Source organism: Dermacentor andersoni, chromosome 3, assembly GCF_023375885.2.
Source record: "Dermacentor andersoni chromosome 3, qqDerAnde1_hic_scaffold, whole genome shotgun sequence".
Taxonomy (NCBI): domain Eukaryota; kingdom Metazoa; phylum Arthropoda; class Arachnida; order Ixodida; family Ixodidae; genus Dermacentor; species Dermacentor andersoni.
In genome coordinates this window covers 165,667,473-165,811,651 of record NC_092816.1, presented here as the reverse complement: position 1 = coordinate 165,811,651, position 144,179 = coordinate 165,667,473, and the positions used below count along the sequence as shown (strand labels likewise).

General features: G+C 45.9%; 1 protein-coding gene across 1 annotated transcript; it reads right to left on the bottom strand.

Annotated features, from left to right (window-relative positions):
- Positions 1-45,791: 45,791 nt before the first annotated feature.
- LOC126524061 (neprilysin-1-like) lies at positions 45,792-86,762 on the bottom strand. The gene is made up of 17 exons (XM_055067185.1): positions 86,691-86,762; positions 84,637-84,836; positions 83,796-83,963; positions 80,757-80,840; positions 74,304-74,431; positions 73,677-73,914; positions 70,510-70,608; positions 64,672-64,749; positions 61,651-61,754; positions 61,409-61,467; positions 60,930-60,981; positions 59,303-59,370; positions 57,983-58,113; positions 57,785-57,850; positions 49,655-49,762; positions 47,434-47,510; positions 45,792-45,986 (listed from the first exon to the last, which is right to left on the bottom strand). The coding sequence occupies exons 1-17, from the start codon at positions 86,740-86,742 to the stop codon at positions 45,887-45,889; spliced, it is 1,812 nt and encodes a 603-aa protein (XP_054923160.1). The 5' UTR covers positions 86,743-86,762; the 3' UTR covers positions 45,792-45,886.
- Positions 86,763-144,179: the final 57,417 nt, after the last annotated feature.

The following is a 144,179-nucleotide window of genomic DNA, read 5'->3' as shown; positions in this document are numbered from 1 at the left end:
TTTTTGCTTCAAAGATGGGGTTACATCGGGTACATATGAACAGACGAGAGGCGTACCACAGGGATCTGTTCTTTCTCCCCTTTTACTTAATATTTTGTTATCGTCTATCCCAGTGTATAAGGATATGCTACTTTACCTCTGTGCTGATGATATTGCATTTTTCTCCTCATCACGGGATATCAATATATTACACCAAATTTTGTAATCTTATTTGTCTGCACTCGAGTCCTGGTTGAACGGACTGTGTTTTTCCCTTAACGTCAAGAAATACTCGTTACTTGTGTTTCCAATCGCACATACCATTTTTATTTCTCTTCATTATCGAAATGAGCCGATACCGCAAGGTGCAGCTTTGAAGTATTTAGGGATAACATATGACGGTACGCTAAACTGGCAACAGTAAATTGAAACAAAGGCTAGTAAAGGAGAACGTGCAATGGGATTGTTGCGCCGTCTCAGTAATAAAAAGACGGGTATGCGTAGGGCTGCGTTCTTTTTTTTTATTTATATGATATAAGGAGATGTTGGCGCACAGTTTAAGGCACCGGCTACTCCTCATCTCTTCAGTGATTCCGTCATACATCGTACAGGGTTCAAGGTAACATATCAAATAGTCTTTTCACACAAGCACCAGGACTTATCACGCAACGTTTTCACAGGAAGACTATGACGTAAGGAACACATGGTACATACAATATACAATGTAAATGTCTCCACACTTATGTATATGAAAGTCTCAAAAGTACAAAAGATATTGTCGCCTAATAACACATTGTCTAGTCAGCGGGTGGTACATACATCGTGTAAATGCGTTATCACGTATAGTCACAACAAAACATTCAACATAACATAATTCACAAATACATGCATATATACAGCGACAATGAAATGAAAGGAACAATAAAAGCGTTAATAACGTCCAACAATGCCGCTGTCTTCAAGAAAAGTCTTTAGTGCTCTTAAAGCGCTCTTCTGCAAAGACGTTGTTGGCCAAGGGCCCAAAAGCTTCCTTAAGCTGAAAGGTCTGCGGTCTAATTTAATTAGCCCTGATTTAAGTCGGCTTCTTGGTGTGTCGTGATGTGCGCAATCTAGAAGGAGGTGGTATATATCTTCGTCTACAAATCCACAATCACATTCGGGGGTTTCCGCACGGCCAATTCTGTGTAAGAAATGCTTTGTGTAGACAGTGCCTAGCCTTAATCGATGAATAAGGGTTTCCATAGTTCTATCTAATGACAATGAAAATTTGAATTCAATAAATGGATCAATATGATATAAGTCCGAGCTCTTAGAATTCTGGTCAAACCAAGTGTTTCTAGACGTTTTGAGAGACGTTGTCCTTATAGTGCAGCGTAATTCATCCTTTGATATTGGCAGCGGAGCCGTATCATCTTTGAGGTGCGCTTGTCGTGCTGCTTCATCGGCTGCTGTGTTGCCAGGAATGTCGCAATGCCCTGGTATCCACTGGAATGCTATTGAATGTTTCGCTTCGCTTGCCTTTGTGAGGTTTTTAAGTGTTTCATATATTATACTGTCACTGAATGTTTTCCCCTTTGTGTTGCAGAGTGATGTTAGAGCCGCCTGTGAATCGCTGAAAATTACCCATTTTTGCGCATCTCTTACTGACAATATAAATTTTATAGCACATAGGATTGCGAACAGTTCAGCCGTTGTGGACGAAGTCGCACGAGATAACTTAAATGATTCTTGTTTGTTGAGGTGCGTTATAATGAATGATGAAGTTGAAGAGATTGCTGTACTGGAGCCATCTGTGTAGACGTGTGTGTATCCTGAATACCGCATATATATCTGGTACATAGCTAGTTATGGAGCAGCTCGAATGAACATGTCTCTTTTGCTGAATATCCCATCTACTGACAATTCGATTTTTGGAACTGTAAGCAGCCATGGAGGATATTCGATGTCTGAGTTCCAAAATTCATTTCTTGGCAATATGTGAAGATTTTCTTGAATTTCTACATGAACATAACTTCTATCTCGTTTCATTATGTCTAGAGCCAATGGGTGGTTTTTATGCTGGGTTTGAAGACGGAAATAATGCCGGCATGTTTCTCTAGTTCGCATAACTGGAAATGGTGATTGGCGAGCCGCAGCTATTACAAGAGAACTAGAAGTCGCTCGTGGAACTCCTAGGCATAGGCGTAGTCCTCTAGCTAAAAGTCTTTGAAGTCGCTCTTCTGACGTGTGGGAAAGTCCGTGTAAGATGGGCGCGGAATACGCAACTTTTTGTCGTATTAATGCATTGTGAACAGTCAGCATGGACGATACTGATCCGCCCCATGATGTGCCTGCAAGTCTGCGAAGTACAGTCACTATGGCATTGACCTCGTTTTCGAGTTTTTTTATGTGGGGTGCGCAGGATAGCTGCCTATCAAGTATTATGCCTAGAAATCGATGCTGTGTGACAATCATTAGAGGGTGTCCTTCCAGATTAAGAGTGAAATTTTTAACTGCCTTCGAGTGAAGGGCAATACAGCTGTCTTTACGTGTGATAGTACTATTCCTCTCTCTCTCTCTCAAAAATTTGTTGATTATATTTATGCCGTCTTGCAATGCCATTTGAAGTAGTTGAGCATTAGACCCAGATGTCCAAATACACACATCATCTGCATACAGTGAAAACTTTAACTGTGATGGCAGCCTTCTTGTTAAATCAGCCATGACACAGTTAAAAAGGAAAGGGCTGAGTACGCTTCCCTGTGGTACTCCCTGTTTGACAACATGTTCAGCACTCTTTCCTTCACCCGTCTGAACAAATATTTTGCGACCTGATAGAAATTCAGACATCCATCGCAAGGACCTGCCAGACAGACCAAGTTCCAACATGCTTAGCAAAACATGAAAGTGACTAACAGTGTCAAATGCCCTCTTGATGTCTAGAAATACTGCTATAGTCATGTTCCCACGTGCACGCTCATGCTCCACACAGGTTACTATATCTAATATTGCATCCATTGTGCATCTATGTTTTCTAAGACCTACTAAGTAGTTGGACAGCACATTCGTTTCATTACACCACCGTTGAAGTCGCGCGTCAATCATTTTCTCCATTACTTTGCATAAACAACTTGTCAAACTAACAGGGCGGAAGGATTCAAGGCACAAGGGCGTCTTACCAGGTTTTAAAATTGGTATGATTCGAGCGACTTTCCAAGAGTCAGGTACAGTTTCCTCTATCCATGAGTTATTATAGATGTCTAAGAGATCATTTGTACCTGTAGGTCCGAGGTTTCTTAGCATATTGTACGTAATGCCGTCCGGCCCAGCAGCGGACGTTTGGCGACATGATGCAATTGCACATTGAAGCTCGCTTAATGTGAAAGTATGATCTAATTGAGGATGTTGGGCCCAGTAGCAAGCAGCAATTCTTCGCTTAGCCAACACTACTGAAATATCAAATTCTGCACATTGCGATGAAAAAGCAGGTCTGGAAATAAGCTCACAAAATTCATCTGCAACTATTATTTCACACGTGTCCGGAGCTACAGTGAGAGCACGAAATGGGAAGCTCTGTGTTACAGGTCCGCTTAAAGAACGAATTACTAGAAAAATTCGTGGGACAGCCGTGTGAGGAGACAACGTGCCGCAGAAATCGCGCCAGCACTTTTTCCCTAAATTTTCCATTCGTCTGCGCATTACATTGTGTATTTTCTGAGCGTTTCTGTATGCTTCTAAACTTCCGCTCAGTCGGTAAGCTCTTTCGGATCGACGTCCGATGGCTCTTAGGTGTTCATATTCTCCGTCAACTGCAGCATAATCTTTTGGAATTGGGAACTTCTTTGTGCTTATGTTCATATTGTCCTGCAAAAATTTTGTAAATTTTTTCCACTGTTGCATGTTGATTAATTTGATCCGTTAGGCGGTACCGAAAAGCTTGCCAGTTGGTTAGTCTGCTGTAACGCCTGATATCACAGTGCATGCTAGGGTGGTAAACAAGGATGGGAAAATTATCACTTCCGCGCGTTTCCATATCTGTTGTCCATCCCACACCATTCACTAGATCATGTGAACACAGGGTAACATCTATGCAGCTTGAGTAATTATATCCACGAAGCAATGTTGGCGACCCATCGTTTAAAACAGTCAAGTTGCATTTATCTATGGCGCTCTCAATAACGTTACCCCGTGCATCACAATGATCACTGCCCCAGATGGTGTTGTGTGCATTGAAGTCGCCACATATAAATACATTAGAATGAGCTATTTTGAAGATATCCACTAGCGTTTCTACTGAAATCAGGTTCGAAGGTTGTAGATATAGATTACTCACTGTTATACAGAGCTTGTCAAAGGATACTTTACATGCGATGAATTCCGGGAAGTCTGAATCACTGGACTGAATTTGATAAAATGGTAGGTCCTTTCTGACGCACAGGAGCACTCTGCTAACAGCACCTTCACGAGAAGTCTTGTATATCACATAATTTGAGAGGCGAAAGTCGTCATTGATTCCCGTCTCTTGAATGCAAAGTATTGGGAAGTTGTATTGCACAAGCAGTTTATGAAAGTCAGCACACTTCCTTCGAAGACTGTTGGCATTCCACTGAAATATGGAGACATTTTTGTAGCGGTTATTGATGCTCTGTCTGCCGCAGTTTCGGCCCGGATTGTTGACACAATAGTGCTTCTAGAGGCAACAAGGCTTTCACTTCTGGTAGGTTGTTTGCTTCCGGCAGAGCAGACAGGATTGCCTTAAGAGCTGCGAAAGCATTGGCAAAATCAGTTGTGTCACCGATGCTGTGGTATGGTCGCTATTAGCTGGTGTTACTTCTGCAGTAGATGAGTAAGGTCGCTGAGAGAAATGTGTGCGAGTACTGGAGCTTCCTTGTGTATTACTTTCTGCCTGTTGTCGTCTGGGTTTCCGTAGCACTGATGCATAAGACTGGGCACTTGACTGTGATCCTCTTGATTGGTCTCTTGATTGCACTGTTGGTTGTTCTCTAGAGGAGGAATAGCTTGTTGATGCTCTTGGCTGTGGTGGTTCCGGTGCCCGCTGAGGTGGGTGATCTGGCACTGGATGAACAATCTCAAGGTTTGGGGCGGGTTCATTGCGTCGCGGTTGTCTTCCACGGATTAGTTCATGTCGACGCATTTGTGCCGCTGCTTTTTTCTGAGGGCAGCCTGAGAAGGAGGCGGCATGGTTCCCCGCACAGTTTGCACATTTAGGTTGAAGAAGTGACTTGCACTCCTTGTGGTCATGATCTTCTGAGCAGATTTTGCATCGACGTGTGCTGCGGCAGGTTTTCGCCATGTGCCCAAGTTTCTGGCAGTTATAACAGCGAAGTGCTGATCCTAGGTATTCCTCGACAGGGTGACTGGTGAAACCCAAGTAAATTCTTCCTGGAATAGGGCGACCGTCTCTGAAAATCAGAGTTACCGTGTGAAGTGGACGTGACTTTACTGCTCCAACTTCTTGGCGGGAATATCTTATCTGTCTGCGTGCCGATATAACTCCTGCGTCTTTCAAGAAGTCTAGGAGTTGTTCGTCTGTATACTGCAGAGGCACATGTTTTACTTTCCCAACGTTTCGCGTGTATGACTCGGGGATGAGGGGCTTGACTTCCAGGCCGCCTACACTTGAGAGCATCAAAAGGCGTTTCGCCGACGCTAAGGAAGCAACGCTGACACTGAAGCTTCCATCTCTGTTCGTCCTGAAAGACTGTACTTTTTCTTTGGCAGCGGAAACTATTTCGGCAGACACTCGGTTTGGATTTACTTACCAAAAAGTAATACCTTCACTTGTTGGGCGAAAGACAACCGGAATGCCTTCGGCTCGCTTTTTCTTGTACGTGACCAAAGTAAATGGTGCATCGTCACCCATCTCTTCTTCATCACTTAGCTCATAATTCGATGTTGTGTCATCGTACTTGCTGTCTTCTAGGCGAGGCTTCTTGCTCTCGGCTTCACCGTCAGCTATTATTCCTGAATTCGCTGAAGTTGATTCCGAGTTGTGGAGAACCAAACGTGCCGGCTTTATGAAGCTTTGTGACGCTTGCAAGGCCCCAGGCTTTTCATTACGGCCCGTAGCATCATTCATATGGCTTGTTACGTTTGGACGAGCATAAGGCTCGTGACGATGTTCTCGGCTTCCAACCACCATAGCGGCAGGGTAATAGCCAGGTCCTCAAAAAAGAAATGTCGTACCTGTAAGGCGCCTGGCTCGTTGAGTCTTCGCCCGACGTCTTGTTAATCAATCGTCGTCAATGGTAACCGTAAATGTCCAAAAACCAGAAAACTCAGAGCACCGCACAAAAACAGCGACCGAACAGATACACTTCTTCCGGCTGCGTTCTTCATGATTTATGAGCTTCACGTCCTCCCCATTCTCAAATTCGGCTGTATTCTTCTTTCAGTATGTGCTGCATACAAGCTAAGGCCTTTAATACTAATAGAAAGGCAAGCGCTGCGGCTATTTCTTGGGCTGCCACGTTTTGTGGCTAACGACGTGCTTTATCTGGAGGCTGGAATCCTTCCGATTGAGTCCACATGTAAGCAAATCACTGTCCTGAATTTTCTGAAGATATGCGATGCACCCATCTGCCGTTTGCAATCCTCCTTCATCAATTATCCCCATTGATTTTTCATAACACACTGGCAGCGTTATCGACGACCAAAAGTGATTTTTGTTCAGACGCTGTTATCAAAACTTGACGTTCGACTACCGTGCCTGATTTCTCCACAAGCTAATTAGTTAAAGGTGAAACTAATTTTGAGGACATTTTCCAAAACACGAAAGATTTCTTCCAGCGCGCATACTTGAAGGTCTTCTTCAAGAACTTCTTAGTGTTTCCGTCTCAAATGGTTATTTCTACGGATGCAACACAAAATTTAGAAAAGGCTGGAGTTGGCATCTTTTCATATGAGCTTCACCCGTCTTTTGCTTTCCATCTCGCTGATTATACCTGAATATTTCTTGCAGAATTTGTGGCAATTATTCTAGCTATTAGAAAAAAGGGTCCATAGAAATGGGTCCATAGAAATCCATCGCCCAGGAAACCGAAAGCCGACTAACAATGACGCAAGAAAGCAGGCCCGTAATTCTTAAGTTATTTGATCATCGTGACAAAGTGACAATTCTAAAGCGATGTTCTAGGCTAAAAGGGTCCGGCTACTCAATCGGCGAAGATTTTTCGCGACCTATCTGGGAAGGAAGAAAGAAGTTGTGGGAAAAAACTAAAGCGAACCGTGATCGCAAGGAAAAGGTATTTCTAGTCTACGACAAAGTCCGCATTGATGGCCGCTTTTTCGCTTGGGTAAACGATTCAAACGATATCGTAGACTGTAAAAAAAAAACGAAGAATACATCAGCATGCGGACGCGCAGCGCTCAAAACCGTAATCAGCTACAATCATAAATATAAACGCGCACAGCCTGGTCAACAAATTCCACGAACTGGAAGCTGTTGTACTTGCTTACAATGCTGATATCACCGTCGTTACAGAGACATGGCTTCGCTCGAACATTCTAAACCAAGAAATCGTACCTCCGGAATACGCAATTGTACACAAAGATAGAAAGAGAAGAGGTGGGGGAGTTGCACTGCTGTTTAGGCAACAGATATCTTACAGTGTCATGCCCGAGGCTTCAGGCATCGAGGCTGTTTGGTGCACCGTCCGTCTAAAAGGTGTATTCCATATAGGCGCAGTTTATCGGCCGCCTGATGCTGAGCCACTATTATTGAAATCTCTTTCAGAATACATGCAACAACACATATCCTATGCCAGCAAAATAATAATTGCGGGTTACTTGAACTTGCCTGACATCAGGTGGAATTCATGACCCCGGGAAATGTTACGCTTGACACCATATCAAATATGCAGTTAGCATATAACCTGACACAAATGTCGATTTCCCAACCAGGGTTGTCGGTACCTCAAGTTCACTCTTAGACGTTGTGTTTATTAGCGTCCATTTCCTTGAGGATACTGTTCACGTTGAACCTCTTGAAGGATTATCTGACCATAAGAAATATGTTGCTCTTTACAATTCTCAAATCCTGTACGAACGCTCGGTCCTATAAAGTGAGTGCTCTCGTTCAAAGATGCAGACGATGCAACTATCATGGCCTACCTTGCCTACAATTATCGAGATTTTTTTTTACCTCACTTCAAACCAGCAGTCGTCTGTTGATATGGTGTGGACCAAGTTTAAAGCCATTGCGACGCACTGTATAAACACTTCTGTTCCACGAGTTCAAAGAAAAACTAGAAAACGCAGTCCTTGGATATGTCGAGATATAATCCACTTGAAGCGCAAAATAAAGAGACTTAGGAAAAGAAGAATATCGCATATGTGTAAAAAGGTTGACTCGGAAATAACACTGCTAACAACGTCATTAAAAAGTAAAATACGCTGTGCCAAAAACAGTTTCCTCAAAAATTCATTACACAGCTTTATCAGGAACTCGCCTCAAAAATTCTGGCTCTACCTAAGCGTGAAACGCTCTAACGTACCTTCTGAATGCTCAGGAAAGTAAGGAAAAAGCTAACCCATTTAACAACTACTTTCAATCCAATTTCACCGTCGATAACAGTTCCTTGAACCATTTCGTCCCTAGCCACTGCCAAGAAAGCGTTTTGGGCACCCCAAAAATATCACAAGCTGGCATATTATCTCTGCTGTTGAATTTAGATGAAAAGAAAAGCTATGGTCCAGATCAAATTCCGAACAGTTTCTTGAAAAGGTACGCAGAACGAGTAAGCAAGTTTCTTCATTTAATTTCCTTAAAGTCACTCCGTGAGAGCCGCCTTCCTGAAGAGTGGTAGGTTGCAAATAGTAATTCCCACACCAAAATCAGGTGACACATCTTGCCTGTCTAACCACCAACCAATTTCACTAACATGCACGTGCTGCAAAATACTAGAGCACATAATCTTGGAACACTTGAGAGAATTCACGGAATCAAATAATTTAATCTATTCAAACCAGCACGGTTTTTGAAACGGTTTATCAAAAGTCACCCAACTCGTAAAAACCCTTCACGACTTAACTCAGAACATTAATGAGCAACTACAGGTAGACATAATCTTTATAGACTTCTCTAAAGCGTTTGATCGTGTTTCCCATGTTAAATTGCTACACAAACTTAACCACCTGCTTGGTAACGACCCTATTGTTCGTTGGATCAATGACTTTCTGTCAAACCGCTCCCAATAAGTAGAATACCATGATCACCTTCCTGATGCTGTCCCTGTTTTGTCCTGCGTTCCCCAGGGCTCTGTTCTGGCCGCACTTTTGTTCTTATTGTATATAGATGATATAACAAACAAAGTCGACGTCACCATTTGCCTCTTTGCAGACGATTGCCTTCTTTACATACTGTGAGTAACCACGAAGATCAAGCAAAACTGAACAATTCCCTAAATAAGGTAGTGCAGTGGTGCGCAGACTGGCAAATGGTGATAAATTCCTACAAAACTGTCTGCATGTCGGTCACAAACAAAAAATCAAGTCTGCAGTTCCCGCACGGATTCAACGGCACTGTTCTCCATAGCGTCACCCAGTATAAGTACTTAGGCGTAATCATCGCATCCGACCTCAGATGGAATGCGCACTTACCGTACGTAACTAAAAAAGCCCTAAACAAACTGTTCTACCTCAAACGCACCTCATCGCATTCCACCAGTCAGACAAAGCAACTTGCTTACGTCAGCCTTATCAGACAGGCACTCGAATACGCCAACATAGTATGGTATCCACATACCAAAAACCACATTCATACAGTCGAACGTATACGAAGAACAGCTGCCCGATTTATCTATAATCGTTTTAAACGCACAGATTCACCAACCGAAATTCTTACTCGCGCAGGCCTCGCTACTTTCGAAATTCGAGCTAATTTTCAACGATTAAAGTTCCTATACTTAGTATTACAGAGTGCGCTGAAGTTGGATCCCACCGCCTTTGTAAAGTACATACACACCAGACCGACTCGGCGTAAGCACGCTTTCACGCTAGAATTTCTTTGTAATAACAATACCTTTTTCTTTTCATTCTTTCCGCGAGCTATGCGAGAGTGGAACTGCTTAAACCCTGCTATTACTGCCCAGCCAACATTAAAAACATTTACAAATCATTTAGAAGAAACAGTCGCGATCACAACTTAGTTTCTTTTTTTTTTGCATGAGCAGTTGTGTGTAGACCAATGCGTTACTCATTGAATCTAAGCGTCCATGTTTTTTCACGCTAACTTCTTGTTTGTTCCGTGTTATGTTGCTCATATTGTACTTTTATGATGACAATGAGCCCACTCCTGTAATAATCCCTATCGGGATTGACAGTATTGTGAAATAAAAATAATATAAAGAAAGTAATAGTTGTTACTCATGCGCTTTAATTTCTAATGATAGTTCGCGGCTACTGAGTATATTTTCGACGCTTGCCCCGAACAAATTGTCTGAAGTCCGCTTTGCCTGGGTCCCCGGTCATAGTGGAATCCTTTTAAATGAATCAGCTGACTCACTCGCCTCCTCATCACTAATGGCCCAGTCTTGAGTAGTCTCCCTGATTTCGCTTTTATAACAGGAGCTAGATACAAACGTCTTTTATTTTTAAATTGTAACGTTCCATCCCTACTATAAACAGATGATATCCGACACTTAAATTTCCGATGGAACATGAGCAAACGCCTTTCACGACAATGCAAGGTTACCTTAACAAGTTTCCGTTGAAGAATTCCCCACCTTAATTTTTACCTCCATAGATCTGGTTTATCTATAACTAACCTCTACTATTTTTGCAATGAACCGGAAACTATTCACCATTTCTTTATTTCTTGCCGCCGCTTCTCCTTCCTCCGCAGAATGCTCCTCTCATTTCCAACTAGTAAGCTAGGCTTAGCGTTTGCTATACCAAACATCCTGTCCTTTGGCGCCTGTCAATTAGGCACAAGCCAAGGGTCGACGATTAGAGCTTTACAGAAGTTCATTGAAGCGTCAGGAAGATTTCGCTGCTAGGGTACCGACTGTGGGACGCTATTATTTTCGACTCAATTCTATTAGCGTTTAGTTGCTTAATGCTTCGTTTTGAATGAATGCCTTCACACTCTTTTGATATTTTATTAGATGCATTTTTCAATCAACCCAGTATTGCCTATCACCCCCTTTGGGTACCCGAGCCACGTTTTGAGACAACAACAACAACAGCACGGTTTCACTCGCGTGATAACAGCAGCCAGAATGCGGGCCCAAGAAACTTCCGGTCACGAGCCTTATCAGTCTACTGCGCCGGAACACAAAGCGCGTCTTTAAGTTGTTTTAATGTGCGAAAAGCTTATTTTTAAGTTCGGAGGAAAAAAAAACCTGCGCATTATGCCTCAAGACTGATACATCAAATTTTTCGATAACCTTCAGCTACATGCACTTGTAAAATTGCCATTATGTACAGAGGGAAAGTGTTGCCAATCTGCGGGCTTAGATTTTAACGCACTCTTGCTACACATTATCGCAGTGAATGTCTTTCTTATTCGCTAAATTTAGCGGGATACGTCAATAAACAAGACCGGAAGGCGTCCAGGGCCCATGTTTTTAAGCAGTGAAAGGGTTTACAGAAGGACGATACGGTGCACTAAAAGAGAAAGAGGAAGATGAAGAGTAAAGGCAGTGTTCGGGCGAATCCCCCATCGTGGGTAGGAGCCACACGCGTCATAGGCAGCAGCAACAACGACAGCAACAACGACGACGACGACGACGACCATGTTGTCTTCGCCCGCAACCTTTACCTTCATTTTCTGAACACATAAGCAAAGTCTGCCCAACTCTTGGCCAATCCCCGTGAGGGGGTAAGTGCCAAACTCAACAAGAACATCATCATCATCATCATCATCATCATAATCAACCTCCTGCTAACGTCACACAAGCCGACAGGATTACGACCTGGCAGCCACCTCATCAGCCGCACATCAACATATAAGTACTCAACACGACGCCGTGGACCTAGAGCACACAGCTCCACCACCGATACCGACAATCATAATGACCGCATCACCGCAAACCTTGGGCATACCCAAGTACACCGCATCAGCGGATGATGGACCGTTGGAACACTGGTTTCGCCTCTTCGAGCTCCACCCATCCACTGCATCATAGTCGAAGCGGAATATGGTCGCCTACTTCAATGATTACGTCACCGATGAGGCATATTGCTTCTACCTAACGCACATATTTGATAACGAAGACTCGCGGGAGCAAATGAAGGAATAGATGATCAGTCAATTTAAGGTATACGCTTCAGACTCCCTCATTCACCCACAGCTGGAAACCTTATAACTGGGTCGCCGCAGTCCCCCACCGTCTCCCCGTAGCGATCATCATCAGTTTCAACCAAAGCCACGTATGAACAGATCGTCGACAACTTTATCCTATAGTCATCCACCCGAGAAAAGGATGCACAAACGCATGCCTTGCATAATGATAACGGCTGCGGAACCATTTCTACGTGCTCACACCGTTGTCTTGTACACGCGGCCCGCCACCGGGTGTCTCGATACGTGACACATCAGTGGCTGTGAAACAATGCCCCATCTCAAACGCACGTATTGCTTATTCTGATGAAATGAAGCCAGCTTGCTTACTGCCAGGACAAAATCAGAATACAAGTACGTGCACCAGCGCACATACCTTTCAAGGCAAACACAATTTGGAGCCATATACATCTAGAGATCTAGCTGCTTCGCGAGTTCTCAAGCTTCTTCCTGTGTACTAAACCTCAACAAGACGCTGCCAGTGCAGAAGCGTCGCAGATGCAAAGCAGCATCACGCACTATGTAATTAGCGAAGCGCCCCTTCGTCATGTCGTTGTCGTAGCCTCGGAAGAGCCTTGTGAGAAGTCTGCCCCGCTGCACTACTCACCAGAAAAAGCTCACAAAAAGAAGCTCTGTAAATGTTACTCATTCATCTCCACGTCAACGAGCGCCAGCAGTCAAAGGCATGTTCAGACAGATACGCTACCCAACATCTGTTGCAACAACATCACAAAGATCAACATCCGCAACTTCAAGAACAACTTCAGCGACCGTGAAGGCAACTTCGAAACAGGCGACGACAAAGAGCAGCGCCGAAAGCACAGATACGACGACAAGAAAGAAGTCGACGCGCAAGCCAACACAACCGAAGCAGAACTGAACGAATACGACATTTTCGCAGCAATAAACGTCGCCGAGGACGGCTTTGGCAACGATCAAGACTGTGCCTAGGCCGAGAAATTCAGCGGCTAAGCCACACAATACGATACGAAGTATGCGGACTGTTTTCTAGTAAGATAGTCCAACAACCATTGAAGCGAGCACACGTCTACCAGCTGCGACAAGTGGATTAAGGGCAAAAGGACATGACCAATAACAGACATGAAACATGTATAGGTCACACTATGCATCATTGAGTCCCTAAAGACGTCACTCATAAGCTGAAATACCCATCTACGTGGCGCCCCTGCCTCATTCATTTGCGATCAGAGTGCGCACTGTGACACCCGCTGTATTCATGTACGGGGCACTCATATGTCGCCCGGGATGCTACAGCCAGCGTTCTGGTTGTACATTACAGAAGGAAAGTTTCTTGGAAAGATTGTAACAAAAAATCTGGGCAGTTTGAAGTGTATAAACCACTTATCATTGAGTGTACAAGTCAATTATTATGTTGAATCATACCAGCCCCTCCAGTGAGATAACATCGAGAGTAACCCTCTTAACGTTCCAATCACGTGCAGGCGCGTAGATACGCACATTGGATACAAATTACCCGCGTATACGGCTATCTACAACTGGAAGTATATTGCTTGAGGTCTTTGACATATATTTTTTTCAGGTAATGTTTCGAAATTTTCTGGTCAGCCCTGATTGTGATCTATTCGCTTGCTCTGTCACAATGGTGAAAGAAACTAACCATGGTGACGGTGAGAGTGACACACTGCCGCACTTGCCCAGTGGCTATAACGTTCTCCTGTTCAGCACGCGGTCGTGTGTTCAATCTGCGGCTGCGGCAACTGTGAATAAATACTGACGCATTGAAATTCCGGAGCATGTCAAAGAAACAGGTAGTCGAAAATGACAGCTAATCCGTCTATGTGTCACGCAAAGCCAGGTGAATGAGTTCCATAACTGCGTGTCGTGTCTTGCATTTCATTAAAGCACATGACATTTTTTTTTGCTAGCTCACCACGCACCTGCAGCGTTGTCTTCTTTAATGGTTCGTTGTAAACGAGCGCATACCTTCTACAGTAGGCCTTCAAGTGTCTGGTGATGATGAAAAACTTTATTTATCCCTCTTTAAAGGGAAGGGGGCAATGGAATAGAGGGTGGGGGGAGGAACTACTTGAAGTAGGCCTCCTTTATCGTCTCAGCTCACTCCAGGATGGCCTCCTGAAGATCGGGCCTGGAGCTGCGCAAGGCAGCCTCCCACTGCTCCTCACTAGATATTAATTGCTTGAGGAAAGGGGGACGGGGGTGCTTAGGGCACCCCCACATGATGCGGTTTAAGTCTGCTTTGGGAGAGACACAGAATTTACAAGAGGGAGAAATGTAAATGGCGGGATGAATGCGGTGGAGGAGGTAAGGGGACGGAAAGGTGCGAGTCTGCAGCTGTCACCACACAACTTCACACCTACACGGGGATTTGCCCATGAGTGGCGGAAAGGTTAAGCGGTCTGTACATTCTGCGCAAAGTGCTGACTTAAGGTATTATAATCATCTCGGTTTTCGCGCGTGCAACACTGTGATGGCCATGGGGACAATAGGTCTGCTGCGCTAACCAAAGCAGCGCTATTATTGATTTGTTTATTTATTTATTTATTTATTTATTTATCTTTCACGCGCTTAAATTCTAAGTACAGCTCGTCAATCTACCCTTCATCTAACATTTAGACTTTCGTGCCGCCTTCTACGTTCGTCCACCGGCTTCCCGGCTGATATACCGCAGTGGGCAATCGCCACGGTTCGAGGGGCAAGCAAGCCAGCCATCGGCGAATGCGTGCGGTGGCCGGAGCGCGCGCGGACCTCGGCAGCTCCCTGTTCCTGTCGAAGCCTGGGCCGCCGGACTTCGGTTGCGCCCGCTGCACCGATCGGGTCCGACGGCCGCCTCCGGCACCGCTTTCTGCTCCCAGGTGAGCCAGGCTTTCCCATTTTCGTCCCACAACCGGGCCCCGAAGCTCGCAGACACAGCAGCCACAACGTCGTTGCGGCACTGCTGAGCCTACGTATACGATCGGCGTTGTAGATGTCGCCCTTCGGGCAAACGCGACTTCACAAAGCGCGCCGCTGCTCTTCACCGCTGTCAATCGACTGCAGTGGTACGAGTGACGCACCGCGAGTTTGGTGGCCAATGCATAGTACAGTATCCAGCAAGGTATGCTCGTGCTAGAAGCGCAGTAGGGGCTATTTCTTACTCCAGGCGTTTGATGTTTCCTAGCCTGAAGTATCGTGAATTTACGGGGTGGAATGTGTTGCTTATCATGTAAGGTTCGCTTATCGTCCATCTTCCCGGAGTGGTAGGGCCGACTATATTCAGGTTCAAATAACACGCTTCAGGGGCAACCCTAAATGACAGTAGATTTCGATCTACTATTTCTTTTTATAAATCTCGAATGCACAATCGCACAGTGCCTGCTCGGTTGTATGAGACAAGCCTGGAACAAAAATTGCAAGTCAGTCTAAAGCCGAGTGGAGTGCACTTCCTACGAAGCTTCGAAATTAAAGCGTCTCTGGGCCGTGGTTCTGATAGAGCCGTGCTTCCAACGTGCAAGGCTTGCTTGCCTGCGGCGCAAAATGTGCAAGGCTTGCTCACCTACTGGGCAAAATGTCTGATTGCTTCGGATAACGCACCCTTTTCCATAGCTGTGTTACTGAGCAAAGCTAAAATACATCTCCTGCTATTAACGAATGTTAAACACTGTGTAAAGCCTACAACTTTTGTACCGGCATATCGCGTCACGCAACTTTATTTCACGCCTTTCATGTTGGCTGCCTCTGCATATGGAAGACAGCATTTCTCCTTAGACCACGTTTGTGTGTCCACTACTGTCACTTCGTTGTGTTGGAGCTTCTTTGTGTTGCGTGCGTAATCAGCATGGCTCGTTATGAAAGCAACGAACTAGCAAAACATCATGTAGTAAAGTGTCATTGTATCCATTGGTGTAGCCATGTACATACATATATGTGTATATATTGCGTCTATAGTAGATGCGACAGAACTTATCCTGTAATAGCTTGTGCTTTAAAGTGACTAACTTAGTTGTAAAAATATAACTAAATGTGCCCGCCGCTCACTTACCATTAAAATTTGCTCCTATCACTACTAGGTCAATCAATTTAGTGTCACACCAGCCATCACTATAATATACACTTAAAATTCAAATCAATTGCATGTTGATGTTATCGTTTATTCGCGCATACCACTTGTGTTCATGTTTTACTTTTTCTGCTTTGCAGGGGTAGACCACCCAAAAGGCAGCCATGACGGAAGAGTAAGGAAACGAAATCTTCTCTCTTGAATTCGTTCGAGCTTACACGATGAAAGAATGTTAATATTAACAGCCTTTTGAACGGTGCTCAAATATTGCCAATGTAAAGAAGGAGTGAGGAGCAGTGCTGAAGAGCACGAAGCAATAATTTTCACATAAAAATCTTTCTTATTTGACAAAAGAAATTGTTGATCAATCGCAAGAAAACGTTTCGTTCCCAAAGCCGAAGCTCCTACTAAAAAGAAAAAAAAAAAAAACGTGTATCCGAGAAAGGCGCTTCCGCACAATGATAAAGGAAACCTAGAAACAACTGAAAGGTATTTCTTCTCACACACAAGGAATAAGTGGTACTCTACTATGCGTATAGTTTCTACGCCCGTTATTTGTATCGTACCAGGGATACTTGCCGAGCCTTTAAAAGCCCTTCTATTTATGCATCGAGCTTGCTTATAGTAGCTTCGTTATGACGCTCTTGTGTCTGTATGTATTTCCTTTCTACTCGTGCGATGCTACTTGTGAAGGAACGGCCGGCCGTGAAAGCAGCGTGGGTTTCCAGGTGCGAGAGATGAAAATAAGGTTGCCAGGAAATGCCAGCAGAGACAAAATGGAAGTCCGCACCAGTCGTAGGAGCCTGGGCAGGCGCGCGGTAATTGAAGATCCCTGACAAGCGCATAGCTGTTGCCTGCGGGGAAGAGTAAATAAGTTTATTTGATAATTATTTCACAATCGCAATACATCAGAATAGCTCAACGTGCGCCAGAACACACTCTGACATTATCACGAACGCGCAAATGATTGCAAGCTGGCGATCCCATTGTTTTTTTCTCATGAAATTACGTCGTTCTCGTCTGTTGACGCACACACCACTTCCTACCGAAGGCTTTTGGTTAAAATTACTCAGTTTGCGCGTTCTATAATTGCACTCTACGTGCGTATTTCTGTGCATTACCAATTTAGATTGCATCTGAAATTGCCATATTTTTCTTGGCACCTTTTACTCAAATGTATTATCTATTACATGAAATTTTTACTACTGATTTTTATATTACATATGATAGGTTCGTGTACAGTACTCCAATTTAGGGCGTACGTCTTTCGATAATAACTACCAGCGTTTGTCGATGGCTGGCGAGCTAGGGCGCTCTGATGCTGATGACGAGGTCCTGGAGTTCGGGAGACGACGTAACCATCTCACCCTTGGTGGGAGGTCGGCGCTGCGCGTCAGTGCAGATCATAGTATCATAATATCCAATCGTGCATACGCATAATATGCAAGAGGTATTCAGGCTATTAGGCTGGGTATACTTAGGAGTAAGGATCAACGGCAAGTATCTCGGCAACGTTTGGTTCGCAGATGACATTGTCCTGTTCAGCAACACTGGGGAAGAATTACAACAAATAATTTTGGGCCTCGACTGAGAAATTGTAACAGTGGGCTAGAAGGTTAATATGCCGAAGGCGAAGATAATGTTTAATAGCCTGGCAAGGAATCAAGAATTGAAAATCGCCAGTCAGCCTGTACAGTCTGTGCAGGAGCACGTTCATTTAGGAAAATTACAAGAAACCGTGATCACGTGAACAAAACTTACAGAAGAATAAAACCGCTGGGGTCCATACGGCAGGTATTACCAAATCCTGAGTGGAAGCCTACCACTGTTGAAAATAAAAGTGTACAATCATCGCATTCTACCGGCGCTGACGTAGTTGGCCGAAATTTGGAGGCTAACAAGAGAAGGACCGCACAAAGTGCGGGACAATGTTATACGTAACGTTAATAGACAGGAAGAGAGCGGTGTGGGTAAGAGAGCAAACGGGGGTATCCGATACTCTAGTTTATGCAAGAGAGGGAAATGGATCTGCACAGGCCATGTAATGCGTAGTGTAGATAACGGGTGGACCAATAGAGTTACAGATTGGGTGCCAAGGGAATGTAATTGTAGTCGAGGTCTGCAAAAAACCACGTGGGGTGATGAAATTAGGAAATGTACAGGCACAAGTTGGAATCAGCTAGCTGAAGACAGGGGTAATTTGATATTGCATGGAGAGGCCTTCGTCCTGCAGTGGACGTAAAAATAAGCTGATGATGATGACGATGATGATTATAAAGAATATGCGTGTCACAAAAATTCGCATGACAACTTCTTCCGTATAACATAGCGGAGATAACGGATAGTCTTATTCGCTAGTTTGGATGGCGCATAGTGGCCTTTGTTCTTCAAGATCAGACCCGTGTCTGACCACAATTCCCTTGGGCTCATTCTCGCTCGATTCACGAAACAACTCAAAGGAACACGCTATTTGAAGGAAGTGGTGTAGGATTCGGTGCGGGATAGCCAAAGATGTAAAATGGGCCGATGATGCTATCGACGTAAGCTCTAATAAGGCGTGTAAAGTGGCTAGCTTGGTATTCCATGTCAGTGTGAAGGCAAGTTAAAATGACGCAAAAAAATATGAAACACGGAAAAACGATGAAATGAACACGTGGTGCACAATCTAATAAACGTACAACAGGGTCATACAGCGGAAAAAACATGGACGAGAAAAATGACAACGACTTCAAGAATTTACACCGAACTACAGGTGGCACCAAAAAGCTCAGAAATTATAGAAGCGTTTTTGATTAAAAAGATGGGAGATGCCTGCTCATAAGTGAGCCGCCCATTTTGTTTACGGAAAAAGAATAAGTGTGTGTATGGCACTGCATGTTCGAGTTATTCGAGCTAGTGTTACTGTGCATAGTTCTCTTTGCGGATCCACGGAGATTATGCAGTAACTCTAGGCATGGTGCCGCCGCGTCTCGCTTTGTGCGCAACGGTCAGAAGCGCGTTCGACATGGAAGTGTAGCGACGAAAGAGAGCGGGCCGTTGGCTGGCGACCGAAGGGCACAGCGGCTCAATGCTACAATCGCTGGGCCGTCTGCGCAGGAGCATGATGAGCGGCGTGGAGTCGAGCGCAGCAGCGCCGGGAGGGGCGCCAGCGGGTCCCTCGCGTCCGTGGCTCTCCTCCAAAGGTATCCTGCTCCTCCTCTGCGTCTTCCTCATCTGCATGTGCGCCATCATTGGCCTGGTGGTCTACCTCGTCATCCTCAAAGGTGAGCCGCATCGTTAACACTTGTCGGAAGCAGCGCAATGGCCAAACTACAGGTACGCGTGCCGGCGCGCGAAAGCTCGCGCCCACGCGCCTCGCGCATGCGCAGATGGACCAGGACAGATCACACGCGTCGAAGCGTGGGGCGGGCACAGATATCTCCGCCAGGCAAATATATCGGTGCTCTGGCTCCATCGCGAAAACACGAAACGATGTCGAACAAGGCGAATATAGTGAGGCAAATGGGCGCGCGCTGGCGCGCGTCTTGTACGTTCGAACGGCCATTTCTCGCGAGGTGAGGCAAACGCTATAGTCGCGCGCGGGCGCGGCCTATCGCGCACCTGTAAGCGTACGTAGACAAGAAGCTGCGTGGGTGACACGAGAGTGTCGGCGACACTAACAATGAGACGACGGGGTGACGATAGCGTGACAGCGACGGTGGTGTCATGACCACCCATATCTTGCACTCCGGCGAAGAAAGGTTGCGAACTGTTCCGCTACCAGCTGCAGCGAGCTCGTTGTTACTGATTGGATTCTGGCCACGGCGGCCGTATTTCGATTGAGGCTAAATGTAAAAACGCTCGTTTATTTCCATTTAAGTGGAAAAAACCTCAGGTGGCCAAAAATTTTTCGGAGTCCCCCATACACCACCGGATTGCTTATAACGAGTTCGTGGTTTTGGCACGTGTCAACCAAGAATTTATTACTTCATTTTACTATTATGCCCGGTTTAGAATGCGGTACCACAGGAAGCATTAACTTGCGTGATACGCGATACAGTACCGTTATACGTTATGCGCGCTAGCCTCACTGCGAATGCGCCCTTTCTCTGCCATTAGACGTTAGAGATGCTGAGGGATAATTTTAGCATTTCGACATTGCATACCATGCAAGAACGCGGTGTTAAATTGGTAATTCAGTTTAGAATTTAGTTTTAACCAGTTTGCATTGAACAACGCATCAACAGCGATAAAGCTTTGTCAATATAGGCTATGTGTACATAAAACCGCCTTCTCAAGTCGGCACCGTGTCTCGACGTCTAGCAACGCGAAAAAATGACAACCATTCCACTCTGTGAAGACGGAATGCAAGCGAAAGCTGACGACAGTCAAAGCTCTCAAACGAAAAGCAAATTGCTTTCGCTGCCCTTCCATCTTCACAGAGCGGAGTGGTGATCATTTTTTGCGTTGCGAGTCTGACATCGTTGCTCGTTCGGAGGTGCCCGGGATCGCTATTGTCGTTTTCATTCAGCATCAAGGGAACGCTCTTCGTCGGTGGTCGTTTTCGCGCCGGCACCGCTGCTGTTCCCTCCAGCGCTCCTCGTCCGCATGTTGTTATTCGGTTGTATGAACTATACGTGTTCACTCCAGCGATAACGCAGCTGTTTTTAGCGCTGAGAGCTCTCCTGCTTATATGCTGCGATAACGTTGACGTCACGCTATTGTTCACGGCGAGCGTTCTAATCTGATCCGCATTTGGATATCTGCGCCACCGCACTGCAACCGTATGGGTTTGCTAGAAATCGCTCAGTCTGTTTATGTTGCCAGACGCCGAAAAAACTACAGGAGGTTAGTAATATACAGTTTCCGCTGTAAAAAAAGCAAGCAAGTCAACAACTCACTAAATAAATAAATAAATAAGTACTGCTGGCTATCCCGTAACCGCGAGTAGACGTAAGCATGAAATGGCAACCGACAAAGCAGATTGGCTGCAGATCATACTAGCCACAATCTTAAACTCGGTGCTGTGCGTGTTCGCCATGGCACACCCCACCACACCACACCTCACAACGTCATACTGTGCACTGGTCCATACAGACGCTGCAAAGCTAGAAGAAAAAAACCGGCTGAAGGCGGCACTACAGGCAGAGAAAGACGGCAGGGAGACCAAACGCACTGCCCAGCTAGAATAAAAGCGCTGAAGGGACTCGACCAAACGTCTCAGCAAATCTCGATTCTTACTCAGTGATCACGACGCAAGAGGTCACGTGTCAAGATCACGCAGGTTATATACATGGAGATAGCAGTCGTACTGCACTCGCTAAGTTGCTCATTTACAACATGAAGGCTTGCAAATCCCTGGACGGCTGAAATACATCACGCTTTCTAACCATCTACACAATTGGCGCTGGTGCTAAAGCTTAAAACTAAATGGTTGCCTACCATTTGGCTAGTTATCAGTAGTTCCTGACATAGTAAAACACTTTGGATTAGCTAACTTTGCCAAATGTCAACATTCGGAGCCACAATCAGACTGGTGGTTACGCCATTCCCCTGCCCTCCACTTTCCAATGTGCATTTTTGTGGCTATGGCCGGGATTCGCACTCTCAATTCTGGAGCCAGCAACAAAACTTCTTGGACACGCAACGCTGCCATGGCCAGTTGCAGGCAGTTTGACACCTGGACATGGCGAGCATTCGTAAGCAGGAATAATTTGTGCTAGGCGAAAAATCGAAGCAGATGAATCAAGGTTTTCTTGTTTTATATTTCCTGCATAATCAGATGACTAAAATGTGGAAGTCACTCCTCAATTAGTAATGGACGCACGCACGCACGCGCACACGCGCACCAGTCACAGGAGTAAACCTTTAAAACTGCGGCCCCTTCTTTCAAGCCAACTTTAGCAGTCAAAGCCAGACAGCCACGTATTTCCTGAACAAACATCTATAACTCCATTAGCAGTTTCTTGCAGTCACTTAGTATAGTGTACAGTAAAATCTTGATAAGTATTAAACAACATATACGCACCAGACATTGCACAAGAAACATGACAAAATGATGCTGTCCATCCCTACACACTGAAATGTCCGTGAAAGTTTCTGTAAATCCTGTTGCATGAGCATGTGCCTTTGCCTTTCGAGTGTTCGACTTTACATCCCAGGGCCTCAGGCAGCGATCGAATGGCTTTTTTTTACAAAACATAAGGCTGGCATCTGGGAAAAATACAGCGTTTCGACATTCAAAAGTGAGAAATTGACGATTCGAATCACTACTCGCCATTTACCCCTGTAAAAACGCATTTGTGAGAATTATTTGAATTCGACATGACCGTTTACTTTAGCAGTCTACCCTGTGTACTCGAAAAGAGAAACAAAACATAGCAAGTGGGTACAAATGATCATGTATGTGCAATGCGCAACAGATAATTATTGATTCTTTTGTTTTGCCAGATGAGTGAAACAGTTACAAATAATGATACCGCAATGCATTTCTGAGCCACTACCATCTCGCAGTTCTTGGCATATAATTCTTCCACTCTTGTCATTTCGTCCACCGGTAACAGCTATTTACAAAGGCTGTTTACAGTCTCTTGGGTTATAACCAAATTTTCCTATCGCATTTCTTCTGGGTGAAACAAGATGCGTGATATACAACTCAACACTGCTCTCTCTGAGCTTTTGTCCTCAGCTTCCGTTTTCTGTACGACAAAGGCACAACAAGTGCCTCTTAAGCTGCCACCAACAATCGACAATCAAGACTAATTCGCATGCTGACCAGAAACACACCTAATGATTGCCTGGTGCTGCACGCATCCAGAACCAAATCAGCTGACACAGCTAACTCCCAAGCTTCATGGCACCAGAAAGGTAAAGTGTCCCGTCAGTTGCAGCCCACAACGAGCACCACATCAGCTGACAGAGCATACTTCCAAGCTGCTGGGCATCAGAAATTTAAACAAGGCATCTCGTCACTCGCCGCACACAATCACCATTACATGAGCCAGCGCACACCGTGTTATTCAGAGTTCCTCTAAACCACTCATTTCGCTGACACTACTGTCACTGCAGCTGCTGGAGTCGGTACCTAGAGGAATTATGATGTTGTCGAGTCTGGTGTCGACTGCACCATCCCGCTCCCAGGCCCCTTTCTCAAGACGCTCCACATGAGCGCAGTCCTGCACCTAGTTTTCTGGAGTCGTGAGGGCGAAGGCTTGGTTCAGCAGTTCTCGGGCACCAGCGACAGTGAATGAAGTGTTCTTGGAAGCAATATACCCCTTGATCAGGCTCCATATCATTTCGATAGGGTTGAACTCACAGTGGTGAGGAGGTAGTCGAACATTGTCATGACCAGCAACCTTGGTCAGGGCTTCAATACGGTATGCAAAAAACTTGAGTTAACCAGCTGAAGGATCTCGGGCTTCAACTGGTCATTAGACCACGGGATGTTTTCTTCAGTCAACCAAGACTCAATTTCGGCCTCGCGTGACTACGTTGAGGGCAACTTTTCGAGTTGCACGCTATGATACGGAGCGTTGCCCATGGCATTAAAGCTCTGTGGTTCAGTGTTTGGTAGAAGTTGTTCTGTGAACCACCTCTCAAAACGTGGGCCACCCATTTTACTGTAGTAGTCAGTCGTAGCACTCTTTTCACCCGGAAAACGAGACATGCCCCGTCCACTTCTCTTTTCCCTTCCAACATGAAGGACGATGAGCAGACCACCTCTGCCGCTTGGTGCGCGAAGCCCAGTTGTGAGACCCTTGCGAAAGGCGTCCTCACGTGATGACACAGTGGTGTCTTGCCACACCTTCTTCTTGGTGTGCCCAGCATTCACCCACGTATCGTGGTGGTAATCTATAGTCTTGCGTAAGCAAGAGAAATGTGTTTTTTTTTTTGCTAGAGAGGTAAGTTAAGACAGAGAAGGTGTTTATGACGTGCATGTAGCGTCATTCTACCATGCAGGCAGGTATTTGTAGTTTTTGGTGGCACCTCGAAATACCAAAATATACGTATGTTCGCAGAACTTACACCACTCACATGACTAACGAAATATTTTCATTGAGAGCTATTCATAATTCATTAGAACACGTACACTCGTACTTGTCTCTCTACTTGCTCAACCAGAACACCAGGCAAAATATAAATAAGTGACTGAGTACGTGCTGGTGGGCGAGTTGGTCATGCATGGCTACAACGAAGGCGCCGAATAAAACAACGGACGAAGGAAGGAGACACGAGACAACGACGTTGCACCGCAGCACCCTACCGCTGCACTCTACACGTGGTTGTCTCGTGTCTCCTTCCTTCGTTCGTAGTTTTATTTGGCGCCTTCGTTGTAATCATAAGTGGCACGGATGCAGAACCAGGCCACAAAAAAATACAAATCAAAATGAATGCCAGTATGTATGAGAAAGGGTGTTACTCTCAAAAATTAAATATTTACCAGTACGAGAACTTCCGTCGTTATTTCCTCTTCCTACATTTTCAAGCCCGAATTTTTACATACGGCATTTGTGTTTTAATTGTCCGCATTGCTATTTATCTCTGTGCAACAAACCGAAGCAGCAACTGTACGTACCGTTCCTGCTTTGACATTTCTCGAATGGTCCGCAGATATTTCCGCTGCCACACGATGATGTCCTCCCTTTCCAGAAGCGCACAGTTACGTTTTCGCTTCCGAAAAGCATATCCAGTGTCATTGAGAAGCCTACGCATCGTTCCGACACTCAGCTTCCGCAGCCCTATGTCTGGGTCACTGGTTACATCGCTGAGGATCTTTCCTGCAGTTGGCGCCTCGTTGCGATTGAAGTACTGATGTACTTGCCGTCGAAGAGCAGAAACGGTAAAACTATCGTACCGCTGCACTCTCGTTTTTCCGGTAACTTTAGGTGGTCTTCCAGTCGCGAAACGAAGCCTTTTACGCTTTGGGGTATTCGGGGTACCACTCAGAACCTCCGCCTCGAGCCGTGCAACAGTACACTCGCTTACGCCGGTAAGCTCGCTAACCGAACGACACGCGGAAACGACGGAGAGTCCCGGTAGCGTCAGTCTCACTTGGGCGTACGCGTTACAGACCACTTCCTTCATTTGTTTTGACAGCTGTTGGTTCTCAAGCGTCATGAATATCATATGCTGCGAATGAAGCGGCTAGCTACTGGAGGAAAAGACAAGTGCCGTCGACGAAGAGGTCATGTTCTTTTTCTCAAGGGAACCTATGTGACGCCACTCGAGAACGCCGAATCAAAACAGCCCGAAAATCTTAAAAAAATGCGGGTTCACATATTCTAGCTAACAATCTAGTGGCGTTATCAATTCGAGGCCAAAAAATAAGAAATATACATTTTAGAATTGCTTAGGTTACACCCAGCGAATTATATTTTGTTGAAGTACTTCTAGCTGCGCAACGAAACTATCCAAACGGCGTGCTTCGGCTCTGTAGCCTTGACTGCGTTGCCACAGGAGGTTGTCCTCGAGTATAAACACGTCCCGCGCCACGCCACACAGCAGCTTGAGGAGCTTAGTAGTAGATCCGCAGCAAATTCAAGTTCCCAGAATTGAAGTGTATGGTCTCCTCCGGTATCTGCCCTTTGAACGACGCTATTGGAAATGACAAAAAAAACTTTAGCGTTCTAGAAGTTACGGCTTGAGTAATATTTGGCATGGATATTATGAAAACGGCGGAAGCAATATTTTTTGTAACTTGTTTAGGAGTAACTAGGGTATGTAATGCGGTCCTGTACAAAGGGTGGGGGGATCTCATTTAGTTCTCGCAACTTACCCGGATGTTCTCGTTTGCATGCCGGGATAACGAGTCTGATTTTTGCCTCAAGGTCACTTGAAGGTTGCCGACAACGGGAGCTGAAGGAGTAATAAATAAAAATGGTGGATATCAATACTAACCAAGAAACATCATTAATAATTTGTCCTCGCAATGAGATGAGACTGAGTTACTTATGATTTTATTTTTGATTTCTTGGCGCCGGCATGAAGAGCAACTCACAAACACCAATTCAGGACCAAGTGGGCGGTCTGGGCTGTTTGAGTGCGGTAATATCTTTACGGAATCATGCTAAGCAGTCTTGGCAGCAACGTAGTCGGGGTATAAGACTCGCAGCAGCAGTAAGTGTAGTGTACCCCGTCTTCCAATCGTGCGTCACGTACCACGCATAGCTGAAACTCTCTTGTCACATAGAATCCTAATAAAGTGCTAGCTACCACAATAAAGAAACTGTGGAACACCAGTCAATACCGAAGGTGCTGCGGTGTAGCATAGCGTCTCTAAGCACCACCTGTCAAAGGAGAAGGATAAGTAAAACTGGCGCAATATGACTTTTATGAGCAGCTTGTTCCTATAGAAAGTGGTAAGCGGGTATACCTCCTCGCCAGGCGGGTAAAAGCGCGCGGAAAACGAGGCGGCGAGCCCGATCACTCGCGGACCAATTTTTTTTCTGCCCGCTGGAGCTATCCGCTTTCCTGCAGCCAATCAAAACGCCAGACGACGGTGACGCGTCGCGCGCGCGCGATGAAGACGGACGACTGGTGCCACGAGATGGCAACACGTGCGCCAGGAAACCGCTAGATGCTCCGCCTCCTTGGCGGCGCGGGTAGCCAGGCAAGCCGTCCGGTCTGAACAGGCCCACGCGCTCACGGCCTCGCCGCGTTGAAAATCCGCTTGGCCGCTTAGACGCTCCGCTTTCGGTGTGAACGTGCCTTAACTCTTTTGACCCCTGCGTCACTGGGGTAATGCAAAGTAAAGACCCCGCAGGGGTTGTCGCTTCTTTACTGCAATAACAATTATACGGACACCGGAGGCACTTTTGCCCAGTCAGCGGCGCCGCCTTCGCGCTGTCACAGTACCGAAGCGATTTCTCAGCCCGCGCGTTAAGCGATACAGAGTCTTCGGAGACGCGCAGTGCGTTTGGTTGGAAAAGCGCCAGAGCCAAGGTGACACCATCGCACTACGCACAAGCGACTCTGTCCTTTGTCGGAGCCCGGATAGCGTTCTGTCTTCCGTTTTCCAACTGTGGGCATCGGCGTCGCGCACAAATAATCGCGTACAAGCTTTGCTGCTACGTGTGTGCCATACAGGATGCGTATGCCTGTCTGAGCGGTCCACACACCAAACTTCCAAATACATCTATCTAATCCTTGCATGGGGTGCCGACAAACGCCGGCGGGTTTCTGTCGGTCTCAGCTCGGGCACCAGCGAGATGCGACGCCAGTGAAGCCGCTGCCGGCGGTCTTTCTCGCGCCAGCATTGTGACACGCTAGAGCGCTGTTCCTTCTGCGCAGCTGCAGTTCTCTCACATTTTGCGTCGCCCGCTATATCGCCTGCGCGTATTGTTAGAAGTGGTTAGAAACGCTCTAGACGGAGGAGCTCGAGCACAGCGCCAAGTTTTGCTATTGCTTTCAACACTTGGCCTTCGAGCGAAGCTGCCATTTTCTCTGCGAGTTGTTGTCATGCGATGTGAAGCAGGCGTCGATCGTCTCAAAATAAGAACGTCAGTTCGCATTGTCACGACAGAAGTGTGCATATGCCGTGGGCGTAATGGGCAGGAAATCGGGATGTTGTGCTGAGGGACCGTGGCTCACTTCCGCCATAGGACACGTAGCGGAGAAAATGTGGAGTCCTGAAATGAGGCGAACGAGGACGCCTACTAGCCTTAGCAATGTGTCTGGCGTGAGACGAAAATTGCTTCGCCTTTATATTTTCCCACGTAACTGTATTAAAGCACATAACTAAGCGAAACATAGAAATTACGGCAATAATAATAATAATATTTGGGGTTTTACGTGCCAAAACCACTTTCTGATTATGAGGCACGCCGTAGTGGAGGACTCCGGAAATTTTGACCACCTGGGGTTCTTTAACGTGCACCTAAATCTAAGCACACGGGTGTTTTCGCATTTCGCCCCCATCGAAATGCGGCCGCCGTGGCCGGGATTCGATCCCGCGACCTCGTGCTCAGCAGCCCAACACCATAGCCACTGAGCAACCACGGCGGGTGAAAAATTACGGCAAGTCTGATATATATATATATATATATATATATATACGAGGAGAAGGGAAGCAGAGGGGATTTAGTTCTGTTATACGAGAACGTAAAAGCTAACAGGCAAAGAAACCATGAGGTAATGAAATGTGGTCGACATTGATAATGTAGAAAATAATGAGCAGAAAGAAAAATTTAAGTTGACGAAAAGATAACTTGCTGCCGCTGGAAGACGAACCATTAAATTTCTCAGTGCGCGTGTGTTCAAGTACCAATTTTGCAACGGCGACTGCCATCTATCCGTCCACTATCTTGGGTATTTATATGTAATGGAAGAATGGATGGATGGATGGAAAAACTTCATTTTCGTCAGAACGCATGTGCGGACGATTCCGTGCTAGATCGCCATCAGCTCGTGGCTGACGGCGACCTGGGTGGCCCATTCCACGGCCCTGGTCTGGACGACCGGGTCTGAGCTGGCCAACACGGCCTCCCACTGCTCGAGAGAAGGATCACGCATAATATCCGCCGGCGGCGGCGCTATGCTACAGCCCCATAATATGTGGTCATAGGTGGCCAGTTCCTGGCACCATTTGCATTCTGGCTGAACGTCCGGGTAGATTTTATTTAGCATGTATGGGTTATAGAACGATCTAGTCTGCAATCTTCGCCAGACACTTTCCTGCGCCTTCACCAATTACTTGTCCGGAAGTAATTAATTCTCCGCTGAAGTTTGTAACGGTTAGTAATGTCGTGAAAAGACACCAGCCTATCTCTCGTGGACATCCCCGGAACGTCCGGCTCACCTGCTCGGCTGACGAAACCTCGAGCATTCATGTGAGCCGCCTCGTTCCCAGGGTTCTCAGAGTGTGCCGGTACCCAGACAATTTTCACCTCCGTAGGCCCTCGCCCCGTGGCCCGATTTAGTAATCCTGTCGCTGTGACAGAGATTCTGCCGCTCGCCAAATTTGGGATGGCTGTTTTAGAGTCGCTGAAAATCAGGTCAGCTTTAGTATTACCTATAGCTGGCGCTATCGCCGCCTCCTCTGCTGTTTCTGAGGAGCGGGTTTTGACTGATCCAGAGGTGACTAAGCGTCCCCGCCCGACCACCACCGCAACTGCAAATGCCTCTTTGTTCTTATACTCGGCGACGTCTACGCAGACTGCCCCGTTGTACTTCCCGTACTTAGAATGTAAAGCTTTGGCTCTTGCCTTCCTGCGGTTCTCGGGATGTATCGGATGCATATTTTTGGGCAAAGTCTTTATGTACAGGCCCTTGTGTATTTCTCGCTTCACCTGAATTTTCATGTCCCCGGCTGGAGGATCTACTCCAATGCTGATCCTCTCCGATATATCCCTCCCTACTCTTGTTTTGGAAAGCCTAGTGAGTTGCATCCCCAAGTGTGCTTCCCGCATTTCTTCCAGGGTGTTCTGCACCCCTAATCCCAGCAGCCTTTCGGTTGACGTATTGTACGGCAACACAAGGGCCGCCTTATACGCCTGCCTAATTATAGCCTCCACCTTGCCTTTCTGCGTCGCGTCCATCTTCATATAAGGCGTCGCATACACTATTCTACTGAGCACAGACGCCTACACCAGCTTACACAAGTCCTTTTCCTTGAGCCCTCACTTACGATTGGCGATTCTCCTGATTAGTCTAACGGTAGCATTGACCGTATCTTTAAGCTTTTCCAAGGCCTCCCTATCCTTCCTGTTAGTCTGCAGATACAGTCCCAGGATCCTGATCGTTTGGACCTCAGCTACCGGTGCAACCCTCACTTTCACCTTCAGCGGTGGTGGCGGCACATAGTGCCTCGCATGTATCCCTCTTGGTTTATCCCTAAGCACAAAAAGCTCGGACTTGGACTGAGAGCACGAAAGTCCTGCCTCCCCCGCTAGCTCCTCCACAGTATCCACTGCCTGTTGTAGAGTTTCCTCCAATTGTGCGTCCCTTCCCCTTGTTACCCATAGAGTAATGTCATCCGCATAAAGTGTATGTTTAAGTCCCGATATCCTTGCCAGCCTCGGCGGCACTTGATCAAGGCGAGATTAAACAAGAATGGCGATAAAACCGAGCCTTGTGGTGTCCCCCTGCGCCCCAACGGGAAGGGATCCGATTTAAATTCTCCGACTACAATCTCCGCAGTCCTACCCTCCAGAAATGATCTGATGTATCGGAAGGTTCTACCCCCCGGTCCTCTGTCCGATAGGTTCCTTAATATTGCCTCATGGGTGACATTTTCAAAGGCCTTTGTGAGGTCGAGCCCCAAGATAGCCTTGGTGCCCGTGCCGTACCCAGGATCAACCACGTTCTTTTTGAGCTGTATCATGACGTCCTGCATTGATAAATTAGCCCTGAAGCCAATAGCCGTTTTAGGTATCAACTCCTTCTCCTCCACATAACCCCGGAGCCTGTTGAGGACCACATGCTGCATCAATTTGGCCAAGCAGGACGTCAGCGAGATGGGACGGAGATTCTCAATACAGATCTTCTTCCCTGGTTTAGGAATAAATGAAATCCTAGCATGCTTCCACTCTGCCAGGATCTCCCCGGCCGCCCAATATTTGTTCATCAAGTCCGTGAGCGCCCCCACTGACTTGAAATCCAGGTTCCTCAGCATCTTATTAGTAACCCCGTCCGGACCCGCTGCAGACGTAGTACGAAGCTGCCCCATTGCAAACTCCACCTCTGCCACCGTAAAGTCCGCATCTAATTCGAGGTTTTCCTCTCCCGAGTAATCCGGCAAGCAACAGCCCGCCTCGCCGTTTATGTAACGACTTCGGAGTTCTTGAATGATCTCACCAATCGTTCCCTGATACTTATGGACTAACCTAGCTATTTGACCCTTCTGCGCCGATTTGGTTGCCGCTGGATCTGAAAGGTGCCTCAACAACTGCCATGTTTTTTTGCATCCGAATTGCCCATTCATCCTGTCAAAAATCTGCCCCCATTGTTTGCACTGCAAGTCCAACGTGTAGGTTTCGATTTCTCGTTCTATCTTGGCCACCTTGCTACGGAGGATCCCATTATGCTTTTGTTCCTTCCACCTTCGAAGGAGACTCGCATGCGCTTCTCACATGTGTAGCAGTCTAGAGTCCGCCGTAAAACCCTTCTTCGCCGTCGGAACCTCTTCTGTAGTACCCTTCACGTCCTGCTTGAGCGCCTCAATCCAGGCTCCCAAGTCCTCGATTTCCCCGCTCACTGTGTCTTTCCTGACTTTCCGAAATCTGTCCCAATCCGTCACTCTAGTTCCTTTCACCCTGTCTTTGTGCTCAGCAGCATTAAATACCGTGGAAAGGATATAGTGATCACTGCCCAGTGGCTGTCCCGTGTTTACCCACTTTGCATCCCTAATACCTTTCACAAATGTTAGGTCCGGAGAGGTGTCTATGCTCACGCTGTTGCCTATCCTCGTATGATCTAGCGGGTTGTTCAAGATTGTCCATCGCAGCTCCTGAGCTACCAGCCAAAGCCTTTGGAGTGGCTCGGATGTAGCCCCACTCCGGATGAGGCGCGTTGAAATCTCCAACCACGATGAGTTGAGCCCTAGCCGCTAGCCGTTGCGTCTTTATCAAGAGGTCTGGCAAGCCCACCCCATTATCTTTCGGAGAACAATATACATTAAGAACAAAGAGACTCTTATCGTCCTTTCTTTTGGGCAGAACCTCTAGCAGGACGTAGTCCTCTCTGCTGCTATCTATGGTATGCTGAATCGTTGTGGTGTTGCGGTGGACTAGCACGGCCGCGAAGACGCTCGATACGCCCCCCCAATCAATCTCTGGCGGTGTAAATGCCTTAAATCCCGGTAATTTCACCCAGCCACTAGCCTCTTGCACAGGTATAATGTCAGGCTTACTGTCCAGATTTCGTATGTGCAACTGCAGGTTCCCCCGCTTGCGACGGAAGCCCCTGCAGTTCCACTGCAGTTCCACTGCCAAACCTCAATTTACTGGCGAGGGGCCATAATTAGGCACTAGGTTCACTAACATCGGCGCTTGGCGGACTACGCGAAGCAATCTAGCCTGCAGCGTAGCATTGAGTTGTTTAAACACGCCCATAACCTGTGTTTGGAAAGCCCGCATGTCATTGGTGAAGGCGTCAAGACGCCCCTCAATCTTGTCTAGTCTAGCTTCGATCCTATCGACCCGAGCTTCCAGCCTATCCTGAGACCTCCAGTTTTCCTATTCTGCCCGCAAGGGCAGACATTTCCCCTTTAAGACTAGTGACTTTAACGACTGGCTGCGGCGTGTCCGCCGTCGAAGTTTCTGCCACTCTTTTTGCATTAGCTCCCTCATCCGCCGACGGCGGTCTCTTAACCGTCCCGCGATTCTCCACCTCCATAGCTGTGCTCTCGCTTTCGCGAGAAGCAGTGGCCTGCGCCGCTTTCAGTGGGGCCTGGACCACTGGCGTCTGTACCCTTCGTCCTTTGTCGCTAATATTTTGTCGCTTGTCCTTTGTCGTGTAATGGATCAAGCCCTGGGACATTTAGCGATCGCCACTCAGCGCCATGGCAGGCACTTTTAGAACATCCTTTTCTGCCCGATGGCACCACTTAACGCGCCAACTTAGCAAAGCGCGCAATTGGCTAACGGACCCTCGTATGCTAGCTATAATGGCATCAATGCTTCCACATTCCAGATCTTCATTATGTCTGTCTGAACAAGGAGAAGGGAAACAGAGCAGCATGATTTTGGTTAATCAAGACGACCCGCCATTGTGGGCCACGCCATTGTGCTTGTGATCTTGTTGCCAAACCGCTGCGCACGAACAGTTGTGGTGATGTGTCGATAGACACACAGTCATCGTGAATTTGTAATGAATTACAGAGGGAATATTGGACAAGTCAGGAGATCACCTCAATGCTTTACAGCTTTGAACAGTCGCTGCTTGAATATCTTTTTAAATACGAAGCATTTGTAGCCGAACACTTGCCAACTTGACAGTACCTATATATCTATTTACCCGCCTACGCCTTGGTGTCCTCATGGTCGTTTTGTTAACTTGGTAGGCTCCCCGCATACTGCTTCGCATAACATCGATTCCCACTGAGTGTGCGCTCTGGCGGCTTCTTTTTATTTCTCGCGTGGGCACAATTTAGTGTCGCCTAAATAGTGGGCCGTCCAAGTTATGGTGCATCCATGCTTGTAGGTATTAGGTGTGCTTCAAGAAAATATCAGCAAGCTTTTCTAAAATATCGAATGCGGTTGTGAACTCCATGGGCAGCCACTCTGCCCTGCACGCAGTGTCGACGCCACGTTGCCAATCATCACACTACAACATTAGTTTTTGAACAAACCAGATTTTGTCATCGCGATATAAGCTCATGAGAAAACTCGGCGGTGGAACCAAAAAAAGAAAAGAAGGACCGAAATCAAGAATACGAAGTGCTATGTGATGTTCCCTTATTTATTTTGTCCGTTCGTTTGTTTGTTTGGTTATTGGTCGTACATCTGCCGCTGTGTTCAAGCTCCGCAACCATTACGGGTACGCATTATGGCACTTAGGCTTAAAACAGCGACTCTGAACCGTGTTTATAGCGACTCGTTTCAGCAGATAGAGATTGAAATGGCATGCAGTGGATATTTCTAAACAGCTCGTGCGAGCAAGAAGATCGGCTCTTGGTCGGTGGGTGCATATCGCCGATAGTAGACTAGACAGCTTTTACATGCTCTGCTGTAGTAGGCCGGGATGAATCAACCTAAAAAAAATTGGCTCTTACTATCGCCTGAGCCTCGTGCATGAGAAGTCTGGCCGAGTGGCTTGAGCCCCAAAACATTTCGCAAGCCGCTAGTTTTGGATTTGTCTCACGAAGTGGTGGGTAGGCACTCCATCGATGCGCTATCATCCTGGACGAAGTGGATGCGAAATGGTTCCGAACGCACCGTCGCCAGTCTTCGCATTTGGTGCTCAATTTATCTGCTATTTTCACATAACGGAGCATCAGCCATCCTAAATCACGACGCAGCTAAGGTATACACTAAACGAGCAATAGAAGTAGCAACTATGCTTGTCAAACGACACTTCTGTATGCGCTGGTGCCAAAGGCAGCTTATCCGAGATCCGATCAACAGCGGCGGACAAAGGATGAGAAACGCTGTCGAAGACTAGCGAATGAATGTCTTAAGGTACCTAGAATGACAGAAAGCTGAGCTAGTTGGTAAGGATTCATAATGCAAAAAAGAGGTGAGGCCTGCAGTCAGGACACAAGAGTAGAGAAGTGGACAACACTTACGCCGGCTATCAACTGAAGTGAGCGCTTAGGCGAAAAAAGAAAGAAGACACAAAACTCATCTGCGCAAGCTCAGGAATGGTATCACCACGTGTCAGTTGGTTGCATGTGCCGGTCTACCTGAGAGATAACTGTTAAGGCACTTAATCTCTTCCTTATGTAAAGTAATCGAAGGCTGACTCACGCACGCACTTTCACTATTACAGATATGCTATGCCTCTACCATAAGACGCGTATCTTCATTCTTGTGCCTTGTAAGCTAGGTAAGGTATGCGCTGTCGTACAGAAGAAAAAGGAGCAGGTAAAAGGCAAAAAAAGACCAGATATTTGTCCAGTGAAGCACAATAAGAACAACAGTTTTACTTACTGTCGTATGGGTGTGGTTTATAAAATTCCCCTTAGCTGTGGCCAGTTCTACGTAGGGCAAACGGGACGGTGTATCAATCAGAGGCTAATGGAACATAAAAGGTCGTTAACCGGTGCATCACCGTCTAATATTTCCCTACATTGCCAAGATTGTAACTGCACGCCAGAGTTAGATGAATGAGCGATATTGTACAGGTATAAGAATGAATATACGCGTCTTATGGTAGAGGCATGGCATATCTATAATGGTGGAAGTAAGTGCGTGAGTCAGCCTTCGATTACTTTACATAAGGAAGAGATTAAGTGCCTTAACAGTTATCTCTCACGTAGACCGGCACATGTACCCGACTGACACGTGGTGATACCATTCCTGAGCTTGCGCAGGTGCGTTTTGTGTCTTCTTTCTTTTTTCGCCTCAGTGCTCCCTTCAGTTGATAGCCGGCGTTCGTGTTGCCTACTTCTCTACTCTTATGTCCTGTCTTTACGCTTCACCTCTTTATTGCATAATGAAACCACGGTAGAATTGATTTAAACGGCCTTAAAGCCACGGATATTATATCGTTGCCAACTACCGTGGGATTGCAGTCGTCAAAATTGGGTACAAGTGACAGGAAAATCAGGAGCTTGATGAACGACAACAAGGTAGAAGCTTGCATAAGACCTGAGGGAAATAAAATGACTTTTTGAGCAGCGGGGTCAGGGGCCCATGCAATTGTTTGAACGTGTCTGCACGCCTCACCTCTTTTTCGCATGATGAATCGGAAGGTACGTCCTCACTCGCGGAAATAAACGCGCGCTAGGTGGCGCGCTAACAAACACGAAAGCGCCGCCAAAGGCGTTTTCGCGGCAAGAATTCTCTGCCGCGCGAGGACAGATCCCTAACCCATTTTTTCGCGGCGCCGCGTTTTCCGAAACCCGAGCAAGCCAATCACAGGCACCGAAATCATCCCGTGGGCGGTGAGGACAGGAGCGCGCGCCGTGTCCCAGAAGCCGGGGAGAAACGACGACTGAAACGCGCGGGGATTCTCACGGGCTCCTGAGACATTTCGAGAGAGGGCGAGAACTCTCGCCTAAAACTCCTTCAACTTCGTAAAGTGGCGACACTTCCCTCCCTCGCCTTCACTCCTCCTCGTTTCTTCTCTCTTTCGCACTCCCTCCTCGACCGTGGCGCCCCCTACACTGCTCGAGCGTAGCAACGGCGCCACTCCGTGAACGGCGCCAACATGAGCTCCTCGCCACTCCGTGAACGCTTCTCGACCAAAAATGGCGCTGATTGCGGCGCGGGGCTCCACGTGATGCTATTAGGCCAACGGCGACGCGGCCTCGGCCAGAGCGCGCGACGAGGACGCGGCATTCTTGAAAGCGTGGCACTACTTTACGAAGTTTAAGGGGTTTTACTATCGCCTGCCCGCCGCGACGGCGAACGCGCAGTGGTGTGGCCTTCGGAACGCGGTGCGCGTTTTGAAGCGCGCCGCCTCGTGCGCCCTTATTTCCGCAAGTGAGGACGTACCTTTACACGACGACAAGCGATTCTTTCGACCTTCACTATACGACTTAGGAAAACTTTATTATGCACTTCTCTTTTATGCACGCACGTCCGGTGTTACTAATTTGATACATTGTGCTACTCTATATGTAAGAACTCTGTGCTTACAAATGTGTATTTTCTTCGTTCATTTTTCCTACAGGCAAATCGCTGCCGGGAGGAGCACCAGCGGAGCCAGAAGGTCCTGACCGATAAGGTGGGAACGAAGCATTAAATGCAGCACGTTAACCGAGCAGCGGAAGCGGACCAGGGCCACATAGATTTGCAGCAGGTTTAGGGCCGACTTACGCTCGATCCGCACTAATTCTACACGCGTCCGGACATGAGGAAGGCAGCACATGTCACACACAGGCGCACAAATTTCAATATACAGTAATTGTATGGACCTAGTGTTAGCCGAAGTTTGTGCGTCTGTCTTCGAAATGTGCAGTTTTTCAAACGTTCGCACATGTACTGTCGGCCAAAAAAGTAAACGGACCACGGCTTAGGTGGCCGGAGCGGCTGCGGGGCCACAGCGAGACGCTGCTATCTCGCTCGGCGCGCTGACGGCGAGAGTGCCCCGAGTGACGCCAGACTTCGGCCTCACACTCACGCGGTACATCATCACGCTTGATAAATTTCTAGTGCGCCGTTCGGTTGCTCTACTGCTGATGGTCGCGGCGAAGGGGACCGTGCATCGCCGGTTGCGTCGGACATGGCGCTTTCGCACAGTAGCGGACTGCCGCGCGGCTTCAAACCGCGGCACTGAGAAGGAACGACGACCAGTTCTGATTGTTGTTTTGCTTACATTCACCTTATCGTTCATATTAGTGCATGTCGCCGGCGCAAGTGAGAGGGCTCCTGCAGGAACACAGCCTTGGCTGGCGCAATGACGTCCTTGAAGTACTTCCTTAATTCAGAAACGCGGTGTAGTACATGTTCTAGGCGTGTGACATGCATCATCCGGGGGTAGAATGTCTTCAGCCGGTGACCAGCATTGTGCGTGTAGGCTGTGGCGTTCGTGTAGAGTAGCAGAACCTTCGCGTCTTTGATTTCTGTAAGGTACAGGACTTTGAGGAACTGACACGCTATAGACTCCCCCTTCGTTCTCTCCAGAGGATTCGAGCGCACTAGGAAAATACTTGTCCTCTCGTCTGCCGCATGCATCCCAGCTACAAGGTGGGCGACAATGCGTCCCCTCACGTTTGTCGTCTCGTTACTGGAAAAACAAATCCAGGAGTCGCCAGGCTCTTCTCTGATTTTTCCTAATCTTTCTGCATACACAAGCCCGAGGTGGTGCTTCCGCAATGTTGGCTTAGGTGGCACCCTGGGATTGCAGTCTGCCGTACGAATTGTTTCAGCTCGTGAATTTGAGTACAACCTCACGGTTGGAAGAACACGGTATCTCAATCAGACGTGTAGCACGCGGAGTTAAGTGTCTCCTGCCGAATCAACACACTCCTGGATGTCTTTCATTTGGGAATGGCTGAGCAGCAGAGAGGAGATTGCCTGACCACTATACGACCACAAGAAAAGTAATGTGGACTGGGCCGGCGATTTGTTATTGAACCCGGTAGAGTTGGAGAACTATTGATGGTGCTAGGCAACAACAAGAGAATCTGAAACTGCACTTGAAAGCGAAAAAATAAGGCTAAATATAGCCGATGTTCACAACAAGCATGCATAAGCCCTAATGCCATAAGCAGGCGCAAAGAGCGTTAATATGTCAATGGATTTTTTTAATCGACTCTGGCATAATTGTTTCCCTTGAGTTGGATTATTCGAAGTCGTGGACATTATCAGCACGAGAAATCGAAACACATATTCAACTAATTAACAACAATTCATTAATTAACTTCTTAATTGCTTTACGGCACATGTTCCGATTTAGCCGGTGAGCTTGCAATACATATCCACTCGAAATCAATTTGAAGGTTGACACCAATTCGACGTGTTTCCTAAATTGTGGGACGAAAGACATGGGCGTTCCAGTTACTTTCTTGTTCAATTCAAACTCCTAACTGCAATGTAATCTCTAAACTAGTGTCATTCTGGGAACTGAAAAATAATATTCATTGGATGCCCCTTGCAAGCGCGCCTGCTATATTTCGTAAAATGCAGTATGTGCAGGAGATGAATGAATGCATAGTTATTTAGTTAATTTTTGTTCATTAGTGGAATGTGTTTCGATTTCTCGTGCAAGTAATGTCCGCCTCTCTGAATAATCTAGCTCAAGGACTAGAATTATGTGGTCTGGCACAGGCTATCCATAAAAAATTCTTACAACTTAAAGATGATCTCCCTGTATAGGCATTATAAAGACAATACTGAATGTTTTCCCAACGCTCAGTATACGTTCATATAACGAAAAGTTTCATTATGTAACGAGAAACAAAATAGGGATTTGCCTAGAATCCGGTCTCTACTTATTGACTTTTCTCTCTTTGTTCGTTGTCTTTTTACCCGTGACATTGTGCACTGCAGGTCAGAGCCGTAGAAGTGACGCAGTTCGTCAACAGACCTGCGCTCTCTTGGGAGGGTGGCTGGAGGACCAGTGGCACCATCGAAACAGCGACATTCGAAAGTGGCCCGACACTTGGGGAAATGGATTCCCGGGTCAATCGCAACGCTCCCCAGTTGTACCCTGGCCTCACAGCTAGATGAATAAAACGCTCTAAGAAGCAGCATACTGAAAGTGCCCTTTTATACATCTATTGATGAAGTAAATGAATGCACACTACCTTACGTTAAAAAAAAAAATCCTCGTTAAACCACTCTTCGGCTTGACATCTTTGTAAACGACAGCTTTGTATTCACCCCTCAGCATATCAGGTTCTGTAGTAACGTACACACGCGCACAGATGCACATATATAACATGTTTACATATCTACGTGTTTGTTTTTTTTTACTAGTGTTTTCAATAAATGTCTGCACATTCTTGTCTGCTCCCATCTTCCATATAATTTTCTTCGAATACCTCTTCTGTCCGGCGCTTTAGATATTGTCATTCTTTTTCTTCAACAATGCCACTGTCTTCGGAGATGGCATAGAGCAGAGGCCTATGTTGGGAGGATAAGCTGATGCACTATAAAAAGTTTGAAGTTGCACAGCCCTGTCACAAACATGTGATATAATATTACTTGGCTTTCGCATGTAGCTACAAGGTCTTTTGATGGCCCTTCCACGCAGAACCTTATGAAATTGGTGAACCGCACGTTTCCGAGCTTTCCCGTAATAATCATGAGAATTTCTCCTCCTCTACCTTGGCGGCACATCAAGGAGGGCCCTCCATTGGACGAACCGTAGCCAAATAATGGGAGAAAATTACCACAGAGCAAACCGGTTATAACGCGCAAAACGTTTACATGTCTCATTGGTACACTATACCGTGACGCTCACCGCTATTATTGTTCCTCTGCACAAGCAGCACGTACCCACTATGGGACATCGGCCAAAAATTGGGCGACTAGCACAAAGTGGGTCAAAGAAGCTTAGGAAAAAATGTACTGGGAAAAGACGTCTTTTGCTCGATGCTCAAGATTGGAACAGTCATCATTAATAAAAAAACGTAATGCGAAAAGCCGTATTTTGCTCGGTATTCGAAATTGAAACAGTCATCACGCTAGACTGAGTAAAAATAGATAAATAATTATCAGAAATTTACTGTTTTAGGAAGACAGCCGATTGGTATGAAGAATAGTCTTTCACTGCTGCGCAAACATTCTTGTGGCTGTAGCACCACACGGGAGTGAGTGAGTGAAAACTATATTAAATATAAATAAAATAAGGCACGATGGTTGGAGTCCCTATTCCAGGGTCCCCTGGCACGAGCGGTTCGCTGGTCTTGGTCCAGAAGAGCCAACTGGCTCTCCCGACCCTCGTCCGCAAGCCATGTCTCCCATTGCCTATTTCTCATTAGTAGATGTTGGTGTAATATGGGGCTGTCTATGTGCGGAGGCCTCCTGGGGCACTACCATGTGATGTGTTTTAGTGTGGGTGTGTCTGTGCACCACGGGCACTCGTCAGTGAACCTCTTGGGGTGTATTCTGTGTAGAAGGTGCAGGTTGGGTTTTGTATTCGTCTGAATATGACGCCAGTCCCTCTCCTGTTGGCCGTTTAAATCGGAGTTTGGATGTCCAAAACGTCTCCGCTCCTGCCTTTGCTGTAGGAGCATGTCACGAGAATTCGGTGGAACTTCGTCGCTAGGCCATGCCATTGCTCGGACGTTTAATCCTCGAGCAATACTGTCTGCCCTCGCGTTTCCTTCCAGTCGCTCGTGTGCTGGACACCATATAGCGTGGTGCCCCTCTAGTTGGTTGCCTAAAACTTTGATTATTGATTTGGTTGCCGTTCCATGTAGAAAAAGGCGGCAAGCCGCTTGTGAGTCGGATAATATGACAGCCGAATTGGTTTGGTGCTTGACGTCCTGAATAACCAAGGCGATGGCTGCAGCCTCTGCCACGCATGCCGAGGCGGTTTTGAAGGATGCCGTTGTTGTTATTCTTGCATGTAGATACTATTGTGAAAGTGTCTGAGCTGGCTCTACTGGCATCCGTATATTACACCCCAGGTCTCATGCCAAAACGTTTGTGAAGAGTTTTTGCCCTTGCTCTGCGTCGTCCGGGATGGTACTTGGGGTGCATGTTTTTGGGAATTCGGGCAACCGCGATGTGCGATCGAACGTTGCGGTCTATCTGTGCCATTTCCTCTCTGCTATACTGTGCCACTTCCTCTCCGCATCAGGGGAAAGCCTAACCTGGCCAACACTTTCCTGCCCTGAGTTGAAGTACAAAGCCGTTCTTTCTGAGCATATAACGTCGCGACTGCGTACTCGTCAAAAGTATTGTGCAGACCCAGTCCCTCGAATCTCTCAGTGCTAGCGCATTCGGGAAGACCAAGGGCGGCTTTGAAGGCTTTTCTTATTATTGTGTTTGTCTGTATAACTTCTTGGTTTGTCAAGGCCTGATACGGAAGGGCGTATGTGATTCGGCTAATTACGAATGCGTGAACCAGGCTGACGGTCTCTCGCTCCGTTAGGCCGTCTCTGCTTCTTGCCACTCTCCGTATCATTCTGGCCACGTTTCCTGTGACCGCCTTTAGTCTTTGAAGGGTGCAGGATGTTCCAGCGTTCTGCTGTATCCACATCCCCAATATTCTGAGTGCCTCCACTTCACGAATTCGCGCCCCGTCGGGAGTCAGAGTGAGTGGCACCCAGTCCTTCTTTCTTGCGTATTTCGCACGCACCCGAATGAATTCCAATTTTACGGGTGCGCATGCCATGTCCGTCACCCTCGCGTATTCCACGACTGCGTCTATGGCCTTTTGAAGAGTTTCTTGCTTGTCCCCATAGGACTCCTGGTGAGCCCAGAACGTGATGTCATCGGCATATATTGCACAGCCGAGATTCGGGTGTTTATCTAGCTCCAGGGCTAGCTTTCTCATCCCCACATTAAATAGCAGTGGAGAGAGTATAGCTACCTGAGGGGTGCCTCTGTCGGGACAGTTGAAGGTGTCGGACCTTGTGGAACCTGATCAGATTGTGGCCGTGCGGCCGCTGAGGAGCGAGCGCTGTAGTTATAGAAGCGTGTTCCGCAGTTCACCAATTCACCGCAGTTCACCACCGCAGTCCCAATTATGATGCACGAAGATTTAAAAATGCGCAAATGCCACGTAGCTGGACGCAACCAAGGTAATGTTAGTTGCCGTCGCTTGGAGATACCCTGATTATTTTTTGCATTCCACCTAATTAAGTATTTACTCTCAATACATAATCAACTTCTCAAATATTACATTACTATTACATTACTATATTACTACGGAACAGTATTTGTGATCACGAAGAGGCGAGCAGTGTGAAGACGACGACGACGACGATTAGAAGCTAGCGCGGAGAGTGGCCTCTTGGCCAAGTGCGGCGTATTTCCCTGTACATATACTTGTACATAGCTTTTCGTCTGCGTCTTCCTACGTAACAATATGAAGATTGTCAATGCAGAAATTGTAGAACAACGTGAAAAACTCCCGATATGGCTTTCTATCACTCAATACATGCTAGATAAAAGTGTTTCTCGTGCGTGAAAGAAGCTCGCAAATACAGGCCAAGGGACTCCAGCGGCCTTTGCGCGGTAATTTTGCGTCTATTGGCGGGGGACATTGGCCCGCTCCCTTTTTCAATGGCGCGCAGCAAGTAATGCGACACACCCCTCCTCTAGAAGTATGTCACGCGCTGCATGACGTGACCCTACAGTCTTCGAGTAACGCGAAACTTGCGCGTTGGGTCCCTACCGGTGACAAGTTACCTTTTCGTCCACTTTCATTTCCCCTTCATTATTTTCTACATTTCATTTTCAACTATAAGTAATTAGCTCGATGTCTTTCTTGGCTTCATTGTCTGCTGCCTTTATATGGTCGTGATTAACAAAAATCATCATCATCACCATCATCATCAGCCTGGTTACGCCCACTGCAGGGCAAAGGCCTCTCCCATACTTCTCCAACTACCCCGGTCATTTAATAATTGTGGCGATGTTGTCCCTGCAAACTTCTCAATCTCATCCGTCCACCTGCCGCCCCCTGCTACGCTCCCCTTCTTTGGAATTCAGTCCGTAACCCTTAATGACCACCAGTTATCTTCCCTCCTCATTACATGCCCTGCCCATGCCAATTTATTTTTCTTGATTTCAACTAAGGTGTCAATAACTCACGTTTGTTCCCTCACCCAATCTGCTCTTTTCTTATCCCTTAAAGTTACACCCATCATTCTTATTTCCATAGCTCGTTGCGTCGTCCTCAATTTCAGCAGAACCCTTTTCGTAAGCCTCCAGGTTTCTGCCCCGTACGTGAGTACTGGTAAGACACAGCTGTTATACACTTTTCTCTTGAGGGATAGTGGCAACCTGCTGTACATGATTTGAGAATGCCTGCCAAACGTCCCCCAGCCCATTCTTATTCTTCTGGTTATTTCAGTCTCATGATCCGGATCCGTGGTCACTACCTGCCCTAAGTAGTTGTATTCCCTTACCACGTCCAGTGCCTCGCTACCTATCGTAAACTGCTGTTCTCTTCCGAGACTGTTAAACATCATTTTAGTTTTCTGCAGATTAATTTTCAGACCCACCGTTCTGCTTTGCCTCTCCAGGTCAGTGAGCATGCATTGCAATTGGTCTCCTGAGTTACTAAGCAAGGCAATATCATCAGCGAATCTCAAGTTGCTAAGGTACTCTCCATCAACTTTTATCCCCAATTCTTCCCACTCCAGGTCTCTGAATACCTCCTGTAAACATGCTGTGGATAGCATTGGAGAGATCGTATCTCCCTGTCTGACGCCTTTCTTTATTGGGATTTTGTTGCTTTCTTTATGGAGGACTACGGTGGCTGTGGAGCTGCTATACATATCTTCCAGTATTTTTACATATGGCTCATCTACACCCCGATTTCGTAATGCCTCCATGACTGCCGAGGTTTCGACTGAATCAAACGCTTTTTCGTAATCAATGAAGGCTATATATAAGGGTTGATTATATTCTGCACATTTCTCTATCACCCGATTGATAGTGTGAGTATGGTCTATTGTTGAGTAGCCTTTACGGAATCCTGCCTGGTCCTTTGGTTGACAGAAGCCTAAGGTGTTCCTGATTCCATTTGCGATTACCTTAGTAAATACTTTGTTGGCAACGAACTGTAAGCTCATCGGTCTATAATTTTTCAAGTCTTTTGCTTCCCCTTTCTGATGGATTAGGATTATGTTAGCGTTCTTCCAAGATTCCGGTACGTTCGAGGTCATAAGGCATTGTGTATATAGGGTGGCCAGTCTTTCTAGGACAATGTTCCCACCATCCTTCAACAAATCTGCTCTTACCTGATCCTCCCCAGCTGCCTTCCCCCTTTGCATAGCTCTCAAGGCGTTCTTTACTTCTTCCGGCGTTACTTGTGGGATTTCAAGTTCCTCTAGACTATTCTGTCTCACATTCTCGACGTGGGTGTTACTGGTACTGTATAAATCCCTATAGAACTCCTCAGCCACTTGAACTATCTCATCCATATTAGTAATGATATTGCTGGCTTTGTCTCTTAACGCATACATCTGATTCTTGCCTATTCCTAGTTTGTTCTTCACTGCTTTTAGGCTTCCTCGGTTCCTGAAAGCATGTTCAATTCTATCCGAAAATAGTGACAAAAATAGTGCCCTCTAATTGCCATCTTCTCGTTCAGACGCAGCATCTTGCGTTTCATACCACTGCTTCGCTGTGAAGCTGTAGACACTACGTGTGGGCCTCCGTCACACGATTACCTCACGCGTGAGGTAATCAAGTGAGGACACGAAGTTTTGCAGCAGTACATGGATCTATAGCAAATAACTAAGTAAAGTCTCGGCCGTTGAGGCAGTGGGGCGCAGTTACCTCGATGTACTAGAGTCACTTTGCGATGGTACCGGACACATCTCTATCGCACTGGATGTGGCAGCGCTACGCAATCGAATAAAGTGGCTATTTTCTTTCGGCGGGGAGCTTCCAGAGGCGATAGCCAATATCCCGTAGTGGTTAAGTGTCATTATTTGAGGAACAAGCACCACCACAAACGTCCGCACAGTAACCATGCCTGTGTTCAAAATGAGAGTGAAGCTCATTCTGCCTGCACCAAACTACTGTATCACGGGTCATGCAGGTGGACAGAAGAAAAACATGTGATGGTGCACCAACGGGCAACTCTAAGGTAATGAAAACCAAAATCAATTCAGGAAAACAGATGGTATTCGTCAGCTTTGTAAGTAATGTTACCTTACTATAGTGAAGCAGCAATGCTCACGGGGTTAATATTTCTATCTTACCAACTTGCCAAAACAAAAATCCTAATGAAGGCTATATCACGCAGCTGCATTATGCCCAAATCAGTTCGGGGAAGAAAAAAAATCACGACTTCCGAAATCTGGTTGGCTCCACTAAAGCAGAAAAAAAGGAGGCTCAACTTGATTGTCACTTTTAACAGCGGAAGCTGCATTTCTTGCTGGCTTCGCGCGACACGTTGGTTACCACTGCTACAAAATCATCATCGATGACCCAAAGCAACCAGTCTTAAACGCTAGTCGTTGCAACGGCTAGGTGCGGTAACATCTGCACCTGCGTATGAGAGCCGAATTCTCGCCACTTTTATTGCGAATTAGCAGTTTTAAAGTGGAAAAATGTATGTGTGCATAGTGCGGGAACCTGGGCAGGTGGTACAGATATCAGGTTGTGGTGTGCTCCGTACTTCCGTCAAATGCCCTTCGCTCCTCGAACAGGCAGTACGGGTGCTGAGTGAGCTCATGATTACATTAAAATACTGCGAACGTGGTTTAAACCATGGATATGGTGTCTCTACGTGAACCGCAATTTCTTTTACGAAATGTTTATTTGTATCATCTGTCCGAAAAGCCCGGTCCAACAAACACAGCCGGCGCAGCAACTCGAGTAAACGAAGCAGACAACCGGAAGGGATTGATGAGTTGGAAGGTGGCGTCACCAGAAGGTGCACCGCAGGGTCCTGTTCATGGGGCTGTCCTCGGAGCAGCCGAATGCTTTGGCGAACGACGGCATGTTGCTGAACGGGAGGTTCACCCTGCGACACAATGTCGACGAACGTATACATTTGAATGTGCTAAGGATTTGCGCGGTCGGGTGCTTTCAACAGGCCTATTACCACAATTCGTCTTTTTTTTTACCCACAGTGGGACTACCACGCCTACGACCCCCTGTACGCTTTTGAACTGCTCAATTGACTCGTCTGTTCAAGATAAAGCTAAAGAAATCTCGCCAACCTGACTAACAACCAAAGTCTTCTGTTTCCTCCTTGTTCCAATGTATCGTGCCGGAGCACGTTGACATGAACCGCCGAGCCATATTTTGAGCTGCGCTTCTGACAATTCAAAAGCTCCTGTTGCGTAACAAATAGAGACTGAAAAAATAATCAATTCAATTCAGAATTTTGACGTACCAAATCCAAGACATCATTATGAGGTACACCGTAATGGGAGACTCCAGATTATTTTGATCACTTGAGGTTCTTTTACGTACACATATAAACCTAAGTACACGGATAATTTTCAATTTCACCCCATGGAAATGCAGCCTCAGGAGCCGGGAGTAGAACCCACGAGCTCGTGCTCGCGCAAAGCCATAGCGGCTAAGCCAACTTGGAGATTACCCAGAAGGAAAGTGCGAAGGGAGAACAGATGGAATGTCCAGAAGCCAGCAGAATGTTATGCACGTGAAACTCAAGCACTAGTTTACGCTGCTGTAAGCCTTTACATATAAAGGATGTAGAACTTATATATGCTGCCGCCCAGCCTGCCCGTTTACAAATTTTTGCATTACCTGTTAATCATTTTATCGACTAGTTCGCTTCAACGAGCTTTCTAGTAAAGATACGAAAGATCCAGGTTCTTGCTTTCTGTAGTAAGAACAAGATCTACTTATGTTTATTAGTGACGCATCACGGCGGTCCCATATTTTAATTTCTCCGAATAATTATAAGCGTTCTTCAAGAGGAAGGCTTGTGCTTGCTTTGCGAGTAATTTCTCAAGAATTTGTTCATCAACGATAACATTTATGTGGTGCTCACGTATGCATTCTACTTACCAACTAGGCTGTTTAAAAAAATTAAATTATGGGGTTTTACGTGCCAGAACTACTTTCTGATTATGAGGCACGCCGTAGTGGACTCCTGAAATTTTGACCACCTGGGGTTCTTTAACGTGCACCTAAGTACACGGGTGTTTTCGCATTTCGCCTCCATCGAAATACGGCCGTAGTGGCCGGGATTCGATCCCGCGACCTCGTGCTCAGCAGCCCAACACCATAGCCACTGAGCAACCATGGCGGGTAACTGGACTCTTCGTGCAGCAAATCTCTTAGTTCTGGAGAGTTACATTAGGCACCAGAGGTACTCAAAGATAACTGAAGCGCATATTACGGAACAAAGAATTGAATAGACAAATTATTTTGCGCAAAGTGACATTACAATCAGGCCTCTCTAACCCTAAATCAACAAAGACAAGTGATCTCACCTGTACTTTGCCGGACTTGTTGTACCATGGAGTATTTGCTTCCTGAGAAAGTCCTCCTTCTGCTCTTCACAGAATCCCTGCGTCCAAGCGGTCAATGTACAAAAAATAAGAGCATCGCAGCTTGCAGTGCTTGCTATAATACATTTCATGATAACCTGCGCTGTTTGCAGCACTTTATTCTAGAGTCACCGTCTAAAACAGGTCAGCGTGAAGGACTACTCAAGTGAATGCAACCAGAAAGATGATTATGCATTTCGTACCATAAATTCAGGATGAAGAGGACCACAATTGCTATTTTATTCCTGCACCTTATATATCTACAGCTTTATATGTTAATCTTGGTTGCACTGAAAGCGAGTCCATATTTGCACATAGATATGTGCGTATGTGCAATTCTGCCTTTTTAACGTCGCAGAGCGAGAAAATAGCTGTTCAGCAAAGTGCATGTGCGATTGTGCAATATGTGATTTGCGTCGTTCCGCACGCCGATGAAACTTCTGTCAGTTATCAGTGGCGTTCAGTGTCCTCGCGCCAATGTTTATATAGGTAGTTTTTGCATGTTTCAGGTTCGTAACACATTGAATAAGGCGCAAAATTTTGATATTGCATAAACCAACGACAAGCGAATGTGTCTAATCACATCTACAGAGACAGTCTGACAGTAGGTTAGATATATATCCGGGGTGATTCAGCGAACACTTCCAAACAATTTTAAAGGTTGCCTTTTGCAGATAGTAAAATTCTAGTTCATGAGCCGGCTTACTCGAAGAGACGGAGAGTACTTGCACAAAAATTTAAATGCACAATCAAATAATTAAATCAATTGACTAATTAACTTCTTAAATAATTACCCTATGGCCCATGTTGAAATTTACAAATTCTTGCCGTGGAGTTCGCAAGGCAAATCCACTTGGAACGAATTCTCAGGGTGACACCACTTTCGAGATATTAATTCCCGAACGTTGTGGAGAACTGCATTGGCGTTCCAGTTACTTTCTTAACAAAACGTCGTTTTATGCATTGAAGCACAAAAGCAACTGGAACGCCAGTGCACTTATCCGCAAAGTTCCCCTCATGTAACGTCCCGTTTTGGGACCTTTGAGGTATAATAAATAAATGAATCAAAGAACGCTGCTTGTTACCGCCCGATCCTTGCGCAGTAGGTTACGTGAATTTCACGTCAAGAGATTGGAATAAAAACTGATCGAGTTAGTTTTACCTTACCGGGCCCCTAACTTAAAAAATAGTTCTAAGAGAATGTTCCTTGTGAGATTACTGGCTTCGATTCCTGTATTGCATAATGTCCGTCTAAAAAGTGAAGAATAATTAGTGAATTTTGTTAATTAGTTAATTTTGCGTACGTATATGCAGTGTGTGCAACATCTATCTCTTCTAGTATTCCAGCTCAATAAGTGTATTTGTGCTAAATGGCACTGTCTATACTACAGAAATCGGTTAACGTTAAAGTAAAATAACCGTTATGATGTATGTAGATTGTTTGGTCTACAGGGACCATATTGACGGCAGTCGGTTCGCAGCCCTTATAGGAGAAATTAAGCGAAGCATTTGCATTAAGCGAATTTGCGATTCCGAAATATTTTCAAGGTTCCTTAAGTAGCCGCAATATCGTTACGAGGGGGAAGTTTACGCACATTTCAGTTCTCCCTTTGAATACCGCGCACTTAAGCCATCATGCTGACGGCTCACGAGGACACTATATACCGATTTGTGCCTAGTATGTTACTACAAAACGGCGCTAACTCTGATGTGGTTCTCACGGCAAAATAAAGTGGAGTTGACAGAAGGTGCTTATTTTACGCGCGAGCATCGAGGCACTTTCGCAGCAAGAAACACCGACCACCTGACTTGAATTTTGGGCGAGCTGCCGTTTTTCTTTACAGCAGCTTTTATTTTTGCCGATGATACAATTTTCACGAAGCCGAAACTTCAACCGAAGTTTTCTCTGCATTGGATGTTCAAAGCTCAGCACCGATGTGCGGCAGCCGTTATTTTTGTTTGTGACGATTTGTTTGTGTGGTTGACAAATTTCAAACACTGCGGCTTGTTGGCGGAAACATGTTTTATGCACGAGTTCCGTTTCTGTCAAAAGTATTGTAGACGGTACCAACCGTTTTACAGTGACAGAAATTCTTAATTTGTCCTTCAAATGTTTCGGAATGGTTAAAATAAATATATTGTCAAGGAATGTCAATGGAAGTACCATGGCATAGGAAATAAAGAAGAGCTGATCGAGGGTGAATTTGCTGAGTCCAGACATGGAGAAGCGCCGGTTGTCTATGTCCATGTCGTCGACTGTCTGTCGGAAAGCCTGTGACGACGAAAAAAAAAGAAAACGAAAATGGCATAGAGTAACAAAATGATGAATAAAGCCTGATCCATTAACATATGCTGTTTACATTTTAGGTGAATAACGCAAATTTTTCGTAAAAAAGAAAAAGAAGGCCCAACTTCCGAAACCTTCCATACTTCAGTAAGGGAGCATGAATGGCGATTGGGCTGCCTTATCTGAATTCTGATAGCTCCCTTAATAAGCCGCCCTCAGTGAAAGCTTCCTTAGCGCTCCCTCACCATAAGGCGGGCACAAAATTACCTTTGTGCTGCTTTTTCTCGATTTTTTTCAGTGAACGAGGATTTCAACGCTATGTCTTTCTCCACTCCTTTCACTGTACGATGGCTTCTCGGCAATGGTTGCCCACGTGATGCTCGTCTGCGCACGCGCTATCATTTTACACTGGCCGGCATAAAGTTACAATATCGGGGCCGGCTGACAGGCGAGAAGGAAATGGCGCTTGAGAGTTTTGATAAAACCCATCAATGCTTAAGTGTAGCGCCACGTCCACCGTTCTCCCCATCTACACGCTCGTTCTTGACTCTCAAGCACCTACTCTTCGACGGTGGCGGCGCCTTCACTGCTGCCACGTAGCAGACGACCTCCGGTATTGTTGAGCCTGTGTGGTAGTGGCTCGAGTCGGGTGCTTTCAATCTCACCGCAATATGTTTCATTTTTTCTTAGAAATTACACTTTTGATGTTTACCTCTGAATTAAATCGAAAAATAGGTATTCCACTGCTTGCGCGATTACGCGTTTAAATGAGCCACGACAACCCGGACACCGTGCGCGCATGTACCCGGTTTCTCTCATTCGGTCGCGCTAGAGCACAGTGTGAAATGCTTGGTGCTAATAGGAGAGCTCTCCGCAAGCTCAGTTGTCGTGGTAAAGCCCCTAATTCGGTGCGCGCCTTCTCAGGTGTGGTGTGCATTTTCGCATATTGCGCTTGGTTTTGGTACAACTGTGTGTAATAATTTACTTTTCAGCGTCCCAGCGCACTCGGCGTCGTTCACAGAACTCGGCTAACGTGCAACAACTTCGGTGTAAACGTCAAGGTAAAACACAATGGAACAAGTGAGGTGTTCCAAAGTTTAGCTGACAATCTCAGGAAGTCTCCTGCACGGTGCCGCAGTGCCACTCTACTTGTTACTTCAGGTAGTAAGGCCGTGAACAAAGTTGTTATGCGAGAGCAAGAGCGCGGTTAGTTTGTTATTACTCGCTTTTAATAATAGTCGCCTCATTTGGCTGAGTGCACCTCATGTGGTCATTTGCGACCACATGGCGTATACTTGTACACGGCGTACATTTATCTTATCCCCACAGTTTTGCGGCCACGATGCTTCTGCGGTGGGTTCCCTTAAGCATCATTGCTCGTTATACTCATGGTGCTATTTTGCTGTGTGTTCGCTTTTGGTTGCGCTGTGTGTTCGCTTTTGGTATGCGCCCACAGTGCTGTGTTGCGTTACTCCTATGCCTATGCCTGAAAGTACGAGATTCATTATTTACTCTGAGACTTTACGTAAAAGTCTGAACCCCGTCTGGAACTAGAAGCTATAAAATAGCACTTCATTCTTATTTGTTTGTTTAGTTGATTGTCTGGTGCTGGTCATTCCTTGACAATAAACGAGCCTTTATGGACAGGACTGGACAAACCTTTATGGAGAACATGCCGATTGGCGGCCTGGCCTAGGCCACCCAGGTGCTCGAGGTGAGGCTTAGCCTTTCCACCATTTCCCGCGCCTGCTGAATGGTGCAAACTTGGTCTGAGCTAATTCTGAGCTAGTCAGCGCGTCGCACCAGCGCTCCTAAAGGACGTCCGTGGATTTATGATCAAAAAGCATTGTAGCTTATTTTCACTTTCAGAAGTTGTGTTCTAAGTCTGCGTATTCGTGTTTACATAGGCTGCAGCCAGCGTCGGGGAATTGCCTGGGGTATAGATGCAGCTGAGCTGCACTGCGTTTTGAAACGCTCTTCTTTGTAGACGTATCCAGCCTACCTCTTGCGATCTATCTGGCTATTTAAGGGGTCGTGGCTTAATTTCTCTTTGTTTCTTGTACTGTGCTAATATGTCGTGGGAGGTGAGGGGCCTATCCTTATTGTCTTGAGTTATGTCTGCCCCCGCAGTCGTGAGATGGGAGTTTCCAGCCGCAAATGGTGAGGTGGCGTGCGACAAGGTGGGCCTTCTCATTCAGGTCGGGAGGGGGACGGGGGGTGTCTGGGTCCTCTTCATCTTCTCCTATGTGCATCGGCATCCAATTCAATCATTCAGTTGTAATGACTCCGTTCTTGAAGTCCTCTGCCGTGCTATTTAGGATCTTGGCCGCTTCACTGGAGCACCACGCTCCTGTGTAGTTTCTAATTGCTGGTTTAGATCAGAGTCGCTGATAATTCTGTTGTGGCCCCTGCTGCTGAGTACGGATAGTGCAATATATACTTTCTTCGCGGCTTCTGAGTGCCTGGCTTTGACTGAGCAGGCCGATGTTGTTTCCCCTTTCGTGTCGATGGCCACGGTCGTGAAAGCTTCTTTATCCGGGTACCTGACCGCATCTAGGAATAGGGAGTTTTCGTCCGTGCCGTGGTTTTTCGGAATTCCTTTCGCGTGGCATTTCCTCCGTTCCACATAGTAGATCTGGTGCATATTTTTTGGCAGCGCTACGGTGACAATTTTGGCTCTAACGTCAGGGTGGAGCATTTCTTTGGCACCCCTCATTCCATGGCAATTTATCTTCAATTTCTCCATGATTTCTCTGGTTGCCCATGTGCTAGAGAGCCTTTCGAGCTTTAATGGTCGCCTGTATATTTAGAATATCCAATTTGTTATACCTGGTTCCTTTTTTGTGTGTGCTTGTGTTTGCCATGTTTATATTGCTATTATTTCCACTCCTGCATAGTCCTATAAAGAAGCTGCAGTATAAATAAATAAATAAATAAATAAATAAATAAATAAATAAATAAATAAATAAATAAGCAATCATGTAATGTAATATCACATCTGAAAACGCTTCGTTACAACTGATAGCATTGCCACAACTTTCCAGAAATAAATTTCGAAATTATTGACAAATTGCAATGGTCCTCTTCCGAACTTCAGCGCATTTGCATGCTCAAAGACCAACAAAATGCGACAGCACACAGTACAAACGAACGCACAAGTGACGTGGCATCGGCGAGACGAGTATGCGGTGGAAAATCTCGTAGTATCCACTGCGATCTTGCAGCATCCCATTTACCTCACAATACGGAAGTATGGACGTTCGTTAATGCTTATGCTGACACTGCGACGCACACGGATTATTTCCACTACATGCCTCCTCGTCCGGAGTGCCGAAGCAATTGCTACTTTCACTATATCACTCCCTGCAAGCATATGCACGGCAGCTCATCACAGACAACAGGAGGCGTGAGGTTTCAAGCGGCCCCTTCACGACAGAGACACCGGACACGGCACGCGCCGAGGCGCAACCATGCAGCTTCTACGAAATCACACCAGCGAGCCTTTTTCATAAAGCGCGCGCTTTTATTCCGCGCGAAAAACAAGGAAATCAAAAAGCACGTGGTGTCACGTGACTGCGCTAGTCCAACAGGAAGGACAAAGCAACGCAGCTGGCGGAGCGTGGAAGGAAGAACCGTACAGTTCGCATATAGCTCCAGAGGAAAAGCTGACCGAAAAATGTGGCAACCGCGAAACGGCTTCATGTTGTTACGGCTCATTGTTGTAACCCCAAACATATAAAATATTATTGAAATATGTATGAACAATGCGCAGAGGTCTTTCGCCATATTGTTTAGAGAGATCGAATGGTTATTTATAAAATGTTTTGAAATTTATTGTGCGTGAGAGGATGTGTTTGCGTAAGCATGCGCTAGATGGCGCCAGTTTACTCCGGGAGGCTCGGGATCGCGTTGACTGCACATCTCGTCGGAATCGCATCTCGCCGTCTGCGTCTGCGCGTTTGCACCGAGTAGCTAGTGTCCGTGTATGCGCTCGCGCAGGCAACGGGAGTATATACAGGGACATTAAGAGTAGCAAGATGGCAGCGCCGTTGTGGTTGTCGATTTCAATGCTTGGGGGCTATGGGCGAGCGTCTCTTCTTGTTATTTTATGTATTGTACGGGGAGACTGGCGCGGAGCCGGCGTGCGAACGGCAATGTTCAAAGGACAGCTCAACTTTTGTTCATTGAGGAACTTTACGTTATGACAGACGATAGAGCCCTCTATACAAACTTCAATGCACAAGCATATTTCAAGCCGGTCCCGAACACTACAGCTCGATCCGTGCCCCTGCGAGTGACGGTGCCGCAGTTGTAAATTGCATTTCACGCCTGCCACATGGAAGGCTCTTTTCCTAAAGGGCCCCTGAAACAGTTGGGACAAATTTTGTAGACGCGTAGGGTACAGCTAAAGTTGAACATTTGCACCACAATTTGTGTGAAGCGTCTCATATTAAGAGAGCTACGGACTATTACAGGTTACCCTCCTCTATAGCCTTGAATTTTCTCCTCGACTCGTTCGCCGAGTAATCGGGGCTAAGCTCCGCCTTCACTGGCTCTGGGTTATGATGGCACGTCGTGTCATCTACTTCCGGTTCTGTAGGAGCGCGCGTGCGAAGCCTCTCCAACCTCTGCGCCAGCTGCTTGGCAGTCGATCCCAAGCGAGAACTATCGAAGCAGCGTGCGTTGCGAGCATTCTGTCGCAGCGCCGAACGTGTCTGATATTCCAGTCACCACAGGCGAGTTGGACGTTTCGACGGATGGATGGAGGCATCAACTCAAGCTGATGAAGGAACTTTAGCGTAGACATACGTGAGCAGCCAGGTTGGTCTGCACGGTCAAGCCACCCATTGGCGCAGAGCTTAACCAGCCAAACAAAGAGCTAATATTGCTCTAATTGAGTGTAAAACATTTCAAACATTTACAAAAACAACGTGTTAACGATTACGCTCCTGCGAAAAATTCACACCGGCAGCAAAAAAGAATACACTTCGTTACTGCTACTGTGTTTGCTTGAGCTCTATGCCACCACGTGGCTGCACCGTGCGGACTATTCACATTTGCGCTCTGCTCATCCCGTGAAACGGCACGGTCAAACGACCAGGCCCTGTCCCCTTGCGCTTGCGTTCACCCGAATACCGGAGTGGCGAAACGCTGCTGCTGTTGTGATCCTCCGGTGTAAAGTGACGGCCGCAAACACGCAAATCCTGGCACCGATCGCATAGCGGTAGTCCTATGTACTGCAGCCAATCCGCTCATCTGCTGCCTTGCAGAGGGACACGATGTCGTAGCTTGACATATTACCAGTCGCTACTGACCGTGGAGCTATCGTCGAAAGGGAGCGCGTTGAAACACAAGCAGACGACACTTGCTGTGTGCCGGAAGTGATTAAATGTAGTAAGAAATTGTAATTGTGCGTTCTCTTTCTGTTACTTTCTTTTTATAGAAACAAATTCACTAACATTCCAGCTTTTACGAACAGCATTTGTTCACCATAAAGTTGAAAAAAAATTGTTGATGGCGCCCCCCGGGTCGCCAATCGGATAGCTCGCCCTACTAGCGTCATTAGGGCGATTTGCTTCAAATGGTTAGAAGATGCTAAAAATTTAGCAGAGCGGTGTGCTGCGATCGGCAGCGATGTACATATCTAAAACCTAATAATAATTTACACACTTTACGCGGAACACTTAGATGCGTCAATGAATGATCAGAAGGACCTACTCTAACGACTCTTTACGTTTGTACAAAATCGTCAAAATCGTTTCAGGGTCCTTTTAAGAAGTAATGCTCTATCGGGCCTCATGAATTTTTGTTGCAGAAATGTTACTCTTATGGAACGAAAATTACCCAAAATTAAGCGTTTGATAGCTTTGCGAATATGAGGCCACACAAAGCGGCGATTGAGTCCATAGGCCGTGTCCATAGGCGAGCCTGTTTTGGCTGTGCTTTTGCCGTGTATAGCTTCAAGCCCGCCTTTCTCATCGTCATTTGAATCAGAAACGGGGAAGGCGTCATTTACTCCTGCTTTCAGTGCGTTGTAATAACTCATGCAACACTAAAGTTGCGGCCGTTGTGCACGTGATTGAATACCGAGAACATTTCGAGGTAAGACGCTGGTTGTTCGAGGCGTGAGTTTAAACTGGTGCAGGCTGTAGGGTACTACTTCTATTCCTTGATTATCTGCGCCACAGATGCATTTTGCGCGAATTGTTCTGAGCAACCAAAAGAATTTTCGCATAATAACGGGAACGGTCTCTATTTTATTGGTGTACAGAAAGCCAAAACCTCTCCCCAATCACACGCAATCACACAAAGACAGCGATCTACGTGCAAAAAGCACTGATGTCAGATAGGACCTGCGCAGATGTTCGCTCAGTTGTGCATAGCTTTAACGTGCGTCACTTCCGGCCCACTACGCGAGTGTGTCAGCATTTTCTGGGGCCCTGCTGCGTAGCCAGTTGCTCGCGCTGCTGTATTGCTGATCGCGATCGCTGTATTGCTCGCACTGCGATCATGCCGATGCCCACAATTGTCGGTTGCCGTGCCAACATAACACCGCCAAGGAAGCAAACTATGCAGAGCGAATTATGTATAGTCCTGCATTGTTTACCAACAGCGATAACGGGGCAGCGCAAACGCGCAGTGCCGTCAGAATAATGTAAATGCATGTGGCTAGCCCGGTGAAACGGATAAAACCGGTTAATTATAGCGCACGAATGACTCCCTTCTAAATTTAAGAACGGATCCATGGTTGAGAGGAGCACAGAAAAAAAAAGAAAGCAAGCGAGGCGACAAACATGGCCTGAGCGCTGTGCTAGCGCCTTGGCTCGTTTTCTTCGTACCTTGCGCTGCCCCATATGCAGTCCAGTCATTTATTTATTGCTACTTCCAGATGCTCATTAAATTGCTGGCGCTTGTTGTCCATCATTGATGATATACGGGAGTGAGTGCGTCTTTCGTAACAGATTACTATTCCACTATTCGATTTTGCTGCTACCTGCTTGCCTCACAAGTGATATTTGTTAAGCTCGTTGAGCATAGTTATGGTTGTGCAAGTGGAATCACAAATGCTTATCAAAGAAAAGTTGAGCATGCTTAATCGTGTTTAGTTTGGGTGTACAGTGAAAAAAAGGGATGTGAAACCGGAAGGAGGCTACACGTGAATGCCTTATCGCTACTGCTGCGCATCGAACCTGCGCATGAGCCCACCGTTCACGCCGAACAGCAGTGGTCACAAGAACGTTAGCAGAAGCGTTTCTCATTCCTTTTAGCTCTATTGCAGCGTCCATTCTTCAGCTAACTGTTCTGTGCCTCTAGCACTATCGTTGTGCGATAGTGGCGATGTGGATCCGAATTTTAAATGCGACTTTTTCCCTGCCTCAAATGTTTCATTTCACGCTCCAGGCTACGTTATCACGGCATGCTAAAGCATTGTTGTCTATACCGGTTCCGCGAAGATGTGGCACAAGCGCATTACGATAACGTATTACACATGAAGCAAAGTCTAAGTGGAATGCGTGGTCCACGCGCAACGTGATTACATAGACTTTCGCTGTAGAATCATCAACAGCTACAGCATTAAAGAAATTCCGAATATAGAGGCACATCTTGCAGTAAGCCATAACTGAGTAACAGAGACAACGGTCACCGGCGAATAGCAAAACAACGATACTTGCGATAATAAATGTTATCGACGTCTCACATTGGTACCGGCGGCGCAGAAGAAAGTAACATCGCTCGTCACGGCACCTTGTGAGTAAATCTTGGACTATAGAGCTGTTCCTCGCACGAAAATTTCTCGCAGAAACGAAAGGCCGAAAACGTTTTCATGAAGAATATGTTCCTGTGCACGTCTCTGCGCGCCGACGCATCAACGTAGCCGTACATAGCTTCTGCGCCTTTCTTGCGAAAACTGCGCCGGAAGTTGTTTGCTGCCAGCGCCGACGTTCCTGTCTACATTTGTGGCATCGCGAATCGCTGCCGCTCTCACGTTGACTGCTATGCTCTCACCTCGAAAAGTACTTCCGGTGCTGCATTGTCAGCGACGTTCATTTCGGAGGTTCCGGAAGAAGTAAGCTGAAAAAAGAAAAAGAAAGAGTTTAGACAGAGAGACAGACAGACCATCGTTTTTCTATCACCGAAACATGCGGAAACTATTCCACGAGCCCCTGCATGCCTCGACCCCTCCTTGGGTACTAGCGATCTCACCCGGAGATGGAGCTTGCGGTCGACGATGCCCTTGTACTGTTCCATGAAACAGGATAGTACCTGGGCGTACCGGTAGTGCGTCTCCTCTGTCCACCACTTTCTGTACGTGCTCGACACGGTGTACAGGAAGCCTGCGTGGATCTTCTTATTTAGAGTTGTGGCGTAGCGCTTGGCACCGTGAGCAAAGTGACAGCACGTCCCAATTTCTGCGGGACGAACCCCACATACGTATGCATACTTATATAATGTTGTCCTTCTCTTTTGCTCGTGGTATTAAAATTTGTGCCCATCACTTAGGAACTTGCCTAAAGTCACACTTTACCTAACGATACGAGTCAAAGGCAGCTGCATTGATGCCCACTCGACTCTGTCACGCCTTCAATCCTCCGGCTCGCTCATCCTAATATGAAACGCAGCTTGCAGTGACGAAGAGTAATACCCAATGTGAGGTTACCCGTGAAGTAGTGAAAAGAATACGACAATATACGTAGACGTCCCTCACTGGAGATCTACGGAGAAAGCAAACAAGTAACACAAATTCTCTCTACGTCGCAATGGTCTTCTTAAATCTTTTCGGGTGAGCACGAGCATATGTAACTCCGAATATTAATACTTGAAAACCAAAAAAGGGAACCAGAACCCCGATGAGAAATTCCAAATGAAGGAATCCATACGTTTTTGCGCTTTAAAATTTATTTGAAATTTATTTTTGTGGCCCCAGAGAAAAACAAGCATACATTTAAAGCAGTACATTAAGAGGTTTCCAAGTAGAACTGTATGGGGCAGCTGCTCTTACACATTGCAAACAAGATGATGATATAAGCAGATTTTGCCTTTAATCCCTATTGCTCGAACGCACTGGTTAAATATTGTTACGGCGCAACCAAGAGAGGCGCCAGTCAGAAGAAGACGATGTGACGTGTAGAGGTGGAATGGCTCTCGACAGCCATCTTGTATATGCATCGTTATCTCTCGTGTAAATACTGTAAATACATCTTTATATGTGACTTATGCGATGTAACAACATACTTTTCTGCGCTTGTGTTATCACTCTGCGCCTGGATTCCATGTCAGCGAAAACGTGTGCTGTCTGCCAAACCAGGGTGACAGTTATCTTGTTCATGCTCTTATGGTCGCCTTGTATGGGGTTTTCAGCGTTTCAGTTCGACGAGTAGTTTTGGCGACCCACGTAGATCGGTACGAAGATATGCATCTCTATTCACCCTAAAAGGTAATCTCGTCAGGAAAGCGAATGCGATAAGCCACACGAATAAATAATAGTAGGATTGTATTAAAGAGTTTCGTATCATGGCTCCTTACCTCGTTTGTCGATAGCGCCGAGCATAGCATGGGCAATCCTTGCGCCTGGCCGAGAGATGCTGAATATACTGGAGAAATGTAGACGGAAAATTCACATTTAAATGTACGTGCCAAGTGTTTGTGTTTTTCATATACATTGCTGACTACGGCAGCCGCGCATGTCACTGGTTCATCCGTGCAATGACCTATTTTTCGAAAGCTCTTTTATCCAAGATGACACCAATACCAACTTTTCGAAGCTGTATAAGCCGCGCAAGCCACTCACACTGCGCCGATGAAGCACAAACAGCGCTGCGGTCGTATCTCTGTGTCCGAGATAGCTTCAGCGACGAAAACCAACTTGACTCCTGACAAAAGTTGTTTTTACTGCGTATACGAAGCGCCGCACATTCGTAAGTGAATAGGCACAGTGCCCACACGAAGCGAAGACGACTGTGTTAACACTTGTTTTCTTCGCAGGGCCAATTTGGAGAAATGTGTTTCCTGAGTAACTTCATATGCAAAAGGAAGGAAAGTTGGGCGAGTTGGTACGGTAAAATATCCTTATCTTATAGCGTGAAGGGACTTAAATAAAGATTTGAAGCAGACAGGACGAGCGCTTAATCTCAACTGAATTATTATTGAAAAGATCAACACATATAAGTGATTGCAAACACCTAAGCAAAGAAACATCACGTGGTCTAAAGAATATCGGTAAACATATAAACATATCAGCAAGTAAAAAAGCCATAGAAACTAAACAAGAAAAGGCACTACCTGGGATAGACACACGTGCTGAGAAGATAATCAAATTGGCTGTCTAACGATGACATTGATGCCTAGCTCACGCAAGTCTCTCGTAATCTTTAATGTCAAAGGACTCAATTCATTTGATGCTGATCCTGTATTTGTAAAAAGTTCAGAGACTTAGAAATTGACAAAGTGCATTCTTTCTTCTTTTGTGAGCAATGAACGTGATGGCCGAACGCAGCAGCTTTTGATCTAACGCTCTGCCAAAATGAATATCGGAAAACGAATGCAATATCTCGTTGTCTCTTCGGCCTTTTGGCTGAAATAAATCGTTATGCCCAGTGACATACAATTTACGACGCCTAGGAAACTAGAAAAATTACTGTTGGTAATTTTGTAGCAACATTCGCAGGGATAAAAGTAACTTATTTCACATATTCTCACGCAGAGTCAGCGCTTAATCTGTCCTATATAATGCGATTGGATGCAGACTGCAGCAGTTTGACAATACGCACACATCCCCTTTCGAAACTCGCACTTTCTCGCCACTGGCGCTGTCGACTAAGAAACGACTGCACTTCAGGTTTTGTGACGCGCCGGCGTCCGACGGGCCTTACCACGATCCGAGGCGTGGTTTGCAGCGCTCGCTTGGCTCCTTACGTCCTCACACTCTCAAGATTTATTACCCTAACAGACTTTCGTCTCACCAGGCTGATGATGAGACTGTCGTCAGTCACCAGCCAATTATATATGAACACTGCACGAACGAACCACGAAACAACATAGCTAAGAGTAAGCACTTCCTCTTCCGCTAACGAACTTCTTGAAGTCGGGGCTGGTAAAGCGTACATTGGTATACTAAGATGAGTGAAAAAAGATCTGGCAACGGGTAACTTACGCAGACACGTCCGAATGCAGAATAGGCTCACTGAATAATCCCATTGGTATATCTGAAAGCATTATACTTGTTTTCAACGTCAACATCACGTAGAATGAAAGAATATTTACTTTAATGCCAAGACTTGCCGTTAATATATGCGTCACATGTCTTAAGCACGTTTCCTGACGTTTGTGAGTAGGAAGTAAAACTTAAAACACATATTTTTGCTGTGTTTCTGTAAATGGGCCCCAATAAAAGGAGAACGCTTAACACCTATGCTAATCTGCTCGTTGTAGGATTCTTGTACCTTGAAGCGCAGAAGTAAAAAAAGAAAGAGATTAGACTATGTCTTCCGTTCCCAAGGCACGAAAAAAGTGCTATTAGAACGAGCGGACCATGACAAAGGCACCTATAGTAATACACAACGCCGATGAGATTCGCGGAAGCGACACAGAATAAAACAGAGAATTCACGCGTGTATGTATCTTGTCACGTACACAAGGCGTTGGCTTCGCAGTCGTATCTGCACTCCAAGTCGAAGGCGGAGCCCTGCCACCTATTACGTAAGGAGAAAAATGTATTTAAACATAAATACGTTACAGCGATTTCCTGACAACACAGTGAAAGCAAGCAACGTAATTGCTCGCAGTTTGTTTGACCTTGTGTTGAGTTCTGGCCATTCGTTGAGAATAACTTTAAGAAAGAAATCCTCATCATGTGAAGCGAGTTAATCACTTACTCTGGTTCGGCTTGATCCTTGGAGAACTTGGACCAGTACCGGTGCATGGTTGCCCGGCGGAGGAGGTAGTAGCTCTCGGCTATTTCCTTGCGGTTCACCATGGTCTGCAATGTAGCAGGGAGATATAAGGGCGACATGCTTTTTTTTTTGTTATCACCGATCTACCCTGTTGTGTACCTTAGCTAAGGCATCACGTGTTGTTTTAGCAAGCTTGACTTAATGAATAAATGTTTATTCAGCCTGGTAGTCTAAGGCGTATTGGGGGAAGAAGAAAGATTAAGGTGACAGGTACGTGCCCAACAAAGCCGATTCTTGAGCACGAGCTGCAGTATCGAAGCAGTAATATCTCATATGTGGTAGCGGAAATCATTTTGTCTTATCGAGGACAGTAGCTTGGACGTGTTCTTTATAGTCAGCGAAGACGATCCATGCAAGCGTCGTCGAACAGGCGATTGTTGTTGCACTATGCCCTCGTAAGAACGCCGTCACCAAGGCAGCGAAAGCAATCCCTGACTTCATGCTCGCAGCAAAGTACCGTCGACTTTGATGTGTCCAATACTGAATATGAATAAAACCACGGGACTCGCCAAAACCTCGCGTTTTTCTAAACGCAAATTATACTGGAACTATATAGTCTTGAGGTACAAGGTGCTCAAAATTAACCTTTATGGTGTTCTTAAAGTTAGGCACTGGGAGGCACGCGAAGACCGCCTCTGAAATAAGTTAAGTGCCCAGGGGGACACAACGTGAGATCATAATTATCGATGTCAGCAACCCAATGAACTAACATTTTTTTTATTTAAACTTAGAGACAGTCGTCTTTCTACACAGTGTAAGTTGGAGGAATTCTTATGGAGTATATGTGCTCCGAGATGTCCGACTCCAAATTTTAACTGTCGTTCGCATGATTACGCATGCAAGAGAGCGGGTATCGACGCAGAGCTTCTCCCTGATGTGACGCGGCTGTTGCATGCGGCGTTTAGCCTGACAACGGGGCGGAGGCATTGGCAAGGACGATAACTGTCCCCCTTCCCCACTCGGCTGGCGAAGTAAAATATCGAAAACCCGGAACCACTTTCATAACACGCGACCGCATCGTTAGTCTGTAGCGGTGACGGCAGCTGCCGTGCCGAGATAATGGCGCGAGCGGAGAAGCCGGAGGGCAGTGCGCGTGCGTAATGGTGACTAGACGAGCGGGCATGGTCCTTGCCTGGGCTACGCAAATAATGTGACTGCTGATTTCCAAGCATTGTAAGTTTTATTTAAATCAAAAGCAACAACTGCACGGCACACCGCGTTGTCATTTCTTGAGTTCGCCAGCCGAGAGGGGGAGGGGAACAGTTATAATCTTTGCCAATGCCTCCGCCCCGTTGTCAGACTAAATGCCGCACGCAACAGCCTCGTCACATCAGGGAGAAGCTCCGCGCCGATCCCAACACTCTTAAATTAAATTATGGGGTTTTACGTGCCAAAACCACTTTCTGATTATGAGGCACGCCGTAGTGGGGGACTCCGGAAATTTCGACCACCTGGGGTTCTTTAACGTGCCCCTAAATCTAAGTACACGGGTGTTTTCGCATTTCGCCCCCATCGAAATGCGGCCGCCGTGGCCGGGGATCCCAACACTCTTGCATGCGTAATCATGCGAACGAGAATTAAAATTTCAAGTCGGGTATCTCAGAGCAGACACGCTAGAACTCTTCCAAGTGAAACTGTGTAGCAACACGACTGCCTCTAACTTTTCAATACAAACATACCCCCGGCGCAGTCAACAAAAACTTAATTAATCAATTTTAGTTCATTGGGCTGCAGACAGCGATGATTAGTATTTCACTTTGTGTCCCTCTGGCCACACAACTTATTTTGCACAGGTGGCCGTCGTGTGCCTCTCCCTGCCTAACTTTGAGAAAACCATAAAGCTTAATTTGGAACACCTGGTATAAAGGAAATGCAGCGTAGACTCGAGAATGGCCCTCCAGTCATAATTTTCTCTTTGATTAGTGCTTGGGTGCAATACTATATGCCTGTCACTGTGCCTAGAGCGACACTTGAAACCGGCTTGATGCCTTGCCGTTAGCCCACAATCTTCATAATATTCCTCCGATCATATAATCTTCAAAATTTCCGCGAACATTTTCTCAGCTTCTTTTGCTTACCCATTTTATGGAAAACTCCTAGCGCCGTAAGAGTCAATTCAATAGTAAAAAAATGTCACAGTTTCACCCGACAGGCGAAGCATTGATCGCGATAGCAAATTTATTAGACAGCTTTACGAAGTAAGGTTAGTCGCTTTATCAATTGCATAAACTGCTGTGAAGATATGCTTGCGAGCTAAATTAACAAGCACGTTCTCATGCGAGAACAGGCAAAAATGAACCCATCTTCCCCGTGACCGCGGACACTCGCTGTAAGTAAGCTGACGTGATGAACAGCGGCAGCAGCGGCGAGCGAATTCGCCTTCGTGCTCCCTCTCGCTTCAGTGCGTACTAAGCGCGCGAGAACATAGCGTTTCGGGTCAGGTAGCCTGCGAACAGAGCGCAGATTGCCTGGGGCGCACGCTTCGGCGCTCTGCCGCCGCAGCTGGAGTAGAAGAGGAGATGCGCACTAACCTGCTCCCTGCACTGCCCCTCCTAGTGCGCGCACATCTCTACGCTCCCCTCCTCCCCCCCCCCCCCCCCGCCGCTGTTGTGCACGAGAGAGTACAGCGCGCACCTTTCTCGCCTTCCTCGTTTGCGAGTGCGAGAAGACACTGCCGCATCAAGCCATCATTATTCCTGGCTCACCCTTGGACGCTTTCATTCGCAGCTACAGCATAGGGCGCAGGGCCTTGACGATATCGCACATCAAAATTATAGGGTACATCAAGTAGACGCTGATGACGTCGAATTAAATTAGACTGGAGTGTCCATATAATGGCTATCGCAATAAAACATGCGGCAGAAGCATATCAACTGAATAATTAAAGTACGTTGCTTATACTGGAGTCGACAGAGTAAAAATAATCTCTGTGGGCCACCGTACCGAAGCATAGATTCGTGCCAGCTTGTCCGTGTCCATAATCCAAAGAGGGTAAAAGATGTTCAGGCTCATAGTCTTCAGCTGCGAAGAAGTTAAAGAGAGGGGAAGTGGGAGTAAGTCTCGATGAGTCACAATGCAATAGCTGCATTTGATTCTACTGGGTTTTCTCAATCATGCTGCAGGTAGCCTACGCAGGAAATAAATGCCTCGCGAAAGGCGCCAGGCAGTGACAAAGAACGTAAGCAAGGGAACTATATATATACTGACAGTGACAATAATAAAGAAAGGATCCAGGGAGTCCAGTGAAACGACGCTATAGAGAGAATTTTTGTCAACACTGTTACTTCTGTTTCACAATGCAATATATTGTGGTACAAGTTATCAACTCTGCCTTCTTGGGTTGCTTTCAGTCGATTAGTATGTTCAGGTAATATATCCAGTTAACATGAAGGAGCGAAATCACACAACAGAGCTGCATACGCAATTGAACATAAAGAAATAGTACACTGCGCAACAGGCCACAGAACAACACTATTCCCATTCAGGGTATGGCAAAAGAATGTTGAAACTGTCTTTCAGCCGCTGCCTACATAGGGGGCGAGGATTACATTATTCACATTCAGGGTATGGCAAAAGAATATTGAAACTGTTGTTCAACAGCTGCCTACATTGGGGGCGAGGACTTACGGAGTCGCCCCCATAACACATGGCGCTCCTCATAGGTTTGGCTGTCGGCGCTCAATAAAAACACCACGTGGGAGCCCTCCTGGATATTTCACTAAGTACTCTCTCTCGAAACGAAGGAAGGTTTTTGCTGTCAATATAATGATTTTGGACAAACAGAAAGCACAGATTGGTTTACGGACATATATCTTTACCAAATACGTGCACCGAACGCCCACTGCAAGCGGTCGCCGCGATGGAGTCACCCGAACCGGCTTCTTGGGCAAAAAGTTGGCAATCGCAGAGAGCGAACTACGTGAAATATTTTCGTATAGTAGGCTGTCTGTATAGCCAAATGGAGCATAACAATGAAGCCTCAACGCGCGCTGCTATTCCCTGCAGCCCACTCGTCCATCGTGAAGCACGCTCTTTCGGCAATGCTAGACTACTGTAATGCGACGCACTTGAGAGCGCGGCTCGGAGCACCGCACTCACATTTTTTTTCCCCTTGCCACGTTCGCCCTGTCTTTCTCTCCTTTATGTTTTTCTTCCCATCTCCCCCTTTCCCGTGCAGTGCTGTTGAGGTGTCCTCCTGTGAGAGACAGTTACGGCGCTGCACTCATCTCTTCCGTCTCCTTTTCTAAAATCACTTCACACACAGCGACCGCACGGCTTCGCAGTTTCAAAACTGCGCGTCTGCATGCACGTCCGCGCACAATGTTTCACTTTCGCGTCGTGCCGCGAGCTTTAACAGCAGCATGAGTACTCGAGGGTATACACAAGCAACCATTCTTGCGTGGACACTCTCAGAGCTGTTCAAAAATAATTTCGCTATAACTAGGGGCTTCGACGCCTATACGACGGCGACTTGTGACGTCCTGTCGCAACGATTCAATGTTCTTTCTTCTTCTAAATTCTTGGACGTTTCAATATAATTATTTTCTCAAGTTGCGTCGCACTGTATGCTTATCGGTCTTCTCAGTGAGCAATTACCCGCTTGTTCTTTTTCTTGATTCAGTACATTCATTGTTTGGTGCTAACACAAACATGAGCATATGCCATGACATTTTTAATGTGCTTTTTACCGTTCTCTTTCCATCCCACTAAACTTGCCACTGTCTAGCATCGTCAAGTTCACAGATCAAAGCTTCGTTATATTAGTCGGGCAACGCGCACGGGCGAGCGTCTCAGTGCGCGCTTTCGGCTGCTCACCCAACATCGCCACCCCGACGCTGTATCGAAAATATTCCCCTTCACCCTTTCCTCAAACAAATAATATCTAGTGAGGAGCAGTAGGAGGCTGCCTTGCGCAGCTCGAGGGCCGACCTTCAGGAGGTCATCCTGGAGTGGGCTGAGAGGGTAGAGGAGGCCTACTTCAAGTAGTTCCTCCCCCTACCCTCTATTCCGTTGCCCCCTTCCCTTTAAAGAGGGATAAATAAAGTTTTTCGTCATCATCATCATCATCCTCACGGAAGTGCTTGCTGCACACACGAGTTTTAGCCGATGGCTGTTTGTCGGTTCTAAGTATCGCGATCCAAGCTTCACGCAGCTTCTTGTCCTGCGGGTATGGGTGATGGTTGACCCCTGGGTATGTTGTGTACATCCGGCACTGCGGCACCGAACAGTAGCCTACCATGTTACCCGCCTTCGAAGGCAGCCGCTACGTATTATAGGGCTTTGAAGTGTTGTCAGGCACACAGCCGAAGCGGGAAAACCTCCACACTTAATCACAACAGCAGCGCAGGTGGGACTTTGAAACTTTCGTTTTTAGCTCGCTTCGGCGCTTCCGAAGCAGCCGACGCGGCCGCTCAGTCCACGGGGTCCCTCGTACCACGTCACGCCGACGGAGGCGCCAGCTTGTCAGTTGGGGAGCTCACCCCCAATAGTTTGGCGGCTGCTAGTCAGAACAGGTAGAATGGTAAATTAAAGTGCTTGTATTTGGTAATTCGTACGTAAACGTAGCACAAACCGCGCAGTGGTCTTTCGTGTACGTGTATTATTGTTGTTTTGAGCAAATAACGACGGGGAGGCTTACAACTGCATATAAGTAGTTGGAAATTAAAAAGTACACAAGACTCGAAAGTTGTATAACTATGCTACTTTGATTATCCTATATCCTTGTAATGCAGTTTTAATAGAAGCTAATTAGGTAGGGCACTTCTGTGGTATGATGCGTAATTTCTGTTGCTAGAGTAAAATTACGGTTAAATTTCGTTTGGTGGTAGCCAACCAAACTAAGCTGCAATATATATTGCAGGATCCGAATAACGCATAGTAAACTGAACTATTACTTTGTAGAAGAAAGCAGCTACCCCTCGAAAGTTCATAGGTTATAGAAGTAATCTTCTGACACAGTTGCCTAATCGGCGGGTCTGAATTCTGGTGAGCAATGAAAAATAACGCTGAGTATCTTATGTTCACGAAGAACACCAATGAGGTACCCATCATAAGTATTAGAGCTTGTTATGCGCAATGGCTAATTCTTGGAGCAGAGCATGATTATTTTTGTCTTTGTCGAGTATATATTTACTGGTTTATACGGGGACAAAGTGGACTGCGTTGACAGCACGTTACACACTGCACTACTAATGCGCTTACTGCAGGACCTGACAGCAATAAAGTATCGTCGTCAGCACACAAATGAAATCTAACTTCTTTGTCAACGGCAGCACTCGGCAGCACTCGGCCAGCAGCATGCATTTTCGCTGTCATCCGACGGGAGTCGACCTTGTTCACCGACCGCACGCTTGAGAGCAGCACGATACGACTGCGCAAGCGCTCGGCCACGTGGTTTTTTTTTTTTTTTTTTTCATATGTCGCGGGCTTTCTTTGCAAACCAGGAAAAAAGGACTACGTGAGACGGTGTCCTAAACGAAACAACTCGATCGGTGGTTTCTGAAGGTGCTCTACAAATCTGCGTATCATAATTGGGGCCCTCAGCCAATAATAAAAAAGTTGGGTAATGAAATTTAATTATTTAGTGAGTTATTGGGAGAACAAAATATCGTCTGAGTTACTATAGGTTATCGCGAATAGTATGCGTTCGGTTCAATTCGCTTCCGACGCGCCTTTCATTTTTGAATTCTTTGCTCAAGTTATGCGGGACAACCTGTATATATGTAAACAACAATGTACTTTCTGCAGGCTGTGTAAACATGCTAAAAATGTACACGCTCTGTTGGAAGGAAGGAAGGAAGGAAAAAGCGGAGAAGGAAAGCAGGGAGGTTAACCAGTTTAGCCTAACCGGTTTGCTACCCTACACATGGGAGCGGGATGGGGGGATGAAAGATGGGGAGAAGAGATAGAGGGCACATAACACGGCACACACATCGTTGGTTACAGTCTGTCACTCTTGTGCGGTACGTGACATCACTGTCACAGCCGCTTGTCCAAGCCCGTATCCTTCATAAACCGAAGTAGTCCCTTCGTCGCCTTCAGCTGCGATGTCTTCAGTCGGCGATATGTGAAAATGGTTGCAACTGACAATGGTCTATTGTCAAGGTGCGCTAGAACGGACGCCATGGACTGTCTGAACATTATATTCCACGCTCTGTTGGAATTTGTACAGGAATATAAGCCATACAGACTCGTGTAACTGCTGCGCCAATAACTTTCTGTTCTAAAAAAAAAAAAGATGCAGTGGGAGATTTTTGGACCCATTTTAGTACGCTGACTACATATATAATAACTAGTACACAAATGGTTTGTTTTAAAAAAATACTTTCAGACGTCGGTGGGCGTCTATTACACAGTATATAGGGTTTAGCAATACGCTTAAAATGATCTTAATTCTGTTTCGGTTGCAACTTGAAGAATAAGTAGGCGTGCGTACAAACTCTGTATTTTGCAATAGGGATATTAGGTATATAATTTTCAACTTCTTCACTTGTGTCTGGAATGTGAACTCATTTATTACGCTAAGGCAAAGGTTGGCGTCAATTATATTTACTTGCGCCTCATTGTTACAGTCGTTGCAATGCAACAGATCCGCCGGGGTGGCTTAGTGGCTTTCCCCTTGCGCTGCTAAGCGCGAGGGCGCGGCATCAAATCCTGGCCGCGGCGGCCCCATTTCAGCAGGGGCAGAATGCAAGAACGCCCGTGTCCCGGGTCGTTGGGTGAACGCTACATAACCCCAGCTAGTGAAGGTCAACACGGAGCTCCCGCGTTACGGTGTGCCTGACATCGTGGTTTCGGCAGATAAAACCTAAGTATTTGATGAAAGAGAATGTGCACTGCTGTAGCCGGCGAGGCTTAAAGCAGGCTGGTTTCACGTGGGTGTATGCCACGCCCTGAGCGAACGTTTCAAACGCCGGTAAGCATTAAATGCAGCACTGAGGACGACACTGCAGTGTCTCGTACCATGCCCGAGACACGCGTACACCCGCGAAACATTAAATCAGACGTAAAGAAGGGCACAGACACAGGTGGGGCAGCCATGAAGTGATCCGTAAGCTCTTTCTTGACAGAAAATTTTTGTTGGAGCATCGATAAATCTTATGACCACGCATACATTTTTCTACTGAGTGCCGTGTTTGCCCGGCAAGCATAGCGCCAGCCTCGACGCCTGAATGAGAAGCCCGCTTTGCAAAAGAACTGCTTTCACTATGCACGTATCAAGGAATTGATGAGATGCAAACGAGAGGTCAGGGCACAGCGAAACCGACGTGGCCACCGCAGCATTTGCACGTCGCCAGATTGAATTTGAAAGTCTGTCAGTACGCCTCTCGGAAGCCTGTCTGAGCAAGGTGTTAGCTATTAGGCTTAGTTGCAGTAGATACAGGTTTGGTAATTTTATTTCAAATTGGTACTCAAGTGGATTATTATGCGTTATGCACTGACCCGTATGCTTCGTTTCTCGAATAGATTACGTGAGCAATATTTAAGACTTGGCACACGTCGAGAAATACGTATAAGGCCTGAAAGCAGGGGCACTCTGGTGATTCACACACTGGTCATCGTTGGCTATATTCGCATGTCCAGGGCCTTGTGTTTTCTAAGACGGGCGGCCACAGATGATGCGTAGGCGCAGACTAATTAGATTTTGAATTATCAACGACTAGCCAACCCATCGTTCAGCATGCTCCATTCCTTCCACGTTTAAACACTATCTCTCCAAAATCGAGCACAATAAAGAATGAAATTATTTTTTATTAAAGTCGAACAGAACCCGTACTATACCTTGTACCTAGCTGCCATCTTCGATGAATGCTCCATCCAGTGAGCTTGCTCGACGAATGCCTTCATAAAGTAGCGGATACTTTCCACGCTGTAGATTACCTACAAAAAAATATAGAATAGGTCTTGCAGAACGGATAACTGGATCGATTATTATAGACGGTACAAATTCATCTATTTTCTTTTCTTGTTAGATCTGGGTAATTTGAAAGTTATTGAACGGCCATAAATGTGGCATGGGGTAATTATATTTGTCATTCGGGCCAAAATTCTTTGCACTTAAAGTTTAGGCAAGCTGGGAACCTTAGCTATAAGGCAGCGCTGCAGGCATCACTACCAAAGTGAGTTTGGTATTCTTCGTAACGTACACTTTGCTTGCTACCTAAAAAGAAAGGAAAGGTTGTTGGAGTGCTAACATACTTCTATGGACAACAGGATAACCTGGCTTGCGAGACAGAAAGATTAACGCAGAAGCAATCCAGGCATATTGGCTTTTCAGCTGTGCTATTATAGTTTCTAATAGCCAAGCTGCCTATGGCTAAGATCCCGGGATTTCTTCATGGCGTAGCGTCGACGAAAACCAATCATCTTCTACGGCTCATACCCCCAGATTCAATGGTTCATACCACCGTAAGGCAGAGGCTACAAGCACTCAGCAAAGTGAAGCGAACAGTGCATGCATTCTTTGGAGTCATGCATGCAACATACACAACAGCATAAGTTTCGATAAGTAACAAAATCAAAACAGGAATCCGAACCGCATAATTGATGCCAAGGCGCACCTGAGCCTACATGCAATGTGAAGCACGTAGCACTCCCCGCGTACCCTTCCCGGTAAAGATTACTGTTGCGTAAGCTGCCGCGGCGACGGCAGCTTGACTGTAGCATAAGAAGCAGGGGGTGACGCAACTACACTTCCTTGCGTAAAAGAAGAGCCAGCCTAGCAACTGATTTGTGTTGGGACAGTGCTATGCGAAGGTCGCGTATAGTGAGGGCTCCAGAAGAGCAGTGTGCATACGAGGCGCGGTGAATTTCTCTTCTCTCTGGTCCCCTTTCGGTAGGTGCACGACGTAGCGGCGCGAGCCAAATCGCGGCCCGTCGAAACGGCTTAGGCTAGCAATTAGGTAAAGTGCACGTGAATGTCGCCACGTGAATAAATTCAAACTACGTCGCAATGGGTACTCGTTTGCATTGTCGTTGACAGCTTCGCTCTGCAACCAACTTCACAGCGTGTATTGGATCCCTTGTTTTTTTTTCTACTGAACACCCTAACACAACAACAGCTAGCTAAGATAAGGTGTTGGATTCCTTGACCTTTCTGTGCAGCAAACGCAGATGCATTTAGAAAACGCTGTTGTGTATACAAACCAGCTGTATTGGGATGAAAATTTATCGACCTCAGTCTTCTCCTCCTTAAAGCACAAGACGCAGTTGACTTTTATTTCACTCCGTAAAGCTCGCATTTGCCTTGTCAAGTTTGCAGACTAAGCTTGTCTTCTAAACTTATTTGGCGTCTGCGCTGATTTCTTAAGTTGTTAAAATTTACCTTAGCATGAAACCGTATCGAAATACAGCGCTAGGAGTTGAAATATTGATTGAAGTACCGAGATGATAATAAAATTATACAGGTAAATGCTCTACTTCGACTGAAAAAGTTTCAAGACGATTCCTATAAGTGTGCTAGGAAGATCATAACAGTGAAAATAGGACGCGGAAGCATGATAATTATTAACGAAATGTTCCTTGCGAGTAGGGCAAGATAAAACATTCTACTGAACATGAGCGTGCTTTTCATTACGATTATATTACGCAAAAATAATGGCTTCCATGTCAGCTGTTCTAATTTTTTTTTTTACCAAAATGAGGCCCCCTAATTGTCACTTCTTGTCGCTCATGTGTAGGATGCATTAGTCGCCTCGTGAAAATGACTGCTCATGTTCACGTGTGCTTCAAGTTTCGGATATGATGCCGAAAAGACTCACATTATTATAAAATTACTGAAGAATATTGTGAATATTTTTGGAACTACTCTTTGTTGTATCTCCGTGGCATCAGTGGAAAATGTTAATGAGAAACAAAATTAAATTTAGCCAACTTTAGACCTAGTTTGTCTTCAAGACGTATTTTCGTTACTGAGAGAATGTTGGAAAGGGTTTTCGTATTTGGAGTAAACAGTCCTGTCCAGGAGAGTACTAGCGATAGGATTTCCTTTGAGGTTTATCTTAGGCTTGTAATCGGTTTAAAAAAAATGATATATTATCTCTTATTAAAACACTCTTATTAAAGAGAAATCGCAATGAGAAGTTAATGACAGGAAAACTGCCCTAATTACGCTCATAAATCAGTTTTCGAGAGCTCGTTGTAGTAATGGTATTAGAGCGGCAATATCCGGCTGCTACAAAATGCTGTGAGAAGGTTAGAGAATACGCGCCATGAGATTGAGCGTCAAGTATGTGGTTCCCGCGTGTAACTTGGAAAAAAAAGGTATTCTTGAAACACTGGGCGACAGAATACTTACAAAAACCAAAGTGTCGTTTGACACATTTTTGTTACCAAGAAATATTGTCATCGGCAAATATCTTGGGGATTGCTTTTTGTTAATGGAAACATTCTTGAGCGGCACAACCTTACGTGCGAGCTCCAGTGCGCTATGGACTTTCTCATATCGGAAGCTTAGCTTACAAATCCCCGTGTAGAATTTAGGCAGTGCAGTAACTACCTATGTACAGTGACAGAGCTTTCCATATACCCGATCGAGCTTGGAATAAATGAGCAAGCAAGTCATTGGCACAATAGCTGGGAACGTTGTCGGGGAAAAGTGTCCACTGAATGCGTGCCTGGATGCACAGCCCTGGATGCTGCATTAGAGGCGAGGTATACTTTATTTTCTCAAGACCAAATTCAAGGTGTTGGCCAACAGGTGGAAGCACATTGCGGGACAGAAGTTGTATGTACAGGGATCAAGTGCTTTAGACAGGTCAGCCGACGTTTCGATAGGAGGACCTATCTTTGTCAAAGGCGAATAAAATTACAGAACATGCACACACACACACACACACACACGGTACGTGCGTGTTCTGTGTCAATTTTTTTTTGTCCTGTCTCAAGCGCGCGAACCTAAGGCCTTAATTATGATGTACGAAGGAGGCCAGCGTGCGACTTCGCCGTACCTTCTCGATGCTCGGCACGTACACCTTGTTGAAGACCACCGCGTACACGTGCAGCACGACCAGCGGCATGGCTTCTTCGGCCAGGTGCAGGCACACGCGTTGGCGGCTCGCGGCCTCGCCGTGGGACTCGAAGCGTCGCCGCAGACGAAGACGGGCCACTTCCTTGGCCGACTCCTCCGACAGCAGCGGAGACAGCGCGAGCACCACGCGGAAGCCCACGTAGTTGAACACCGTGGCACTGGTAATGCGACATTTGTTGACAGTGAAGCCTTCGCAGAAACGATTGGCGATTTGGGCGAGTTGGAACAGTTCAGTCATAACGGCGCCCAGCGTACTACGCATAACGTGTGACAAAAAAAAAGGAACTCAGAGGGTGTCTTTGCTACATTCTTTTTTTTTTTTGTCCCTCGTTTTGACGTAGTGCACTGACCACCATTTTGGCAGAAACCAAGCTGAGATTAAGGCGTCTTGCGGTTAAATATGACAGTGAATGTACGGACCAATGTACGGGTCGTGAAGTCGCCAAAAATTATACTATACCCGGGTCGCAGAAATGTGTGCCTTAAAGTGCAGAGCACGGTGTTAGAATTCTAGCACTGTGGTGCAGAGTGTGGAAAAATTGTTTACCTCGAGACAGTGTTGAGAATGCGTGACATGTGACCCACGTAGAAAGGGGTCTTGACTCGAATGTAATGCATGTCGTTAACGTTGGTCACTCCATCGAAGACGGTGTTGAGAAACTTTGCCCAGTGCCACTGCGAGAAACAGATTGCAGCTGAGAACAAAGCTAGTATAAAAAACAATAGCTTTCGGCTATTTAAAAATCAACAGAACCGAAAAATAATTAAGATTGAAAATAAATTCAAGAGTTTTATATGTCTGTTGTACTTTTCGACCGATTTCCGTCTATGGGCTGTGTCTTAGAAAGACTTTTGGAGCCGCCTTTGATATAAAGTCAAAGAAACAATCCAATCTGAAGGCCGTATACTTCAATAATTGGCATCAGCCCACCATAACCAACTAGATATCGGGGTACTTGGAGAAAAAGAGGCTCTGCCAATTTTACTTAGTCAACGCTTAACAATTCGCACAACGAGCGCCACACTACAAATAAATCTTCTCGAATTTGCTGTTTGGCACAATCGAAGGACATTAGGTGAATATTTCAAGAGTAATACACGCACACACACACACACACACACACACACACACACACACACACACACACACACACACACACACACACACACACACGTGTGTGTGTGTAAAGGAGGAAAAAAGAAACCGAGGGTGCCGATTTTTATTAGCCTTACAGTGGGAAGCCAACAAACAATAACAAGGACAGCATAGGGAAACTACTTGCAGTTCTTAATTGGATTAAGCAAATGATAAATAAATGGAATTGAAAATAGATCAAGAAAGTCCCAGTTTCCCGCAAAAGGCTCAGCATCGATTGTTATAGAAAATTAGTAAACAGCTATACAAAATAAGGATACTAATTTTATCGGCCGTATAAACATGTAAACATTCGCTTACCAATTAAAGTAACAAGCATGGTGACAGGAGCGCCCAAGCAAACGTGAACACATCGCTCGCTGTGAGAAACACTAGAGGCAGGAAGTACGGTAGCGGCAGTGAAAATTTTACATTCGTGCTGCCTCTCGCTTCAACGCGAACTAAGCGGTGAAAACACAACGCACGCTAAGCTATCAGCACTCCGCGCACTCTGTCGCCATCGCAGATCGCTTTCAAGATAGCGCTCTCGCGATCGCGCCATACGAAGGAGCCGCCAGAGTAGAACACACCCCTTCTCTCTTTCCTCCCCGGTGGCCGCGCGCGAAACTGCACAGCCATCATCGGCTCACCCTTGCACGCTTTCACTCGCACATACAGTATGCGATGCTCGGCGACGATGTTATCGCCCTCAGACTTTATACGAAACATCACGGCAACGCCGACAAGAGAAATGGCAATAAAAAGAACTTGCCGCAGATGTGTCAGAAACCAGCGTATTCGCATCCCACGACCACCTGCAGTCAGATGTTCTTTTCATCCACTTTCGTTTCCATTTATTTATCATTTCTATAATTAAATAAAATAGTAGAAGTAATTTCCTCCACGTTGTCCTTGGTGTCATTGTTTAGTGGCTTCTGATAATATGGCACCATATATATATATATATATATATATATATATATAATGGCCACTAAACCAAAACTCAAGGGCTTTTTGTACCCCTACGTGGACCAATGCGAGAGCACTGCGACGTCTTCCCGTTAACGGGCCGTTTTACGAAACGCAATGGTGTTGTTATAATGTTGCCTAGTGCAATTTCTAGCATCATGTGCCTCAGCCTCGTTCGCGTACTTAGTGGGACGTCCAAAGGAGCCAGCTACTGACTGAGAAATAGAAGTCGAATGCTCGTCCACCAGAATGAACCGATTGGGAGCACCGCGGCGCGCTGCGCGATATATAGGCAGGCCACAGGCGCGGTGTATCTCTGTGACCACGTGACTGTTTGCACCAACCCCGTGGAAGGTTATTCCATCGGAGCGCACGACAGAACTCACGGAGTTCACCGCACCGAGTGGCGCGGGCCAGTGTCGTGAACGCCTGCGCAGAGTTAGTGGCAGTATGGGATCATTCACAACGATGAGTGGCTTTGGAGCCAGCTGTGGAAGACGACGACAACGAACGCGCGAGCAGTGTCACGAGCACGTGTCTGTGACCACGTGACTTTTTGTACCTTTTCAGGCCACGCCGAATTTTCCGCTTCATATGAACCATATATTGCCTTCGCATTAACAATAAAGTCAGATTAATTCAACGAACCCTAATCTGCCAAAGCAGCAGATTAGAGTCGAAATTAAGTAACAAAATTTTATACATTGCTACTTTCCAATTTACTTCGTATAATGCCTGAGACAAATTGAGAAAATATCCTGTGAATGCGAGAACTTCGGTCTATAGTGTATATACCCTGGAGTGAACACGTGAGAAGCAGCAGCTTTATTTCCCAGGAAAACGAGCGTCGGATGTAATGTTGCGCTAATTTGCTGAAAGCACTCAATCTCAGAATATACCCAAGAATGTTGTTTGCAGGGTATGCTAGGTAAAAGTAATGGGTCTGCGGTTTAGAGAGGAAAGCGTTACCCGATTTAATCCATAGAACGGAAACATTTCACTCGTTTTCGATGGATGGGGCAACGTATAATTGTCTAAGGATTGCTTAAAAGCTTTTGCCAAAAATTGTAGAAACCTATCTGTATTTGTTTCAAGAATTTTGCGTTGACGTTGTCTGGTACTCATGAAGAAAGCAATTTTAGCAAAACAATTATGTTCGAAATGCAATACCAGGATCAAGGGGAACGGGAAAAATTGGATAGAAATCGATGCTTGAAGCCTGAGCAGTGAGAACTTCGATGATTGACGAACACATAATAGCATAAAAAACCAAGGTTAAAAACTAGTCGGCCAATCAGTAAGTTGTCACAAATGGCTCTCCAAATTCATTATATCGCGGGTAAGGTTGATGTTTACGGTGAGCCAGAATATCTTTAAGTTATTTGGCAGCTTATTAGGTAATGGTTTGTTCAATAAGTCTTCTTTATCAGAGCAAGGAGCACTAATATATTCTGTTGTTACCCCAAATTACGCATCCCCGCGAGCATCTGCTTTTTGCGGTTTATCCAGACAAACTAGGGCGTTTTTTTTTTTATTTGAAGGGCGAGTGAACGTACGGTTGTGCCATCATGTTCCAGCGTTACTTCCCATATTCCTCGCAGGTGCACATGTGATAATAACGTTGTAATTGTTTCAGCAAAACAAATTGTATAGAGTGGTGATCAAAGTCAAATAAATATTTTTAAAATATACGAAGAATACAGCTGTTCATTAACAAATTCACGTATGCTTCAATTTAAACGCCCTATTGTGAACGCGAAACACTTTACATTTTGTTGGATCACGCGGGCACGTGGAAACATTTACATCAAATTAGAGACACGGCAGTAAAGGGATTCTACAGACAGAATTTCAGGGTGAGCCGTTGGTAACAAATCGAAAGTTTTAGGAGAGTGTGCAGCGCAATTAGTCTAGTTGGCCTTGTTAAGAGCTGAGTGAAATGAAATCGCGAGTGACGTTAAAACAATTTAGAAATTTCATGAGGACGGCGATATGACATAATAAGTGGTGTGGAAAATGGTGTTCGGAAAATCAAAATTGCCCAACAATACAAAGCTGCTGATGACGTCATGAAGCTCATCGACAAATATTATAGGAGCGTTTGGAGGATGGTTGGAGGACCTAAAATTAACTGCGTTTCTCGAAGTGACCCAAGTCCATACGATTTTCTGATTAGAAGCTACGCCTGTGAAGAAAGATGCAATATCCCCATCGAAAGCGCAAGCAAAGGATTGAGCCCTGTTTGTTTTCTCTGTCGCAGAGATACACGCGGGAAAATATTTTGACCATACAGTATTTCACTACACCATATATTTTTGTGCTCACCCATATTTCAATCAAGAAGATTAGGTCTACGCTGTTTGACGAGATTCGTCAATGAGGACGATTGCGCTAGTACACGATGCCCCCTGCACTAACAAGAACGGGTGACACTAAAGCACCGTAACATCTCGCAAATTAGCATGAATGGTGCCGCTTTAAAGTGGCAATGCTATGACTGCGTATTTCTGTTATTGCATTGCAGTGCTACAATGCTATATCTGCATTGCTGGAAGCATGAGTTGAATATTTTGCAACTTATGTCCTGGATGTTGTCAGATGGACTGTAATAGATTCAAGTGATGTTCTTCAAGAATAGTTTATCATGTCGTAAGTGTAATACTGGGAAGTGGGAAGACCCTCGGCAAAATCGGCGAGCTGTTGACAGGCTTGACATGTAGCTGACGAAATATTTTTTCTAAAGGAAACTTTCTGTAACAGCAGAATGGCCCCAGCATGAAAACCAGTTCTTTTTACTTAAATGTGCTAAATTTCACAATAAGGGGTGTATACCGATCATACTGTTATTAACCACCCAAGTGGTCAGCCAGTTGTATCGCAGCAGGTGATATAATGGAATCTATATGTTGCATAGGATTTAGCAATTGCCATTTTTGTGCTTCAAAAACGGAAGTTCTGGCTCATGGCCTCCGATATATATACACGAGAAAGGATGAATGGTTTTTCTCGGCAACCACGTCACCAAATTTGATGAGGCTTGCTACATTTAAACGAAAAAAATAAAAAATAAAACCTAGTAACTGATTGCCGTCAATATTTTCATTATAAAATGTTCAAACTCGCAAATTATCAGAAAACAAAACTATAAAGTTTTCAACTCTAACGCAGCACTGAAAAAACGATGTCACCATTCTGAAACCCGATCTAACCATACGTATTAAGCGGGCAAAATTGATGTATAATACATGGCTCTCGATTGCATTAATAAGATGTAAGATTTTTTGCAAACTTCTTTTTTGCTAACTTCTTCTAAACAACGTAACACATTCACGCAAGACATAGGTTATCAATAGCATTTATGCGCTTTAGATGTCATAACAGATGCAGTTTACAAAACGAGGGCATCTGCTTTTGGTGCGGAGCTACGAATTTGTAATCTTCAGGCTTCTATATAATTCCAAATTAAAATTTAAAGGAAGGCTCCTTTTAAAGAATGCAGGCCCTTAACACAAATTTTACTAACACCCGTCACTGGAATGTAAATTTTTCTCTTAAATGCAACAATTTTTCTATAAAACCAGCCAAGAGATAACTCAGAAAAGTGTCTCTTCGGTTTTCGTGTATTTGAATAAGCGGAATCGGAGTTCAGCTTGAGCTAAAGCTTCCACTTAAAAGGCACCTCACTAGGCCACATAGCAAATTTTCGCTTATACGTTGAAAAACCACAACGCGCCATCTATAGGAGCATTCTACCGGGATAATATTTCAGATTGGTTCATTTTCAACAGAGATAGAAATTTTCGAAGTGTCGGGAAGGCACGTTTTCAAAAGGGAAGATTCACGGCCAATATTTGCACGCCCGACATATGCGCCGTCTAGCCTCCGGAAGCGAAGTTCCTTCCCTGCGTTCTCCCATATTGCAGCCGGAGGACTGTGTCACGTACACGTCACGGTCCCCGACTTCTATTTTTACATTTCTTTCTCGTGTTTTTACTGCGGGTCGTGCACTCGCGGTGACGGTCGCGCTGCATGCCCGTGAGCTATTGCGTTTGCTTCGTTTCGCTCTTTGCACGATCTTGCGAGCGGAGCACGAGAACAGCTGCGTTGTCGTCTGGCTGCTTCTGCGAAATGGATCCCTGTGTGCGCACGTCTGGAGAGGCTGGCCAGGTTCATGGATCCTTCACGCGATGAACCGCGCCGTTGTAATGTTAGTAAAACACCAGCAATATGATTAGTAAGTGCCTCATGAAAGCTAATGTAGACGCGAGCGGATGAAAAACCATGATCGCGCACTGGAACAGGGTAGAAAAGGTCATAGTTTCCTTCTTTGCACGCGCATATGCACGACGTGGGAACAAGCAGAGCAAACGGAAGTGCTCCCTTTTTGCTAAAGTACAAAGTAAAACAAGCACACGCACATATTCGGTTTGTATGCTTTTTATTTATCTAAACATTAATTCGTCCTCTGAAACAACAGATGAAAGAAATAACTGCAATTGCCTCGAATAATTCTCAATGCCATGTGCTACTGTGGCTGACGGTACGGCACTGCGAATTACGTAGGTGCACCTGGAAGCGCGGCGCCCCCGAGAAGGACGCATGGCGTTTGGGTTCAAATTTCAGCTGTTTCCGTGGTGCGTAGCGGTGTAACACTTTGCAGATAAGGTCGTTAGCGTGCATTGTATGCACTGAGATTGTCAGCTCAAAATGACCTGGTGAGGGTCGGGTCTTAAGATGTGAATTTCACTGATTGGGCACATGCAAAGGCCATTACGTGCGTGCAATATGGGAGCGCATGGCCGTACAAACAAAGGGATTGTCGCCTCTAAGATTCAAGTGTGTGTGAAAGAGTGCCAATCAAATCGTATAACGGACCACAATGCGTTCGTTACATACCCTCGTTTTCGCTTGAAGGCTGTCCAGTCGTTCACGGAGAAAGTGAGAGCCGATTTTCATGCGTTCTTTCGTAGTCTTTGTTGACTGCACAAATAAAAAGTAACGACAGTCAATAAAGGGAAAAACAACGAAACGGAAATTCAAATTGTGATCTGGAAGTCTCTGTGCCTCACTCTGCTCAGCAAAGGCAGAATCCGCCGTAGGGGCAATTTGACGCTACCATTTTCGGTGTTAACAGATCAGCTCTTTCTGAATGCGGAATGTTCAAGACCGGTCATGAGAAAAGGCTTTCTCGACAAAAAACACCGCGCCAATATTTTCAGAGCGCAAATGTCGTAGGCTCAAAAACGATGCGCTAGGAAATGCAAAGCACCTGCGTTTATTATTGCGCTGTCGGGTTGATTAAAGTAACATCAAAATGACTCTTCTACCTAAGCCCACATACCACCCTTCCAAGTCGTATGAATGGTGGCGCAAGTACAACTGTAGCTCGAAAGATGCTTGGTGCTCAAAAGGAAGCTGTAGTTGTAGGCTAGTTACCAGACTGTACCGTTAAAACACATGGGAAACGCGTGAATTGTCTCGTTAGGGAGCGACACAGGTGACTGAGGTGTATTCTCTGTACTTAATATATATCGAATTCTACAGCTACCCCCTTTTTGTTTCTTTCTTTATTCAACATGCTCAGGTGTTAAATAAGTAAACAAACGAACAAACAACGAACAAATAAACGAAACAATAAAAGCAGGCTCCTTAGACCGTGATTTTGATATAATAATTTCCGAATACGTCCTAAGGAAAGAATGGCGGACAAAGTTCTCCACTCATTATTTAGGCTCCGAAAACTTACCTTACTGGCCTGGTAAATCAATCGATTAAATCGCCTGCAAAAGATATGTGACCGCTCATATATCATATTCAATTCTCCTTGCTTTTCGTATTTTACGAATTTTTATATACCATGCAGGAAAATTTGCCTCATTTGCGCTTGTGATGCACTTTTCATCCTTCAGATTTCCTGGCCTTCCCGACGACGATACTTTGCCGTTTTGGCTGTCTAATAATTACGTAAGCGGGCATAGAAACGCTACAAAGGTTTGCTTTGTGAAAGCAGTTGTGCTTTAGATGAAGTTGCGATGAGGATATTTTGGCATCGTTTCACCCCTGAATGATTCCGTAGAAAACAAGGCCGGCAACCTGATCACCTATAAGGGTAGTAAATGTCGTAGTGTTTGCAAGTGTCTGTTACGGCCCAACTCAGTCGACGCCTACCGGAGACGGCGTTACTGGTTCTTTTTCGAAGCCAATCCACGACAACCGTCACCGCAAGGTGACGTCACGGCAGCTCGCACCACCTGGCCGCGTCTGCTCACCTTTGGACATGCGTATGAGCGCCAGATTTGCATGTAACGAACTACACGTTATCAACTGCTTGTAATCAATTAGGCTTTTTGGTAATTATCTAACTTAACAATTACTTTGTTTACTAGGTAATGCGCTCGCTGCAATTCAATTGCTTTTTTCAGTAAGTTAATTACATGTGGCCTGTCAATTTATTGACCACACAAGCTGTATCAAACGATGGAGCTTCGACAACCTGAATTTAGAAAGAAACTACAGCTGAACTCTCGATATCGAGCCAAGCAGAAGCCTCGCGAATGCACATGTTCAGACAGCCAAACCCGGGGGCTCAGTATTGGCTTCCTCATCCAAATGCTCCATCAGATGTTCGCTCATGAATTGAACAGGTGATGTTATGTCCCTATAGCAAAAGCCAGAGAGGACGCTACAGCCAGGAAACCACAAACGGACGATTTTTTTAGCTTTTCATGGGCCCAACCGGAAGCGTCTTCTCTCAAGTGCTAGCAATAAGGAAGCGCTGCGCGTCGTAGAAGAAACCGATTCTGGACGAACACAATCCTGTGCGCTAGATCCGTGTATACGCGTTAAAACACCGTCCCCCTTCCCCCAGGACGCACATCGAGCGAACGAATTCGTTTACCTTCCTTAATTTCTATCTTTTCTTCCTTAAGCAAGCTTTCAGTGTCCTTGCTGGTATATTTTCAAGAAAAAAGTCCATGATGATGTAAAAAAATCTAAGGCAAAGGATAATGCCGATCCGCAATTTATGAAAGGCGGCAGAGGACGCACTGAAAGTGCCACGCCGGTTGGTTCTGTTTACTGAATCTGCATACTGTTATCAAACGTGCGGAGGAAAGTAACGTAGAAGTAATCAATTACTGTAGTGTAATTCCTCGATCACTTTCTTGGGACAGCAAGTGGTAGCGCTAAAAAGTTATATTTTTGAATGAAGTAATTGTAATTCTATACGCTTACTTTCTTTCTGTAACATGAACAAGTCTAATGAGCGCCCGCCCGCTTTCTGCCCGAGCTCAAACGACATACTTCCGCCGCATACCTTCCTAACCGTTGCCTCCATATACCTTTGACGCTTGGTAGCCTATGGGTTGGTATTTACACTACGCAGCAGCCTACGCCTTGGGAGATTGCTATCGCTGTGAGTACCCTGATTATTTATGTGAAACTAATTAATAAGTGAGTTTGCACTGCTGGACTAGTATTTGTGTACGTGCAACAAAGCTGCCACTGCTTCCTAGAACACACGTTTCACTTTCGCGTTATGACCAATTCCTCCGAAAAAGAGACCAACTAATATTTTCTTTAGCACTTGTGCAATTTTCCATCAACATCCAACCCAATCATGACAGAACGCAATGGATCGCTCATGGATCGCAATAGATCGCAATCGCAATGGATCGCTAATTACGGTCATTGCCTGAACGAGCTCCTTCCCCAGGGATATATCGCGTTCCTGCACAACCCCATACGGGTGAGCCAGACGGTTCATATTATTTGATTGGGGAACCGTGCGCACATTACACATTTAAAACGAGGTCACACCTCGGAGTAGGGTAGCTGCAGTGGTACAAACTGAGTGTCCACATTTCATTCCACCTCACTGGCGTTTCTAGCCGGTAGGCTTCTATAGGTAGAACGAAACATGTTATCCACGCCTACCCTGGCGATGCGGTGCACCAGGTTCATGACGTCACCAGCGAGTCCGTCGAGCTGCTCTTGCGGCTTGGTGAGCGCCATGGCTTGCTTGACGATAATGCGATACGACTCCAGGTTGCGCGGGTTGCCCAGCAGGTGGCCTCGGCGGATAGACAGCGTGGGTTGGTCCACCTGCGTCACGCAAAGGCAGTGAGACATAAATAAACAGCGGCTACTTAATTACCCCTGGGAAGCTACGGCAGTAGTGTAACTTGTTCAGTGAGATTATGGAATACGATTTAACTTTCACAACACTAACCGATCTAGATCTTCATATATTAAATAAGAATTGGTAAATGTAATGTTTCCCTTTCGCGATGTGTTCAATATCGCCATTGCGGATTTCGTCGTGCCTTCACCAGTTACTGGCTGCTGTGCTGATGAGCAAAATAAAGCCCCAAGACAATATAGGCGCTCATTATTGCACATCAAAACGGCAGGAACCTGTCAGGCACGCTGAGAGAAAAATGATTCCGCAAGTCATAACTACTCCCTTGGGATTTCTTTCCCTCTTCTCGGTGATCGTCATACGTATGATTTCACAGCTTTTTAAAAGTGGTGTAATGCGTAAGGTGTTCGAATAATTGCTTTGGTAGAATGTAACTCAGCACAAGCTGAATAAATATTTCTCAGGCATGCTAGGAGAAGTGCTGTTGCTTGTCGTACAACCTCCGGCGTTTTTTAACAATACCGCTCATAATATAGGAACAAATAATACAGGAACACCACTTGCAACTCTGAACACGCCGTAGTCTTAGGGAACCGTAATGAGCGTGACAATAGAAGCCGCGTCATCCCCCCTCACCGTGATGATGTTGCGGGAACGGTTTGCCAGGTCGGGTCCGTACGAGACCGAGAAGACGGTGGACTCGCCCAGCGCCCTTGCGACGAGTCCTGCCACCAACTCGACAGCGGGTTCGGTGGCCCGCACGCTGGGCCACGTCCGAAGGCTCAGGTCGGCGAGCACACGTTTAAGGGGCCGCACGCCGACGTCCACCATACTCTCTGGAGACATTCCGTTAGCATGCGCTCTGGGTGACGGCTTTGTTGCGTTAGGATTCTTAAGGTACTTCGCGCACTTTCAGGCAGTGGAATTGATGTTGCGCTGGTAAACCAGTGGGGTCGGATGAAACCCCGACCGCGGCAGCCCCATTTCAATGAGGGCGAATTGCAAAAACACTCTTGTGCTGTGCATTGGGCGTTAAAGAAGCCCTGGTGGTCAAAATTATTCCGGAGTCCCCCACTACGGCGTGCCTCAAAATCATATCGTGTTTCTGGCACATAAAACCCCAGATTTTTTTTTTTGCATGAAAAAATACAGCGGCACAACGTAATGCCACTGTCGAAGCGCGTTAGGTAGGATGCACGTAACACAGTGGGACTCATGTCTCGCGCTTCCCTAAGAAGGTTCAGCGCCATAAAGTGGCACTGCCACGAAGTCTGCGGGTGGACTCCGAAATACATGGCGCTCCGGTGAGTGAAAACGCTGAGAAACACGTCGTGAAGCAGGCAGCCTTCCCGCTTCCTTCTGAACAGGCTGCGCCGTTTAGTGACGCTGTCGAGAACAGTGCGCGTGGCCTCCTAAACGTGATGCGCGGCGCGCCAGCGCGTGCGAACGCTGGTCCTGCAACCAGTGGCACATGCTCAGTGACCCCAAGCTGGCGAGAGGTTCATTGAAGAGTGGCACATACCTCTGGAGCATTCGTGGCGCAGCTCGCTAAAGCGTTGGAGTGAAAGTCGTCCTATTGAAAAGGGCTACATACACATTGCCTTTCCGGCGGAGCTTGCTAAAGCGTCGAGCTGCTCTGATGTGTGCTTGATATCACCGACCACGGTAAAAATTTGAATGGCTTACTAATGGTACATTTCGCCGGTCGAAATGCGGCTGGGCTCCTCTTCCGCTCTTCTCACTGCTAATGTCGCGCCATCTAGAGGCGCCGCCGTGAATTCTGCGCTCGGCGCGGGTTCCATTCAGCCGGACATTGGGGAAACTTATATGCCGCTTTTTGTCATCCAAGAACAGAAATTTCCCAATGGCGCATACCTAGTTACAATGTTGCCGCAAAAGACCTTCATTAAACGTCTTTGACGCACACACCTAACCTCTATTAACTGGAAGTAGAATAAATGTACCTGCAGACTGGCACATGCCCCAAGTTCGTATCGAAGAGGTTCATTGAAGTGCCACATACCACATGGTGGCGTATACCCTGTATGAGCTTTATGTCTGCATTAAAGAAATTATTTGAAGAGTGGCAAATACCCAGTGCCGCATACAGAGCTCCGCCCCTCCCCCCCCTCAAGTGACCCATGTCGGCGTGAAAGTTGTTCGTTGGAAAGAGGTGCACAACTACATGGTGTCACATACCTACCCACCTAAGTTGCCCCGGCGGTTGGTTTAGCACCTTGCTCAGCACAACAGCCCGATCCCCATTAGACCACGGACTGCCAAGTGATCGAGGTTGGCGGAAAAACGGTTAGAGCCACAATAGACAGACAGACACTCACGAAAGTGCGTGAGGTCGCCTAAGAATGCTAATCCGATAAAACCAAAGAATCGATTCGAGTGAAAAGAAATTTTTGTTTACACTAGCCCTGTTCAGAGGATGTTACAGGGCTGAACTGCTTTTCTCTACTTGTCCTAATAATTGGGGCAAAAACTAGGTTAGGAGGTCAATCGACAACCTGAAGCGAGGGAACACTCAATGCCTAACTGAGAATGGTAGATATCAGCTAAGGAGAGGTTGTTTCTTAAAGATGGGTAAAGATTATTAGTATTGTTACTAGTATCACTATAAGTGATCCATGCCGAGATAAGCAGGCCTATACGGTGACATTTATGCGACAACTGGTAGTCACCTTTCTGTTCGCAGCCTCGTATGAAGTTGACCAGCTTCTTGATGATGGACATGTTGTGCGGTGTCTCCGCACTCACCGGCCCTGTAGTTTCGGCTGGAAAAAAATATTGCATAGGAGTAGGCTAAATCTTATGCAAGATAGTTTATCAAGGAGGCAAACATTCGACTTCGATGTACGGCCACTGGGCGAGTTGGTGCATACTTGACATAAAAATTGTAACAGCGCAAACACATGCAACCACGAAGTACCAAGGACGAGACACAAGCGCTGTGTCTCGTCCTTGGTACTTTGTGGTTGCATGTGTTTGCGCTGTTACAATCTTTATGTCGAGAAACAGGCCGCACGGATCACTCTTTAACACAGTGAGCACATTATTCAAGAACGCTTCACTAGTGAAGTTCTTACGCAATTCAATTGCGCGAGTTGCCATTGCTTGTTTACGTCCAAGTAACTTTCTTCAATCCTTAATTGAAACACTGTTACCGTGAGCGCTGATGTAAAGACATGTAAGCCTTTGTTCTAACGTAACAGTCAGCTTTACAGATAACATTTGAACTACCATGAGCCAGCTTTATTTATTTATTTATTTATTTATTTATTCGTCGATTCTTTTTCAGCCCTGAGATGTGAATCCCCGCACAGTGATGCTATTGATCTTTAACAATCGCTGTCTTTATCAGAGGTAAATAAGTTAGACGAAATTACTGCTCAAGTCCCAAGTGTAATATTATCAGTATGTGTTGCGCTGTAAATTGTTTCCGATGTAAAGGACCAGAAAAACAAGCAAAAGTTATCCGTTCCTTTGGGTTCAACTAATGCGGATATGATGGACAAAGAAGGCAAGCCGGAGATAGCAACTGGGAACACAATATTTTGAGTTGGCAATATATATATATATATATATATATATATATATATATATATATATATATATATATATATATATACTGTTGCGTGTGGAAAGACACAGACAGAAGAGGCTATTTACAGGCTATTTCCACTGGAGCCAGGCAGCCAGGCCGACACTCCCTCGCGCCAAGCGCACCCACCAACTTCATCGTCGTTCTCGCGGCGGCTCGTTCCTAGAGCAACGCTCGATGATATCGTAATACTACACCCCCCCCCCCCCCCCCCCGGCGGCAAAAGCACTGTCACGGTGCTGTTAAATATCCAAGGCGCGTGGAGAGGTGTAGGGCTTGAGTCGAGCGACGAGGATAATGCCACTGGTTGTCACAGCGGAGGACGTAGTGGGCGTGGCTAGAACGATTTCATAGGTAACATCGGTCACTTTGCGGAGCACGCGATATGAACCTGTGTAACAAGAAAGGAGTTTTTCACATAGGCCAACTGTACGCGAAGGCGACCAAAGCAAAACGAGGCTGCCGGGCAGAATATGGACATCACGGTGACGGAGGTCGTAGCATTGCTTCTGCTTGTCTTGAGACACTTGTAGACGAGCGCGCGCAAGTTGGCGAGCGTGGTCAGCATGGGCAATTGCATCACGGGCATAATCGCTAGTTGAAGCTGTGGGGGACGAAAGCACAGTGTCCAGTGGTAGCGTTGGTTCGCGGCCATACAAGAGGTGAAACGGGGAAAAGCCGGCAGTTTCGAGACGGGAAGAGTTGTATGCAAAGGTAATGTAAAGTAGAGCCAGGTCCCAGTCACGGTGGTCGTCGGAAACGTATTTGGATAGCATGTCTGTAAGGGTGCGGTTCAAGCGCTTAGTGAGGCCGTTCGTTTGGGGATGGTAGGAGGTGGTAAATTTATGCCGTATTGAGCAGGCACGCATGATGTCGTCGATGAGTTTGGCCAAAAACGTACGGCCACGGTCTGTTAGCAATTGACGCGGAGCACCATGCATCAAAATAATATCATGTAGGAGGAAGTCCGCAACATCAGTTGCGCAACTGGTTGGAAGAGCACGGGTTACGGCGTAGCGGGTCGCGTAGTGCACCGCGACTGCAACCCACTTGTTCCCTGACGTAGATTCGGGAAATGGGCCGAGAAGGTCTAAGCCTACACGATGAAAGGGCTCGGCAGGAATGTCGAGCGGCTGCAGGTAACCAGCGGGGAGCTGGGAAGGTTTCTTGCGTCGTTGGCAAACTTCACAAGCGGCGACGTAACGTCGTACGGAACGGGCAAGACCCGGCCAGAAAAAACGGCGACGTACACGGTCATAGGTTCGAGATACGCCGCGATGTCCTGCCGTTGGTGCGTCGTGGAGCTCTTCTATAACGGTGGAGCGGAGGTGTTTAGGTTTTACAAGTAGGAAATCAGAGCCGTCCGGATGAAGGTTACGACGGTACAGAGTACCGTCGCGGAGGACGAAGAGGCGTAGAGTAGCATCGGCCGGAGAGGCTCAAAACGGTCGATCAGCGCTCTGATGTAGGCGTCACAGCGTTGCTAGTCGGCGAAATGAAGCAGCTGTGATACAGAGAATACGCAAGAAGCACTGGCAATATTAGAGGAGTCAGAGTCGTCATCAGGGTCACGCGACAAGCTGTCAGCGTCATTGTGCAGGCGGCCAGACTTGTACACCACGGAATATGAAAATTCTTGTAGCCTCAAAGCCCATCGACCAAGCCGGCCTGTAGGATCCTTTAGCGAAGAGAGCCAGCAGAGAGCATGATGGTCAGTGACTACGGAAAAAGGGCGACCGTAAAGGTAAGGACGGAACTTCGCAACCGCCCAGAATACAGCAAGGCATTCTCGTTCCGTAATGGAATAGTTGCGCTCCGATGGTGTGAGGAGGCGGCTCGCATAAGCAATAACGCGATCCTGGCCACGCTGACGCTGGGCTAAGACGGCACCTACGCCATGACCGCTGGCATCTGTGTGCAATTCTGTAGGGGCATCAGGGTCGAAGTGGGCGAGAATGGGTGGTAAAGAGAGAAGACTAACGAGACGAGAGAAGGCGGCGGCTTCTGCAGTACCCCACGAGAATCGTACGCCTTTCTTCAACAGATTAGTGAGGGGTCTAGCAATTGCCGCAAAATCTTGAATAAAACGACGAAAGTACGAGCATAGCCCTACAAAACTTCAAACGTCTGCGGCTGTCTTCGGAACCGGAAACTCTCTGACAGCGCGAGTTTTGTCGGGATCAGGTTATGCTCCGGAAGCGTCAACGAGATGGCCCAGAAGAGTAATGTGCCGGTGGCCAAAACGACATTTGGACGAGTTAAGTTGCAGCTTCGCCTTTCGAAATACATCAAGTATAGCTCTTAGACGTTCAAGGTGAGTGTCGAACGTTGGCGAGAAGACGATGACGTCGTCGAGGTAGCAGAGGCATGTGGACCATTTGAAACCCTGGAGCAAGGAGTCCATCATACGCTAGAAGGTGGCAGGGGCGTTGCATAATCCAAACGGCATTACTTTAACTTGGTATAGGCCATCAGGCGTGATGAACGCGGTTTTTCCTCTGCCCATATCGTCAACAACAATCTGCCAGTATCCCGAACGAAGATCACTATACGAGAAATAGCTGGAACCATGCAGGCAGTCAAGGGCGTCGTCTATACGCCGGAGCGTGTAGACGTCCTTCTTTGTAATGCGGTTCAGATGACGGTAGTCTACACAGAAGCGCCACGTGCCGTCCTTCTTCTTAACCAACACCACAGGTGACGCCCAGGGACTCGATGAAGGCTCAATGATGTTTTTATCGAGCATTTTGTTGACTTCGTATTGAATTACTTGGCGTTCCGACGCAGAAGCTCGATACGGTCGTCGGTGAATAGGCGTAGCATCGCCAGTAAGAATCCGATGCTTGACCGCGAGCGTCTGGCCTAAAGGGCGATCGTCGGTGTCGAAAATATCTCGGTAGGACGATAATACTTGGCAAAGCTCTTCAGCCTGCGCCGAGGACAGGTCCGTCGCAACCATTTTCTTTATATTGGGATCGGCACCCGAGGCTGGCGCGAGGGGCCTGCTAAGCTCGCGAGAACCATCGGTCGATAACGCTGCCACGTATTGGTAGCCGAGACAATCAACGGTGGCAAGGCAAATACCTTGCGGTAGAATTTGGTTTGCCAATCCAAAGTTACAGACAGGCATGCGAGTGCGGTTCCCAGTAATATTAAGTATACTGTGAGGCACTGTAACGTCATACCTTATTGGAATGTCCGGCAGAGGAGTGACGAGGTACTCGCCATCAGGAACTGGTGGGAAAGACAACAGTTCAATGTAAGCTATTGACTTTGGCTGCAGGCGAAGAAAGCGGCAGTGCGGTGCGTCAGAAGGTTCTGCGAGCATCGGCAACTCAAGGCGAAGGGTACTGGAAGAGCAGTCAATAAGAGCAGAACGTGCGGAAAGAAATTCGAGGCCGACAATGAGGTCGTGGGGGCAATGAGCAATTACGGTGAAGAGGACAGGGTTGCGGCGGCCGGCGATGCTGACGCGTGCCGTACACATGCCGATGATAGGCACAGTACCGCCATCCGCAACGCGGACGACGCGTGCCGACGCTGGGGTGAGGAGCTTGTTCAGTCGTCGTCGGAAGGCCGCACTCATAATTGAAAGATGTGCTCCTGTATCGATGACAGGATAGCCGTCAACCTCAACGTCAAGAAGGTTTCGGTTCGTGGGTAACATGAGCAGATGATTTGAGGGCAGGGTCAACAACGCAGCTTCACCTCCGGAAGCTGCATTGCCTAGTTTTCCGGCTGGATCCGGGAGGCGATAGGCGACGGAGAGAAGCGACGGAGTTGGGGCGAACGAGACTGATGGCGTCGAGGTGAGGGCGAGCGGCTGTACCGAAGGTTCGGAGCAGGAGGATCAGCGGCAGTGGATTCATGGCGGGTGGTATACGGAACGGAAGGTCCAAAGGTGCGGGAATAAGCGGCGGTGTATGTCCGAGGAGGTGGTGGCCATCGGTTGCGGCAGTGACGTGCGACGTGGCCGATGCGACAGCAGTGGAAGCAGATCGGCCGGTCATCAGGGGCACGCCAATCGAACGGGTTGCGTCGAGATGTGGCGGAAAAGGAGTGCCGAGGACGAGGAGGGCCGCTGGAGAACTGGGGAACGCTGGGTTGAGACGTGGAACACACGGAGTTCAGACCCATGTTCTCAAATTCCTGTCGGACGACGGCCTGGATCATCGCAATGGTGGTTGCTGGCGGTTCGAGAGGCGTCGTGGAGAAAGCTGGCGAACAGGTGGCCTCGAGTTCGCGGCGAACAATACGGGTCACGTCGTCACAGGTGGTGGTCTGACGTGGTCGACCCTCACATGTCGACGTAGCAGCGTTGGGTAGCCGCGTGATGTGGTGTGTGATACGGCGGCTCTTAGCTTGTTCAAGGCGACGACATTCTTTGATGATGGCGTCGATAGTCGTGACGTTGCCGAAAACAAGCGAATTGAAAGCGTCGTCGGCGATGCCTTTTAGAATATGTGACACTTTATCTACTTCAGACATAGCATCGTCAGCTTTGCGGCATAGAGATAAGACGTCGAGGATGTAGGAAACGTACGGCTCCGTAGATGACTGAAGACAATACGCAAGAGCCTTTCTCGCGGCAGCCTTGCGCCCAATAGGGTCGCCGAACAGTTCCTGTAGCTTCTCTTTGAAATTGTCCCAACTGGTTATCTCGTCGTCATGCGTTTGGTGCCACACTCGTGGGGTGCCACCGAGATAAAAGATGACATTGGCGAGCATAATCATTGGGCCCCACCTGTTATTAGTACTGGCCTGTTCATAGAGTTTGATCCAGTCGTCAACATTCTGGCCCTCCAGGCTAGAGAACACACCTGGGTCGCGATGTGGGGCGACCGTGACGATTGGAGCAGTGGGACAAACCGAAGCCGTTGCAGAGGTGGGCGCGTCACCGGGAGGCATGGTGACAAGCTCGGTGTGCCGTCCACTTCTGAGTTCCGTGGTGAGGACGGGGATCGCTGACCTCCACCAGAATGTTGCGTGTGGAAAGAGACAGACAGAAGAGGCTATTTACACTGAAGCCAGGCAGCCAGGCCGACACTCGCTCGCGCCAAGCGCAACCACCACCTTCACGTCGTTCTCGCGGCGGCCCGTTTCTTGAGCATCGCTCGATGATATCGTAAAATATATATATATATATATATATATATATATATATATATATATATATATATATATATATATATATATATATATATATATATGATCAGGACCCGTATTTGAAGAACAATTGGTACACTTGGGCGGTTCATACTAATATGCACCGAACGAGTATCACAGTGAGCCCCTTATTTGCAAAGGAGGCCTTCCAGAGACACAAACTCACGCAGAATGGATACAACTATAAACACAGCCGGCGAATTCCCTGAGTAGCCCTGCTTCTCACTTGATCAAATTTCGCTCTCAGGCGCCTTGGTGACCTAGTGGCTTTGGCATTTAACTGATACGCCCGAGCACGCGGAAGCGAATGCCGGCCGCGGCGGCCGCATTTTGATCGGGGCGAAATTCAAGAACGCCCGTATAACGTGCATTGGGTTATCCTCAAAGAACGCAGGATGGTAAACATTTTTTTCCATAGTCCCCCATAGTGTGAGACAGTATGGCGTGTCGCACAATATCATGGTTGTGGTACATAAATCCCGAACATTTATTTTGTACTTTCCCTCGCCTGTAACATGAAACAACCTACGCGCCTGTCGCATGTGTCATTAAACATCATCGCATACGCTCAGAATATGGGTAAAAAGCCAAGCGAAAGCCAAATCCGTTAAACATTCCTCTTTATATTGCGCTTGCAGGAATGCTCGTGTGTCTATAGGGGGCAGCATTCGCTATTATTGGCGCATGGAGTCGCCGAAATCCGAGTAGCACGCACGTGTAAGTAATTAATTTATCCTTAGTGTCTAATAATGTTACTATTTTTCATGAAACCACCATGTATGCCTTGTGACGGAGAATCGGCCCAATCAAGCTGTCTTTCCAACATATCTTTTAGCCTAAGGTATCCATCAGAACTCTTGTGTTTCTGGAACCAAATTTCTAATGTATTTTGTTGTATTGCACTGTAGTGCATTGCGTCACATTGTATTGCATCTTTTGGCAACGCAAGTGCCCGCCGTGAGGCAGCTGAAGTAAAACTGCGGGAGCGCCACCCGTTACATGCGGCACCTTCACTACATCTACCAGCGGCGCAAGCGCAGGAACTATCGTCGAAGACCTCACCTAGTAAGGTCTCATCACGTGTGCTCTGATCAAAACAGGCAGCGAGAAGTGGAACTGCAAGGTAGTTGCAGGCTACGGGGTCATTTGGTTGATTTTGGCGGCGCAATGAGGGACAACAGTGGCATGCATTAGGTAGTGGGCACATGATAGCCCGTTAATAAATGGCTTAGTTAATAAACAGGCATCGCGCAACAACGATGAAATATTACGTTGGAGTCCCGGTGGACGCACAATTTTAAAACGACGACCGCGCAATATGAAAAAACGCGTGGCACTATAGGCTAAGCCACTAAGCGAGGTCACGAGACTATGTAGCATCCTCCTCAGCAGGATTTGCACTTGTGTAACTGTCACTCACGAATTTCTCACTGAAAATAAAAAAAAAGGCTGCCAGATGTGACAATGGTCAATGATTACGCAACCTTGTACTGCTGCATTGCGGAGTGCTTTGTATGAGTTTTACTCACATATGCTTTCTTTTTAATATTCGCGAAATAAATATTCACCCATATAATTCCCAATAGAATCAAGGCAACACGACTCCAATCTACTAAGAGAACAGGCTTGCTCCAGGAAGGGATATTCCACAATGGATCGCATCCATGTCATCAATCAAGTAATTAAGATCTGCACAGCACAATCAACCTCTTTATATGGCTTCCATGAATTATGAAAGGCATTTGATTCAGTAGAGATACCAGCAGACATGGAGGCATTGCGCAATCAAGGAGTACAGGAGACATGCATGAATATCTTTGGAAAAATCTACAAAGGTTCCACACCTACCTTGGTGCTGCACAAGAAAAGGACAAAAGCGTCTATCAAGAAAGTGGTCAGGCAAGCAGATGCAATCTCTCCTATTATATTGACTACATGCTAAGAGGAAGTTTTCAAGCAATTAGGCTGGGATAGCTTAGGAACGAGGATAAACGGCGAATATCTCAGCAGCTTTTGGTTTGCAGATGATATTGTCCTGTTCAGCAATACTGGGGACGAATTACAACAAATAATAGAGAACTTACACAAGAAAGCGTAAGAGTGGCGTTGAATATTAATATGCAGAAGACAAAGGTAATGTTTAATAGCCTGGCCAGGAAACAAGAATTGATGATCGCTAGTCAGCCTCTGCAGTCTGTACAGGAGTGCATTTATCTAGGTCAATTACTCCCAGGCGATCCTGACCATGAAAATGAAATTTACAGAAGCATAAAAATGGGTTGGAGTGCATACGGCATGCAATACCAAATACTGGACTGGCAGCTTACCACTGTAAATTAAAAAAAAAGCGTAGAATCATTGCCTTGTAGCGGTGCCAGCATATGGGGCAGAATCTTGGAGGTTAACAAAAAGGTTGAGAACATGTTAAAGACCACGCAAAGAGCGATGAAATAAAAAATGTTACGCCTAACGTTAAGACACAGGAAGAGAGTGGTGTGAATTAGACAACAAGGGGGGATAGCCAATATTTTAATTGAAATTAGGAGAAAGAAATGGATCTGGGCAGGTCATATAATGCATACGGTAATCACCTGTGGACCATTAGAGTTACAGAGAGGGTTACAAGGAAAGGAAGCGCAGTCAACGAAGGGCGAAAATTAGGTGGGTTGAAGAAATTAGGAAATTTGCAGGCGTAAGTTGGAATCAGCTAGCGCCAGACAGGGGTAATTAGAGATCGTTGGGGGAGGCCTTTGTCCTGCAGCGCACATACAAATAGGCTGATCATGATGACTTCCTTTTAAAATAGTGTAAACCTATATAAGACTGCCAATAGCTTAGTACAAATGTTAGCCCTGTCTGGCAGCCTTCTTATACCCTCCCGAGACCCGGGATGCATTTGGGCGCACAGATTTTCCCCAAACTTTCAGAATAAATTAGTAGGGTTATGAAGGTGAAAAGTGTTAAATATTCTTTCAATAGCCCTGATAGTTGCAGCGCAGTGTGATGTCCAATATATTGGACACTGGGATGCTACCCGGTCTTTTTTCACCCAGCACGCCCGTAATGACGTAACGCAGACATTGCGCTCAAACTCGTGTGCAAAAATATTTTAATAATTCGAAAGGCAAAGTAGTGAATAAAATACATAAAAAGAGCATTCCTCTGCTCAACGAGAATTTTGCTGTCGTGTTCACTTCCTGTGGGCAATTTCAAAAGACCTTTTTCTCATTGGTGATGCAGCAGAAGAGCCGACATTTGGTGCAAAAGGACTTTGTTTTCATGTCGCAGCCCTGTAGTCTGCAACTGGCAGTGTTTGCAGTGTCTGCCAGCATTGAACAGTGGGTAGTGCTCTTTTCTTGGGGTTCTCGAGGAGACAGTCAAGCCTGCGTTGATGGGGGATGCCACTCGGCTTCGTTCTCACCCTCCGTTTCATCCTGCTTCTTCCCTTGAGCCACGAGTCTCAGCAAGAGTTTGGCGGAACTGCATATATTTGAGTATTTCTTTCTGCTGTTTCTTTAGGGAGCGTATGTCCCGCGTCTACTGCACCCAGGAGTTTTTGAGGGCAATGTCGAAGAGGTGAAAAATGGCTCTGATTGTCCACTCGTTGACGCGTGCTTTTATCTTGTAGTAACTAATCATTCGGTCTGCCTTGGCAACACCGCCCATGTTGACGTTGTACATGCGAACAATATCTGGTAGAGGGATACCGATTTTTTTTTTCCCTTGCACGAGACCACCTGCGACAGCTGGTGTCTTGCGGGTCCAAGCCATGAATTGAAAAAAGAAAAGTTATCGGCTTAGTTCATCGGACACGCGAGGCCGCGGTCCCCTAAATAAAAAAAGAGACGCGATTTCTTCCACAAGCCGCTATATGCCAACAGTACTCGCCTGCTGTTCATAACAAGGCCATCGCAAAAGTGCGGTCAAAATAACCGGGTTGAGCCCTAGCGTCCAACGTAATCGACACGCGAAATCAAAGGAAGCGTAAAAAAAGTAAAAGCGCAAACAGAATAAATTTCGTATTCTGTGCGTACGCTGTTGCATTAACTTTAATGTAAAATCAAAGGTATGCCCTACAAGCAGGTAGAAATACGAGAAACAGTGCTTACTTCTCCGGCAGCTGCCGTAAAACGCCGCGCCGCTCAATGCCGTCATTGTGGAACTGTTTCGGCGGGAATTGGAACGATGTATTTTCATCAATGCTGCACAGATGGCGCAAGCAGGTGTCCAATAAGTTGGACAGCGCGGTTTTATGAGGATGAAAGCCTTGTCATAGGAGTAATGCCTCATATCTGAATGTCCAATATATTGGACAAATCCCCATAGCGGGGTCTCAGGAGGATACGTGAGCTGCCTGTGCCGTCTCTTGATCAAACCGATTGACCAAAGCGCAAAACGGGAAACAAAGGACCTCATCATTTTGAATTGGCAACCACAGTCGTCCCATCGATGTAGGTAGGGTGCATCAGTACCAAACATAATCAGGTCGTGGTTTTGGCACGTAAAACCCATAATTTTAAACGCTCGCACATGTACACGCATCAACTCGTGGGCGCACGCACGTGCGCACTATATATATGCATGCATACACAAACACGCACGTACCCAAACAGACACACACACACGCAGATACGGAAGAACATGTACACACACATGCGTACACACAGACAAGCACACACACACACAAACAAGCAGGCACGGCGACAGATACACGCACACGCGGACACATATGCATGAAGACACAAGCACGCAGGCGAACGCGCACGCACGCCCACACAAACACGCAAGCGCTGACATACACACATCACACAAACATGCACACACGCACAAAAACGAATAGCATTGGTACGCACCTACACCAACAAGCATACAAAAACGCCCAAATACGTGGGTACACGCACGCGCGCACAAATACAATCACGAAAGGGCCAACACAAACAGGCATACACACACAAAACACCCGCGCACACACACAGGCAGATTCACACACATGTGCACACGCGTGCACGCACACCCGCAACAGCCTACAAGACGCACGCGCGTTGGGACATATGCATGCGGACACATAAATCAGCGCGCACATACGACCGCGTATAATTACCCACGCACATATAAAAGGTTCACGCAAGCGCGCACACAAACCAGCACCCACAAACACGTACAGGCACACAGACGTTGGCACACATACGCACGTATGCACATCATGCATGCGGACACACAGACGCACGCAAACGTAAACACGCTGACATACATGCACGCACACAACACACATTATCACACGCACGCCTGCACATACAAACATGCATGCAATCACGCTGCAAAAACACACATGATCTTTTGCACGAGTCGAATCTGTTCGTGTAATTTTAACATACTTTGTATTATGCCTAAGGGCAAGCTTTCGACTAAAAGAAAACGCACATGAAATCAGCTGGCCGAAAAGACGCCGAACAAAGGTGTCCGGCAATTAGCAAATCACTAGACGACGGTGCCAGGGAAAACCAACCAAGCGCTGGCGCTTTCGAAAAACGGCGAGGACCAGGTCGAAGGTCGCCTCCACCCTGAACTGTGATGCTTTTGTTGACGCAATAGCAGGTAGCTATTGCCATCTCTCCATGAAAAGCCGAACGTAGAAGACGTCAATAACGGCCTTCAAGCTTGCCAGCGCACTGGACGCTCCTGTGTTTCTTGTAGTCTCGGAGCCTATGCATCACTGCTACACACGCAGTTTCCGTCGTATAGGTGGCAATAACAGCCGCTATTCTTACTATTCTCGAGAACCGCCCTAATGAAGTGGGAAAAGGCATAACGGCTTGAAAAACTGCCTAGTAGTTTTCAGAAAACAAGCGTATCACTCATACTGGAAATGTATATACAGTCTCATTGCACCAGATAACAGTTGTAGAAAGGGCTTGTTTCTCGGAATAAACTGTTGCCTTTGTTGACTGCCGTTTCCAACACTACGTTAACTATAAAAAAAAGCATCGCACATCCGAAAAAGCCGCAATATACGTGTGGAATGAATACTCATCAAAATGAAGGAAGCTAGCCAACTGTAGAGTCATCTGCAAACAAATTAGGCCACGTTTAGTAAGTTAGCTTGCGCTGGAAGCTGATGGTAGGCACTCAAAGCTTTATTTTATCCTTCGTGAGGTTTCTCAAGAATGCGACGGCAACAATTTTATTACATTAGTTACAAGGATCTGTCTATTTCCGTTTTGAGTGCTCGCCATTATGAGGAACATTTAAGAGAATTAACTTTGTCAGAATAGTTTCAGTACATTTCAAAGCCTTCCAGCGCTTGTGTGAGCAAAATTGTTTCCGCAATATAATGCGTAGATTGCTCATAATCTCCTGGGCACTTTGTTGTACCCATATATCTGAAAGCCAGCCATTAGTGGGCATAGAGAGATGCTGAGACAGCCTAAGGTAAGGACTCAGATATGCATCGACAAATCCTCGTTTCATTGCAGCGTCTTGCGCACAAGACAGCGTATGTTTAAAACAAACTCGTCCTTCTTCAGAACAGGGCACATGTTTGTTTTGCTACCGCACCCATACAAATGCTCCATTCGTGTATCTACAGTCATGACACTTTTGACAACAAAACTAAAAGGAAAATGTGGGCTGTTTTGACCTGACCCTTTAGAAGCTGCCGACTATTACCCCTTTCAATTTGAATTCTATGCTGAGGCAAAGGACCGGTGCATTCGAGAGACTGAGTGCGCCAGTCTGCCTCCTACAAATCCAGAGTTGTTATTGTTTACAAAATCTAATCAAAATTACGGACATCACGCGGTTGTATGATCTTGAATTTCTACTTTGTGTTGTAGCAGCTCTTCTTTTATTGGGAGCATGAGCACTTCAGAGCGCTCCAACATCCCTCTGAAAACAGTGTAGGGACCTTACAAGACCTTTACCATTCCGTGGATAGGTGCCATTTCTTACATAACAAGTAACGCTCCGTAGATCTTGGCGCTTGAGCTACGGAAAGAAGTCAGTAAATAAAACGCTCACTAGAGCGTAAAATGTAATGCATATTCCACATCCGCATGCATGTCGAGAGCCCCGTATTTACAAAAAAGCCCTTGAGCTAGAGGTGCAAGGCCACATTCAAGCCGATCTTGTCTCTGGACAAATCATGAACGAAAGCGACCGACGAACGGGGATGACAGCAGAACAAACACTTTTTGTCGATTGGACCGCATACACCGTCGAACGTACGGGCAAAGTAGTGTTCAAATGGTCAAGCTGCAAGTTCGCGTGGGCGCACGAGCCTTCCGCGTACGCATTGTCAGCACCGACTGCTGAATTGTACCGCTGCCTTTTGCGATCGTGCTTAGCGTGCATACCTTCGATGAAGGACATCATGCCGGCTTCCACCCGCTCCCTGATCTCGAGGCTGTACGAGGTGCGGGCGGCTCCTGCCGCGACGGGGTTGTCGCTCAGCCAGCCCTGGCAGGTGTACGTGTAGAAGTCTTCGCAGGGGCCCACTTCGGAGCTCTTGTTCACCGACTGGGCGATGCGTTGCGCTGCGCAGCGAAAGCGGAAAACGGGAGGCACACTTCGATTTTATTTTCACTGCCGGAGCTTGGTGAGGCACTATACCAGAGGCGACGTCTTGGATGGTTAAGAATGAGTTTGGCCCCCACGGTTTCCGGGACGCGTAGGTAACGATCACCTTTCACACCCCGCTCCGATATGAATGCGCCATGCGCTGTTGTGAATTAAAGCCGGGACCTTGTATGCAGTGGCAGGACACCGTAGCCCGTCCGACATCGCGGCAGGAAAAAAAAAAAAAGGAAATTGAGGAAAGCTTCACCACCACGCAGCAAATTAGTAAACCCTAGCCTGCCCCAAAAGACAAGCTCTCGCTTTTTGGACAATCTAGCAATGTAACCCAAGTTGCTTAGAAGTTTCCAGGTAATTTATATGACCATATGTAAAGATGGCGTCTGTCAGAAGAAAGACGCGTTAAATCACCTTGGCCATTTAAGACGTCTTGATACAGCGGCCACGGCCCACCATCCCTCGGTTTGGTTGAATACAAGTGTTTTCTGCTCCTTATTTTACATAACTGTGGCATGCGGGTGGAAAGGGCTGGTAATGGCAGCCCGGGGCCCTGAAATACTTTTCTAAATAATCGTAGAATTGCCTCAATAATAGAGGGCGCCGTCTCACAAAATTTATTTACGGAAAGGCAGAGAGGTTGGCCTGAGCTATAACTTTCTCTGGCCTGCTACTCTACACTGGGGAAGAGGGACGGGGAGGGAAAGGGCCGATGAATGATGATGGTATAAGGAAGAGATGCGTGTATACAAATTCACAGAGTTGTGGCCTCTCTAAAGCCGTGCGTCCAGCTCAATGGCTTGGAGAAAAGCTATAGCGGCTCTTGTTACCAGGGCTGCGCTCATAATTGCGTTCATGCCGCAAGTGCTTCAAGTATAACTGGCTTTATCGCACCGAAAGGGGGCCTTTTCTCTCGTTTTCGTACCTGCGAGCGCACTGGACGCTAGCAAGGAAGAAGCCAAAAGGCCAACGAACCGCCTCCAAGAGTTGCCGGAGCTCATCGCACGAACCCGTGGCGACTACGGTAGACTACAGAACGTTGAGCGCCGCTGCTGCCTATAGGAGCCCACACGCAACAGACGCAGCAACGCGCAACTGTGGCGCGTTAGAGAGGGAGTGCAAAAATTAAATAATTTTTCCGTCCTTTTGAGGTCACGCACATATAAGTATTTCATTTATTTAACTGTTAACACTAGCAATTATGTATCACTGAGAATGTTTTCGCGAACACGAGATCAGCCAATAGCTGTTGGTGGGTCCAGCTGCATGCGATGACGCCGCATGACCACATTTAAGACGCGACCGCAAGCGATTTTTCGTTATTTTCGATACGGGATCACAAATTCCCTGCCGCGTGCAGTGCAATAATATTCGGCTCACATGTTCACAGGAGCATTTGCGGTTCGAAAAGTGTTCTTTTTTAAGTTATTTTACGAATACTGCCGACCCTAATCGGGCCCAACCAGGAGTGCTTACATCAATGCTAATAATGCCAATGAATGATAATCAATACAGAAGAAATAGGGACATCAGCATTTGCAATGGAGAATTATCAGTAATAAATATGAAGTACTAACAACAGTTGTAGTTCGCAACTCAAAAAACAAAGTATTGATATATCATTGACACACAACAGTTCACTGGATTCAGCATTCAAGCTAATGTCAATACAAAGCACAAACGAGAATTTATTAATTTCCTTCATTGAGCGTGGTACAACATGAATCAAAAGAAAAAAAAAATTCACAAGATGAACGAATGACTGTGTCGCATTAGCGTTAACTACTTCTTGTGGTACCTTATTCAATATTGAAAAAGGATGAGGAAACATTGAATATTGATGTATGTGAAGGTAACTAAAGGGTTGCCTAAATGTTTTATTTTGTGTTGTCTACGGTCAAAGCGCCTGGACGGCTCGGTTAGGTAAAGTTCACGCGGTATCTTAAAGTGACCATGGTAAAGCTCGGGGAAGGCGGCAGATGGAAATTTAAGGCGATGAGCAAAACAAGAACACGGTGAAAGCAGGAACTCACGTTTCGACAAGTCCACTTGTCGAAACGTTGGCTCCTGCTTTCACCTTCTTCTCGTCTTGCTCATGGTAACGCTGATAGACAAAATTTTAATCTGGGCACCATTCTACGATGATCAAGTTTTTTTATCTTTGCCCGATCGCGAAGATTTAGTACGCTCGATAAACACGACTAGGTAGAATAAGTAAACCTCAAGGCTATGTTCTGCACTCTTGCTATATCTTTTAAATAAACATTGCTGATACGGGCTCCACATTTGGGGCTGCATATTCTACGTAATTTTGGCCTGATGATAGCTTTGTATGCTGTTGACTTTTCAGCGGGTGACGCATGACGTAGTTTTCGTTTTAAAAGTACCAGCTTGTTCAGTGCCTTACTACAAAGGTTATCTATGTGGGGTTACGAACCTATGTTACTCGTGAGTGAAACACCCAAATACTTCACCTGCAAGTTTTTTTGACATAAGAATTTTTAATGGTGTAAGAAAATTCTAAAGGCGCTTTTGTGTGACTAAATGTTATGCTCGCCGTTTTCGAAGAATATTTACTTGTGCGCATATAAAAGAAAAGCATCAGGGTCCCTTTAAGATGACAGAGCCGTAAACTAATAGCGACAATAACTCGCATATTCTTCACTTGCTTACGATCCTCCTCAGATACTCATTCCTGTGACAAATTTTAGGTGCTGTAGATAAGCTACGACGTGGCTCTTAGCGAATTTAAGATATACTGATAGCGAAAATTAGTTAATTAGTTAATTAATCTCCAGCACAACAAATTTCATATGAGTGACACGTTAGCCTGGAAATTAGTTTATTTAGGACGTGCTGCGCTTCTATGCCGTGAGAGAGACCATACATTAGCATGTATAAGTACAGTAATAAAATTCCACAACTAAAGGGGAATACTCGTGCTTGCTAAAGAGTATAAAAATTAAGGCTGTGGTGCCTGAGTCACTGCCACAGTATTTAGAGTTATCCTACCATAATCTGCACTTTCTTGTGACTTCAGTGTTTAACGTGTTTTGGTTCAATAGGTTTTGTTGGTATCATGTCACCTTGCATGGTATCATCATCATCATTATCATCATCATCATCATCATCATCATCATCATTCTATTTTGTGTTCACTGCAGGACGGAGGCCTCTCCCTGCCATCTCCCATTACCCCTGTCCTGCGCCAAGCAATTCCAACTCGCGCACGCGAATTTCCTAATTTTATCGCACCGCCTCGTCTTCTACAGTCCTCGTCTGCCCTTCCCTTCTCTTGACACCCATTCTGTTACCATAATAGTCCACCAGTTATCTAACCCACGCACTACATTGCCTGCCCAGCTCCATTTTTTTCTCTTAATGACAATTAGAATATCGGCTATATCCGTTTGCTCTCTGATCCAAACCGCCCTCTTTTTGTCCCTTAACGTTATGCCTAGCATTCTTCGTTCCATCGCTCTTTTCGCTGTCCTTAAATTGTTCTCAAGCTTCTTTGTCAGCCTTCAAGTTTCTGCCCCATATGTTAGTACCGGTAAAATACACTGATTGTACACCTTTCTTTTCAATGATAATGGAAAGCTTCCAGTCCGGAGCTGACGATGTCTGCCGTATGCGCTCCAATCCATGCTTATACTTCTGTAAATTTTCTTTTCATGATAAGGGTTCCCTGTGTGTAATTAACCTAGGTAAACATACTCCTTCACAGAATCTGGAATCTGACTGGCGATCCTGAACTCTTGTTCCGTTGCCCGGCTATTCATCATTATCTTCTTTGTCTTCTGCATATTCATCTTCAACCACACTCTTACACTTTCTCTGTTAAGGTCCTCAATCATTTGTTTTAACTCGTCTCCAGAGTTGCTGAACAGGACAATGCTATCTGCAAACTGAAGGTTGCTGAGATATTCGCCGTTGAGCCTTACTCCTAAGCCTTCCCAGTTTAATAGGTTGAATTCTTCTTCCAAGCACACAGTGATTGTGTCTCCTTGCCTGATCCTTTTCTTTACAGGTATCTTCCTACTTTTGTTGTAGAGAATGAAGATAGCTGTGGAGTCTCTGTAGATATTTTCCAAGAGATTTACGTAAGCGGCCTGTACTCTGATTATATAATGCCTCTATGACTACCGGTATCTCTACTGAATCAAATGCCTTTTTACAATCTATGAAAGACATATAGAGAGGCTGATTGTACTCTGCGGATTTATGGATTACATGATAAATGACATGAATGTGATCCATTGTAGGGTATCCCTTTCTGAAGCCAGCCTGTTGACTTAAAAATGGTTGATTTAAGTCCAGTGTTGCCGTTATTCTATTGGAAGTTATCTTGGTGCATATTTTATACAATACTGGGAGTAAGCTAATGGGCCTATAGACTTTTCAATTTTGTAACGTCTAACTTTTTGTGGATTAGTATAACGTTTGCATCTTTACAGTTCTCTGGGAACTGGAACTGGGAGCCTTGAAGTCGGCAGACAGTTCGTATAATAATGATGCTATACATCATAAATACAGCTACACTGCTCACACAAGCAATAACTGAATGCTGAGGTAAGAGGCAAGGATTTTTCTTACTGAAAGTCAGGCGTGCAAACACGGCATCCAAAAGAAACAAGCATGAAGGTAATTACACAATTTTGCTAAAGTTGTCGCCACAGATCATTTCTTTTTTTAGAAGTATACAAATGGCCAGGCATTCAGGTACACTGTGATTAAGTTTCTCTACCATTTCTCCGGAGGCAACCACCGAAGACAGAATATATGTCTTTCTGGACAGGCAAGTAACCTAAGCATAAATTATCACCCTTACTGACAATCAGGACAACAACTTTAGAAACGACACACGCTCACCACAATATAGAGTTCACTTAACATCACTTTACTTTCGAAACAGTTAATCAGAATATTTCAATTTTTTTTCTCGTTCTTATGCCCAATATTATTTATGACGCAAGAAACAAGACCCGAGCAAGAAAAGAATACACGTGGCTATGCTTCAGATAGGAATATTAGCATTTACCACTACTACCGGCTGTCTGACCATTTAGCAAGCTGCTGTTGCAAATACTGCATGAGAATGGACTTCTCCACAATTTAGTTCAAATAAGGATCTATGTCGCAGGTCAAGATTCACAGGTGAAAAAAATGTCTAGCACCACTGTCTATCAAGTACGCCAGAAGCTTTTGTTTTATTTTTGTTGTAGTTATACCTTTATTTTTTGTTTATTTTATATTTTATTTTATTACACGAATGTTTATTTACTCACTCAGACTTTACGCTTGGGGTTAAGTGTACAGAACATAAAATAACTTGCAATCCATCTAAGTTTCACTTCTCGGCATAAATCGTGTGGAAAGTGTTTATTTCGCTAAATTAACTGTTCACGCCACTTCATCGTCGCCCATATCATGCAAGCCACCCCAAAGCTTTTAATCCCCTAGCAAACGTGCATTTCGGTCATCCTTCGTCGTTCAAATATGCTATTGGGCGGACGTTCCACTCGACGTCGAGCTGGATTACAATGCGGCCACCTCCAGGAACTCATTGAAAATATTCGATTTGCCAGTTTTGTCCAAACCTTATGTAATACCCCCTTTGAGGTACTAAAACTTAATGAAGCGAAGAAATCACAGTAATTAATTAAATTCTGAGGTTCTACGTGCCGAACCCACTATATAATTATCAGGCATGTCTTAGTGGAGGACTTCTGGTTATTATTGATGGGTTGAGCTTTCCACCGTGCAAGCTGATACGGTTACTGCAAAATATATTAAACATTCGAGAAAACGGTCTACGCCTACAACCTACGTCACAATGGATATACCCTATAACCCTATAGGAACGTTTTAGCGTTATCAGTTAATAATTCCCCCAAATTCCGCTTACCTTTTCTTGGTTTTCATAAAAAGCCGAAAATTAGTTTCTTTTTGTTTTCCTGAATATATTTTTGTATGAGCTTTCACCGGGCTTTTAGTGGTGGATAATGCTTGGCGGCGAGCCGACCACCCCTTCTTTTCTCAGTATATCTCATTCACAAAATTTTTTATATTACTGCCTACTTGATGACGGCAAATTCTAGTCATCGACGCTGTAGTTGCATCCACTGCCCAGAATAAAAATTAATTTTTTTTTTCTAGAAGTAGCGTATATCATGGGCAGGGCGGAGTACGGCGCGATGTGACTGTGCGGGAAATAAAACTACCTGCGGAGCAACATAACTAAAGAAGAGAATCATCCCACCCGCGCCAACGCAGCGGAGCGACTAATTCCACGTCACGCATATGGCAAGGAGGAAACCTGTTTCGACTATCGTGCGGTAATGGCACGAAGGTAACGTCGGTCCTAAATCCCTCGATAAGTCGGTCCTCGCCCGCGGTGCAGCTCAACCTGTGGAATGCATCCACGAAACAAGATGAGCGCGCCGCCGCACTTCCTCAGCTCACCTAGTCAATTGCTCACGCACAGTTGTGCATCGAAGTAACGCAGCTAGTTAGTTTGGGCCATGCTCGCGACTGCAGTGCTTTCGACGTGCTCAGGCCCCGCACACTCTCAAGTTCAACAAATGGCCACAGAGGGCGAAAAAATCGACCGCGCGCTGCTGCTAACAAAACCAGCATAGTAGAATCACTTCGGGATGCTTACGTTCATTTGAACATTTTCCGCTAGAGGCGCCGTAATAAGCGCAATTTTATGTTACAAACTTTCTCTTACAATTACCGAAGCATTTTTATTACATAAGAAAGAGGGAGAAATTATCATTGCTAATTAGATATTGTACTCATTGTAAGTAAGTTTATTGTTTCTTTGTCACTATAAACGCAAATAGCGTTCAGCATCATCGATCTTTCACGTGACCTCTGGCCTGGATTTAAAATTTTACCGATATTTTCGAAGACATGGCGGCACGGATTCATTCGTTCGTGCACTCAGACTGGTTGCTTCTTTTTTGCTAAAACTAGTTTATTGCGCTTCGATGTCTCGCGTTATTTAACCTGGGGTGAAGTGACGCGTTTGCAAGCGGACATGTAAGCCCGAAAGTTGGGTATCGGTCGTGAGCCATTCGGAACACGTCTGCATCGAAAGGGGAACTTTCTGGTGCGGCTGACAGCGGCAATAACGGTGAGTCGTTTAACACTGCTGCTTAAATCGTTATGTAATATTCGTCTCATTAACTTACAGGCGGAGACAAGTTAACGAACTAGATCCTGCACAACATATGGCAGTCGGGATCCTCCGTTGCTGTTTCCTAAATAAACCGTTACTTGCGAGGCTGTCGTTATACACACATCATGGGGAAAGAAAGAGCGATATCGGAACGCGCGTCTCATTTTTCATCTCATTGTAGCCGTGGCCATAGCTGACTGGGTAGCCTTAACAATATACATGTAAAACTTTTTTTTCGAGCCCGCCGGCAACTTCTTTCGTCCACAAAACCGAATAATCCTTTGGAAAATGATGTGAAAGTACAGAATTTAATGTATTAAACAATTGCAAGCGTGGTAATTCAGTCATATTTCGTATTTGTTGGTTCCAAATGTTCTTGCTGTTCAGTTTGGTTTACCGTAGGACAATTATTTTTGCAGTAGTGAAGCAGTGCATCACGTTCGTGCAGAAAAATAATGCATCAGTTCTAATAGCTTCATGACTTTCATGCATTTGCTTGTGGAACCAGCAGTGTGATCTCCTCCAGTGTATAAATGAACGCACAAATGTTCTCATTTGTGATCTTAATAATACTTAAGCTTTTACATGCATTGTATGGTTAGGCAGACATAAATTTATGGACAATAGCAATATTTATTTAACGTGCTGCTTAAGCACCCTAAAACAGACAGGGTACATTTGCATGTGTTCTGTAGTCGCAAACCATTACAATATATATGTCACACCTTTTTGCATTTCATACTGCAAAATTGTGCTTTTTCAATTTCTGATTCAGTCAGAATTTCTGTTCCAGATATGCAGTAATGAGGATGGCACCAGTATAAAGCAACACACTCCACACACTAAACAGAAGCTGCTGCCTGCTACAACAAGGCCAACAGGCAACAAGGCTGCTACTACAAGGTAAACAACATGTGGTTCAGAAATAAATATGCCTGACATATGCTGTATTGGCTTGCTAGTCTTGAGATACATGTCATTTGTTTGCAGCAGATATGAATGCCAGGTAACTCAAAAAGGACTTCCTAGAAATTCTTCGTATTCAGATACATCTGCAACTTCTGGTCAAGCACGGACGTCGCTGGCCAAAAGAGTTCCGTCAGGTTGCCCTTAATCAGCTTCCTGGCCATGTCAATTCCATTTGTGCCATGTGTAATTTTTCTTCTGTAAATGCAAGCTTTTTCATTGCCCATTCTCGTTAGAGATCATTCATCCTCATCCAGACATAAAGGTCAACCGATTCTTCACTAATACTTAATACCAGTCATTGTCTAGTAGCCTCACATATCTGTAGCAGTATCTTCTAGTGTATGTTGTCATGCACAATTCCTCTCCTGAAATAGCTGATGCAGCATCGGCATGGGTCTTGCATTAACCTACACACCGTGTGCTATGTACCATTTTACTTTTCTTGATGTTTAAAGCCTTCAATGCTTGCAGAGCAGAGTGGCTTCTCTCTTGAAAGCAAGCTTTCTCATTTTCCATATTCCTAGTCTCAATGATTACTCTTCTTCCTCGATAGCCTGGGTCCTTGCACAAGCTACATTGAAGTGAATGATTGCAGAATCTGGTTTTGCTGCCCCACTTGCTTGTGGTAGCCGTGTTACATTTCTCGGATGTGGGGGCCTGGTCAATTGCATTGGTAAGCATTTGCTCCTGCAGTCCGCACAGCGACATAGACTCCCAGTATACACACACCGCGACTGGTGCTCCCCGTTCGTTCTTTCTTGCTGCAACAATGGACAAATTGTGCTTGTGGCCTACGTCGGCCATGATTTGCTCAAAACTGAGACCAGCATATGTGCTTACATGGTTCGAAGTGTATGAAGTTGATAGCCGTATGGGTGGAAAGGCCAGCAAGAATGGCTGCCGAAGGTGATGCCCATGAAAGCAACTTGTCCATATTGAGACAAAGTGGGACAAGTGTGGGCCACACATTAGCGGCTTTAGAAATAAAATAAACGTGCAGATTGGAAAGGAGTTAATGCTAAAATACCGGGTAGTCCATGTCACTGTGTCGGTTGCGGCAGCAGATGTCTGCGTCACCCGATTGCTTCGCAATGGAAGTTGCTCATCTTCAACGGTAACTGTCGGTTCCAACAGGTGCGACGCTCTATCCAATCTGTTTCTACTGCTGGTTGTCGCTCGTTACCAGACCACCACATGCGACGAAGGCAAGCACTATGCCTGTAGGTAGGTGGCTGAATGTACCGTAAGAGACCCATATGTATGTGAATGCTCACTGTTGCCTTGTGGTTCGTAGTCAATGTATAATGTATTGTCTGAACCCTATGCGGTGATTGATTGCTGTTCAATTTTGCTGTTATCTCACTTGGTTACGGTTTGCCGTGTTATGCTTCTTGGATGTGGCAGCCTGGTCAGTTGCATTGGAAATCAGTCTCTCGAAGCAAGCATTTGCTCCTGCAATCTGCACAGCGACACAGACTCCCAATTTGCACACACCGTGATTCGTGCTCCCTGTTCACCCTCTCCTGCTGCAGCCATGAGAAAATTGCACCTGTGGCCTTTCTCGGCTGCGATTAAGCACGAACGGAGACCAGCATACGTGCTTACATGGTCTGACGTGAATGAAGTTGGGTGGAAAGGCCCGCAAAAATGGCTGCCAAAGGTGATGTCCACGAAAGCGACTTGTCTATATTGAGACAAAGTGGAATACCAAGTGTGAGCCACACGTTAGGGGCCCTCGAAAGAAAATAAACGTGCAGGTTGGAAAGGAGTTAATGATAAAAAGCCGGGTAGCCCATGTCGCTGTGTAGGCTGCGGCAGGAGATGCCTGCATCACCCGATTGCTTCGCACTGCAAGTTGCTCATATTTAACGGCGACTATCGCTGCAAGCAGGTAGGACACTCTGTCCAATCTGTTTCTGCTGCTCGTTGTCGCTCGTTACCAGACCACCGCATGCAGTGGCGTAGCCAGAAATTTTGTTCGGGGGGGGGCTCAAGTTGCAGCTCGGCCTCCTCCGTATGAGGAAGCATTAGCTCGAGTGCTCCTATCTAAATACATGTAAAAGGAAAATTCGTTTTTCTCGGCAACCACTGCACCAAATTTGACGAGGTTTGTTACATTTAAAAGAAAAACTCAACATCTAGTGATTGTTGGTTTGTAATTTTTGAATTAGGTTGTTAATCTTTTATTAAAAATTGGCAAATTCGAAAATTTTCAAAAAACGAAACTATCAAGTTTACAACTCTCTAACTCAACAAGGAAACGGGGTAATACAATTCTGTAAATTTCATCTAATAGTACATCTAAAGCGGGCAAAATTGATATGTTACACATGAATATAAAAAAACAATAATAAGGCAATGCAGCTTTTGCAGAACCCTTGTACCCAACGTAACAAATTTACGTAAGATGCAGAAAGACAAAGCGAATTTGTCCGTATGAATGATCTCATGGATGCCGTTTACAGAACCGCGATATCGGTTCTTGATGCAGAGCTATGAATTTGTAAACTTATTGCTTCTATTTTTTTCAAACGGTCGTATGTGTGAAAATCTTTTCACAATATTCATGCCTTAACTTGAAATTCTGCATCCAACAGTCGCTAGAAATTAACTTTCTCTCTCAAATGCAACAAATTTGATTAAAATCTGTCCAGGGGCTATCTCAGAAAAATGTTTTTGCGTTTTTCATGTATTTGAATAGGCCGCGTCGGAGTTGGGTTCGAGCTAAAGCTTCCTCTTAAGAGGAACAGCTCGGGTGCTCATATCTAAATACATATAAAAGGGGAATTCCTTTTTCTAGGCAACCACTGCACCAAATTGGACGAGGTTTGTTACATTTAAAAGAAAAACTTAAATTCTAGTGACGGCTGGTTTCGAGTCTTTCATTTAGGTTGTCAATTTTTTATTGAAAATTGGCCAAAATCGCACATTTTTCGCAAACGAAACTATCAAGTTTAAAACTCTAACTCAACAATGAAAAGTGATATCACAATTCTGTGAATAGCACCTAATAGTACATCTATAGCGGACAAAATTGATTTGTTACACTTGAATGTCAAAAAAGATAAGTAATATGGAAATGCGGCTTTTGCAGAACACTTGTACACCACGTAACCAATTCATCTAACATACAAATTGACATACCAAATTTGTCCGCTTTGACTGTTATAATATATGCCGTTTACAGAGCCGCGATATCTGTTCTTGATGCAGAGCTATTAGTTTGTAAACGTCGTGCTGCTATTTTTTTTTCGAACTTTCGATTTTTTCAACCTATTTTAAACAAGATTCAGGCCCTAAATCGAAATTCCGCTTCCAAGAGACACTAGTGTTTAACTTTCTCAAATGCAACAAATTTAATTAAAAGGGATCCAGGTCTCAGAAAAGTGTTTCTGCGTTTTTCGTTTATTTGAATAGGCCGCGTCGGAGTTGGGCCCGAGCTAAAGCTTCCTCTTAAACAATTTGTCAAGGGATCAAATACCTGAATAACTGCACTGCCACTGCAAAGATGCTGCAAACGAATTCTTAAACGCTACGCAATGTAAAAAAAAAAGTAAAATATGTATTTTTTCATAAAAGAATATACTCGTATGTGCCATGTGCCAAAAATTAAGCCCGAAATAACTGATATCAATGCTTCCATGTTTTTTGTCTGTTTAATAAGTAAAGGAAATATCACACGAACTTTAGAACTAGATCAGTTCGAAACCAGCAAGGCAGTGCATGTAGCTGATATGAAAAAAGTAAAGGCCATGAAATGAACAAGTTGAGGACAAATATGTTAATGAAACTGTCGTTCTAGAACCACGTGTTTACATTCTTGTACATATGCAACGACCAGTGAAAAATCTCAATGACGTTGTCATTTTTCCAATGTATTACGTAGAAGAAGCTGTCACCGGTCGAGTATCGTGAGTAATTGCACCGAAATTATAGTCGCAACAGAGAGCATGTATAAAAAGCAGGACTTCTGCAAAATATACGATGGCGAGCCAAATGAAAGTGAGCGAATGCGAATATACGACAAGCGTGGTACTTCATTTAAAAGTAGTCTCCATGAGCATTAGGCAATTGTCCCATTGACTAACGAGTCTCGTGATTCCCGTCTCACAAAACGTCTTGGGTTGCTGCTTCAAAAAGTCTGCAACCGACTCTTTCACGTCATCGTCCGACACGAATCTGGTTCCCTTTAGCTGTTTTTTCGGTTGGGCCATAATGTGGAAGTCGCAAGGCGACAGGTCTGAGCTGTATGGCGGATGCTGCAGCGTTTCCCACTTGAACTTTGTCAGTTTTGTATTAACCATATCAGCGACGTGGGGACGGCCATTGTCGAGGAGCAAGATGACCCCCTTCGTCAATTTTCCACGTTGTTTGTTCTTGATTGCGACACGCAGCCGTCCCGGCGTTTCACAATGTCGGAAACAATTGACAGCCTCTCAAGATTTAGCAAATTCTATCAGTAATGGTCCCTGACGATCGAAAAAAAAAGTCAACAACACCTTCCCGGCGGAAATGACGGCCTTTGCTCTCTTTGGGCGTGGTGAATTCGAATGTTTCCACTGTAAGTTTTGCCGTCGTGTTTCAGGCTCGTAGTAGTGGCACCGTGATTCGTCCCCAATCACAATTTCAGACAAGAAGTCGTCACCGCCATTGTGTTGCGGGATCAGATGAGTCAAGGCAGCGCCGAACTGCTCCACCTTCTAGTGGTGATTCAAAATTTTGGGCATCCATTGCGCACACAAGAGCCGATAATCGCGACGCTCATTAATCGCGTGACTCCCGGTACATGGGCCTTGGCGCGAAATCCAGCCTGAGTTCGCAATCTTCGCTGTGAAATGTCTTTTAGAGCGTGAAAAAGACATCCTAGACAAAATCCAGAATGGTTTTCGGCGCCGGGGGTTGCTTTGGTTGGCGGTGCATAGACAGCACGAAAAAATTTCGGGGGGAGGCTGAAGCCCCATAAGCCCCCCCCCCTCCCCCCTGGCTACGCCCCTGACCGCATGCGACCAAAGCAAGCACTACGCCTGTAGGTAGGCGTCTGAATGTACCGTAAGAGACCCATGTATGTGAATGCTCACTGTTGCCATGTGGTTCGTAGCCAATGTATAATGTAATGTCTGAATCCTATGCAGTGATTGATTGCTGTTTAATTTTGCTGTTATCTCACTTGGTTATGGTCGCCGTGTTATGCTTTTTTGATGTGGCAGCCTGGTCAGTTGCACTGGAAAACAATCTCTGGTAGTAAGCATTTGTTCCTGCAGTCTGCACAGCGACACAGACACCCAATTTACATACACCGTGATCCGTGCCCCCTGTTCACCCTGTAGGAGTTGAGGACGGGACTTCGTGATGAAACACTTGGGAGGTTTATTTTACATTATTTACAGTGAGACGTCAATGAAAAGTCGTACAGTCATTACGGGCCGGCAGCAACTCGGACGCTGCGGCCCGCGGCAAGAAGTTCGAGAGAGGTGAATCAGGGAATGCTCCGGAATCCCTGGGATGCGTCTTTTAAGCCCTTCGATCTCTGGAAGGCGCGTCATGTTCGGCCAATGGGAGAGCCCGCTCAGATGACGCCACCTTCGGCCAATGGTAGGCACCCGTGCGGTGGTGTCACACCCGGCGGCTCCCCGCGGTCTTACCTTGCTGTGGTGCAATGCTCTCTTCAAAGGCGGCCGGTGAGACGCTGCCAGGCCTTCCCGGTACATCACAGCCGTCCGGTTGTCACGGCGCATTACAGCCGTCTTGGTTCGGGACCCACTTTACTTCCAGCAGTGCCGGGCTATCCCCTCGCTTTCTGGAAGAGTCAAGCATTGAATAGCCCAACCGGCGGCGTACGAAGGGGGGGCCCTGAACTTGTTTGCCCGTGCGCGCCTCTGCGCTTCTCAATTAGCTGTGGTGCGATTCGATGTGGTCTGGGGAACTCGAAGGGGGCTCAGGAAACAGCCCCATATCTAACAACCCTCTCCTGCTGCAGCCATAAGAAAATTGCGCCTGTGGCCTTTCTCGGCTGCGATTAAGCACGAACGGAGACCAGCATACGTGCTTACATGGTCCGACGTGTATGAAGTTGATAGCCACATGGGTGGAAACGCCCGCAAAAGTGGCTGATAAAGGTGATGCCCACGAAAGCGACTTGTCCATATTGAGACAATGTGGGACACCAAGTGTGAGCCACACATTAGCGGCCCTCGAAAGAAAAGAAACGTGCAGGTTGTAAAGGTGACAACGCTAAAATGCCGGGTAGACCATGTCGCTGTGTTGGTTGCGGCAGCAGATGCCTGCGTCACCCGATAGCATCGCAATGCAAGTTGCTCATCTGTAACGGCGACTGCCACTGCAAACAGATGGGTCACTCGGCCCAATCTGCCTGCGCCGCTGGTTGTCACTCGTTACCATACCGCCATGTGGGACGACGACGGTGAGCCGTTTACGAGCTCGCGTCAATGATTCCAGCGAATCTCGACATGCAAATTTTATTTCTGCTATTGCACGAGAATGTACACTGCTTGTCTTCTGCCAATAAAGTCGCACGTTCTTTTCACTCACTTGTGGCTTGTTTATATGGGCGTCAGTAGAGGCTCTTTGGTCTCCTGGCAATTAGAACGCACCGGCTACGCGGCAGCCGAGGCATGCGACATAGCCGGCGAGGCGCGTACGAGCGGATGCAAGCGTACAAGACCGGCGAAAAGCGGCAATATTGGATAACGCTTTAAAAAAAAAAGAGCATTTCCTCTTCCTGTCAGTGTTGCCAGGTCGGACAACGTGGCGTAGCCCAAAACTAGAGAAACTGTAGCCCAAATGTAGCCAAACACAAAAAAGAGCAAAACAAATTTGTAGCCAAATATAGCCATTGTTATTTTCAGTTTTATATGTATATACATTTTCACATTCGACTACGGTAATCGCTTTTTGTACAACCGGTCGTAAAAAAAATGTCCGTGATGCCGTTACGGTCGAGCCTTGACATCTACAACAGCTAAACATCTTGAAGGGGCAGCGCAATATGACGAAGACAGAAGGCGGGAACACACCGGACAGCGCTGATCTCAGAACTAACTTCATTCGAAGGCATGCACAAACTTATGTACACAACCCATAGCCACGTGCTCTCTCATCGAAGGCGTCATTAACAGTGCGCAGGCAAAAACGCAAAACCCTGTAATCTAATGCTACACTATGAGGCGGCTTAAAAATTCAAATTCACTGTCATGCAAATTTAACGATGGCATGCTTACACAACGCGACCCTTTTTTCCTGCTATAGTAGGCCTCCATAATCTTCCTCGTGGTTTGATTTCTATGCGCGGAAAGTAGTGTGGTGTTTGCTCAGAGCAATGCCGCACGACATGTGAGTAGGCATTACCCGTTAGCGAGCGCCTATGCTCAGACACTATAACGTTCAGGCAACAACCTGTTTGGCCGATATAGATGAGATCGCAGGAAAATGGAAGCTCGGAAACAACTCCCATTCTACAGTGGACAAACAGGGAAGTATGCTTAACACTACAGCCTTTCCCAAAATGAGTGAAGGCAGCCGGGGCCTAGAAATCCGCGCATAGAAATCAGACCACGAGGGAGATTATTGAGGCCTACTATATCAGGAAAAAGGGGTCGCGTTGTGTAAGCATGCCATCGTTAAATTTGCATGGCAGTGAATTTGAATTTTTAAGCCCTCTCATAGCGTAGCATTAGATTAGAGGTTTTTGCGTTTTTTTGCCTGCGCACTGATAATGACACCATCGATGGGAGAGCACGTGGCCATAGGTTGTGTACATAAGTTTGTGAATGCCTTCGAATGACGTTAGTTGTGAGATCAGCGCTGTCTTGTGTGTTTCTGCCTTCTGTCTTCGTCATATTGCGCTGCCCCTTCAATATGTTCAGCCAGTACCAACTCGCCCAAATGTCGATCCTTCCACAACAGCTACATGATGCTTGCACACAGAACATTTTTTTGTTGGCCCCGGAAACTCAAGTTCCAGCGAATCACTGCTGAGGGAGAACCTACCGAAATGAATGTCGAATGGAAGCACGCACAAAAAACTTGGAGGACGCTTGGAGGACAACTGGTCAAAAAGTGTTGTGGGACGTTGATGGAAATGAACTGATTATGATTTATGCCGATAGAAACAGGCACGCTGTTCGGGATTGAAGTAGGGATTATAGTTTTAAATTGGCAAAGAATATCTAAAAGGCCAGTAAGTGGCGAGGCCTGGCAATGAAATCTTGGTACTTCGAATGTAGTCTATGCGATTACTGTAAGTAAGTCGGCTGTTATTTAGTACAACATAATTATTGCTTAAAATTGCAGTTGCTATAGTATTAGACACTTGCGCTTTATTCTATGCTTCGGAAATCAAAAGCGCACGCATGGCTACGGCAACACGCTGAACTGCGTATCACACGTAAAATCGTCGTTTCGTTTTCAATCCGATTGGTTTCGCTTTGACTGTTTAAACACCAAAGAAGTTGGGCAGGAAACAATGGAAACACGTAGCTATTACCGCAAAAGTACTTAACACTTCGGAAAACATGAATCGCAGGAACGTCGAATTGTGAGACGAACTACTTTGTCACACTTACGGCCGCACTTGTCGTCTGCCTCCCACTAATGCCGGCGTATAATCACTATCGCGCTGACCTACCACCGCTGCCAACAACCTGCCAGTGAAGCACTACATCCTAACTGCAGATAAAAAAAAATTCTGATAAAAAAATGTTCCACGGCGTTTTCCGCGTTACCACTTCATGATTACACACTTTCCATTGCATTAAAAATAGGTACCATGAAAATTGCCTCTCAGCTCTTTAATATTCACAATTAAGAGTGGAATGTGATAGCATTCAAAGATCCCTGACTGCGTCTCACGGTTCCCGGCGACTGCAGCGTATGCAACCATGTTTACCTGCAAACGCTGGAGGCGAACAATATACATGAAGGCAAGCTTTCTGGTTCTTTTTTTTTTCATTCCAGTCGCATGGCAGGCGCCGCCGCTGCTGCGGAGGCGAGTGCCATCTGGATGGTGTTGCATGGAACCGAGCGCGGCGCGCCGCTCCTACTTGACAGCAACCGCTTGTCCTTTTTTTTTTTCCTGTGTCCCCTGTCCTGCTTCCCGCTGCACCACTCAGCCTCAGGGAAAACCAACTAGCCCAAACCATTGCCCCCCCTACTAAGATGTCGAGCAGCAGCTGGAAAAGGGGTTGGTGTTCGAGGTTCCGCGTAACAAACGTATGTTTTCTCGTATAATCAAATTACAATTCGACGCTACCATGTCTATAGAGTGAGTGTAAGTCGTATTTTAGGAATTTTCTGAGGCATTTTACTTTGAGAAAATCAATTACTTCGGTAATGCATATGCGCCATCCGAAGGGCCTACGTGGTTCGGGATAATTTTTTCACACGGCAACGGCGTTGACGCCGGATTTTCTGCGACACGGGGCCCTGTTGTGCCATTACCACAAGCCCGGATTCCGAATCTACAAGATGCAGAATTTATCGAGCGAACGCCCTTTGGACAAAGCCGGGGCTGCGCCGAAAGGCACAGCGCCCTAATTCTCCCTTGCCAAGTCAAGATGCTGAGCCGTCAGGCAGCGGAGTCCTGCGGAGAAGCATCGGTGAGCGACATGTCCAAACGTGCAACCAAGTGCCAGACAGCCCGGCGCCGTACCTCCCTTTGCCTGGAGGTCACCGCGCCCGCCAACTTTGAGCCGGGGGGCCAGCGCGGTCGCTGGTTGGACCTCTCGGACGACTGTCGAGTGCTGGCATTGTATTGGGCCGTTTGAGTGACAATGGTTTCTCGGGGCATTATAAGCTGCGACGCGGCCGCCTGGAAAACCGGATCCGCCGACCCACCGGGAGTGAGTGCCGCTCTCGACTGGAGTGAGATGTGTCACGCGTTGGAGTCTCAACGGACGTCGCCGAGCGGGAACAGTCGCGTTTGCTGTTAGCTCTCGGCCCCCGTGCCGATCCGAACTTGTCCTGTATAATGACTTGTATATAGTGTATAAAATCCCTTTCGTTATTCTCACCGACGCCTGACTCGGAGTCTTCGCTACCAACGCTCTGTCACGAAATGGGTGACCAGCGCTACGGGACCACCTCAAAGTCGTAATAGGGGTGGCAGCGGTGCAAAGTCGTAACAGCCCTTAATGCCTGTCGCATTAAAGTTCATTTCACACGCAAAGGAAAATGGCACTAAAGAGCTTACCGTGGGAAACGCGGATTATGTCGAAAACTGCGCCCAGCGCGATACTTCAACCAGACACCTTCGCCTTGGACACACTGGAGCGTGTCATTTAGCCAGCCTTCCCTTGTTTCATGTCGGCGCCACGATGGCACAACCATATTTCTGTCTGTTTCTCAGCATAGCCATGTTAGTACAGTGCACTGTGAAACACCCTCCACTCCCAGGCTCATCCCGATGCCCGGTGATTGGGTGTGGGGATAAGACGAAGATGAGACAACATTGCTGGAGCAAATGTTAGCATGGTGAAGCGCGGTGTAAATTTAAGTTCGTCAAGGATAAAATCATCGGCTCAAAGAATGATGCACTGAGGGGGAGTGGGAGGGGGGGGGGGGGCATTTCGCGCACACACGCACAGCCGCGCTGCTGGCTCCGCCAGCTAAAACATAGCCTTCAAGTTTTGTTTCTAGTCTATGAGAGTCACCTCTGGAGCATGGATTAAAGTGCTACTCATAGCCCAAACAAAGCCAAGTCTCAGATTTTCAGTAGCCCAAATATAGCCACGTAGCCAACTCACCCAAGTCGACGCCAAACATTTTTTATGCAGCCCAATTTGGCTATATATAGCCAAACCTGGCAACACTGCTTCCTGTTTTAGCATTGCCATCTGGCGTCCACCTAGGTAAGTTCCATGCGCTGCCGCTGCTTATTTTCTAACCACTACGAAAGGTACAGTTTCCCTTCTCTAAAGTTGTTCTTTATTCTATGACGTGCTTCGGCACGCAGCTGAGGCGACTGGAGCGCGAGCGCGAAGTCTGGGCATCCTAGAATGTGCTGCCCACCGTGTAATCTCGAAGGCGTGACTGAAGTTGACAACGTTTTTAGCTACCTGCGAAAGATGGCGCGTCGGGTACGTCAGTTCGCAGATTGCGCAGCGGGGCCTAATCGTGACAGTAGACAGTTTTAGTTTACCGTGGGCGTAATAGCGGGGTTAAGGGAAATAGCGCTGCCGTTCCACAAGCGAACTTTGCAGAATGCTAGTTTTAGTATGGCGTGATAGCGGAGTTTACGTGCGGGACGCAATCCTATTGCGCTTTGTATTTCGCATGCACAGTGCGTCTAAGTGATTCTATCGTGTTGTGCGTCCGGAAATTGCGAAAGGCAGTGCAATGGAAGCCAGGCGCGCGTTGTGTTTGTACTTTCCACGTCCGCCGACCTGCAGCGAAAGGATGGTACAAACTGTCTACCATATCTTCCGAAATATTCGTATCTCAGAGGCCATATTACGTTATGGCACCTATCTCTCACTTTCACTGATAGGTAGCGATGGCATCTCGGCGATTTCTCTTGTTAGACGCGTTTGAAACGAGAAGTGATATCGAAAACTACGCAAAGTTAGCTATAATACTCTGTCGTCGAAGCAGCCTGAGACTAAGCGAAAGCTGTTTACACAGTCATTTCCTACGAACGCAGTGAATTCTACACAAACAACGCCAAATTCTGTTCGAAGTAGGCGGCCGGGAGCACTGCCATATTTTACGTAAAGTACGTAAACCACGCAAAAGTAACGTTAAATATGAGAAATAGGGTGCGTACGCTAAACAGTATGGGTCGTTTGGCGTTCCTCACATGCGCATGCTCCGCAATTCCAGCATGCGTGGAATGCGGCCTTATTCCTTATTCTTTATTATATTACGTAGAAACCCCGAGATCAATACATAGCAAAAAGAAAAGCCGATGGATACGTCCCAACATCACCACCTTGCCCACTTGCGCAGTTCATCTATCGCATTGACCGAAGCGCAAACACTGCAAGGGAACGGGCCAAGGCTTCCCCAACACCTCTGTGTGCCCGCGTTTACTTTTCGTCGCAGCGAAAAAAAACTCACCCGAGCACGAAAAAAAAAAAAAGAAAAAAGCCTAAATATTTTTTGAGCAGAAAATGGGCCAGGGAGCTGGACATCACCAGGATCCTTGCATCACAATATATGTACTACACTGACAGCTGTGCGCTTCAGACTGCCCTTCTAAGTCTATGGTAAATTTCGTTGGATTTAACCCATCACAATTATTACCCACTTCTCGGGAAATGAAGTGGCATTTGCGCCATTTATTTCTAATTTATTATCATTTATTTGTATTATAGGCCTTATAGGTATAAGATACCACCGATATACTATTCATCGGTACCCGCGACCAAGCGTGCCAACGCCGATCAGCCAAGAAACGCTGTTACGTAACAAAGGGCCTGCGAACACTAACCTTGTTTTTCCTGCAATTTCGAAGCGTACATTTATGGACAGCATAGTATTTTTAAAAGAAAAAAGCTTTCCGTGCCTCTGCACGTCTCAGTCATTGTACGCATGGTAGACATTGCAAACAATCTCCTTGAGCAGTGTAAAGCAATCTCTGGTAAGCTCGGCAAGGACCTCCTAGCTTTGGGCTTTACATAGCTTCATATTGCGAAAGAAAAGCAAATTGATGTCACGCCATCTGACGTCGGCGGAACATTTCATGTAACTACACTATACGCCGAAGGTTTGAATTTTCCTTTCAGTTTTATTTTTTATCCTTACCTTCTCGGACGCAAGCATTAGACGAGCAGGAAAATGCACTCCTCTGTCGTTGAATGTGTTCTGCAAGGAAATCATTGTATTAACGTTACTTTATGACCTAAGTTAAGAGCTCGCGTACCGCGTCTTTAAGAATACAACTGTTAATTTTAAGGTACTGCGTGAATTCAAAACAGCATCACATTGGTTCCTAAAGCAAAGCAGATACAGGCGTTTTAGAGCTGATTTATGAATGATAGGGAGCATCGGAGGGATTTATTCTGAGCGTAAGCACGCACCGGCGCGGCACCAGTCCCATCTTGGAGGCTATGTAAAAGAAGCGGGACTTCATGGGCGCGCCGCTAGGTCGCTCAGCTTGCCCAGAGGCGGGCGCCAGAGAGGAGCCCAGGTGCAGTACGCGCCTCATACATGACGCATTTCGGCAATGGAAATACGGTGTGTCACTACATTGCGTGTATGCTGATCGAACTAACGTTGACAGCCATCGTGGAATGGGCAGTGCCTCACTTCCTTTTTTAGCACAGGTGCATTTTGGTACGTGCTCTGTCACTGTGCTGGAGGACATGGGACAATTGTAGTTTAAGTTATCCAGGAAAATACAAGCGTATCTTGGAAAAAGGGGTGTGCCGAGTGCGCAATCTTTTGCGCGTAAAAAATGTCTTTCGCTGGCTCCTGGCCGATATTTACGCTTAGGCGAGTTTCTAGTTCATAGATGTGAGTACTACAATTCCGTCATTATATTATGTATTTAGCTCACTCGCCGATCACACTATATGGTTTGTTCACCACTCGTTCCTCGGAACGAAATGCCATTTTCAGTCTTTTCCTCGTATTCTTTCGTATTCTTCGTAATAAAATGATAGTTGAGTGGAATGAGAGACGAAACAGAAGACAGAGAAGTTTCAAACATTGATTGCTGGCTGAATCGTTGATGTTGATGGCTTTCGTCTTGCGGACGCGTACTTTCTTCTTTTTTATCTTCATTCTACTGGGGCGTTATAACGTAAAACTATTACAAAGTTTTCTATTCCGATTCTGCAGTCAGCCCTGGGTGATCGGTCAAAAACTTTTTTCGACCACCCCCAGTTCACCTGTCTGTCACGCGACGCCACGAAAACCGCGATAGCTCCCCATCCAATATGACGTGTACACACTGATTATGCATCATTTGACCAAACAAAAGAAAAAAAAAACAGTTATGTCTGATTCAACGGCTTTTCGCCGTTAACCCTCGGCTATTGGTCAAAAGTTTTCGGGCTGCACCCACTTCCCCTGCCTCTCACGTGAGGTCACAAAACAAAAAACAACAACAACAAAAAATCAGCGCGTCCAAGTGACGTGTATGCGTTACAGATGTATTAGTATGCCGAACAAAACTTAATTTTCTTCTGAATAGCCGCAGGCTGCCCTGTTCCGAAAGGAATAAGAGATGGCTGCCGCCGATCGCTCAGGCACTGGTTACTCGCACCTGCTGGAGAGCATGGATTTATTTGCGTGTAATAAACCTTTTTGCGTGGCCATATAACGTTTTGGAGCACTTTTGGCACATTTACGATCTCGTTCTGACAACTCTTTTTTGCTGAGGATCCGTTTTAGCGTCATTCTTTACCTTCCGTTGCATGCCGCCGCGGTTTTCGACCAGCCACCGCAAGCTAAGTAAGGGAAAGCGGACCAATCGCAGACGTCTGCACCACCTTCTTCATCCGGTTATCGATTTTCAGTGCAGTGGCTCGGACCCATCGAATCCCTCTCCACTTCAGCGTGCTCCTCGCCTCTTGTGAGCCAATTAGATAAGACAAGCCGCTCAGTGTAGGCAATGTTCTTTGTTTTTCAATTAAACAAATGTGACCTCCTACAAACGAGGAGAGCGTTTCATTGGTCTGTTCAGACAACCCTGCGGGGGACCGCCCGATGCTTGCGTGGGCGGTTACGTAAGTTTGACGTCAGCAGATTGGAATAAAAAACATATTGGAACAGTTTTACGTTATAGGGCCCCTGCTTTCTGTATGGGAAATTTGCTATGTATAAACTCATCTTACTTAACCGACTTTGCGGCAGTAAGTGATCGTCGTAAAGAATTACATTATTGAATGAAGTAAATGTAATTTTAATGTGAGTTTTTTTTTTGTAACGCGCACAAGCGCACAGGGGAGTTTAGCAATGTAGGACATTGCTTTCTGGATGTAATAGTAAGCACGAGCGTTAATAACTCTGAAATTAGTAGTGACGTGGCTAGAAGACCTATGCTGTAAAAAGGGAAGTACGTTTTTTCTTACCCGGTTTGTCATCATCCACGATGTGCGATCTTTTCGAAACTGAAAGTAAAAAAAAAAGTTTATGCACGTATGAGCATGCGGGAACCGAATCTGCCTATATCCGCATGAATGAGATAAAAAAAAAGAAAGGCAGCAGAGTTGTGCGATGTTACAGAATCACAGCCCAATTTCCGGCGAAGGCGTTTCTTCTGAGCAGTTACAACAAAAGTTGCTCTTGTCTGATATCAAACCGCATGCTTTAAAACATCGCCTTTATAACTCACCTGTTTGAAACCATACCTGCACCGAACGCCTGATTGCCAGGACTTGGTAACGTATTTTTTTTAACGGAAGTAGTATTGAATTCATACATATCTGCATCCGAAGAGCATTGGCCATCTTGTTCCCTAAGCCTCCCATTTTGGATCGATTGGATTTCAGTGGCTTTCATATTTCTGCGAAAACAACACGCTAAATTCTGCGTTGTTGCTAGTACGGACTTACGACGCCGCAGACCGCTTGCATATCTTATTCCCAAGGCCGTAATAAAACCATACAGAAGTTCGAAATTCGCCTTCACACCATCTATAACTTTCCCTTAATCTTAAAGAAATGAAACAAGATGCGATATTTAGTACACCGAGGACACCAGCGAAACTACTACGAAGCGCGCGTATAACGCATAAAAATTGACATAAAAACGAGGGTTCCGTAAATGTTTTCAATGCTTCCAATTGTACCAGGAACGTTAACGTTTCGGCACACTATAACTTTAAAATGCCCATTTGTATAAAATCTAAACTTGATGTAACAAAGCTCTCTCGAACTTGGGAAAATAAACCAAAAAGGACCATGCGATACATTCAAACACTTGCAGGAAATTTTTTGCAAGGGCTGCGTTTGATCCGGATATATTTAATTTCGCAGGTACATTTGTCATGCACTTCCGCTAGCTTTCTATAAAATTTTACCTCTGTTGCATTTGTAAGTATGGTAGGGCTGCAGGCTGAATTTTGCGCCGCTCGTACAATCGAACACACTTAAATACGCTCAAAACGTTCCAGAGCTCTTGCATGCATCATTCAGTGCCCCAAAAGCCGGCAATTAACCCACACAGTTCGCACTTGGTCAGAGCATTACCGATGCTATGCTCTTTACAATTGCATGATACAAATACCGTGCATCTTTTACTTCAGTGAGAATACTGGGGACACCAACTACGCACCTCAATAAGGCTCGAAGATAGGAAACAAAAGGAGGGCTCAGTAATTTTTGGAAACAGTTCTAACTAAGCCAGAAATGACTATTTCCCTGCACATTACAATTAGCGTCCTCGTTTCTCATTATATCTAAATTTAAATTTAGTGACATCTGCAGTTGCTTTAGGGCTATGGGAAACATCGTGAATAACAAGAGCATATGCCACTCTTCAACTCGTGAATTTCTAGTTTTCTTCAAAGCCTAGACATGATAAATATTTATCCTTTGTCGTTCTCAAGAAGGTTCCAATTTCCACGAATTATAAGCAACGTGTCTCGCGTAGTTTACGGAAGAGACTAAGAAAAAAGCAACTTTACATTTCGTAAAGCGCATGAAAATTGGGAAAAGGCGATTATTTTGTAATTTACAAAGGCATAACTGACATAACTAACCCACAGATTTAAAACTTCCAGCACACGTCGCCGATACGATGGCCCCCTTATTTCATTTAAGTATGAAATCCCTGTGGTTCTTGGTGCACCCAGGGATGCTGTGAAATTTTGCAAGCGTGTTGTATAGGTGTCTCGAAAAAAGACGAAACGATCGTTTCGTAATTTTTCTTCCCTCGTATTTATCGCAGACACGTCTGAATTTGCCTGCGGCTCAACCCTAACATTCCTGACATGTCCTTACATCAAGAACTTCGTGAGTTTTTTGGTTGTTTCGGTAAACTCTAAAAGCAAACCTTTAACGTTTTCCAACGAATCTAGTCGCGCACGCAGCTGCTCTGTAACATTGAAGTGGGAACGCTTTTGTAAACAGAGACTAGAACCAGCTATATCAAGTCGCTGCGCACGGTTGACATCTTAAATTGCGCGTGTTAATATTACGTCTAGTTGTGTTTTGAGTCTAGGGTTCAGGCCCGCTGTGTTCTCCCGATTAGAAATATGGTCCCCTCCCTCATATATACCTAAAATTTCTTTATTCTTTGCTTATCTTCCTCTCTGCCTGCTTCTCGTTTCATTGTAGCAAAGACACATTTTTCCCCCATCTTTCTGACACCATCACAGATGTTAAATAAAAAAGCGATGATGCCGAGAAAAGTTACACTTAAAGACACGATGAAAACTTGCTCACCAGTCTTTTTCACGGCCACTGTGGTGACGCTCACGGACACTGTCAGTAGGCTGAGAACCGCGGCCACAGAAGCGCAGAGAAGGATGTATCTCTTGAAGGTCCACCTACGGCAGTTTTACGATTAAGTTTACTTTAGAGGGAATGCAACTTGGCGAAAAAAAAAAAGTATTGCTGACAGACCGAAACTTACTGGTATGTGAAGAGGTTCTGCACTTCCAGCACAAGTACGCTACACCCTGGGGATGATTTTTTTAGTATGCTCTTTCATGGTCTGAAGCCTTGCCCAAAATGACTATGGCGACCGTTTGAAAAAGACTTCGCTACCAAAGTGCTTCGGCTACGCATAGGAAGAGATGTGAAGCCAGGAAATAGAACACTGACAGGCCTCTCGTCGAGATTTTGAAAGTTCTATCTTTATTCATACTTCTGTCCCGTTATTCCTTTTGAAAACAACCATACCTACGCCTTTTTTAAATGTGATTTCTCCAGTCAGAAGATTTTTCGAACATTCCGCCACTTAAAAACAGTTTTGCTTAAAGCATGTTACTGAAATAAAGGCGGCAAACACGCGCACAAGCAGCAACAAAAGGAACAGAAACGTCGGCTATCCCTGACAAAGTCGCACAGCACAGGCTATGAAGAAAGACACAAAACGTGCCTAAGCATGAACGTGAACAAAACTTTAGTCGGTACATGTGTTTTCGTTTTCGTTTCATTTTGTTCCTATTTGACTTTCTATAACATGATCTCTACCGACTTGTTCCACTTCCAGCCATTTTTGATTTAAGCGCTGCTCGACTATATAATTTGATTTGATACAAATAGGCGCGGATATGGCGAAACTTTTTGTCAAAAATATAAGAACCCCTGCCAGCTCCATTGTACAAAATTCTATGGTCAGTTTCCCCAAGTTAAAGAAAAAAAAAAGGAGAATGAGAAGGTTGCGCTCAGTTGACACAGACACGCGACATGCATTCGAGAACATAGGTGAATATGGCAAGTGAACTTACTGTCCACTACGAACTCTTTAGCTGGCCGGCTTCATTAGGAACAATCAAACATTTTCATATCGGCAGGCTATGCTCTCATAATTTTATTAGACAGTTTCAGTATAGCGTACGCTAAAATGTAGCGGGTCGTCACTACGTATGCGCTGAACGCTAAACGAAATAGCGGGTATAGTGGGCGTACGCAACGCAAACGAGTTAGCGTTAGCGTTTTTGCGTGGTTTCCGGAGTTTGCGTGAAACATGGCTTACCACTCCGAATTCAATTTGGCGTTGCTTTTGTAAAATGCACTTCATTCGATCGTAGCAAATGATTGTGTAAACGGTTAGTATCAGGCCGCTTCGACGACAGAGTATTATAGATAACCTCGTGGTGTTTTCGAGATCGCTTCTCGTTTCGAACGAGTAAAAGCCTAACGAAAGAAAAGGATGGATGGATGTATGTTATGAGCGTCCCTTTTGGAACGGGATGGTGGGTTGCGCCAAGAAGCTCTTGCTATTATACTGCCTAGTATCCTACCTAGGTTAACCAATAAAAAAAAAGAAGAAAGAAAACCCTGTGAAGTACCACACCCAAATTTTTTGATCCCCTATTTAGAACTGTGCTTTTGTACGTCTCCTTTTTTATCGTTTCCCTATTTTTTTTCCACCAATATTCCAATTGCCTCTTACTAATCCCCATTGCGGACATGTTTACTTTTCCACTGCTCTATCTGAACCCAAGGGCTTCGAGGATGCCAGTGGTGCCTAAATCGACCGCTGGGTAGACGTCTTCACATTCTAATAAAACATGCTCTATAGTCTCCCTAGCTTTACCGCGGCAAGCACATGCTTCTTCTTCCGTCTTATATATCGCTTTATAGGTGCGTGTTCTAAGGCATCCCAATCTCGCTTCGAAAAGTAATGAGCTTCCCTTTGACTTATCATCAATTATTTCTTTCCTGATTTCGTTTTTTTCTGTTAAGTAGTTACTCATGGCAAGTTTGTTTTCCATTGCCGCCACCCATGAGATTATTTTAGCCACTCTGAGTTTCCGCTTGATCTTCTTTTTGGCTGTGTTTCCCATCCTACAGGCCGCATACTTGCTGGTAAGCTTCCTAGTTCTTTTCCTCCACTGTGAATCAATGTTTTTTCTGTACAGATACCTGAACACTCTCCCGGCCCGTTTATTTTCTTCCATATTCCTCAGCCGTTCTTCATACTCAATTTTACTGCGAGCTTCCCTCACTTCAAAACTAGTCCAGCGCATATCACCCTGCATAGGTTCATTTGTAGTACCATAACACCTGATTTTCTAACACTAAATTTCAAACCTAAATTGTTGCCTTCCTGCCCACCGATATTAGCCAGACGTTGCAAATCACCTTGCTGCTAGCTAGCAACCCAATGTCGTCCGCATAAAATAAACTTGCGAGCTGCTGCTGTATTACTGTACCCGCCTGTTTGTATCAGAGAGTAAACTCGACATTACTTCCTTCTAGCGCCCTCTCCATCCTCATCATGTACATCATAAACAGAAGCGGGGATAAAGGGCACCCCTTCATCAGTCTCTTGTTGATATGAACTTTCTCTTCGCTCCTCATCCCTTCCCATTCAACGCAAACGGTATTTTCTAGGTAAATTTCTCTCAAACGCTGTAGACAATCGTCACCTAAGCCTTCCCCTTCCAGAATATCCCACAAAATGTTGCGGTCTACGTTGTCGTAGGCTCCTGTAATGTCTAAAAAGGCCTCATACAACGGTCTGCTTTCTACTTTTGATATTTCAATAGACTGAGTAAGAACAAATAAGTTATCATCTAAACGTCTACCTATTCTGAAGCCATTCTGAAGTTCTCCCAAAATGCCTTTATTCTCTGCCCATGCTTGAAGCTTTAATTTGAGTGCCTGCATTGCTACCCTGTATATTACCGATATAATGGTCAACGGTCTATTCGAGTGAATTCTATCTTTCTCCACCTTACCTTTATAAATTAAATTCATTCAACTTTGTCACCAACTGTCTGATATTCGTCTATCTTTTAAAGTTTTTTCCACTGCTTTCACCAGAGCTTCCTTTTTTTTTTGGTCCTAATGAATAAAGGGAAAATCAGACATCCACCCGTTCGTAGCAATTGCTACAAACAGGTAGATGTTCTGCGTAGTGTTCTGCGGAAACCTTGTGGGTTTCCGCAGAACTACTACGTCAAATTTTTGGTCCTAGTTCATTAATCAGCCTAACGGAAACCTCGTCTAGCCCCGTGGCTGTGCGCTTAGGAATTTTCTCTTCCGCTTTCTTCCCGTTCAAATTGGTCAGCAGCAGCTCTTTTTCCACTTGGGTCTCTTTCATGCTCTGTTTTTCTTCAAATACAACCTCGTCATTGGCTTGGAAAGATGCGGCTGTTATTGTTCGCATCTAATTTATTGCCGCTTCTTCTTCCAGTCTATTTTCATCTTCATGTAAGATATGTTGTTGTATTGTTGACTTCCTGCCTAATAGTTTTATGTGGTTCCAAAATATTCTAGGTGCGGCCTTCTATTTCTCGTGTATTTCTGACAACCAACGTGCACTTTCACCTTTTAATTTGCTTGCACCAATATTTGAACCATAGACTTTTTCTTCCGGTATATTTCCCATTTACTGATTACTTCATCCTGCGGCAATTGCGTCTTCTTTGCCTGTCTGTGCTCTCGAGATGCTTTCTGTCGTTCGGCGATCGCTTCTCTTATCTCCCTGTTCCAACAGCTTTCCGGATTCTTTCTTCCTTTCGAACGAACATGTTGTTTCTTTCCGTATTTCTGTCGTTATTACACTTAGACGCTCACCATATTCCCACGCTTTACTTGGTCATTTGCCAAGTTGTTCCTCGACTCTAGTGACTATATTTGCTATTTGTTCAGCGTTCAAATTTGGACTGGCCATTTTGCGCTCCTTGCTCTCTTTCCCAACTACATATCCCATTTTCAATATTATGCGTTTATGGTCACTCCCTATGCTGCTATGCCCTCCTCATCAACATTCGAGATACCAGCGCCACCTATTGCTACAGTCGTGAAATAGCCGCATCGACGGCATGCGGCCTCTGATATCCGAAGATATCGCCGGCCAACTAAAATCGTAGAACTCGTGCGCTGCTTAGCGTACGCTACACTATAGCGTTTAGCGCAGGCTAAACTAAAACTGTTTAATAATTCGCTGAGCCGGGTTGAATGAAGAGGAGGAGATTGCTGCATGTTACTACCACCCAGCGTGAAGTAGACAGCAGGCTACAAATTCCCGATATGGAAGCACGAATGAGCCGGCACACAGAGCAGTAAATTAATACATAAAGGCGACACAAACTTTGCCAGCGTTCTTCATGGTCTTCATCTTTTTACTGAAAGCGGCCAAAGACACTTCGCAAAAGGAAAACACAAACAAAAATAGGCGATTTACCTGCATGTTAAACTGCAGACAAGAGAAATATCGGCCTTCCAATCAAATTTCGAATAACGCGTATAGATTGTTCATAGACTAATTGGTTTACATTTGCTGAATCCAATGTAGCGCAAATGCGTTAAAGAAGAGGGAAACAGACACTGCGGGCGCTTTTTCTCTACCGTTTCTGTTTCTCTCTTCTGTGCTTTATTTGCGTTACGATAGATTCTTGAAAGAACAATGTACAAATGCTGGAAAGAATAACATGAACTATCAGCTCATCTACGTTTGAAGTAATCTATCGCGAGTCAGATTTGTTTAATTACCCTAGCTTTTTCTTGCGCCCCTATTTCTTAGCGTTACAGATTCATCGCGCTTGTTCAAGTCTACGGGCAGCTCAGTCACGTACGCTGATTTCCGTTATCGACGTCACTTTGCGCTTTTTCTCGTTTCTAAATACTGAATGCATTATCAGCACAAGCGGTAAGACAAATAAATTCAAACGAAATTGAGGACCACCCAACGAGAGGTGTCGAAGCGTCGACACGTATGAAGTTGTGCGCATGCAGTTGAGAAGTAGTGATGGGTTATATATTTTACAAGAAACAAGGAAAAATATCCACACTGAGCATTGCACGAAATACGCGGACACAGAGAATGACACCGACGGCGTTGACTTCCAATAGTGTTTATTGTCATTGCGCATATCACTTATGCACAGGAACATGCAGAAATGAAAGAAAAGCAAACAAAGATGACACCTCTGATTCCTATTGCGCATTTCTCCTTACAACTGCTATTTGAACCTGTGGTTTCCTCGAAGCCCAGCTGTTCCTACGTCAGAGGATCACTCACCCAGAGCGCAGTCGTTGCTCTTTCCCACCAGTTCGGGTTACGCAGAGAATTCAAACTCTTCCAGGAACTTCGGTGATCCTGCCAATTTGAGACATTGATACCCGCGATAGTTTGCACAGGCAGCATCCTGATGTGATGACCCTCATAAAATCTTGCTTCGAAAGGCCAGATGGTACCACAGCGACTTCCATCTACCAGGATATGTGTGCTCTTTGCACCACTACTAAACGCTCCATGAAGTCAGCGCCGTCTGTGTTGCACGTGGTTCTGCAAGTGGTTCCCGGAAACGAAGAAACAGTGTTTTGCGCTGAAATATTTGCCAGCTGCAAAGACTGAAGAGGGGTGCTTCACAGTACATTTGTTTATGCGGTGCTTGGTAAGAAACCTGAAGAAACAAAACGGATCTCGCCTACCACGGACAGCAAGAAGACAACCTTTGCTAGTTAGTACGCTGCTGACTCAGGCCTGGTCCCGTTAACGCAGAATAACTACAGGCGCTTTAGAGCAAGATATAGTTCACGGAATCTGGTGAAGAACTTGAAAGCATGTGCTAACTCTTACGCTAATTATCTCTATGCGAGCCGGAATGCTACGAGTGATAAAAACACGTAAAAGCATTTATGGACATTACGAAATAGCATTACCTATAACCCGGGTACCCGCCGTGGTTGCTCAGTGGCTATGGTGTTAGGCTGCTGAGCACGAGGTCGCGGGATTGAATCCCGGCCGCGGCGGCCGCATTTCGATGGGGGCGAAATGCGAAAACACCCGTGTACTTAGAGTTAGGTGCACGTTAAAGAACCCCAGGTGGTCGAAATTTCCGGAGTCCCCCACTACGGTGTGCCTCATAATCAGAAAGTGGTTTTGGCATGTAAAACCCCATAATTTTTTTGTGTAACCCGGGTATCGCACTGCGCACGTTTTTTATGCAGGGGACTATGGCGAAGGGTGAGGGTTACGGCTTGACTGCGCCCACCTGTTGCTGTCGTCGGCTGGGAGTGCAGGGATGAGGTCGCCGAAGCTCAATTCCGGCTCCTCCGTCTGCTGGCGCTGTCTCCTGCGCCGGGTGCTGCCCATGGACAACGCTGTAACGGCACCACGCGAGCATCGCACGTGGGCCTGTTATCTCGCAGACTGATGATGAAATTACGTTTTGGTGCCAGTAAAGTAGCCTAAGACATGATTTTGTGTATCCCCCACTTAATTTGTGTCCACTCAATTTTTATTTCCCGCCTCTTTAGAGACTTTGTTACTAATCCCCCCCCCCCCACCTATATATATGTAAATTTCTTCTAGAATATATATTTCGGTGTATTAGCGTACATTCTGTGTAATTATATTCTTTGTCGTTCGTCGTGCTGTGTAAAAGAAATTAGCTCCGACTATGAGGCCCACAATTTTATTTCCGTCGTGCTTCTAACGGTGCCGCTGGGGTCCCTCGCAAGTAAGATTAATCTCCCTATTGCCAAGCGATCCTCGACTCGAAGTTCTTTCCTCACCCGTCCGAGTTGAGGACAGCGGCGCCTCTAGGCTTAAGAATACGCTACATTTATCAAAAAATTCACTGGAGTGTCAATCAAGCTCAGTAGACGGCGTCTGCAGGGAGGGGCCTTTCCACTCACTCTCTTGAGTCGATGTGGAGAGTTCAGTAAAAGACCGTTCCAGACTATGGGCGCAAGTGATCGAGGCCCGATCCTCCCTAAGATATTATTTAAAGCAGTGCACGTGTAGTACGGCGCTGTGGTTTATTTACAAATTTGAATGACTAGCAAATTTGAGCATTTTTTTTTTACTCGGCATAGGTATTTGTTGAAACAAAAATACAGCTTCCTCTCTTGCAGCGTATACGTTCCCCAACCTGTGAGTGCATTACCGCGGCAGTTTCGGAATTCAGATGTTCACTCATTCAATTATCCTAACAGTTCACTAATTATTTAGGCAATACACACACGCACTCCCGGTTTTGTGGGACGCGACTGGGAATTACATTATTGTTCGGCACTCGTGTAGCTCACAAGACAGCATCTAGATATATACGGGATCAGTGCGCCTGTTTAGTTTGTAGATAAGTATTTGTCGAAAACACTTACCAGAAAAAGCGCTCATCATCGTTGAGTTCCTGGACATCGTTAAACAACCTGTCGTATGTATAAATGAAAAGGACGGCTCTAAGAAAATTTTTCAAAAATGTAAAATACCGGCATGAACTCTTATCTTCAAACAGTACGCGTCCTTCACTAATGCCTTCCCTGGACACATGTAGGGAAAATTACGCGACCGCCTCAGCTGGCAGATATCTTTTTTTCTTCTTCCGGTCCTCATGACGTGCGTTCGCATGGGTTGGCAGGATAGTGTCACGTTGCAGCGACGGTGAACGACCACAGTGCCACAACTTAAGTCACAAAACTAACTGTTTATTGGTCAAGCCTGTGTCTAGCAAAACGATTAACACTCACCACAATGATTGCGGCGAGCGCAACCTTCGCTCGTTGAAATCTGATCTGCTGCTCCGCGACGCATCTCCTATTTGCACATGAATCATGGGAGGTTCCACCGTAACGGCACGGTGTTCGCCCAAGTTCAAGAATGAATCACTCTATTTGCGTCCAGCGTGCAACGTGATTACGAATGGTTCGGGGACAACGCAGCTAACAGATAGAATCGGCTAGGAGAATACAGAATGTTCTGATATATGCAGGCGGGTCCTGCGCCGAGTAAAACCGTTGAATGGTTCTATTCAATGCAGTAAACGGCCTCGAGACGTATATGGCGGCATTGCGTTAAATAGAAACATTACCGGTAAGGAAATAGGCAGGAAACATTAATAGCAGGCTACATACCCCAAATACCTCGGCTTTTCTTCTTCTTCTACTGTTTCGAACAGACACTCGTGCTCCTATCTTGATGAGGATCGCGGCCAAATTGAGTGTCGCACATAACAGTTGAGAGCGGTAGGCCATGTAACAAAACGGTGGGAGGGGGGGGGGGGGGGGCGGCTGCAAGCAGTATATGTCGAATGGCAATTTCAAGTAAAATCTGTAGAAACAACTAAAGAGGCAAGAAAAGCGGAGAAATAGTAACAGACTAAACGAACAAGTGCAGAAATGAAAAGAAAGACGAAAAAAATAATTTAGCAAGGCCCATATGATGTATACTGATGACAATAATGTGTTCAGCATTGAATCAATACCAATTTTTAGCTCAGCGGGTTTACGTTTCGCCCTTCTTGTATCCTCAGAAGAGCGTCAGCGCAGCCTCGTGCGAGAAGTGCTTTAGCCCGGCGATCCTTTGCCGGCTGCAACGCCACCTGTCAATCACAGTTGCAGTTATTTTGAAATGAATATAAATGAAGCTTAAATTTGTATGCTTGGTGTTATCCTCGTTCGTAATTGACAGCCCGTGTGTAATCAGAGATGTACTACAGGATTTGCTCCTTCTCCAAATATTCCTGATCAATCCTTCACCTGAACAGCCCAGAACGTGAACGTCAGATAAGCATGCGCAGGGAGTGCATGATACGTGCGGAATGAACAAGGACAGTCACTGTTTAGGGTTTCTATCGTCTTGCTGCCTTCAGTATTAAACCTGAAGGTCATCGTAACTCTTTAGAGCGAGTAGGGCGACTCACGACTGACTGCCCGTTTGATATATCAATATTCAATAGATCAATAGAATATATTCTCGAGGGCCTTCATCCACTTGACGTCGCCTCCAAAAGCACTCGTTGCTGCTACTTCACGCATGACCCACAGGACTTTTTGAGCACTAAGGCACCTGCGAGGGTTTTTCTTTCGCACGTGTGCTAAAGTCACGTTTGAAGGTAACGATCCTGACGTGCCGGTGTTCGTACTGGTGGCCGCCATATTGGTTTCACGAAGCTGTTGGCTCGCTGGGCGCGCCCTGCTGGGGTGAACAGGCAAACGGTCCCGAGTGCCACCCCGTAAACCAGCTGGTCAATCCTGTCTTCCGCGCAACGCAGCGCCGAGTGCAGGCCCCAGTGCTCCGAGTGACCACTCGGTGCTGGGGCCCGTGACCGTGCTCAGCTAAATGTGTCTAATTTGGCGACACAACGCGCAGCCACCGGCGAAATGAGTTATGTCTGAGGCCTCTACTGCAGCGGGACTCCTCTTCCGAGCTTTCCTGAGAATACTCGGTGTCATCTAGGGCCGCCGCGGCGAAGCTTGGGGGCGATCTCCAAAATGCGTGGCATGCCTGTGCGTGCGAACGCTTATAAACGCGTATTGCGGCGACTCTAGCGCTTCATTCTGGACATGCTGCGCCATCTTGTGGTGCTTCCGACAAGTATGTGCGTGGTCTCCGAGACATGAAGGGTGGCGTACGGGTTATTGCGAGCGCTGAGAATTGTTCCCCCACTTGCCGCGAACCCAGTGACATACTCTGTGACCTACGTTCGAGAGAGGCTCACTGAGGAACGGTACCTACCCTGTGCATTAATGCCGCAGCTCCCTAAAGTGCTGGCGGGAGAGAGGTTCACTAAAACGTGGCACCTGCCTAGTGTATTTGTGGCGCAGCCTGCTAAAACGTCGGGTTGCTGTTCTCGGGAAACCCTTGTGACATGGGTTTGATACCGCTATGCAGGGGAGAAATCTAAGGCATCGAACTCAATTTGTATGTTTTTTAAAGGTGTGTGTAAGATGAATGAGGCAAAATGAAACGCTTCAAAATCTATTTTAGTAATTGTTTCTGTTTGAGATAAGTTGTCTGTTAACATAAATTTAAATCTATGATGTTCCCTGCTGTTTTCTGCTGTAAAAGGCGTGAGACCTTCCTCATGCGTTCCTCGCTTTTAGTCTCACAGCTTCCACAACAAAATATTATAATTATTATTATCAATATTATTGTCATCCTTTTGTCATTGTGGAGCGACACAATCCATGTGGCACTTATCTAGCTGACATACATACATACATACATACATACATACATACATAGCTAGCCCCAGCAAAGTGCGTGAAGTACCCTAAGCATGCTAACGCAATAAATACTCGCTCGAAGGTTATGAGTGTGTGACCCGAATCTTTACGTGTCAGCTGTGGTACGAGCTAGGCGTTTTCGCTCCGCATCGGGAGGTCGTCGAATCCCTCGAGGTTTTGAGGGTGCTTCTTCCTCTATGACATTACAGTGTGAAGAGATTTTGTAGAGAAATTGTTCAAACTACTACGCATCTCTGCGATGCTCGGGTGCTCGGCAGCTTTCTAAACCTACACTGTCGCTGTTTGGCGCGCAGCAACGCGCCAAGCGATGCACTGCTGCCGGCGCTGTGATGTTAAAGGCCATCTGGTTAACGCGACGCTGCAACACACACCCGCGCCGCGACCCATGCAGGAAGACAAAGACAAGGCGTTACCGCTACACAAAATTCCCATGACACAGTGAGCGCAAATAGCTCGTTTCGATGCCCGCGAGGAGCACAGGACCTCACCGTCTGATGATGCTACAGGGAACTGATCTTTGCGCCATGTCACCGAACAATCCTCTCTGATTGATGGAAGCAGCAGCTCGTCTATACGACGAGCTGGAAGCAGAATATCGTCTATACGCGTTTGCTCGCTGATTCAAACCGCTCTTTTTGTGTCTCTTAAAGTTATGCCTAGCATTCTTCGGTCCGTCGCTGTTTGCGCGGTGCTTAACTTGTCAGTCTTCAGGTCTCGGTATGTCAGCACAGGTAAAATGCACTGATTGTATACCTTCCTTTTCAATGATAACGGTATGCTTCCATGCAGGAGCTCACGATGTATGCCGTATGCGATTCAACCCATTTTTATTCTTCAATGAATTTCCTTCTCATGGTCAGGGTTCCGTGTGATTAGTTGACCTAAGTAAACGTACTCCTTCGCCGACTCTAGAGGCTGACGCGATGCTGAACACTTGTTCCTTTGCCTGGTTGTTCATCATTATCCTTGTCTTCTGCATATTAATCTTCTGCCCCACTCTTAAACTCTCCTTGTTAAGATCCTCAATCATTTGTTGTAACTCGTCTGCAGTGCTGCTGAATAGAACAATGTCATCGGCAAACTGAAGGTTGCTGAGGTATTCGCCGTCGATCCTTACTCCTAAACCTTCCCAGTTTAATAGCTTGAATTCTTCTTCCAAGCATGCAGTGAATAGCATTGGAGAGATTGTGTCTCCTTGCCTGACCCCTTTCTTTATAGGTATCTTCCTGCTTGTCTTGTGTAGAATTAAGGTGGCTGTGGAACCTCCGTAGATATTTTCCAGGGTATTTACGTAAGCCGTCTGTACTCCTTGATTGCGCAACGCCTCTATGACTGCTGGTATCTCTACTGAATCAAATGTTTTTCGTAATCTATGAAAGTCATATAGAGATTCTTATTGTTATCTGTGGATTTCTCGATTACCTGATTAATGACATGGATGAAATCCATTGTAGAGTATCCCTTCCTGAAGCCAGCCTATTCCCTCGGTTAACTAAAGTCCAGTGTTGCCCTTATTGCGTTGTTGATTATTTTGGTAAATATTTTATATAATGCTATAGTAAGCTGATGCGCCCATAATTTTTCAGTTCTTTAATGTCTCCCTTTTTTTTGATTAGTATAATGTTTGCATTCTTCCAGTTTTCTGGAACCCTTGCAGTCGAGAGACACTTTGTATAGACAGCCACCAGTTTTCCTAGCATTACGTCTCCTCCATCTTTGATTACATCGACTGTTATTCTATCTTCTCCTGCCGCTTTCCCCGTTTCATGCCTTGCAAGGCCCTTCAGACCTCATCTCTAGATATAGGAGGAGTTTCTGTATAGTCTTCATTATTGTTTCGAATAGAGTACTCCTGAGTCCTTTGGGTACTGTACAGGTCAGTATAGAATTCTTCCGCTGCTTTTATTATACCTTAGAGATTGCTGATGATATTACTCTGCTTATCTTTCAGTGCATACAACTTGGTTTGTCCTATGCCAAGTTTCCTTCTCACTGATTTCAGGCTGCGTCCATGTTTTACGGCTTCTTCAGTCTTTCTGATGCTATAATTTCGATTATCACTTATTTTCGCCTTTTTGATCCGTTTTTACAGTTACGCGAATTCTCTCTTATCTCTTGAGTTGGACAATATCATTCTTTGTCGTTTCTTTATTAGGTCCTTTGTTACTTGGGACAGCTTGCCTACTGGTTGCCTTGGTGCCTTGCCTCCCACTTAAACTGCTGCCTCTCAAGCCAGCCTAGTTACGGTTTCATTTATTACCTCTATGTCATCTTCATCTCTCTGTTCTAAGACTGCATATATGTTTGCTACCACTAGGCTGAATTTGTCTGCTTTTACCCTTACTGCCTCTAGGTTGACCTGTTTTTTCTTGGCCAATTTTACTCTTTCTCTCTTCAAATTGAGGTGAATCCTAGCCCTCATTAACCTGCGATCACTGCACTTTACCCTACCTATCCCTTCTACATCCTGCACTATGCTGGGATCGACAGAAAATATGAAATCACTTTCATTTCTTGTTTCGCCATTAGGGTTTGTCCAGGTCCCCTTTCTGTCGCTACGTTTCCTGAAAAAGGTGTTCATTATTCTAAGCTTATTCATATCTGCGAATTCTATCAGTATCTCTCCTCTAGCGTTTCTAGAATCGAAGCCGTAGTTGCCAATTGCCTGTTCCCCCACCTGCTTTTCCCCCACTTTTGTATTGAAGTCGCCCATTACAACTGAGTACCAAGCTTGCACTTTTCTCATCAGTAATTCAACATCTTCATAAAACTGATGTACTTCCTCATCGTCGTGACTGCATGATGAAGCGTAGGCTTGTAGTACCTTTATTCTATACCTCTTATTAAGCTTGATTACGACTGCTGCTACCCCCTCATTAATGCTGTAGAATTCGTCAATGTTGCCCGCTATGCGCTTATGAATTTGAAATCCTACTCCGTATTGCTTCTTATCAGGGAGACCTCTATAGCAGAGGACATCGCCATTATTTAGCATTGTATAAGCTTCACCTGTTCCTCTAATCTCACTAAGGCCGATATGGAAGGAGACGGCGACGACGAACGCGTAAGCAGTGCCACGAGCGCATTCACGTGGTTGCGCCAATGGGCTCGAACGAGCTAGTTCGCGGGCGGTTTGCGGACGACAGCAGTGCCCTAGCCATATGCAGCTTAGTTGTAAAAGTTATGCTGGTGCCACGCAATGTGTCAGTCTATGTACGCTAAGCTTTCTTTGCAGTTTGCTTTGACTGACGACAATTAGCTGTGATGTCGACGGCAAATATTTACCTTACTCAGCGTTTAGTACAATACCAGATTGATGAGTTGATGTCAAACCTTACCTTGCATAGGCGGATAATATATCCAGCCTGTGCAAGTTAAGCCGCGAACCAGCGGCGAAACAGCTCCTTAGAGCCCATTGGCGCAACCACGTGAACGCGCTCGTGGCATTGCTTACGCGTTCGTCGCAGTCGTCTCCTTCTGTAGCTGGTTCCGTTGCCGCTGAGCCATTCGTTGGCAAGCGGAAACTATCGTCATCATCATAAACTATCATGGTCAGCAAGGCTCGAGCATCGTCGTTTTCTTCCACAGCTGGCTCCGCTGCCGCTCATCATTCAAGCGTAGAATTTCATTTTTGTTCTGTGGCCGTAAGGTGGAGGCCGCGTAATTTTTTTTATTTACGGTGGTATGCGCCATCGCTTAAGGAGATATGAGTCATTCATTAGACAGTTTTAGTTTAGTGTTTGCAACCAAACGTAAAAGCACTACGTACGTCAAGGAAATAGCGTCGTCCTCAATGCGCATGCTCGGAACGTTATTGGCTTTCTGGGGTTTACGCGCGCTATGATAACGTACATTATTTGGCGAGTTTAACGCCCGTAATGTTTACGGACGCTAAGAAATAGCGTTGTCCAACATGGCGGCATCCATGGCTCCCGCTTCAGCGTGAATTCTCGTGATGGCTATGCTCTCACTCTCGTTGATCGCCAGTAACTATTGTAATGAGCTTTCGTGTTCTCTAAACTCATCTGAAAGGTTAGTTACGAGGGCATAGCACGTCCATTTTATGAGATCGTTCGGAGGTTCTGGGGTCCGTACGCCTAACGAGACGCGTCCACATAGCAACAGCAGGATGGTTGCTAATGGACCTTATTGGCTTGGATACGTTTGGCACGAGGCACCAGACGGCGCCCTGTTTTATAACGTTTTCTTTACGTTTGTGTTTTCGTAAGGTAAACTAAAAGACTTGAAAGGACACGCAGCGTAACGTCTCGCAAAGGTGCTTACGTTTAACGTACGTAAGGCGACAAACGCTATCCTAAAACTGTCTATTGTCTTACGCGACGGACGCATTTATTAACAGAGTTGATACGAGAATGCGTGCGCATAACTATCGTCACGATGACCACGGATCAGGACATTAAATATGTTCGCGCTTTCGTACAAAATAGTATGTCATCTGGGTACTATGTACTAAACAGCTCTGACGCTGCTCATACAACTTCAAAGATTGGAATGGCTCATGATTTTTCATCTCGCATTTACCGCTAAACTTCTACTATATATACTTCACACATTAATAGGATTTGCGAACCAAATATGGCGCAATATTTTCTAGTCGGAGTTATAAGAGAAAGCGCCAACACGAATAAATGTATTTTTTTTTTCATTATGGAGAAATAACTCTCGGGATCTTGCTTTATATAAGATAAGAAAGGAAGACGGTTGTATCGGTCAAGTGGCCATTTATAAGTTAAATGCGACAACAGAACCAACTGTCCCCTTCCGAAATTACAAACTCAATGTGGAAATTGTTAATTCCCCCCGCCCTCATACGTTCCTTTTATACCCCCGATTAATGGCGAACGCCCCTGTGCGAGTGTACGCCGCGACCGCTCAGGATTACAAAAGAATAACGACAAGAATAACGGGCTATGTCACCCATGCCAATCTTCACAGTGCAAGATGATATACGGAATGGTGGAGCCAAGAGTCACTGTGATTCTCTACACTGTATACAGACTTCATCTCAGGAGACTGGGACGTCTGACGACTCCTCTGTTTTGTTTCGCATTTTCCTTGTCTCACTGCTAGGCGGCTGAGCCTTTGCTGGTGCACAGCGCACAGCACTCGGGCTTATGAGAACAGCGGGAAGCTCTTGTGCTAGGAGGGAAGCACAGGCGGCATCTCGAAGCCTTGTTTGCGTCCAAAACAGACGCTGACGCGCCGAGTGACTCAGCGCACGCAACGGCTTGACACGCAGTGGAGCGTGAAAAGAGTTTGCCTCCTGCGTCGAAGGGAAATAGGAGACAGTGACGAATGAGGAAGCCACGCGCCACTGCTTTCTCCTGTGGCGGCATGGCCGTAGACAGTGTGGGCCGGAGGGATGATCCGGGGGACTCGGGAGTCGCTGAGGTTGGAGTAATGGCAGAGATGGAGCTCTTAAAACCAGGCTGTTTCCCGAACGCGTAGTTTCGCTCGCTTCTGCGTGGCCCCACCTGCTGAGGTTGCTTGGAAGAAAGACGCAATGAGCTTATATAGAACTAACGAATACAGTTATGTTGCCAACACGTGCCTCCTCCTAATGATGTTTTTCCCCAAGATTGGACAATACCTAACGATGGACATTTGCGCTCGTGCTTACAGATATACACGCTGAGTCGATATGTTTGGCTCAGTTAACTCAAAAATTGGTTTGCAGGCAACCAGGCACTGCGCGCGCGTAGTCAGTGCGATTACGCGAAAGTAAATTGCTCAATACAAAATCAGTCAAGTGTGGCCCGGGAGCAATCACCTGTCGTTATTCTTTTCATTGCTCTCATTTATTCACTGTAGCAGACACCTTACCGTCATTTACGTACCTTTCTGTCTTCGTTAGATAGACACTTGTATTTAATTAGGGTATTCTGCCTCAGTATAGGGTCGCAGCTGCCAACTTGCGAAAAATATTTTTGGTCACCTGCGCACAAATGTCCTGCTTGATGCTAAGAAAGTGAGGTACAGACTTTTTTCAGCCCACGCACCAAACCCGCAAGCTTTTCGAGCGACGATTCCATAAAGCTCACGGCCATAAAAAACGTAAAGATATCTCACTGCCATTTCTTGCCACAAAAAACCCACAACAATATGTTATGTTAAAGTATGGTTAAAATATCATGTATACTATACGCTAAACAATTAACCAGCCTCGATCAGATGCTGAGAAATTCTGACTATAAAAGAAATGATACATAAGAATGAAAAGGCCATTTGAAGTGTGTACTGGCTGCCCTCACTTTCGCGGCGCTCTTTAGAGCTTTCCACTCCGGGATTACTTATTAAGGTGAGAGAGAGATAGATAGATACATAGATAGATAGAGAGAGAGAGAGAGAAAACATTTATTTGTCATGAGATTGGGCGACTTCCTCGCTGGGTGGAGTCCTTAGTTCAGGCCCGCGCGAAAGCCTTAAGTGGCTCATACCTGCGATGTCCTCGAAAAAATTACGTCCTCCGGTCTGATGGTACAAAAACTATCATCATCAGCTCATACCCTCCTAAGCAAGCAAACAAATGCACTGGCTCATCCCTCTCGTAATGCAGAGGCTACAAGCACTCAGCAACGGGAAGCGTACAGTGTGTACAATCATTGGAATCATGCATACAACGGACAGAAATGCGGCGTCTAGTCTAGTGGTAGAAAAAAAAGCACGTTGTGTTCTGAATGGCTCATACCCCCTGAGATAAGCAATGGCTTAATTCCCCTTAAGGGGGAGGTTTTAAGGGCTTCAGCAAAGTGAAGCGAACAGTGCATACATTCATTGAAATCACCGATATCAGCAATACAACAGACACAACAGCTTACGTTTCAATCCCCTGCTGAGAGGATGCAACGTAAATTCGAAGAAAAACGGTCAAGTGGGAGTCACCATAGCCTTAATATTAAGCCTTACTTTGCTCGATCTAATAAACTTAAATATAGCTTTTTCCCACGTACTATTGAATTCTGGAACTTACTTCCCGGAATAATTAGGTCACTGCCATTAAACGATTTCCTGTTAAAAGTTAACCACACCTGATTATATGTATTTTCTTGTTGTTACATTGTATTGACTCATTCTCGTTTTTGTACTGACTCTCAGTGTTCCTGTTATGTTGAGTTTCATTTGTGTCATCTGCCTTATTTTTTGTGAATTTTTAATATGATATTGTTTACTTGTTTTTTTTTGTATGACTTCTTTTTGTCTAACCCACTCCTGCAATAGCCCCATAAAGGGGCTGCAGTATGTATAAATAAAAATAAAATAATAATAAAAAACGTCGTTGGCGAGAGTCTGACCCCGCTACACGAGCACGCGAAGCCGCAGCTAAGCGTCGAAAACGAGCCGAAGAAGCCGAACTGCGAAAGCAGCAACATCACGATGCGAGACGGCACATTAGCAAATGTTACAAGCGTGTAACGTGCTGCCGAACTTTTGCTATTTATGAATGCGACAAAATGTTAGGACTGAAAAAAAAAGACCATGGACCATCCAAGGGGATCGCGTTCTGCGGGAACAGGTTTGCGACTTGTCGTTTTCACTCAAGAAGTACTCGCAGGTAGGCCCAGCGTCTCCGTGACATGGCATCGCACGTTTCACCGAGGTTTACTAGAATCAAATGAAGTAAAAGAGGTACTTTGCCGGATAACAGCACTTTGAGTCAATATCAAAGTGTACGTCGTCTCCACGCCTTGCCAGAGGCAGCAGTCAAGCGTTTCCACTCCTGTTTTGCAGCCAATCCTCGTCTAGACGAAGGAAGTGAAGTAGCTGACACCTCAAAACGGATTGCATGCCCTATCTCTGAACCGCGCCTTCTTATTCCAACTGACTCCTAAGTGGTGGCGGGATCGGGTACGGACATCCATTCCAAGCACGCCTGCCGCTTTTGTCGTAATTTTTGTCCTTCCCTTCACACACTGCCATGTCGGAGACATGAAGAAATGTGGCCCACTTTTCCTCTGCATTCGTCTTCTATTGGGAGCTTGCTTCCTGTCTTATTGACCTTAATGATTTCATTTCTTCTGTACTTGCGGCCGCGTCCCCAGCGACAGTGCAGAGTCTGTAAGCTGCGCCCACTTCCACTGACGTTCCGGCGAAGCGCGAG

Excerpts from the sequence above, each read along its gene's own strand:
- LOC126524061 (XM_055067185.1), bottom strand. The coding sequence starts at position 86,742 with ATGTCCATCATCAAGAAGCTGGTCAACTTCATACGAGGCTGCGAACAG. Across the intron at positions 83,964-84,636 it reads GTTCCCGCAACATCATCACG|GTGGACCAACCCACGCTGTC; the intron begins GTGAGGGGGGAT and ends TGCGTGACGCAG. Across the intron at positions 49,763-57,784 it reads CACCGGAAGTACTTTTCGAG|GCTTTCCGACAGACAGTCGA; the intron begins GTGAGAGCATAG and ends TCGTCGTCACAG.